Genomic DNA, 121896 nt, shown 5'->3' with positions numbered 1-121896 from the left:
ATGCACAAGCACAAATGCAAATACAGCATTCATTTACATACTGAATACAGTTTTACAAAGTGGTGACAAGCATGCCGCCTCTTTGGTGCTCCTGCTTTTCAGGGGCGTGATGGAAGAATAAAGGGGGCAGGTACTTGCATTAATAAAGCACAGTGTGACATCACACTGTGACCAATTTCAAAGAATACCGTTTGCGGAACGGTTTCCCTCACAAATGTGATTGCAATTTAAAAAATAAAACTACAGAGAAAATACACATTAACCAGGACACACTCCATTTCATTTCTTTAATTGTCTCATTAGACGCTTATAGGGATCTAGCCTTAACTATCTAACACAAAGCACAAAAAAGTAATTAAAAATGTCTTCTTTCCTAAAAAATGTCTTCTTTCCTGTGTCTACTAGTTACATTTTCTCTTCAAACATGAGCATCCATCTTCTCTTAACATCATGAGGATCAATCACAACACACAACAATTCACATTCACAACTTATTCTATTCTATTCTATTCTATTCTATTCTATTCTATTCTATTCTATTCTATTCTATTCTATTCTATTCCATTCCATTCCATTCCATTCCATTCCATTTCATTCTATTCTATTCTATTCTATTCTATTCTATTCTATTCTATTCTATTCTATTCTATTCTATTCTATTCTGTTCAGACAAATTTGAGTATTCATTGAACCTAAATCTGCATGTTTTTGGAAATTAAGAGTAAATCATACTAACCATGGTCCAGCAACCTCCCGTTTCCTTGTGGCCCATACTACCCCAAAATGTATGTTGTACATACACTGTTGTCTGTAGCTGAAGCTATGTAAAAATGCAAAAAATAGAAACATTCCGATTTGTGTTGAGCCAGGGATTAAGGATGACTATGCTTTTGAATGATAAAAGCGGTACGTGAATACAGGATGCAAAAGAAGGACCCACAGTCAAAGAACAGTTTTCCAAACCTAAATGTCAGGATCTGCCACAAAATACAGGGTGTTTTTCTTTCATCTGTCATTGCAGTGGAGGAGGAAGCAACTGTAGTTTACTAATAGGTTTTGAACAATTTCAATCTTTCCAGATTGACATTGTTAATATAAAAGAAACTCTATTACAGAAGAATGTCTTAAAGATCCGCCCAACAAGAGCAACAAATGATTTTCATTTCATTTTAAACAAGTTTGCAATCCTTTTACTTTCAATCTGACTCAAAGCATTTGCATCAATTTTGTATCGCCTCTTGAGTAATTGTCACAGGAAATTGCTCTGATTATTTTTTCTTTTGCTTTTATGCAGTTTTAAAGCAGTTTTTGAAATGTGTAATTGCTGTCATGAAGCCAATACAAACTTTAAATGATTCAGTAGCTGGGGAGAGGGGCGTTTGGGCTTTCCTGCTGAAGCTGCTGACCCCGTGACCCGACCCAGGATTAAGCGGTAGATGATAGATGGACTTCTGACATTTACACTACCTCATTTCCTGAGAACTTTTTTATCGAAAATTAAGAAAGATAATGACATGCATCGCCAACAGATCAAATTCCTTTGCAGATTTTAATGATACTCCATCAGATTCTACTCTCATTAATGCATGGTATCTTTTATAAAAAGTGGTTGAGATAAAGTATTCAAAACAAGTTTGAGCTTCACGTGTGTATTGGACTGTGTAATTCTGGGTCACTTCCAAAATCATCAATCATCAAAGTTGGAGTTGTTATTGGTTGTTCTAATTTTAGTTACTGATATATTACAATACAGCAGTGGCCCAAGCAACAAGCACGCTGAAGTTAAAGGACATCATGGGGAACCCGTGCATAGGCAGACAAGGACTTGGATCCACCCGCAGTGGGGCAAGGCAGACCTAAGGCAGAGAAGCCATATGGTCCAAGCTGAGGTCCGACACTTGGAGGAGGAAAGGCGGAGGGCGAGGGCTGTGGAACTTGGACTACAAGGAGCCTGGACAAAGTGGGACCTGCCAGAGAGGAAAATCACGTGGGCTGAGCTCTGGAGACTGGAGCCATTTCGTATCTCTTTCCTGCTACGATCAGTGTATGACACCCTACCGTCACCATCAAACCTCCACAGATGGGGTATGAGGGAAGACCCATCGTGTAGGCTTTGTGGCGGGAGAGGAACCATGGCGCACATACTGGCAGGTTGCAAGACTGCTCTCAGCCAGGGGAGATACAGATGGCGCCATGACAAGGTCCTCCTGGCACTGGCAGATCTTGGAGCGGGAAAGGGTCAAAAAGCGGCAGACCAAGGCAAGACACACGCCAACTATCCAGTTCATTAAGGAGGGGGACAAACCACCAGCCTCCAGGACAATCAAGTAGAGCCTCCTGCAAGCGGCACAGTCGTGGGAGATGAGGGTGGACCTGGGAAGGAAGTTATTCTTCCCCCAGGTTGTTCATACTTTGTTGAGGCCGGATGTGGTCATCTGGTCAGAGGAGGCAAAGAAGATCATCTTGATCGAGCTGACTGTACCATGGGAAGACGGGTGCGAGGAGGCTGCGGAGAGGAAAGCAACCAAGTATCAAGACCTCATCCTTCAATGTAAGGAGAAAGGATGGCAAGCTTGGCTCTTTCCGATGGAGGTTGGCTGCAGAGGTTTCCCAGCACAGTCAGTATGGAAGACACTTACTGCCCTCGGAATTGCAGGACGTGAAAGGAGGGCAGTGGTCCGTAGGTTGGGGGAGGCTGCAGAAAGAGCATCTTGTTGGCTTTGGAGTAGGAGGGAGGAGTTAAGCTGGGGGCCAGGAGAAGGTGGGCAGTGACTGGCCATCACTGCCGGCCCGCCAACTGGAGGGCGTCGTGGTTCAGGGTCGAAACGCCCAATGAAGGTTGGACACCACCTGACGACACCTTCTCCTGGCTGAAAGCTACAGTCATTGTAACGTGACTGTAAGAGGTAGCATCGATGTAGATGTATTCATTAGTTGTGCAGTAGTTTGTTTATTTATTTTTAGATTTGTGGGATTGTCTGCTAATATTTTGAACTTTATTATTTAATAGTTTTATAATGGATAAGACAGCACATAATTTGACACAAGGTTTAGGCTTCCCACTCTATCTGTGCAGCCACATAGATGGTAAGTGTCAAAGTCAAAGCACGTGAAGTGGCATTGTTACATATTTCACTGTAGTTCAATGGGTCGTCTGTGCAGTGAGAATTTCAATGAACCTGATTGAATTCTTCCTGCAGATACTTGAATTTTAAAAGTATCCTCATGGTGTGATCGCAAAAAAGTTTCCAAATATTCAGGATGGTAAAACTGCAGGGCACATTTCATTCCCTGCGTGCAGAAAGTTCACATAAAACAACAGCTGGAGCTAATAGTGTCTTTTATTGTTCAGCAGATATTACACTGCATTGTTTATACAGCATACGGTACAGAATACAAAACAAGTGGAAGCTACTGATCTAGTTCAAACATGAACGCTTTACAAATAAATGATTTGTTTTGATCTATACAACATTTCTATGTATGGCATTGTACACTGCCAAAATCTTATTAGACCAGCGTCATCTTCATTGTTCTTTGCTACTGTCCACTGATTGAAGTGTTTCCCTCAGAGAAAGGTGCAGCACATATACTCTCAAGACTTTGATGTTGACAATAATGAGGTGTTGGGCTGGTCACCAAGCAGCTAATGCATATTTCATTGGAATTATCGGTGTAGTTTGGATTCGACATCTCTAACACAAAAGTTAGCCATTTGTTTTTCCCTATGAGAAATTCTTCAAACACTTCGAACTAAAATCAATGAATTTTGGATAGTGTCCAGAAAGTGATTCATACACATATATTTGACATATTACGTATAGTAATGGATCATAATCCAGCCTATTCTTTATAAACCATTATTTTCTCAGTAATTATCAATCATACCGGCAAAGTCCAAGTTAATGCAACCAGTGGATCTATAAATAACGAATGCACAATACGGTGCAGAAATAATAATAGATTTCCTCACCCGCTTCTTGTTATTTCTGTCATGCTTAATTTACTCTGTCTTGAAGAAAGAATTCAAATACTGTAGTTGTTTTTCGTGATTATTATTTCAGTCAATAGCTAATGCAAACAAATAATATCTCTCGCCATACAGTATATCAATCATTAAATAGTTGTCAGTAAATTTGGCTATCGATTAGTTGTTAAAAAATTGATATTAATCTAATGATTTGTACTGCATGCTTGCATGCTACTTTCACACATATTCTGTTCTTCCACCTAGAGCAGGGTCCCCAAACTATGGCCTGCGGGCCGTATACGGCCCGCCTCCACATTTGGTCCGGCCCCCTGAATTAAAAAATTTTTTTTTTTTTTTTACAATAATGTTAATAATTTAATTCCTGGCTTTTTTCTGTAAAGAACCCAGAGAGTGTATTATATTATATTATATTATATTATATTATATTATATTATATTATATTATATTATATTATATTATATTATATTATATTATATTATATTATATTATATTATATTATATTATATTATATTATATTATATTATATTATATTATATTCAGGGGTGCACATAATTTTTTTGCCCAGGTTCTCAGAGGAGGACCTGGAGATGTGACTTGGTCCTCATTGAGCTTGAGAGCCGACCCGCCTGATGCGATAAAATTATGACAAGCTTTACTTACAGCCAATTACCTTGAATTAATTATATAAACAATTAACGCTTGATTAACATCAACTGGCACAACAAAATTGCCATTACTTTGAGGTGAAATGTAAAGAAATAAACATAAAAGCACCAATTCAAAATAAAGGGCATTCATACGCGGCTCTCACATTAACTCCAAGCCTTTGTAAAAATGGGATGTCCTCCTCAAACGAGCTCATTGAACGTGCATGTTTAGCTTTGTGAAATGCGAGCAAAAACACGTTTGTCAGCGCATGGCGCTGTTCTACAATAACTTTATTCCGCCACTTGTCCATAGGGCGAGTGGGGTCCTATCTGACATAGATAGTTTGCTTAATTGCCACATGCTCTGTTTTTTTCGTGCTTTTCAAAGTTTGGATGGCTAAAATTCTTTGACCCTACATAAAATGCGCTGCTCTTATTAGCGACATTGGGATTCTCACGGCAAATGTTGCACCACATTTCCGTGCGAGCATCATTTGCTTCTAGCCATGGTACCTCCTGCAGCCACTTTTCAGCAAAAGTCCTTTTTTTCGGTAGCTCCGTTGATGTCTCTGTCGTCTGTCTGTCTTTTGACGGGGGTGGGGGATCACGGAAATAATTACTCAGTGGGGCCGAGAGAAAGTGATTTTCTCGTGTCCGCCGCAAATACAGTTGTCAGCCATTGGTACACAAAAGCGTATTGAAGCCGTTGAGGGCCAGCGCGTTTGTCTATGTCTGATACGCATGCGCGCATGCGGACCACTTATGTGCACCCCTGATTATATTATATTATATTATATTATATTATATTATATTATTTACTTTTGTTCCGGAAGAATCCAGGAAGGGTTATTCTATTGTGGCTTTCTGAAAAACAATATATTTTTACATTTAGGCACTCCTGCAATCGTCACACCTTTTCTGTTACAAACTGACCCCGGCCCTTCATCAGAGAAGGGAAAAGTTATGTGGCCCCCACAGGAAAAAGTTTGGGGACCCCTGACCTAGAGGCTGATTCTCCAGTGTCCACAAAACCCAATGACATTCCTGCATCCAGGTAAGACATTCATCGATCATGATTTTCGACTATTCATTTATACTGATAGTCTTTACCCCATTCATATGTGTATTCATTCATTGTTTTAACAACAACAAATAATAAAAATAATAACGTGTGTCTTTTTTAAAATGAGTGAGAGTCTAATAATAGCATGCCCCATTTGAATGTTTACTGAATAAGGCCTATTTGATCCTGACTAAACCAATGTTAAATTAACAGCAATAAAGTCGCATTTGATGTTATAAATCATAACATCAAATGCTTTAATTCAATTAAAAAAAGAGCCGTTTTTGTTTTCATCTGTTACAGAGGTTCTCTCAGTTAATCCCATGTTTGACATAGCTGTTGAATGTTTTGTTTTAAAATCATACTGACCATCATCAAAAGATTATTGTATTACTCAAACAGATACTCACTATATGAATATGAATAGGCCTATATGAAACATGGGTAACAACTAACAACATCGATATTTTACATTTTTCACTGCTATTAATTAAAATAAATAAATATAAATTAAATCCTCAGTATATAAAGATAAATTTCCTAAATGGACGGATGGCAGCATTAATACATTATGATATAATCTCTCACTACTTCATTCATAGATTAAAAAATAATCAATAAATTAAAAAAAAAAAAAAGAAAAGAATACGGCGTTTCCGGCACTTCCGGGTTAAAAGCCAATAACAGCGAAAACAGGGTCACGTGGTCATTGTCTCAGCAAAATTGTTGGATCTGTTTTGCAAACAACAAGGTGAGTTTTTAAATCAGAGTTTGTTTAATTACTGCGCCCCCGGTCATATCTGCTTACCAAGACTATGAATTTAGCAGTAAAAAAGACCTCATTGTGCTTGTTGTAAATTCCAAACTCCTACATTAATATTCACCCCGGGAACAAGTACTAGGACCACTATGTTATGTGATAATTTAAATTGACCATTTTAAAAAACCAAAGTGGAAAAACACTCGAAATTGAATTAAATGCGAGTATATTTGCTACTGTCATCCAGTTAGTACTTTGGATTTACTTCGGTGGACAATATTTTTTAGTACTCAGATTAAAATGGAAATGGAATTTAATACAGCATTATTCATATGTCCGTAACCCTCTGATTGAATCGTTACGTCCACGAGACCCTTATAAATTGAAGTATTACTTAAATATAAGACATTTAGCTCTCTTCCGTTTTACTGAATTGAATTTGCAGCCTGGTGATACATTAACTTACTGTTATTCATACATGCACGAAACGGACGCATGAATACTGATACAAGAAATGGCGTGGAATTTTAATCTGCACTATTTGAGTTCTGACTCACACAATGGGAATACGTACTGCAATAGGTGATACATTAACATCAGCAAACCAGCGATATATATTGTGCTGCCATGAGTCACAACTGAATTAGCTGTAATGATGTTGGACTCGACCATTTTACACTTTTCCTCTTGGAACATTCATCATGAACAAGCCAAACCAAACAAAATGCTCACTTGACAGGAGTTTCAAAATGAGGCTGAACCTAGCATTGTAACAGTTAAGAAATCTTTGTAGGTTCCATTGTAATAATGTATACCATTAAAATCTTAAAACAGTGCCTTTTATTTTATTTTTTAAACAAAACAGACCTGTTGTTATTTTTCTGTGCTCTTGTGTTCATACAGCGGCTGGAAGCAGTTTGCCATGGGCCGCTTGGAGGGGAAAGTGATTGTGTTGTCAGCCGCTGCGCAGGGAATTGGACGTGCTGCTGCAATAGTAATGAGATTTAATAAGTATTTCCCACTGATATGTAACACATTATCTGTTCACAATGTTTATTTAATTCGGTGCTGTACTTCTGCCAATGTTGTTTCTAGAGTTAATGCGACAAATGCAACTAACTGTATGCTAGCAACAAGTATTAATTTTGTGTCATTATGTGGTTTATTGAGTAAACCATTTCAAGTGATAAAATATACCTATGTACCCCAACGGTACATTTTTTGTGTGTAAATGGCAGCAATTTGAAACAAAGCTGCTGGTGGTATATGTGTTTTTTTCGCATTACACAAAGCCATTATCATGCAACAATAACAGTTTTAGTATATGACATCTGTTTTATTGCTTTGAATGGCATTGCTGTAAGGAAATATCATCCACACTATGTGGTCGTTTGATTCTGTAGGTCTTGGAAGAAGCCTTTTCATGTCATAGAAGTTTTGAAAAGTCATTCTCAATATTGGTCAATTACATTCAAGCCAAAGCAATAGCCTCATGAAAATAGGCAAAATTGTTTTACAATATTTCATGCAGTTTGAAGAATTTAACACTGAAAGCATGTCCTTCCACAACCCTTTGCTCAAATCACATAAAGTCCTGTATTGTTAAAAATTAGGTGTGTTAGTGATCTGTTTAACATTTCGATGTAACTTTGAGGATGCTGTGTCAAACTACATCTAGTAATAACCACCTGTCAGGAGAGGGGAAACAATGAGGTATTAAGTTCATAGATTGGTATCATGTGCCTATAAAAACCCCATCATTAATGATCAGTGTTGTTAATCTTAGTATAAAAAAGTAGATTGGTATCATGTGCCTACAAAAACCCCATTAATAATGATCAGTGTTGTTAATCTTACTTTAAAAAAGTAATTAATTACAGTTACAAATTACTTCTCCCAAAAAGTAATTGCGTTAGTAACTCAGTTACCTGAATATAAGAGTAATTAGTCACTTGACAAAGTAACTGGTGATAATTTTAATGTATTTTTATTTTTTTTTCCGTTAAAAAAAAAAAAAACATAGGTCACACTATGTGACGTTTAAAAGGTTTTTGGGACAATTGGCCCAAGCCCAATTCTTTACCCTAATTTACCCTTTACCCTGAATCAACCTTTAAAAGTTGTTAAAATTGCTCCCATTATTGCATTAGTTCCCTTCGGTCTACTTTTGACATGTGTAAGTTTTAAAACTGTTTCATCATTTAAAGATAGAATCAAGTCAAGATTTTGCCGATTTAGGAGTATTTTAGATAAAAACTTACTTAGGTTTGCTCAGAATGTTCTCTACAACAGAGCCTTCCTAAGAAGTTTACTGCTTTAAGATGGCGGCTGTTTACTAACGCATCGAGTTCCTATATTGTACATGTTGCTAACGCCGCTGTGTCTGTCATTCCCCATCTAGTTCTATATTTATGTGATCTCTACCATGTCTACCATATCATGTGGGCGTAGTTTGTAGGCTATCGGCTACAGTCAGGTATTATCGGAGCCACCTAGCATCGCATTTGCTCGGCGTCACAACTTTTTTGCCTCCTCCCCACTCCTGCTATTCTTTGTTATCTCGGTGAGTCAGTCTCCCTCAGACTTTTCTCACGTCATTCAACCAATTTAGTAACGCATAGTAATGCACGCCTTTCCATCCTCAGTAACGGTAACGGCGTTGCCAAGATGAGAAAAGTAATTAATTAGATTGTTCACTACTGAAAAAAAATAACGCCGTTATATTGTAACGCCGTTATTAAAAACACTGTTAATTATTCATTTTAATGTCACCACTCTGCCTTGATATAGTAACTAAAATCTGTCTGGGACATGCAGTATTAAAAGAATAGATCCTAATACCGTCAAATTAGAATGTTGCTTTTTTTTCAATATGTTTTTCCTTTGTGAAGCTACTGTATCCTAATTTTGTTTTAAATTGTCAGGCCTTTGCGAAGGAGGGGGCTCATGTCACTGCAACAGATATCAATGAGGAGAAGCTCAAGGAACTGGATAGTATTCAAGGTAGAGACTGCAGAGGAAGGTCTTTTATTGCCATCTGTTGGTAAAATACTGTGTTGCAGTGAATAACTGCATCCATTACTTAAATTTTTCACCATCACACCAGAAGGTTGCACTTGCAATTCCCTTAAATAAACATTTATCATTTTATTTTATCTCTTCCTGAGCAGGGATTAGAACCAAAGTGGTGGATGTGACCAAAAAGGACCAAGTGGAGGCCCTGGCTAAGGAACATGACCACATTGATGTTCTGTTCAATGTTGCTGGGTATTTTACTTTTTTTACAGTTAAAAAAAACATTGCTGAATAGTTTCCTAAACAGAACAAACTGTTTTTTAACTACTTGAATTTGAATTATTGATGCTATCGGTAAATACAATAGTTATTTGGCCAGTGATTCTCAAGGTGAATCTCAGTGGCGCCACCAGGTGGTGGCCACGGCCACCCCTAGAAACCGGTTGGCCACCCCACTGGCCACCCTGCTTGCCAGTATATCGTTAGATTGTTGTAGCATCAGTTATGCATTTCATCCCAAATGAATGCATTCATTTTGTTTTGTTAAATGTAGGGCTGTCAAATTTATCGCATTAACAGGCGGTAATTTTTAAAAATTAATCACGTCAAAATATTTATCGCAATTAACGCATTCACGGTACGACTCATTCACGCATTGCCGCAAACAGCCTACAATGGTGCCGTTTTACATATATACAGAGATAAGAGGCAGTGTCAAGTGAGTGGAGGAGATACAAGCATTCATTTGGGCCCTGCTTTCAATTGGCAAAAGCTTTCTCATCTCTCACACAGCAACTATAAATATTGTGGGAAGAGACGTGGGGAAGAATGACAGGAGTTGATCTTTTTCTAAATACCCTGTAGTGTACCCAACGCAGAGAAGATATAGCATTTGCAGCCACCACACACAGTCATGGTTTGCACCACTTCCCATCATGCATTTGGGCAGAACAGTTAAGTCGCTACAGTATCATTTACTGAAAGCTGAACAAATACACTAGATGGCAATATTTAGTCACGATATACAAACTCACCTTTATCCTTTAAGAATTACAAGTCTTTCTACCCGTGGATCCTTTCACAGAAAGAATGTTAATAATGTTAATGCCATCTTGTGGATTTATTGTTATAATACAGTACTTATGTACAGTATGTTGAATGTATATATCCGTCTTGTCTTATCTTTCCATTCCAACAAAAATTTACAGAAAAATATGGCATATTTTAGAGATGGTTTGAATTGCGATTAATTACGATTAATTCATTTTTAAGCTGTGATTAACTCGATTAAAAATTTTAATCGTTTGACAGCCCTAGTTAAATGTACACCTTATGCCTAATGTATACATAACACAATAAAACAGTTGTGGAACTCAAAATGTTGACTGGACAGTTATGGACTATGCACATTAAATCATTAGTAACATCAAATATTACACAATACACCAAAGTATATCAGTAGCCGTGTCCTTAAGTCTTTCCGATAGTTTTCCCCTGACCTTTTTACTGCAATAATATAATGAAAACCTGAAATTATGGCTTTTAGTTTTGGCCACCCCAAGATTTTAAGTGGCCCCATCTGGCCACCCCTATGAAACATTTCTGGAGGCGCCACTGAAGGTGATGTGCTCGTCCCACCACTAATATGTGGGCTACTACTAAAAACAACACTGGATAAAATGTTCAAACTCTGCACATTTTTACAGTAGTTTAAGCATTTTGAATCAATTATAATACAATCTAATATGAAATATTGAACATCAATTAATCTTGCAAAAGTTTTCAATTGTCAATGAAGACCTGCATCAATCGCCACTTGACTGGGTTTGTTTTTTAAGGCTTCCTCAGTTCTGACTAATGGTAAACATTCAGCAGGCCCTTTTCTTGTCATTAGCATTGAAGACTCCAGACAGTAAATAGTCATCAGGATTATCATAAGACTCAGAGGGAATGTCCATTGAAAAAATAAAAGTTGGACTGAACAAAAGCTCTTCAAAGTATCTTAAAACAAACAAAAAATATTCACACAGACACCTATGGATAAATTAGAGAATCAGTTCATTCCTGTAGCGACATTAAGCAGAATTAGCCTAAATACAGTGTAGTGTCACTCCTGTAGCCATCATGCTGTTGTGCTAATATATCCATCTCCCACATTACTACGTATCCAAAATCCCCACCTTAAGGTTTAACCTTCCCTTGACCTTTGCTAAATCTCCTTAACAAATGTCAGATTGTCACATTGAAGGAGATTGAAGTAAGATGTGTAGCATACAGGGACACCCTATTGACAACTACTGTACATAAATGTAATAAGTACTTTTTTCTACGTTATATGCTTATTTTTTTAAAGAGCTAAATGTTGTTTCCCATACTGTACACTTGAATGAGGATATAAATGTTATTATTTTTAAAATCCATGTGTCATAATAGGTTTGTACACCATGGCTCAATCTTGGACTGTGATGAAGCTGACTGGGATTTTACCATGGACGTGAACATCCGGAGCATGTACCTTATGTGCAGAGCCTTCCTTCCAAAGGTGACCTTTGCCCTTCTCACTAAATTCCTAATCCATTTGTTTGACCCTGTTCCAGTGCAGCTGTAAAATGAATAACGTATGCTTATTTATGAGGGGTGCTTATCTATGCCATGAAAAGCAGCAACTGCCCAATCACAAATCCAAATTATAGTGACCAAAATGAAAGTTGATATTTATTTTTTATACCAAATAAAATGTACATACGCTGAAGCAAACATTTATGACATTCTATGTCCCTGACAAGACAAATGAAAAGAGCACTCAATGCGAATTAATCATGCAATTGATTTTGTAATTGCAGATGTTGGTAAGAAAGTCTGGAAACATCATTAACATGGCTTCAGTTGCATCAAGCATAAAAGGTGAAGGTGGCTCAGAGCCACTTGTGGAACAAATGCTTATTTAAGTGGACATTAAGGCACTGTTGTATGACCATGTTAATCCTCTTATGCCAGATACCAGCTTTGCGGGCGCGTGCGTGTGTGACATATGTTTCCTTGACACAGGTGTGGTGAACCGGTGTGTGTATAGCACTTCCAAGGCGGCCGTGATTGGCCTCACCAAATCGATAGCGGCCGATTTCATTGAGCAAGGCATTCGCTGCAATTGTGTTTGCCCTGGTAAGACAAAGACATGTAGTACCAAAAAAAAAAAAAAAAAACTGAAAAAAAACCCCAAAAACATTTTAATATTTTGAGAACATTGTATCTAAAATACATTAGCCTATATTCTGTATGAATAAGGCTTTCACAACTTGTCTAGAGACACTCTATAAAAGAAAGTTTTATTAGTTTTTTTTTTTTTTACTTAATTTGGAAGTGACTATCTGCAAAGAATAATCAGGAAGACAGCCTTTTGAAGCTCTGTGAGCTTCTATTTTTTCCCTGTCAGGTACTGTGGACACTCCATCGCTGAGAGGTCGAATCCAAGCTCAACCTGACCCAGAACAGGTACTGGTAATCTTATGTTGTATATATATATATATATATTTTTTTTTAAATCTAACATTCTGATCTACTGTAGATACCATAGATGGAACTACACACTTTATTCCCTCTCTCCAGGCTTATAGGGATTTCATGGCCAGGCAGAAAACAGGCAGGATGTGCACAGCTGAAGAGGTGGCATACCTATGTGTGTACCTAGCCTCAGATGAGGTGGGTATGCTATGGGAATTTGTAGCCTTAGAAGTTGACCTGAAACTACATTGTTTGAAAAAAAAAAAAAAAAAAAGTTATTTCCATTGTCAAACGAAAAAACGAAGGCACAGCCCAAAATTGTAAAAGTAATTGATCACATTATTTGTATTATTTTTATCAGCAGTTCTTCTGTTCTTGAATGCACTTCCACAACGGTTTGAAAGCTTAATAGCTATCACGCTGCATTAATTACATAATGTACACTAAATTTGGCAAGTTTCTCAAAAACAAGATATTTTGTTGACAAACTTCAGGAACGTTAGCGTTAAACTAGGTTAAGTCTATTTAGAGCAGTACACTGAAACTCTGCATCCACTAAACTTAATTCAGTGTAGATGAGAGCATGACAGCCAAAACCTTCTCAAACTGTGTCTGACCTGCATTAAGGGACCTAGACGATTCTTGAGACGATTCAAGTTTACCATGCCACTTCAAATTCATTGTACTCACAAAAATGGCAAAGCCTAAACAGGCAAAGGCTTATTAATGGGCTAAAGTTGAACCAAATGCTACATGAGATAAAATCGAAAAATGGAAGTCTTATGTTTACTTTTGAGACACACTGTATCGAATAAATTATGATAAATGCTAGAATGTCACCTCCTTCACAGACACACTGGTGTTTATTTATTTATTTTCTTTCATTTAGATCCAATTAACCTTTATGGATTGAGATATTGTAATCAAATTTCATCCAGTTGTGTAGATGGATGCAGCCTATATGTTTAGTGTGTGTTTTCTCCTCCACAGTCGGCATATGTAACTGGCACAGAGCAAATCATCGATGGAGGTTGGAGGCTTTGAAGAGTATTAATCAAGCTTGTCCTAGTAGTTCTTTTGTAGGGGCTACTAGAAGACTGGAAGATTTACTGTCATATCACTTTTTTATTACTGATTTTTTTGTGAGGCAAAACATACAGATTATATCAAAATACAGCCAAATTCACTGACATTTATATCAGTATAATAAAAATGTGTATACATTTGAAGGTGTCAAACTGATTAATGTACGTATATGATAAATATTCATAAATAATATTGTGTGTACTTCACGTCCCCCTCCCAAACCTGCACCAATGCCACACAGAAGAGACTGGACATCACTAATCCCTCTTATTAACATTACTCTCCCGGCCAACCAGCCAGAGAGGCTGGCAACGTTGGTTCTAAAGCTTTGACAATGTCTATGGTTTGAGGTAAGTTTTTTTTTTTTTTTTTTTTAATTGAACAAGAATAAATTAGGAACTTCAAGCGAGTTACGATGAAATCGAAGAAGTTTTCTGTCATGAGGTGATCATAAATGCACTAAAAACAATACCCAATTCAAACTGGTATTTTGCTAGACATTGTGCTACATTGGTGATAAGTACTTGTTGACGCATATGCGCTTAGCACTAAAGAAGTGAAGTGTAGTGATTTAAAATTCGATAAACAACTCTGCTGCTTGATACTTGCTGTTTCGTGACAAGCTAATACGCTAATTGGTTTTCACTGTTGCTAAAATCACGCAGACAGCATAACCATTGGTACAATGTTGAAATCGTAATTACAAACCGAAGGCATCAATACGCTTTTGAATACGGCAATGTCCGATAGAGGATCTATAGGGACGTTGTCAATCAGAAGGTACGGATTCACAAAATCGTTAAATGACGCAAAGCTAGGTGTTAGCAGTCAATGTACCACGCCCTCTTCTCTGACGTAGTGCTAGTACTATACACTATTAACCCATTCAAGCGAAAACAGACCCTCTTGTCTCAAACAAGCCAGGTTAGCCAGGTGTTAGCAACTTAGCATAGCCTATGTGTACTGAAAACAGAGGAGGTGGACTTCGGAAGAAAAATCCATGTTCACCTACTTCTACTCCTCGCTGTGCCATATGGCCAAGCATGTAAGCATCGATTAGTGTGGTCTCTTGACAATATTGGATTAACCAACTGTTTTTGGCAGCGCGTGGTTGACAAAACATTGTCTTATGGGATACTTGATACAGTTTATTGAGTTAAACATTAGTAATAATAATGATAAAAAAAGATTATTAAAATATTATACTGAACATTGCAAAGCCCTCAACTTATACCTGCAATTTATCGTCCCAGTCTGGTTGTTTTCTAAGAAAAAATAAAAATGCATCGATAAGCATAGTTTTACTAATTACAGACCAATTACTCTATTGCCTCAGTTTTTAAAGATCTTGGAGACACTTCTCAGTTCTGGACTTGAAAAGTTCTTGGAAAAACATCAAATAATAAATGTAGGTCAGAATGGTTTTGGAACTCAACAGAAAAATTACAAATTGACCAAAACAAATATGCAGATTGGTATTTTTGCTGCTCTAAAGAAGGCCTTTGACACAATTAATCATTCCATTTGATTTGAAATATAAGAAAAATATGGCATTCATTGGGGAAGCTGGTGAGTGGGTGAAGAGTTATCTAACAGGTAGGGGAGCAACATGTAAAAATTGGGCATTATACTTCAGACAAACTTGGTATTTCGTGTGGATTTCCAAATGGGTCAGTGTTGGGGCCTAAAATTTTCAAAATGTGTATATGAATGATATTTTTAATGTATGTCAAGTAGTGAAACTCATCTTGTTCGAAAATGACACTAATATATTTTACAGTAGTAACAGACTGAACTTGTAACTACAGTAAACAAGGAACTTTTTTTTTTTTAATGGATGATATAAATGACTATTATTCTACAGTAGTAACGGACTGAACTTGTAACTACTGTAAACAAGGAACAATTTTTTTTTTAATGGATGAGATAAATGAAACTAAAGCAATGGTTTTTGGTTATATAAAAATGAATTCTGAACTACCACTTAATATTGAACGCAGCGTTGTTTTCGTCAATGATGACTATAACAAAAACATTTCGTCGACGAACAATTTTTCCATCACGATAACGAGCTAAAAACGTGTCTTGGGGACCAAAACATAAAGACACGAATGTCAGTTTTCGTCTGACGAGACGAGAATAAGACAAAAATGCACCATAATTTCTGTTTCATGTTCACAATGTGTGACATTTTATGTGTAGTTAGCCTGCATCGTAACAGTGTATGGTTGTGTCACTCATGTGACGTACTTCAACTCCCCAACTCAGTCGCTAGTGTCCTCTCCTGTCTCTCCATCGCTTGTTTTGAGACACACATCCTTAGATTTGTCCTCTTATCTTAGCAAGAGAGCATAGTATTGACGTTCGTGTTAGGATCACACTCATGAGCTGTTCCTTCAATCTATGTTGCTTAAATTTCAAGACCTTGTCAACTATAACACATCTATGATTCAATATAAAGCTTTTAACAAAATGTTACCTGCAAATTTGCAGGAAAAAAAAAACAAAAAACCATTTGACAAAGCTAACAATTTGAGAGGATTTGAAGAGCTGACGTTGGGTACTCGTAAAAGTTTTTGGGTGTCTGAATGTGGAGTGAAACTCTGGAACCAAAAGTCTGTGTTTACAGTATAAACTGTGAAAATATTCAGATTTAAATCGCGATATAAACATTTGATCTGGTTACAGTATGGTCGGGGAGGGTTTTAAATGTACATCAGTGTCATTTTACTATTGCTGGTATATTGTCTACTACTATTGTTGGTATATTGTGCATTACATTTGATGGTATATTGTCTTCCAACTTGCTGTTTGAGAAATATTGGCCTTGTACGCGATGTTTTGCCATTCCTAGTGTCGTTCATTCTTTTCCATTTTTGGTTAAACTTTATGTTACTATGTACCATAATTCCTATAAACAAGTTGCAGGAAAATATATATGTGTGTTATAAGTGAGAACCGGTGTGGAATTTAATAAGTTGTCTTTATTCCATTCATTTTCAGGCATTTGTTTTGTTTAGTTACTTGTAATGTAAACACGCTGAAAACTAATGAATTGTATGTGAGTCATAATGACAGCAACTGCCTCAAATGAATGAGTGTATTTTAAAAAAAGAAGAAGAAAAATGTACGTTACCCACTCGCTCTTAGGTTACTAAAATTCACTGTGGACGTATTGGACATGTTGGGGGGGGGGGGGGGGGGCATTGATTTTCTTAAACGTGATCAAAATCCACTAACTCTTTACATTTCTGTGTTATTGGAATTCAAGTCGGAGGTGGACACATACAGGTTCACGTGTTGGAACTGTCCCATCTATGGTCAGCTATCCCGCACAGCTAAATGGTATGTGAGATAGAAGAGTGAAGCAGATATACTGTAGATGACTACCATGGAGGAAACCCGGTCCAAACCTTCTACACCGGAGCCGAGTCCCGCGCCAAGTCCGGCGCCAAGTCCTGCACCTAGTCCTGCTCCCAGTCCGCTGCTGGACAGAATCCCTTTGCCATCAGGGAACCATGTAGAGGTAGTTTTAAATTTTATTTCTTATTGAATAGAAGAATGTTGTGTTGTTGTTGAATGTTTTCTGTCCGTTTTTTTTTTTTTTTTTTAATTAAAAAAAGGGTTTCTGTCAATTGTTGTTTGATCATCTGGTCAAGTCAAGTTTTCCTTGGTATATTTTGAATGTGGAAACAAGAAACAGAAACAATGGTATATGAAAGCAATTAAACCTGTAAAATACAGTAATCTGCAAAATTCTGTAAAAACATGTTACTATTTTCATTGACGCTCATGAAACATGTAAGTTAATGTTTTGTTTCATGCTCTCTCACTCTTTTTTTTTAATTTATTTTTTTATTTTTTTCCACAGCACCTGAGTGTGAACCAGATCCAGGTAGTGGTGCGGCGTTGTTCCAGTCCAAATGTTACAGAAGAAACAACCTATTTTCTTCCTCGCCACCCTGTGGTGGATGCTGGCACCAACACAGAGCCACCACTTGTCTGCTGCCCCTTGCTTCACAGATTTTGCCCTTGTCCTCCGAGAGGCCTTGTGGCTTCTGTCATTACAAAAGGTAAGTCAAGGTACAGGGTCTGTTAGGCATGTGATCTATCCCATCATTGATGATCTATGGCATTCTCAAAATAATTTCTTAAATTTTAATCAGTTATAGTATTGAATAAAATGCATCCATTGCCTTGTGTCTTCCTCAGTACTCTTGGCGGCAGTGCTCTTCGGAGTGGTTTGGTCAGTCACAGAGGACGAATGTCTTCCAGGGGGTAACCTATTTGGCATTACAGTGCTGTTCATCTGTGCAGTCATTGGTGGAAAATTAGTAGCTCTGATCCGGCTACCCAGACTTCCACCATTTCCTCCACTTCTTGGTAGGAAAATTAAATCTTGAGGACAATATAGTAGATAGGAAGACTAGAAAAAATTGATTTTTTAGATTTTTAGTCCTTTAAATCCAAAATTGTTTTTCTTCGGTTGTTCTACATTTGTCATCCTTGTGCAGTTGTGGTTATCATACATTTTTAAATTGTTGAACTTGAAGTGCCTGATACTGAAACTTCAACAACTATAAACATGAACACCGTGGGAGGGTTAGATAGTCATCTGTATCTTATTTCCACTTCCAGGTATGCTGCTCATGGGTTTCACGCTAAGAAATATCCCAGTAATAACAGATGGTGTGTACATTAACTTCAAGTGGTCCGCCTCCCTCAGGAACATTGCACTGGCGGTCATTCTAGCCAGAGCCGGTTTGGGTTTGGATCCCTCAGTAAGTACTAGTTTAGTGTTGTGGCACGTAAAAAAGTTTTTTTTTTTTTTTTTTTTTTTTAATATATATGAACGCTAAGTACCGCAAATGGGTAGAAAAAGTGTGCTTTTTCACAACTTAATTCTTTTTAAATCAATTCAATTCAAGTGTACGGTAAATTAGAAAGATGGCTAAAGATGCATCGATAAATACTTACAGTAATTTATCCACAAGCCAAATTTACTGTTCTAATAATCTCCACAACAACACAAGACATTAACAGGATGAAACACATTTAAAATCAAAACAGTATGTAAAACTAGGCGACCATGGAAATTTTTTCTATATTATTCCCATAAAAATGTAATAATATTCACAATTCAGTGCAAAGTGTGTTTTGCAAATGAATAAATAAATAAATACTGTTTAATATAACAAATTTTTGGCACATGTTTTGCCAGGCTCTGAGGAAGCTGAAATCTGTGTGTTTGCGTGTGGCAGTAGGGCCTTGCATCGTTGAGGCCTGCACTATAGCTCTTGTCTCCCATTTCCTCATGGGTTTACCATGGGTGTGGGGCTTCATCCTTGGGTAAAGTTTTTACACCTCCCTCTCTGTGTAACTGCTTTATTGAATATGTTAGAATGTACACATCCAATAAATGGGACCATTTCGTTCACTTTGCAGCTTTGTCCTTGGCGCTGTGTCTCCAGCAGTAGTGGTCCCCTCCATGTTGCTGCTGCAAAAGGATGGTTATGGTGTGGAGCAGGGAATCCCCACGGTTTTAATGGCAGCTGGCAGCTTTGATGACATCCTTGCTATAACAGGGTTCACTACATGCTTGGGCGTGGCTTTTGCTACAGGTAAAGGAAAAGGATAAAAGAAATATAAATATAACACAAAAAAAAATAGATGAGAATGGTACTTGCATTATTTTATTATTATTTTTAATTATGCATACATTAACATATAACATTTGAGGACGTGTTATATCGGTATGAATACCATATATACTTTTCTTGTAAATCTTTCTCTTTCAGGTTCCACATGGTACAACCTTTTGAGAGGTGTGCTGGAGGTGGCCGGTGGCCTGCTTGCTGGGATCCTTCTTGGCTTCCTCATCCAGTACTTTCCCAGTCTCGACCAGGTAGATGAGTATCTTGCAACATAACTTCATTGAGACCAGACAGTTACAGTGTATCACAGAAGTGAGTACACCCCTCGCAAGTATTTCTTTTCATGGGACAACACTGACAAAATTACAATTTTTTGTAATTTGTCAGCCTATTAGTGTTCAGACCATACGCCACACTCTACATCAAATTGGTGTGCATGACTGTCACCCCAGGAGGAAGCGTCTTCTGAAGACGGTACACAAGAAAGCCCGCCCGTCTCATCAGACTATAGGACATGGTTCCAGTAATCCATGTCCTTTGTTGATATGTCTTCAGCAAACTGTTTACGGGCTTTCTTGTGTACCGTCTCCAGAAGAGGCTTCCTTCTTGGGTGACAGCCGTGCACCCCCCACTTCTTCAATCTCTGCAGCAATGCTGACAGCACTCCTGTAACGAGTCACATGACATTTTGGAGGGAAAATGACAAGCAGTACTCAATTTGGACATTTAGGGATGTACGTAGTTTCTAAGGGGCGTACTCACTTTTGTTGCCAGGGGTTTAGATATTAATGGCTATATTTTGAGTTATTTTGAGGGGAAAATAAATGAACTCTTTTCTATAAGCTGCACACAGACTACTTTTCATTGTGTCAAAGTGTCATTTTGTCAGTGTTGTCCCATGAAAAGATATAATTGCGGTAAGTATCTGCAGAAATGCGATGGGTGTACTCACTTTTGTGATACACTGTACTTAGGTCTGGAAAGACAAGGCTTCATTCCAAGCAAGACTTCCTACACCGGTGACTGAAAGTTTTGAAAATGCAGTTTAAAATGAGTAACAATTCAATTAAAAAAAAGAAAACCATGTAAATAAAACGCGTTTTCCTCCATTAAATATCCACTATCTTTTCTGTCTCAAAGTATACTTTATTTTATCGAAAAATGCAGCTTAATGAACTACAATAATCACTTTATATTTGTATTCCTATGAATATTATGTCCCACAATGCAGTTTTTTGGGTTTTTTTTTTTTTTTTGGGGGGGGGGGGGGGGGGCAAACTGATTTACTGAAATGAGGCTGAAAACGCATATAATTTGTCCTCACCGGTTGTTGTTTTTTTGTTCTTGTAGAAACACTTGGTGATGAAACGTTCCTTTCTGGTACTTGGCTTGTCTGTCTTTGCGGTGTTTGGCAGCGGTGTGGCTGGCTTTCCTGGGTCCGGTGGCCTCTGCACTCTAGTACTGGCATTTCTTGCCGGTCTCGGATGGGGTACAGAAAAGGTAACCTACAGTATTTTACAACTTTTGGTATTTTAATGAAATCTGTGATTGTGATCAGTGATACTTCACCTATTTAGCTGCGTGGCAGGGGCAGCAGAAAATAACATGATATCCTCTGTATGTCTATGTTAAGGCACGCGTGGAGGAAGTGGTGGGCTGGGCATGGGATGTGTTTCAGCCGCTTTTGTTTGGCTTAATTGGAGCAGAGATACGAGTGTCACAGTTGGACGGACACGTAGTTGGTGAGCGCACCTACAACATCACTCAACATTCTTCTCAACATTCCTTGAAAATGAAATTTTAATGTTGTGTTATATTGGATGTTGGAATTGTGATGGAACATAATTATGACAACTACTCAAGTGCAGATGTTTTGAAATTGATAAATTTTTTTGTCATCTAAAGTAATGCCGCAGTCACTTAAATCAGGCCTATTACCAGACATTATTCTTAAGGGGGGGGGGCTTATGAAATGCATTGGGGGGCCAAGAATTATTACCTTACTCCTATATTTTGTATATGCCTACAGTACAGGTAGTCCCCGGGTTACAACGTACCCGATTTACGTGATTTCGACTTCATGACGCCGGAGTCTCGTCCGCCATTTTGTCTCCAGTCGTTTTTTTTTTTTTTTTTTATAAGTCGCGTAAACATTACCTTATTGTACCTCACAGTATCTTTTTTTTTTTCTTTTCATTTTATTAACACGACTGTTCTACCCTTTGGTGAAATGTGTATTTGACTATAATGTTCACTTTTGTTTTGTGATGCATGCTTTTATTCTAGTGCAGGAAGCGTAAAGCAGGTAATACTTCTGTACGCGAGTAAGCGCCCGTTTACACACCAAGAAGAACGTATTTGCGCACAAGAAGAAGTTGCGCAGCCGAGTGAGAGAGAGAGGAAAGATGACAGTTTAGCTCACTGTCTAGCTAGGACTTAACTCCAGCGTCTTAGCGAGGACAGTACAATGACATATAATACATGTTTTTGAATATTGTAGTTATTTTGAGATTAAAGGGTATTTAAAAGGCTAAGTCCGACATGCGTGGAAATTCGGGTTACGTCGCCAGCGTAGGAACAGAACTCGTTCGTAACCTGGGGACTGCCGTATACGCATTTTGTGCAGCACGTAATCCTCATATCCGAGGCAGGTTTGCTATTCCTAATCAGCTGTGAACGTTGTTTTAAAAATGAAATAGAAAAGTGTCCACATTGGGATTCAAACCTGGTAGCCAAAGATTTCTATGTGATGCAATGTGATATGCTATCATCACATGCTATTATCACATTGCACGCATTTAAGATCGCTGCCAGAAATGTATCATTTGGATATGCATATCTAAGGTGTAAGTTGGACAATTTAAAAGGTTAGGCAGAAATGTCCCGTACATTATTTTCCACTTAGGCATTTGGGAGTTGATTTTTGTTTTCCCTACATAAGAGCTTGTTTAACATCTTTGAGTGTGTGTGGGTGTGTTGCTTTGGTGGGGGGGGCTGCTTACTGGGTGCTGGCATGGTGCATTTAGGCCCGCCCATCATGACAAGTCTGGCTTACATACTGTATGTCTTCATGTGCAGGTCTGGGTATAGCTTCTCTACTCATTGCCCTGCTGGTTCGGCTCCTGTTTACCTACGTTTGCGTGTTGTTCGCCGGCTTTAATATTCGTGAAAAGCTGTTTATTGCCCTAGCCTGGATGCCCAAAGCCACTGTACAGGTATTCTATTAAGTCCCACTATCACCATTTTTTCCACTGTAATTAAATGATTGAATCTTGTCAAAGGGTATTAAAGAATGTAAAATTATACAGACTCAGACTTAAAAATGATACAATCATGCTATTTTTACTAGTAATTTAATTCAAGCTTATGTTAGTTGGTGAATGAGAGAATGCAGGGATAAATAGTATATCTATTTATTTATTTAATCACTAGGCAGCCATTGGCTCCACAGCTTTGGACATGGCCAGGATAAGAGAAGACACGCAGATGCAGAAGTACGGCATGGATGTGCTGACTGTGGCTGTACTTTCCATCCTTCTAACGGCACCAGTAGGAGCCCTTATCATTGGCCTTTGTGGTCCATGTCTGCTGCAGAAACCAAAGAACTCAGCCTGTGGTGAGCGAGTCAAACCGAATTTATCAGCCTTTTTCTTAGGTAGGTAATGTGTGAGCAAAATTTTCAACTAAACTAGATCCCACCTCCTTTCTCCCCATATTTGTAACATATATATAGTTCCTAAATATTGTATAACTGTAGCTTGGCCCTCCGACTTTCAACCACTGCAATAATGTAAATGCAGAATAGTTTATTTAGGGGTAAAAAACACTCAACGCTTAATCCTGGAAAATAACTAGTATTCCGAAAACAAACTACCCCCTCAGGGAAAATGAAGACACCCTGAATTCTAGACATTTTTCGTTTCCCCATTAATGTCACTGGTAATTTGAAATATCAGTCATCCTCAGTAACAAATACTAATTTAAACTGGCAAACACAGACACATTTCGCCCATATTTGACTGAATATATGTCACAGCTGATCACCGAAATCAACCGTAAATTTTTTGACGTGCAACAAACACGATTAATTTATAGGTCCAGCCCTAGGTAGAATTCATTTCCCTATTAATGTCATTGGTAATTTGAAATAGCACTCATCCTCAGTAACAAATGCAAATTAAAACTGGCAAACACAGACACTTTTTTCCCATATTTGAGTGAATATATGTCACAACTGATCACCGAAATCAACCGTAAATTTTTTCACGAGCAACAAACATGATTAATTTATAGGTCCAGCCCTAGGTAGAACTCAGACTACATAATTTTCTCGAACTCAAAGTAGAAAAAAAAGCATAACACAAAATGTCAGCAATCATTGCTTGTGCTCCCTCTGCATCTCCTCCAGGCACTGCGGCAGGTGATGAAGACAATGAAACGCCAGTCACCTATGAAAGCACTCTGTGATATCACCAGTCTCAATGAGGGCAGCAGTGAAAATCCTCACTGTTAAGCATCTGTATCTATTCTTAAGAGAACATTCAAATCAGTTTTAATTTCAAACAAAATAACTGGAATGACATGTCGGATATGTCAGCTGTCGTTTAGCCACCGAGTGGCCTGGTCCGTCTGTTCTCTCCCCTGCAGGAGCTCGCGTGTGAATGACTTTGTATTTATAGGCACTGGTGATTTCCAACAACTGACCCACATCTGAACATGTGAAGGGTCATGTTGAGTACGAGAAAAAGTTTTTGTTTAGTGTGAATTTTTTTATCATAATTCAGTGCAATAGTTTAATGACTGGTTGTTGTCAAAGGGTCCCTTCCATCCAAATCTTTTTTTTTTAATCTTTTATTTTTTTAATAACATAGGTTGCATCCATACAGTATGTTGATCACTGGATTTTTCGGACGATAAATATTTTTTTTCATAGTTTGTCGAGGGGTGCGATTTATACTCCGGCGCACTTGTATGTGAGATTACTAAAGGGTCTACCCGACCAAAATGACATGTTGATTCTAGTATATTGTGGCGCTCACGAGACAGTTAGGGACGATTTTCACTTTGCTAAGCAAAAGAACAGGCATTTCACATCCATGAACAATGACATATAATGGCTGGTCATCAACTCAAATGTCATGCACAGTCACAGTGTTACAACAAAACTGAAATTATCACATAACAAACTAAATAGCATAACTAGCAAGCAATGAAAACACTGGAACAGTAACTAAGAAATAATGTCGCACAGAACATGAACTTTGAACATTATTTGCCGAGTGCCACAATGTATACGGAGAGGCATGAGACTGTTTTTAATGGTCTGGTCACTAATGACCTGCCCGTGTGCTGCGTTCTGTTTAGTGAGCTGTTTCTTAGCCTATGTCTGCACATCGCAAGGTATTTTGCAAAAAGAAGAACTTTTTCAACGGTTTAGTCTATCATCCATACGCACACACACATTTTGGGCATTCAAAACGAGGATTCTCAAAAACTCCGTCCAAAGTGAAGATGTACCAATTTTGCATTTTTAGCGCCATCATGTGGACACTGACAACCGAAGATTGAACTGTAGAAACGTCCCTGACTGTGACAAACTTTGTTCCTTTGTCACACGAGACCAGTGTTTGCATTTGGAGTAGTGTATTTATTAGACATGTGCTTTTTGCTTCAATTTATTTTCAAACTCTTGCAATGCTTCATTTTGAAGAACACATGTGAAGGATGGCGGTGTAATGGACAATTATTTTTTCGTTATGAATGTACTTAAAAACGAATGAATGCGGTTGGCTGTGGAAGCTTTTTTTTGGTATACAAATGTGCTGGTGTGGGTGTAATTATTTTTTCTGGACATATTAGGGCAGGATCCTTGGTTTGGGGGGGGGGGGGGGGGGGGGCCTGCTAGGTGTAGACATGGCCTAAGTGTCCTGCAGTGTATAAGACACGAGAGCAGCCTGTGAAAGTAGAGGCCAGTGTCTCCATACTTCATCCCCGCATCATTCGCCACATTTGTTTTAGGTTCTTGGGGTTGGATTTGTTAAAAGTAAATTCTCCCCAAAAAGGACACTTATACGCCGGTATTAAATATATTCTTTTAATCATTATTATGCTTTTTTTTTGGCCTGTAAGACTTGTACTCTGGAAAATACGGTAATTGCAATATCGTTGAAATTCAGATGTCTCTTTAATTAAGTGCATTTGAAATCAGCAACGATTTGACGTAGGATCATGGTCTTTACCTCAAAGTATCTGCCCACTTTGCAAAGCGCCTAATTGTCTCAGACTGATAAATGACATGGTTCATGGCTGCCATCATGTGCAAACCATTACATCACCTGCCAAACTAAGCCAACTGATATATGTAAATGCATGTTTGTAATTTACAACAATACCTAACAATATCTATAATGTTTAAGGTTACCCTGGATAACAAAGGTTGAGGGCATTAATGTAAAAATGTGCATGACATAACCCGATGAAAGAACATAATAGCTTATTTATTTACTTTTAATGTCATGATGGAAGGGGAACTTTGAAATAAGGGAATATCACTCATGGTAATACTGGAACCGAGCAGTATTTTTTTTTTTTTTTAATGAACTTATTATGTTTGACACATTTTAAGTCCTATTTTTTATCAAAATGTATAAAAACTCAGGAAAATGTATATAGGGTAATCCACATATTTTTCTTTTCTTTGAAATTGAACTATATTCAGTCATAGAAACATCTTTTATTAGTTATTTTTATTACATTTTGTTACTTTTATTTATTACAAAAATGTGTGTTCCGGTAAATTAAAGGTGCTATATGGAGTTAGTTACTTTGTTACTCGCGACTGTAACTTCCAGCCTAAAGCGCAGTTGCAGCCTGTGTTAAGATCATGCATGGCGTGCACGCTTATACGAGCACGAACATGAAACAACGAGTGTTTGGCCCATCAAATCAGTACCAGAAATGTAAAAACAGCAAATAGGATTATTTACTGTTAGTAGCAAGTCCTAAGTGGGTTAGTAAAGAGTTTTTGGCAAGTGGAGACTAGGTGGAGGCTCGATGAAACAGTGCTGCTGCCACTGGGACGCATGTGGACGTGCATTAGCACGTGTTCGCCCAAATAGTTTGCAGCGAACACTCTCTGTTAAAGAGGAGAAAAATGGCTTTTTGGGGCAGTCTCAGTTAGAATGTCAGGGTTCTGGGTTCTCATCAGGGCATTGGTGGAACATGTATTGAGTAGAAAAGTATTTTGAATTAACTCTAAAAATTCCGTACAGTACCTTTAAGGGATTTGGAGATGTTGCAGTATTAGTGTTTTAATTAAAATATATGAAAGATTTTTTTTCCCCCAATTAACAAAACATTCTTTAATAAAGTGTGTTTTTTGTAACGTTGGCTCTCGTTTAGTTCTTCATGTTTAGAATTTTTTAGCTTAAAAAAAAAAAAAAGTTAGGTGCCAATTATAAGTAATGTGACCCGACCCAATAGTTGACATTGGAGAAAAACAGCAAAAATTGGACTAGCCTTAGAATTCAGTACGGATTTTGTCTAAAGTCAGGGGTCTCCTAACCGGCCAGTTAAAAGGTGTCTTTTTTTGTTGGAACGAAATCCTGCACCCACTGCGGCCCTATGTGGAATAGTTCGGAGACCCCTGGCTTTAACACTTTGTCTCCTACTGTATTTTGGGGCTAGAATATAGCTCAAACATTACTGTGACTATGTATGTTCATGGATGTTTAAAATAGAATAAATGAATTTAAATGACCCAGGAAACATGAATATACAAAAGTGATTATGTATACATTTATGCAAAATATTGTTATATTAGTAATCACTAAAGAAAGAAATGAAGTATTTACAGACACAGCATAAAAAGAGGCCAAAAATAACTAAATGTAACTCAATAAGGCTTTGTAAAACCGGTTGAAATGATTGTGTTAAAATCAGCAGGTGCGTCAAAACTGTTGCAAGCAGTCTCCAAAATAACTTAAGTTTAATTTTTCATACTGTAATAGTTTAAATTTGTTACACAGAAACAATAACGGAATGGCAAGTTACAAAAAAAAAAAAAAACCTGGCAGCATGCCATAAAATAAGTTCATACATTTGACATAAGGGTTTTCCGTAACATTTAATAGAAGGGAATTGTTTTCCTAGGATGTTTATAGTGCTTAAAGCCTTAAAAAGCAAGTTGCTACATTTGTGTTGTACACTCAAAATGGTCTCAAATGATTTATTGATCCTTTAGAGAGGCTCATTTAGAGACTAAAATCTAATTTACAAATATGTAAATGAGACTGCGGAAACCACACAAAAAGGCAAACCATTCCACTGTCAACACATCGGGATGACTGTATGAAACTACATTTCTTACTTGCATGTGCAAATAAAAATGGATTACAGAGTGTAAATAAATGAATACTGAGGGAAAGTGTTATCTCCCAGTAGATGGTCTATGTATTATAGGATCTTCTTCTTGAGTATGAGCGGTCCCACATTGTCTCCAGTCAGTTCGTTGTGCTTTAAGTGTGACTTGTCACAAACAGGAAACTAAAAAGAGGAAACATTTTCATGTTATTAGCCAGCTGCTCAAACAGATACTCCTATTTTAGGTTTATAATTTAGAGACTGTCCATATAGTTTAGAGCACATTATGATGATTGCCATCAATCCATTGATTTTCTACAGTGTACTCCTCAAGAGGATCACGGAGCTAGAGAACATTCTACTGACTTTGGATGAAAGACCAACACAACATCCAGGACTGGTCCCTCAAGTCAACTATCCACCCTCAGATTTAAACAATCACTGCTTTGGAACAAAACCCACTGAAATATTGCAGATTTTTTTTGGACCATTGTTTCAGCTGAGATATGTGGTTGGCCACTATTTTCCATGACTTTTGACTTGAAATTCATACATCGATTTTTCCATAAAGCCTTCCAAATGCATGAGGGTCGACCATATGTTGCCTTGCCCAGCTGGTTTATGGAAATCGGTGGAATTTACTCTTTCAGAGACTAACTATGACACTGTAAAGTGTTTTACAGTAAGACATGTAAAGTAGGAAGGTGAGGGGGTACAGGGTGTAATTATTGCACTCACATCTCAGTTCTTGACAACATTTAGTAGACTGAGAAAATGACTTACGGTTTTAGAGCGCCAACAGCGGCAGTAGCACACGTTTGCACTGTTGAGGTCCTCAATATCTATCTCGTTAACCACTTTGGGATTCTCCTTCTGAATCTTCAGGTTGATCAGACAGTCTCTTTGCTTCTTCTTCTTGGGAAAGAAGGGCCGAATGGTCATGTAGCCCAGCAGAGCCAAGATGCCAAGAAGAGGCAGCAACCGCAGCCATTCGGACACTGGGGGCACAAAGATGCACACAATTAAGAAGGCGACACTTTCTTGAACATAATTTTCAACTCAAAAAGCATCTCAAATTTTAAATCGATTCCATAAACTATTGTTCTAATGGTTATATACTGGTGTGGTATTATGGTAACTTGGAGAGTCAACTAATTACTGACTCTCTACTGAACTTGTCACCGGCATTACCAGTGTGCTGATTATACCATATACAACAACAACACCTAGAAAGCAATCTTCTACAATCCTCAGGACAAAATATTATGGTAAAACGTCTTAATGTCTTTTAAGAAATGTACAGGGGAGAATCGAATGCATAAAGCACACCAGTAATACACACTTCAAGTTATTAAAGTAGTGCAACTCTTGCAATATCCAGTTCATAAATAACACATTCGAAAATACATACTTTAGTCTAAATGTATTTCTGCATGAAAACTGGCACTACAGTGACCCACCACTCATTGGAATTTTATGCGATAGTGTACTGTAGGTTAGGCGCATGGAGCTTAAAAGTGTCCCCTTTATAGTAAAGAAGTCATCAAGCAAGATATTCAGAGAAGGCTACTGTATTACAGCAAACGTTTATTCACCTGTTAACCTTACAAATCCACCGATCGTTTCCGGAAGAGGAAGTTTCTTAAGGTATGCTGGAAGCTGAATTTTTATTATCCTCGAAATAGTTTCTAAAACCATCTTGAAATGGATCTGTGCAGTAACTATCGGGTTTGACTTAAACTGTCCCTTCGATTCGTAAATGATTACGCTTTTTTCTCAGTGAAGCGACAATATATGGGAGACGGTACAAAAAAAGTGCGTAATTACGTTCGTGAATACACTTAAATTCGTCCTGTTTAACCAATCAACATCCGAGGAGTTGGTGGCTGTTGATTGGATATCAGTATAAAGGCGGTGCTAATTGGTTACTTCATGAACCTCGTAAATATTGATTTTTAAATTAAAAAAATAAATAAATACAAATTAAAAACAACACACGAGCACACAGTAAGCAGCCCGGCCTTTGCAGTCTTTGCTCAGTCGCCACCCAAGCTTGATTACGTCCAGATTGGTATGACGAAATTAATTTGGGCGTGTCTAACAAAATGAGATTTTTTAACTTGTTTTTATGCATCTTCTACTACATTTCACTTACCTAAAGAACTTTGGCAACTTCTAATGTAAAATGTGCTTTACAAATAAAAAAAAGATTGAACTGGATTATCCTCAAATTTACTCATATGCCTCTTTGACATACCTCCATTATTCGCTTTCCGTTTGCGACCCCCAGCGTTGGATTTTTACAATTGTTGCCTGTCTAACACTACAACACCCATATTGCACTACCCAAATGATGAGGCCGATTCTATGCCTGAACAGATTTGTTTTTCGATTTAAATTTAAGTGTTGACTCTGTCTTAGTCTACGAGTAGTGTAGATACAAGAAAGCAACACACTGCAAATATCATAACAAATAATAATTTTTGTTAATTTCAATTGAATCGGGGTAATTTTAACCAGGGATATTCATGGAAAGCTACTATTCCTGTGTAGGGTCCTTAGCCTCCGGTGTCATTGGTGAATGACCGAATATGTCACACTGCAGGTTGTTTGCCAGGCTGCTTTGTAAGTATTCCACATAATACATTCATCGTCTGAGTTATTGCAGGACTGTATATGTTGCCAGTTGCATAGTTCGGTGTTGTTTTTTCTTTTTTTGCTCAGAATATATCATTGTTGTTTGGCAGTTAGCATGCTAGTATGCAAGTTAGCTTCCTTAGCGTCGTAAATTGAGTGTGAAGTTCACTGGGAGCTAAGTAACTCCTGCCTCTTGACATCTGCTATGCTGGTCAATACATACTGTGACCGGGTATAACTATTTGTGTGTTGCACATTTAGTGAATGAAATTGGTTTCATTCGTTCAGCGTCCAGCAAGCCCACCAACATTTTGACATTAGTTAAACTACGTTTCACATCACCCTTTCGAGTTTACAAGTGATCTTTGCACATTATCAGCAAGTAGACCAAAGTTCAGTCTTGAGTGCTAGTTTGTGTTCACGCCTGAGTGCTTAAAATGTCACTTCAATTAAGACTGTAGTTTTCCTGTTGGTAAACATTCCATTTTATGCATGTATTCCATAATTCCATAATAATAATTTTGCAACATTGCTGTGGAATGTATGCTTAACATCATTCTTGTCTTATGTGGACTGTGATTTCATCTAAACCAGTTAATCCAATCCAGCTAGTATTGCATGCAATCCTTAGTTAACCCACATTACTGCTGATTCTTAATACGGGGTGCTTATTTTGGCCTTGGGGAAAGCGTAAGCTTGTTGCAAATTGCAAATGGTGTGTTGTGATTTGAATTTTTCCTTTCCCGGTTCAGTGCAGCAAAGTGGCGTCAGGCACTGTTATACAGGAACAAGACAGAACCTATACATCGGCAAGAACACTAAGGTCATCTGTCAAGGTTTCACAGGAAAGCAGGTTTGTTCTAAACCCTTCTTCCAATCCAAAATGTGTTTTACAATGTGATTCAATGCCTCAGCCTTTTTTATTCGTAAGTAGAATGCTAGCACTAAACTCCAAGTTTCTTCACATTTTCCAGTTTTGGACTCTTCGTGCTCTCAACTAACATCTTCAGTTACAAGTGCTCTTTTGTTTTATGGTAGAATCACAATAAAAGTTAGAGACAAATCTAGAAATGCATGCAAAATAAACACAAAATCATTTTTTACATTTTTCATGGTTTCCCAATTATTTGACGGACAAAATGATATTGTCAAATCCTTTAAGTCTAAGACCTTAGTTCATGTATGCATAGTAATAATCCACAGAAGTTTGTTTTTATATTATTACCATGAAAACAAAAATTAAACTTAACTGCAAGATATAAAATACTTAGTTGCTAATAAAAAATACAAATCATGAACATGTAGTCAATTGTTTTTACTTCATTTTTATTTCTCTAAAATATGCGTGCATGCTGACCCCGCGACCCGACCCTGGATTAAGCAGCATGTGATAGGTGGGTGTGATTTTCGGGTTGGTGGATGTTCGTATACTTTGGGCTGTATTATGCACAAAACGTACTGTATTTTATGTTTTCAGTTGATTGTTTGATTGATATTAGTCTGTATTTATGTGATGTTTTATTATTATTATTGTTTTTCAAAACAACGATGATGCCATTGATAAACATTGAAGCATTTGTAGCTCATTATACTGAAAACAAGCTTTCTGAGCAGTTGTCTTGATTTTCTGTTGCATTATAGACTGAACTGTTTTCTTGTTCATGTTAAACATGTATTAAGTAGCATGCTGCAGACCACACTTGTATCCACCTTCTAATTTCAATCAGTAAAAAGCACTTTGACAGAACTCATTTGATAAATTCTGAACATTGTGTACTCAAGCAGAATATCAAAACTTGGCAAATGTGTTTGACAGTCCAGCTATGTGAATCTTTACAGATTTATATTCCCCTTTGTACTTAGCCACGTTTTTCATCCACCATTTTGCCCTCAACTTAATAAAATGGTTTCAGTGAACACTTCAGGTAATTAGAAAAGGATGAGAAATGAAGCCAGGGATATTGAGACCACATTTTGTGTTCGAGCTTAATAAGCAAGCCATTCTTCAAATTTATTGTCCCATTTGCTGCAAAAGGGTGGGGGGACAGCAAAGCCAGCAGACGAGAGAAGTATATTGCATTTCAATGGAAGTGCTCATTCATAGATTGTAATTCCTTTTAATGAGAGAGTTGAAAATTAATAATTTATCGTATTTTCCACAGTACGATCTTTTGCTACTCTACATTTTCTCAGCAACCTCAGCGATAATAGACAATTGTCTATTGGGATTTGTCATGCTGTAAATCAATTTCACCCACTTAGATAAGCAAATTTGCAATGGAAAGAAGAAGAAAATAATCTTAATAGTCATTACAGGCAATTCCTTATGTTTGTTTTCACAATTAAAACAGTTGTGTAATATTTGTACCTAATAGACAACTTATTTGGGACAGGAATGATAATAGTATGCTTCACCCACTTTTAAATAATAGGGAAAATGGATTTAAAAATTTTTTTTTTTTTAATTTTACAACTTTCTACCCTTTAGTCATTAGCAGAAATGGAAAGTTTGACAAATTTTATGGCTTCAGTAAAACAACACAAAACATGAGCATAGAATAGAAGAATAGAATAGAATAAAACAGCCCTTTTTGTCATTATACAGTTGTATAATGAAATTGTGGAGCATCTCCCTTTACAGTGCAGGACAGGTAAAAATCTCGAAGTGGCTTGCAAGAATAAAAGTATAAAATCTAAATAAATATAAAATATTTATGAGGTAGTCCTATGTTCGGGCAGTGCAAAAAATTGAAGTGACGTAGCAGCAGTTGACAATGAAGGCATTGGATATTGCACATTAATATTGCACGTAAATAAGTATTGCACATAGAATGTGTGAATAGAAGTTAAGTAGCAGAAGTTGTCAGTGAGGGATTGAATTTTGCACTTATTAAGTATTTCACATAGTATATTGAATGTAAATGAATATTGGACATTGGGTGATGTGGTGTTACATATGGCTGTTAGGGTGGAGATGGCTTTAGCAAAGAAACTGTTCATTAGATTTTGTTTTGTTTGTTTGACACCTGTAACGTATGACCAGTGGTATCATTCTATAAAGCAGCCACAAAAAAGAAGAAAAAAACAAAAAACAAAAAAAAACGTAGGAATGGCTTTTGATAGCTTAATAATTATGTATTTTGCAATATTATAATGCTTTGATTGCCATATCGCCACGAATTGCATGTCAATCAGAGATATTGTTTCCTGAGATCTACTATGGTAACGCTTGTGATTACCAAACCTTGATCAAACTTTGTTGTACTCTACCCCTTTCACACTACCACCTCTTCAAAATTTTACAATGCAGTATTTAAGTATTCTTAATGTGAATGATTTTTCAAGAGTCACAAACTTGAAGAGTGAGTTATTCTCATCTACATTCACAAAAACACGACTTCTTTCTGCCTAGGGGACATTTCACAGTCAACAGTCTATCGACTATGGATCACAGTTAGTTGGAGGAGTGTCCCCAGGCAAGGGGGGTAAGACGCATCTCGGCCTGCCTGTCTTCAACTCAGTCAAGGAGGTCAGTATGGATTTGCTCCCTACTTATTAAAAGGTTCCCAGTAGCTTTGCAAGACTGAAACATTATTCAAATTTTCAAAATGGACGTTAGATGGCAGTGTTTCACAGCTTGACTTGACATTTTTTAATAAACCTAAATTGTGTTTTCTACCCCAGGCGAAGGAAGGCACTGGAGCTGATGCCACCGTGATATATGTGCCCCCTCCATTTGCTGCAGCTGCCATCATTGAGGCCATTGATGCTGAGATTTCCCTGATAGTATGCATTACTGAGGGCATCCCCCAGCAAGACATGGTGAAAGTGAAGCATAGACTTCTGCGCCAGAACACCACTCGTCTCATCGGCCCCAACTGCCCAGGAGTCATTAATGTAAGTGGTGTTGGGAAAGTTCGTTTCATAGTTCATAATTGAAAACTTTAAACTAAGTTCATTGTTCCATAATAGAACTAGTGCACCATTTTTTCCTTTAAGTCTAACAAATCCTGGCACTCTTAAATAAAAAATAAACTGCTGTCCAAAACACGGTCACAAAAATGTTCATGGAGCCAAAATACACTGTTCTTCACATTTGCCCAGCATATGAAGTAGCACTTTTAACATATTTGCATTTTCTTTGTTCATGCTAACAATGCTGGTTACACAAACATATGTGGTTTGAAGGTTACATAAATACAAATACATATGCAACACAAAGGATTGTAAGTATTGTTAGTTTGTATTTTGTGAAGTAGTACTGTTGTAAGTACTTTATGTATTTGCTCATCACTTGCAGATTTTTTTTGTATTGCAGTCCTGATAGTAATTAATGTAGCAAATTAGATGTTTCCAATTGTTTTCATGAATTGAACTCTTTGAGGAAGTGACAAAATGTGCTAAAGCTGTATTTTTGTTCTGTTCTGTTTTTTTTTTTTTTTTTTTTTTTCCCAAATGACCGTGACATGTTTAATCAAAGGTTTGAAACTGTTTATTTTTAGCCTGGAGAGTGCAAGATTGGGATCATGCCCGGCCACATTCACAAAAAAGGAAGGATCGGTAAATTTTCCATAAATTTACATTTTTTAGAACTCCACTCTTAATAAAGGCCAGTTTCGTTTCTCTAAGCAAGAAATAAAATCATTAGCTTGCTAGAGAAACATGGACAATTTTGCTACTGTATATGCTCTAATTTTATCAGTCTGTCTTGTAGCAATCTGCAAACTATGAATTTTCAGCGCCGAAATCTTTATCCCCTTTCATTGTGTGACCAAATTTTCTTTATAGCGGTGTGGATAAAGAAATGCACTGTAATATCAAGTGGCAGCATTTGTTTGCCAACTTTCTTTCAAGCCAGAATCTACATTGTTGATTGAACAATAATTCATACAACAATAATCTTATTTAAGCTATGAACATCGTAGGGTGCAAAGGAATCTGGGAGATCTTCATGGCTCCTCTTTCTCGTGCACTGAAGTAAAAAATGACTGCTGTGTCGCTTTTGAGGTTAAACATTTCCAAAGGTGTCTGGTTTAAGTCCACTAACTAACTAAATTAAACTAAAACTTAGGTCCATGTTTTCAGACAAAAAAGCCCTATTAATTTGACAATTTTCAACTGGTTTTTAAGTTTAAGTTGTTCCTTAAGTAGACTATAGACGTACTGTGGAGTTATTTGGTCATCTTTGCAGAAGTGCTATCTGTGTGAGTTATTTCTCTGTTGTCTTATTTTCAGGCATTGTGTCTAGATCAGGAACTCTGACATATGAGGCTGTGCACCAAACGACTCAAGTTGGCCTTGGTCAGTCCCTCTGCATTGGTAAGACCATAGTGATCTTTTCATTACTGTATTACATTTAATGGTCCCCTTACTTGAAAATCCGAATTTTCCACCGTTTCACGGATAACTTGGGTCCAAATGTGTTTGTGACCTGATTGAAGTTGAAGCTGTTTGTTGATTTCCAATCGCATTTGAAAGTCAAATGTGTCTGCAGGCATGAAAATCTCTCACCTTTCGGCGAAATTCGCCGTTTTGAAGTCAAAAAGGGCGACCTACGTGAATTGCGTAGATCCGAGGAGAAATTCTTTTTGGGGGGGGGGGGGGGGGTCGGGAGGTTTTATTTAATTATCATTATTATTATCATCATGTGATTAACTTAGTACGTAAACTGAGCACTTAAGAACACAGTCAGCAAATCCTTTTAGATGCTTCGCTGACGAGAACCAATCATCGGCCCAAGCTGCGTTCCATTATTCCAAACGCGCGCACTCCTTACGCGTGTACATGGAGTGCTCGGAGAGCCTTTGGTTGCATTGCAAAGCAGCGAAAACAAAAAGCAGGCCTTATCCACATCGGGGCAGACCAGAGCGCAGCATACACACTTGCCCGTATTTGCCAGCAGATTGAATTTGGTGAGTAATGGTTTCAATCTTTTTCACGTTTTGCGATATAAAAAAGTTACTGCCATTCGTTGCAGCTTGCGTTGAACACTGCCAGAGCTAGCCAAATCTCCCATGAAAAAAAATAGCTCCCGTTAAATTGGCGTCAAGAAGAAACACACTGTTGAGTCAAATTAAGCGGCATTCTCTCGGATGGAGGGGGCGCCTCACATCGCTCCCGTCATCCGCCGGAGACGCGTTATTTTTGGCTTGGATTTGAGCTGACGGCAGGTGTCGGCACAACAGCGGCCCGACGAGTGGTGGGAATGAGTCCTGCTTCTTAAAGCTTTTCAGAAATACAGGGATCCCTCGTTTTTCGCGGTTAATGGGGACCAGAACCCGGCGCAATAAGTGAAAACCGCGAAGTAGCGCCCCCCCCCCCCCCCCCCCCACACACACACACACACACACACATTTTTTTGTGCGTGTTCAATGCATTTATTCAGATTTTACATTGGAAAAACGATACATATATATAGAGGACATGTTTCTTCACTTTTTTCACCAAAGTATAATTTATAAATGGTTTTCAAGCACTTCAAAATGTAAGAATTATGATAAGTTTTAAACATGTTACTGCCCCACCGAATTATTTTTAAACAAGAATAAGGTAGTTAGAAAATGCTTGGCTTTATTAAAAGCTTCATAGTGAGTCTACTCAAACCCTCTCAGGCTTTGGTAAACGGTGATTGGCACATGTGCAAAGTTTTTCTTTTTATATATATTTTTTTGTTTGAAGCAACTTATTTGATTGAATAATAAAGACACAAATGTCCTAGCCAAAATGTGGCCCAAACGCAAAACATTACTTAAATGGAAAAATTTGTTTCAATCAAGAAAAATAGTTTTCAAATGCTTTTTTTGTCTCAAATTTATTATTGCAATCAAAAACATTTTTTTTTTAATTGAAGCTACTTTTTGGGATTAAAAGTATATACTGTATTTTGATTGAAGCAACTTTGTTTTTGATAGAAGTAACTTTGTTTTTTGATTGAATAATAAAAACACAAATCTAACTCCATCGTTATTGAGTGAGAAAGAAATTAAGAAAGCTTTAAAACTAAAAGCCACCGGGGAGTCTGTTTGTTTTTTTAAATATTTATATTTCATTACATAGACATGCGTCGTAGGGAAGGGAGATTGAGGGATTAAAAAAGGAGTTAGATGAGGCTGCTAAAGGCAGTGGATACCTCATCAGCTGGGTGAATAGCAGACCTGGTAAGAACAAGTTTGCAAGGATAGTCGGGTATTAAATAGAATTATAAACACAATTACAATGTCATTTTTCTTTAAGATTTTTATGTCATTGCTTTATTAATCATTAGGTGCTAGAGTTGTTAAGTATGGATAATAATGAAATAATAGTTTTAAGAAAACTGTGCTGTTGGTGGCTCAGTGACCATCTGATGTGGGTTGTTCTCAGATGAACAAGTTGAGGAAGGAAGTTTTGATGCAGAGGTTGAAGGAAGAAAAGAGGCAGACTGACTGAGTCACAGCCAGAAAGTGTTGATGACAGTTTTGATTTCTAGTCACTGTTGCCCCCTCCCAATTAAAGTATGTCACAGTCGCAGCCAATTATTATCTAAAGCTGGTTAAAATTTAAGTTATGTTGTTTTAAGGTGTATTAAATACTTGTTCATGTGCCCCTTTTGATCTACGAGCACCCACCCCTCCACCGGTCTCTGCATGGCCCTGCTGAAACACAGTGTGGGTCGACAGAGCTCAATATTTTGTTGGGGTGTACAATACAGTGTACTGGAACATATTTCCTCCACACCCTTCTCACCTTTTTAACCCCTGACCCATTTTCATGCCTGTGTCTGGAAATTTGAATTGGGTGACAACGTGACGTAGGATCATTGCGATATGGAAGTACAGTGCCGGCCAAAAGTATTGGCACCCCTGCAATTCTGTCAGAGAAAGCTAAATTTTTCCAGAAAATGATTGCAATTACAAATGCTTTGGTAGTAATATATTCATTTATTTTGCTAGCAATGAAAAAACACAAAAGAAAATCGGGGGGGGGGAAATGAAATCATTATCATTTTACACAAAACTCCAAAAATGGGCCGGACAAAAGTACTGCACCCTTTGAAAAATTATATGATACTTCTCTAATTTATGTAATTAACAGCACCTGTTACTGACCTGTGGCACATAACAGGTGGTGGCTATAACTAAATCACACTTGCAGCCAGTTAAAATGGATTAAAGTTGACTCAACCTCTGTCCCCTGTCCTTGCGTGTAAAGAGAGAGAAAAGAGAAGACCAAAGAACTGTCTGAGGACTTGAGAAGCAAAATTGTGAGGAAGCATGGGCGATCTCAATGCTAGAAGTCCATCTCCAAAGACCTGAATGTTCCTGGTTCTACTGTACGCAATGTCATTAATGAGTGTAAAGCCCATGGCAATGTGGCTAACCTCCCTCGATGTGGACGGAAAAGAAAAATTGACAAGAGATTTCAAAGAAAGCTTGTGCGGATAGTAAATGAAGAAACTCTACTAACATCCAAACAATTTCAAGCTGTCCTGCTGTCTGAGGGTACAACAGCATCAAACCGTACTATCCGCCGGCATCTGAATGAAAAGGGACTATGGTAGGATACCCAGGAAGACAGCACTTCTGACCTGGAGAAAAGCTAGGCTGGAGTTTGCCAAAACTGAGAAAGCCAAAAAAAACGTTTTGGAAGAATGTTCTCTGTTCAGATGAGACAAAAGTCAATGCAGAGTTTACAGTGGAAAAAAACGAGGCCTTCAAAAAAAAAAAAAAAAACTCGTTCCCCACAGTCAAACATGACAGAGGTTCCATGATGTTTGGGGTTTGCTTTGCTACCTCTGGCACTGGACTGCTTGACCGTCCGTGTGTATGGCATTATGAAGTCTGAAGACTACCAACAAATTTTGCAGCATAATGTAGGGCCCAGTGTGAAAAAGCTGGGTCTCCCTCAGAGGTTATGGGTCTTCCAGCAGGACAATGACCCAAAACGCACTTCAAAAAGCACTAGAAAATGGCTTGAGAGAAATCACTGGAGACTTCTAAAGTGGCCAGCAAAGAGTCCAGACCTGAATCCCGTCGGACACCTGTGGAGAGATCTTGAAATGGCAGTTTGGAGAAGGCACCCTTCAAATCTCAGAGACCTTGAGCAGGTGGCCAAAGAATAATGGTCTAAAATTCCAGCAGAGCATTATATAAACAATAATAACAATAATAATAAATGCACTTATTCAGGACGACATGGCAAATTACTCCATAATGGTCAAAACTGTCGACTTCACCTTTACTGTCGCACCTCCCGAACGATATTTTATGACACCTAAATCGGACATATGTCATTTCCCTTTCCGGCTTCGGAGAATGTAAACAAACCAAGAGGCTTGACAAGTAGCCGACATGCTAACCCGAACCGAGTGATGTTTCAAAGTCTTTCGAAGCGGAAAATCACACATAACTAGCCCAGATTATTTGACATGACGACTGGGTTGTTGATTGTCTTCGTGGATCGGCAAACCGCCCGGCGGGGAGTAATTTACAATTCGTTCCCCGGAGGAGGGCGGCTGCAGTTGTTGTGCAGCTAACGTACAGCTAATGTGCACAAGGAGAGCTTTTTATATGTCTATCAATGATCAAACGTAAGTAGTCCTTTATTTAAAGAAAGTTTGTAGTGTTTACTTTGTAATCGCTGTATTCGTATTTGACATAATACAAAACAAGATGTTTACTCAGTTCCTCGTAAGTCCAATAGTCCCACAGTAGTAGGGCTTGTTTTGGCCAATATCCACGGTGATTGGGAACCTTTTGAAACTCCAAAAAGGCGCACACGCCTCCCTCTCATAAAGCAAGATTTTTCTGCAGCTGTTCGGCTGGCGTGATGCGAAAAATAAACGTATTAATCCGCAAAATCGGCTGAATCCTTAGTCCTCATACACAACAGTACGGCTGTTTAGTGAAGAGAACGCCTTCACCCGTACACGTCACAGCGCCCTCCTCCTCAATGCAAGACCGAAGCCGGAAGTCGCTCATTTTAATGGCGCGGGATTCAAAAAACTAAATAAATATAGCGATCGCTTCCACACACATCCAAGCGGTCCATATCATTCAGGAGCATAAAATACCGCGTGTATTATGAAATAAACATGCTTTGTCGTGTCACATGCACTTTAAGTTACGCTTATCCTCACATGGGTCGTGCGGCCATCAGTTTTAGATATCTTAAAATGAAGTTGCTGATCTAAACACACAATTATTTATAAATGGAAATTTTCTGGGGTGCTCAGACATTTTCATACCACTGTATTCTGTGGTCTGTATAATCGAGAAATGGCATAAGCGTAAAACATTTCATGTCTTAAAAGGTTGTGTTTTCTCATTAGATTGAATGTGTCAGCATTAATATGCCTTTTTTTGCCAAGTATTATTTACTACTTAGACAATTAGTCATTTTGTACATACAAAATCTTTTGGCCAGTTTATCTGCCACCCAACAACTGAGGTGAAGTGTGATACCCAAAATAACACAAAAACAACTTGGGTTCATTATGATTTTGACACTTTAATTATGTAGTGTCCTCCAGTCTGACTTCATAAAGGCCACTGCTGCAATGGAATTTAATGGGGTAGAGTTTATTAAAGGTGGTTTATTGGTGGTACTGCGACAGAATCTTTAAAGTCTTACTCTGACCTGCAGTGCTGCAGCAAATTACCGCTGTTCCAATTTTTAATATTACTGTCATGTCATCCGTGTTGCCGTTAATGTGTTTCTTTCATTATTATTCATAACTTTTTCTTCTTATTAGCGTTGAGCATCTTTTAATGATAAACAAAGCTTTGTTGATTTTGTCCTGTGAATATTGGGCTTCTGGAGGTGTAATATTGCAGTAGAAATACTTTTCAAGCATGATTTATGGCTCTTATGATATTTTGAGGGTCAAGGGAAAAAGTGTGATGGAACAATAAAAAATACTTCACCACTAATTAGGGCCCGAGCACTAAGCGTGCGAAGGCCCCTATTGTAGTTAAGAATTGCTTTTATTTATTTTTTTATTAATTTGTCAGTCTTCTATTTTGGATGCAATCACATCTTGGCACTGATGTGTATAGAACACTAACAACATAAAATTTCCTAAAAATCTTTGTCAAAATGGTTGCAATGAGGGGTTGGGATAAATCTTTTTCGCGAATGTTATTGAGTGTCTATAGTGCAGCTTCAATTGAGTGGCTAAGAATTCCACATGCAACATAAACATACATAGCTGTGCGTTTCAGAGCCTAAAGTGTCAAAGAGAATTTCTACATATGGAGATGAAAGGGAGCTTTGCTATGGGGCGGAAGTTATTGAAGTCGGAGTGGTCGGCACCAGGTTTCTTGAGGATTGGAGTGATGGCTGCAGTTTTGAAAGAAGCGGGTACAATTCCAGAGGTGAGAGATGAATGGATGATAGCAGAGATGAGGAGGGACCATGGAGGGGAGCAGAGCACTCGTTGAGTGGGCATGGGGTCCAGATGGCAGGTGGATGATCTGGACTTCCAGATGAGTTCGACAATCTCGAAGGGGGGTGGGGGGGGGGGGGGGGGAGCTGGTGTGGGGACGGGTGCCAGTCGGAAGATATGCTGGGATGGAGGGTTGATCCAAGGTCGTCGTGGATGTTCTTTTTTGGTGAAAAATTTCATGATCAAGCTGCAAAAGGAGGCACTGTAACAGTGAGGGGGAAGGAGTCTTTGGGTTGGGTGATGTTGTTGAGGAGTGAGAAGAGAGTTTTGGTGTTTCCTTGACTGGTGGTGATTATTCTGGAATAGTAAAGGGTTTTGGTCTTGATAATTGAAACTGTTTTTTGGTGTTTTTTGTACATTTCTTTTTGAATAGTGAGACCTGTTTTCCTGGAGACGTAGAGTGGGAATGAACCAAGGTGCAGAGATAGTGAAACGGACGGATCGGGTTTTCAATGGGGCGAGGGTATTGAGAATGTTGGCAAGTCCTTTATTGTAATGGGAAGCCAGATCTTCGGGGTTGGCTAGATTATGGAATGGAAAAATTATGTTGTGTGAGCAATTTATGTGGTTATGCAAGACCACCCAGCTGTTAAGGTAGATCGTGGGAGGTTGTTTCCTTGAAAAGTACTAGATCGTGAAGCAAAAAACAGTGAGCACCTCAGATTTCACTAATTGATCGGATAACAATACTCTTCATTGCTGATTAATTGGAGAGGGCATAGTACATAACTTTCTTACCGTGTTACTTCCGGTTTTGAAACAAGAGCGTCCCAAAGTTTTACCATTGCAACGGCACTTGGGTCCCATCTAAAGACTTTTCTATGTATAAAGCCGAAAGACTCATGTTGTAAATGTAGCTTATATAGGTTTTAGAGACATTTTCAGGGGCAAAGGGTTATTTGTTCATGATTTTTTTTACAAAGAGGACAAAATTAATTTTAAACCAGCAAAACAAGTTTTGACTCAGGAAGCTTCCAAAGTGTTTATTATTGTTAATATTTTTCTTCACTTAATTTTTGGCTAAAAGCAACCCTCCCCCCAAAACATTATTTTTAAATTGGGGACTGGTGAAGAGAATTGTTATTTATTTATTTAGTATATTGATGTTAAATTTTCAGATGATTTGGTCCATAGACTTTTAGTATTTTATGTCAAATATTTTTCATATTTTTAAAAAAAAAAATCTTTTTGTGTATTGAACCGTGGGTCAAGAGTCTGAATAGTGTAGCCCATTTTATTTAAAAAAAAAATCACATTTCAAATTCTGTAGTCATAAATGAATTAAACACTCAAATTAACTATTTTCAATTTTATACTCACTGTTCTCACTGATAGAAGTGTTTTATACAAATAAAATATTCTACAGCATGTCAATAGTAGGCACAGTACCTTAATGAGTCGCACATTAGCATTCACAATTTAGCACCCCCACAGTAAGTAGTACTTGAACAGTATCTGCGTGTGTAGCGATTGGCCTCTTGGGAATAGTGCTAGTCTTTTGCATTCGCTTACTGGAATGCAACATGAGTAGTGCTGCAACGATAATCGATTAACTCAAGTATTTCGATTATAAAAAGATTAAAATTAAATTTTGCTGCTGTGACTATTCGCTAAATTAAAGTGGGGTTGTAATGGTTTGTTTTGAAAGTATTTACATTTAGTTTTATTGATTTGGGTGGATACACTGCCCTCTAGTGGCAACAGTGAATATGACATTTCATTTCACATGGCTGAATCCAGATGCTCCGTTAAGACCAACATACGTTTTTGTTTGAACTAATGCTTGTTTAATGCATTCGTAATTTACTTTATAGGTATACTTAGCCGGTTTTTGTGGGAATATGTGTTTGAACCATTTTTTAAGAGTATTGGGGGAAAAAATAGCATTTAAGCTAGCAGACTTTTGCTATGTAAGTTAGCCAATTGTTCTTTTGTTGTACTTAGGTCCTCATTTATTTATTTTTTTATACCATTTGAGGCTCAGGCCAGGTATCTTAATTTTTTATGTTCCTTATCTGATTACTTGGTCATTCGGACTAATTAGCTCATCGATTAATCGACTACTAAAATAATCGATAGCTGCAGCCCTAAACATGAGTACTGCAAATTTGAATACTAAGCTATTTTTATTCAAATTACTCAATTTAATCTATTAATCGTTGCAGCTCTAGTTAAGATTCTCTCAGCACATCACACACAATACGACTAAACGTGTTGAATGCTAGACAGTTTTCATGTGTGGGGTTTGTCAAGGTAAACAGTTTTTTTTTAATCTTTTCCTATCAATATACACGTCTTTAAACATTGTCTGAATCTGTCTACCAGATGGTCGACAGATGCCAGAGTTTGAAACACTTAAATTGCTTAATACCCTAATATTGGGGAATGCAAACGTGCTATTTGGAATCTTAGATCATTTAAATCAATAAAAGTACTCTAGTGTTTAAAATAAATAAATTAATTAAAAAGTCACTATACTTTCTGAAGTCATTTAAAATAAGAGTCAGGCACCGCCTGATGAGGCAGAATAAAGAAACACACTTGAGATGTAGATTACACAAAAATCATGCTCAAAGTAAATCCATCTATTAATATTTCGTTTGCTCACCAGAAGCAATTCCGGCTGTGCTCAATTGTTTTCACAAATCCCCAATGAGAAGCCATGAAAGAGCCTGCTGCTGCTGCTGTGATGATCAGACCGTATCAGGCTTAAACTTCGTTTTGCCTGATTTGCATTCCGTTCTCAGGCTGTGCTGCCATGTGATCCTCAAATATTCACACAGTTGCTCCTGAGAGAGTTATGGGTACACAACACGTTTGCTTTGTCTCCTGCAAAGGTATTGGCGGGGATCCGTTCAACGGTACAAACTTCATAGATTGCCTGGAGGTGTTCCTGCAGGATCCCAAGACAGAGGGCATCATCCTGATTGGGGAAATTGGAGGCAATGCAGAGGAGAATGCAGCAGAGTATCTTAAACAACACAACTCCGTAAGGGACATCAACTTCTTTCTTAACTCTGTTATCCTTCTTTGACAGTACTTTTAGTTTCTCAATACAAGGTATCCTCAAATTGAACATACAGTACAGCCTGAGTCAAGACAACAATGTGATCTCTTAGAATTTCATTTTTAACACAGCCTCGGGCCACCCTCGTTGGTTTGCTAGTCTGTGTGATTAACATGACCAAGATGAAGCGTGGCACAGTAGATGGGTGTTTGAACGATATTCTCGTGTGGCATGTTCCACAAATGTATCGTGTTGGTGTGCAGAATGTCTTTTGTGATGATACAGAGCAGCAAGATGAATCACTTGTGTAGTAAGAAACTGCATTGGGCATTTTAGACACAGAAAACACCTGCACATTTGCTGCTTCCTTAACTGCATGTGTACATGGGATTTGTTTTCTGTCTTTTCTGTGTGTTCATGGTGCACTCAACCTGAGAAATTGATTTGATTCATCCTCAGTAACTCTAATGTAATGCAAATCTCCTGCAAGCGTCAAATGGGAATAACTTTTCTTTTTAGTCTTTCTTTTCTTTCTCCTCTCTCTAAATAAGAATGAACTGCCACCAACACGAATTGTTGACACCGAGGCACAGTTCAAATGAAACAAGCCAGAGAGTATGTTACAGCTTGCATTGAAAGATGACTGTGTAAAACATTGAACAAAGAGCTGTGTACCTAGTATTTACAAACCGTACAAAGTGCCCATTCAAGCCTCCAATTTTGGTTTTGTGGAGCACGTTCCTTACAATAAAATGCAAGTTATTCTTATAGTAAACATGAGACCAGTTTACACGTCAATAATGTTGTTGTTTTTTTTAGTTCTCCTCGGAATGCAAGACACTTATGCTGTTCAGCTTTTATTTTCAAAATGAAAATAATGTTAATGAAGTACAACCGACCGTAGATGACATTAATTCACCATTTTTGATCTGAGATGAGACCAATTTGCTCCCATCCAAAAATTACAACATACGAGAAAAAAATGGGGGCACGTTGTTCACACAAACAGTGTTTACACATTTTCATTTCAAACTTATCAGGCTCATCGTGTCGAGACCATTTTTCACCTACAGCCTGACTTTATGTATGCTTTGCTTCGGAAAATGAACGCGATTATATCAATCCATCTAGGAGCTATCTTTAAATAACGACTGTAAATTCTGCACTGTAGAGCGCACCTGACTATAAGCCTCACCACCCAAATTTAAGAAAATCTAACAAAAACACACATAAACTTCTTCTAACCATAAGCTACGGTTGCCACGCTGAAATGTGAGATCTTTTTATAATAAAAAGATTATTTAAATGGTTAAGTACTAAACATGGCTGCAAGACATGTATTACAGCATTTAATTGTATTCATGAATAGGATTTATCTCTTCAGATAAAAAAAAAAATATATAATAATAAATAATAAGGGTGTAACGGTACATGTATTCGTATTGAACCATTTCGGTACTTGGTGCTCTGTTCAGAACGGAGGCGTACCGAATGAGTTTCTGACGTAATGTAACCCTTACTTTTCGAGGCTGTGAGTCGATCAGGTTACAGTTTATTTGTGTAGTTTATATTTACTCAGTCTTCTCTACTATAATAAGGACCAACACGGCAGGACAGTAAGAAACGTCAACGGCGCGACAACGTGGCCGCCGCGAGAAAGCAGTGAAATGCGGCCGTTAAAGTCAATCAGCCAATGCACACCAGTTGCAGTGCGGGCGTGTGTTAGACAAGTCCCAGAAGCGGCTCAACGCGATGCACGCGAAAAGAACGGCAGAGTTTTTTATTTGACGCGAGACGCGACCCTCCTGCGTCAATACTACTACCGGTAGCTAGGATCGGGCAGACCGGGAAGTCACTCGTGTAAAAATACGGTGGATCCGGTCGATTTTCAAACTAATATGCAATCGTAACCCACTTTTTGAGTCCATCAGATCTCTTGAGTGGTAGATCGGGGCACAGTTGACTTGTCTTTGTTGATTTACTGCTGTCTTCTCTGCTATAATAATAACCAACATGGCCCTGTGTTCAATACAAAACCCTCCTACCACAACAAAACAAGTAGGAACTAATATTCACATAGGAACTAAAGTTATACAACATAAAATATACAATATAAATGAATACTACATCACATTTGTAAAATATAAACACATAATAAGATAAATAATAGCCCATGTAAATAAAATAAATTGAAATGAGCTAAAACACCTGTAATTAAGTAATAAGAATATTATACAGATCCTGCTTACACAATTAAATTTATTCATTTCTGTGTGGCGCTTTAACTTGAGAAAATCCACCAATAAAGCTTTTGAAAACCGTTCATAAGAAAAAAAATGATTCATTGAGGCATTTCATTTGTAAAATACGTGTTAAAATCTTTGTCATTGGGATTGCTTTTTTCTTTAGCACAGGACTTCTTTTTTCTTTCTTTCAGGGGTCTGAAAGGCAAATTGTTGTTGGATTATCTTTAAATACCCGCTACGTTTTGAGCAGAATTCTAGCTTTGTATAGGCTAATGTTCCTATTGTTGAAAGCACAAAGGTGTGTTATAAACAACTAGCACATTTATATTTTGCATTTTGTTTTCCTACTGTACCAAAAATGAACCGAACCATGACCTCAAAACCGAGGTACGTACCGAACCGAGATTTTTGTGTACCGTTAGACCCCTAGTGTTTACACATTTTCATTTCAAACTTATTAGGCTTACCGTGTCAAGGCCAGTTTTCACCTACAGTCTGACTTTATGTATGCTTTGCTTCGGAAAATGAACTCGATCATATCAATCCATCTAGGAGCTATCTTTAAATAACTACTGTAAATTCTGCATTGTAGAGCGCACCTGACTATAAGCCTCACCACCCAAATTTAATAAAATCTTAGAAAAACAAACATAAACCTCATTTAACCATAAGCTACAGTTGCCACGCTGAAATGTGAGATCTTTTTTTATAATAAAAAGATTATTTAAAATTATTAAGTACTAAACATGACTGCAAGACATGTATTACAGCATTTAAATGTATTCATGAATGGGATTTATCCCTTCAGATAAAAAAATAAATAAATAATAATAAATAATCTTGGTAGAGCATTTTGATGAAATCATTAAAAAATCTTGAATAAGACTCATTATATAGGCCAGAATTTATGGTAATTGCCTTTGATACATCCCCTTGAAATGGCCCACCACCCACGTTTCTGGGTCACGTCAGAGCAGAGAAGGACACGAGAACATTTAATTACTGAACTATCGCCAAATAATGCAGGTTTACTTTATTGGTCAAATTATCAATATTAATGACTCAAAGTTGTTTTTGTCACATTGCAGGTGAAAAAAAATCAATATTCATTGATTTTAATGTCTGGAGACAGAAATTATCTGTCAATAGCATAAAATCCAAGAAAGCAACCTTGCACCTTCCTCTTGGTTCTGCTGTCAGATTTTATAATGCAGGGCATATTTCAAGGCTCATTGGGTATCAATTTTTTCTGTGCCTGCCAACATAATGTGGTATTAAAAGACACTTGTATCAAAGGTCTGCCAAGCATTGCGGGGGTTTTCTGGATTTCTGAATTCAGAAATAAGGTCTTACACAGGATAACTGTATGATAATTTACTTGAGTATCTTTCACCCAAGCTTCCATGAAGGTTTAGTGATATTGCTTTCATCCGCTTTCAGCCTCGTGACTTTTAGCCATGCTTGTCTCCCTCAAGCTCACATAAACCCTTTTGTAATTCTGGGAAACAACTTTGCATGGTAATCATAGCTACATGAAGACCGAGCTAGGATAAATGTCAGGCCTCCACCCTGGATGAAAGTGTTAGTATTTCATCAGGTCATGTTTGTCATAGGGTTTTTGCAGCTTCGTTATTGAAATTAGAAATGCATTTTCCAGGTCCTTAAATTCCTGAAAAATATTTTCCACAACATCTTTAAGAAGTCATGGGAAAATTTCAAGCAAATATTCACAATGCTTAATAATGTATATTCAGGTGTAACATGAAAGTGGGGAAACAATGCAGAAGATATTTAAAAGGGGCAGAGACAGGCAATTATATATTGGAGTAGTTTTTCTTTGTTTTTCATCACTTTTCAAGCATACCGAGAAGTGAAGCCCCTTTCTTAAACCTCCCCCCCAAGATGAATTAAATTCAGAATTCCACTTTGTGGGCATTCAACTTACACCGTGTTTCTTTATTTGTGTGAGACTGTGTTTTAAGTTTTTAACCATTTATTTAGGCTACAACAAGCACTTAGTGACAAGGGCCGTTGGAGGATCAATGTTCTCTTTCTGTAACAACCCATGTCTTCCTTTAGGCACACATGGATCTTATTATGGTTTAAAAATATTTTCATACCATATTATTTTTTACTTACACTTTTGTGTAGTGAATTGATTGTATTTTTTGTATTTTTTTATTTATTTTTTTTCAGTTCCATTCAATTTTTTAGTTATTACATTACCCATTTTTTTCCCTTTTTTATGGATTTTATTTACGTAATTATGGAATGTAAATGTAATATACGTCAACGCAAATCATATTTGAATGGGCTACAGACAACTTTGTTCAGAAAAAGTTGGGCCCCAAGGTAAAAAAAAAAAAAAAAAACTATTTTTAGTAGTGATGCACTATAATGCATTTTTCAGCCGATACCGATAACCGATAATTTCCTCCTCGTTCCAACCGATAACCGATAATGTCAAGCCGATAATTTTATTAAAGATTTATGTAAAATTTTAAAGTATACACAAGAGAAAATATTGCTGTGCAAAAATAATATTGCTCTTTTTTTTTCAACATCAAATGTGAACAAGTAGTAGTAGTAGTAAATTCCAACATCTAAATAAAGACCGATTGTCTGACATTGTGTAATGGTAAACTTTTGGCAACAATTACTTACAGAGTAAATACATAAGTTGCACAAAAATGGCTTTAAAAGTATGCCATTCCTAAAGTATAACATTACTACACAGGAAAAAACACAGCTCCTTAAGACTAGTTAAAGTCCCTTGTTTTCAGTGTAAATCTATTGGAAATAAGTTAAATTAACTGCCAGCACTTCAAGTATATTTCACTCAGATTTCTTGAAGAAAAATGGCCAATGGCCAGCTGAAAATAAGATTAACAGCCTTATTTTAAGCAATAAATTATTATACATAATCCTAAAAAAAAAAAAAAAAAAAAAAAACTTGTCAGAAATGTTCTTTATTCAAGAATATGTATGGTTCAAAACATTATTTGAAAGCAATTTTTTCTTGATTTAGGTGAAAATGACCTTATTTTTTTTAGATGTTTGGGCTTAATAAGAACAAATTGCAATATTTAGTTCAAGTAAGTGGAATAATCTGGCGCATTCAACTAGTCTTCAACACTCAAACAAGATGGGGAAAATTATTTGACTAGATTTAAGAAGAATGATCTGATTAAGACGTCATAAATTTAAAGCGTACTGAATGCATTACTGACTGGATGACTTCTTTGTGTCGTTTGGTGCATGAACAATTATCAACTAACCACTGTGCCGTCATGATAAACATGGTTTGTTGACATCACCTGTGTAAATGTCCGTGGTAAAACTGATGTGATCGGCATGTCTTTCACGAAGAATCGTGGTCGTATAAACTGCATTATTTTTTCATCCAGGGATTTGGCTATCGGGTCATTTCGGGAATTTCCTCCCGCCTGTGCCCTTCAGTCCGCCCGGCTGCCAAATTAGCACCCGCGCCAGGCCTCTGTCTTGAACCGGAGTGGCGGCGGCAGCTAAGTTCGTACCGGATATCCGCCCGCCCCGGCCGGCTCGCTGCGGCGCATTCGGTGCATGGTTCTGCTCTCATCCTCTACCCGCCTAGGGCGAGGCGGCGGCCTGCCGGACCGGCGGGCTCCGTCGGAAGACAGCTACTTGTCAACTATCGATCTCGTGAGGTGTTTAGCCATAGATGGGAGTTTACCACTCGCTTTGGGCTGCATTCCCAAACACCCCGACTCCGGGAGGACCGCAGCGTCTCTGTGTAGTCACAAGCCCCGTAGCTTCCTTTATAGTTTATTTGTTAACAATAGCTTTAGCATTCGTGCTAGCAGCAGCCTCATATTCGTTCCAAAAATCATTGTGATGCAGTTTTAAATGGCTGCTGGGTTAGTGCTAGTGGTGTTCAATGAGGACGCTTTCTTTAGGCCTTGAGGAACTGTTTTGTAGATGGCGAGAGCATCGTTTATTTCATTTCACACACGGGAAAAGCAACGCACGCTAGTGAGAGCGCCTCAACAGTGTCAACACTGATGTGTAACACCGCCTCCCCCTCCTCCCACAGGGGCTTCAGAGAGGGGAGGGGTTGAGCAGGCGGCAGTGAAGAAGTGGAGAAAAACTGCTTGGTTGCGCACATTTGGAGGCTAAATCAAGTATATAATTATCGGATTGCATTATCGGTTGATTTTTTTATTATCTGTATTATCTGTGTGACGTCATAATTGCCATTATCGGCCGATAATTATCGGTAGCCGATGTTATCGTGTATCTTTAATTTTTAGTATTTATTCGAATCACTATGTTATTCCACACCCACTCAGTACTTCATTCCAGTTATAATGCTGTTGCAATTGGGGAAATTTTATTTCTCCTCACCTTGGAAATGATCTAAACTGCTGAGCGCAACATCCATCAAAGAGAAAGCAGTATAGACAGACAGGCGCTGAGCTAATCAGTGGCTGCATGACTAATTATCATCTCAGAAATGAGATGATTTGAGATGGCAGGCGCCTTGGCCCCTATCTGGTCACTCACCAACCCATGCAATTAAACTGCTTGATTGACCCTTTGTTTTAATAATGCGGGCTGAGACAGAGACGGCTGCCTTATCATCAGGGGTTTGTAATGGGAGGATATGGGTTATTTAATTTGTAATGAATGAATAAAATGCAGGTACAGAAAACAAATTGCCCTGATTTATGCACCCTTTCCTATATTTCTTTCTGCCCTGTCTATGGCTACACCGTTAAGATGCTTTGTTAAAGTCCTCATACTTGGAAATGAGATGATTATCCTTTTAGTGGGTCTTTTAACCTCACCCACCTCACCACCACCTATTTCTCCACTTGTCGAATGTGTGCAGGGTGCTAATGCCAAGCCTGTGGTGTCCTTCATCGCTGGGCTAACAGCTCCTCCCGGGCGAAGGATGGGTCACGCCGGTGCTATCATTGCTGGTGGAAAAGGAGGCGCCAAAGAGAAAATTGCTGCCCTGCAGTCAGCTGGAGTTGTAGTCAGCATGTCCCCTGCCCAGCTGGGCAGCACTATGTTCAAGGTGAGTCTTTCCTTAAAATGAAAACCATTCTCTTCGTTTCGTACATAAGCAATTAAAACCTGTTATGTACACCATGCAAAAAACTTCACATTTTGTCAGGAAGTTGTAAAGCCACTTGCCGCATTTGTCTCTTATTTTTCTCTAAAATATTCCAATGAGAAATGAAATTTGTCAGAGGATAAAAGGGTCTTACAAAGTATGCAACTGTTCTCTGTATATCATCATCTTCCTAAAATAATGGCCTATGTTATTTTCTCAGAAAAAGAAAAAAAAATACCTGTGACATTCAGGGATCCCAGACAAATACCATTATACTATTATAACCACTAATAGAAAGTATATTTAAAATTTTAGCAAAATGTAAAATGATTAAAAATTCCCCGCAGTAGATTTTCGTTGGAACAGATAATACATTTATTACCTTTTAGTAGAAAGTATGAGCTTGAATTAAAGATGGTTAGAATTTATGTCATGCATATTTGACATTGAATTAAGCCACTGGGTTTTTATTTCAGTACATCTCAAGAACAGTGTTGTTAAAAGGATTTCTAAAAAGTGGCATGCATGTATTATAGTCATCCATCATCTTATACCTTAATAACTGGTACTGACTACTGCATGCGGATGTTGATTTACACACACCTTTTTTTTTAATCTCTGAAGTTGAATCCTTGTGTTTTTAGTGAAAAACATGAAATGTGGCTGCACATTTTGCCATCCCAATACTAACACACGCACACGGGCAGCTTTCATACATCTCTATTGATCTCGTAGAGCACTGTATTGGATGGCTTAAGACTGTGGTCTGCATACTTTGTTTTGTTTGGCTCTTTAGCACTGCCCTAGTGACTCCCTGGAGCATTTTCAAAAATGTTTCAAATGGACAAAGATTGTTGAGGGAAATATATTTTTTGTTTTGATATGGTTTCTGTAAGAGGACAAAAATGAAACAAACATTCTTAACGTTTTTTATTGCTGTAAAAATGTGTAGAATAAATATGAAATTTCAACATTTCTGTCAACGAAGATTTGCATACCTGTCAAGTTGTACGGTTTCGGCATAATTTGTACAAGTTAGCACTGATTTTTAAATGTGTACGCGGTACGTTCAAAATCTGTATGTTTTTCGTGCATACGTTTTTTCTCCGTTCGGATTTTGTCACCGTTTCGGCAACAATCAATGTGCGTTACTACGTTGGTTGAATGACGCGACAAAAGTCAGCGATATGGCGAGAGAAGAGCGGGAGTGGAAAGGAGGGAAGAGTTGTGACGCTGTTCCAAACGCGATGCTAGGCTAGGGGGCTCCAATATTTCCTGACTGTAGCCTATACAACTATATGCGAAAAGACAGACTCAGCGGCGTTTGTAAACAGCCGCCATCTTAAAGCAGTAGACTTCTCAGAAAGGCTCTGTTGTAGTGAACCTAACTTTTTATAGAAAATACTCCTACAGTGCCCTCCATAATTATTGGCACCCCTGAAAAAGATGTATTTTTTATCTTCTAATATTTTTTTTATTCAAATAATATGGAACCTTAATGGAAAAAAAGAGAAAAATCCAACCTTCAATTCAAGTGCATTCATTCAGTGGGGAAAAAAATCAAATAATGTGTGTCACAATTATTAGCACCCCTGGTGTTAATACTTTGTACAACCCCCTTTTGCCAACAAAACAAAGTCTGAGGATTGAGATGGCCATGGGAGGAGCTTCATTTTGTGTCTGGTGAACCATTTCTGTGTAGATTTGTCCATATGTTTAGGGTCATTGTCTTGCTGAAAGACCCAGTGACGACCCATCTTCAGCTTTCGTGCAGAGGGCAACAGATTTTGATTTAAAATGTCTTGGTATTTCAAAGCTTTCATGCACCCTAACAAGGTTCCCAGGGCCTTTGGAAGCGAAACAGCCCCACAGCATCACTGACCCACCCCCATACTTCACAGTGGGTATGAGGTGCTTTTCAGCATGCGCATCTTTCGTGGCACGCCAGACCCACTTAGAGTGTTTGTTGCCAACAAGCTCAATCTTGATCTCATCTGACCAAAGCACACGGTCCCAGTTGAAGCCTGGGACCGTGTGTATTTTTGTGTGAGACCTCCTCCAATTAGATCACTTGTTACATTTGCCCGGGAAAAGCAAGGGAGACACGACTTCAACGGGAAAAGGCTGACTTCATTGAAACAACGTACGACAGTATTTATTATCCTAATTATTATCATCACTAAGGTACATGAGACAATATCATCACTAAAGTACATGAGACATTCCATTTTATTGTTATGAAACCTCAAAATAAAAACATAAAAAATCGGATTTCTTTATTGCATTTCTATAATTTCATGAAAGAAATGAAACCGTTCATTAATATTGTAATGAAGTTTGAAACTTGAGGTGGCATCATACAACAGAGTAGTCACGTGGTGCGTTGGATGCACTGCAAGGAAAATAAACATTAAATCATGAAGGCTCATTATATATTTTCAGCTGACTTAGTGATTTTGATAGTTGGCTAATATAGCTAATACAGATACATGCAGCATGTGTTGCCTTAAGTATTAGCTTTATTCAGGGATTTTAATTTTTTGAGGCTCCAGACATATTTGTTTTTTTGGTCCAATATGGCTCTTTCAACATTTTGGGTTGCCGACCCCTGGCTTAAAGGATGGAAGGACCAGCAATGCGTTCATTGGGACTATTGGGCTAGGTTCATACCGCAGGTCTTAATGCACAATTCTGATTTTTTTTTTAATATATTTTTTTGGCGTGCCTGTTCAGACTGCCTTTGTCCATTGAGCCCATTCAGGTATTATGCATGCGCACTAACTCGCAGTCCGACACGCGCTGAGCAAACTGAGCATGGGCTGAAGCATCAAAACAAATGACTACACATGCTGGCTCTATGTCATTCTAGGGTGATCATGTCTTGATTTCCATAAGGAGGACAAATAACAGACATAAATAATCCCCGTTTAGTCTTATATTTAGTGTTTATATGGATTGACAAAACAGAAGCTTTTTTAAGCCTCTTATATGTGTGAGTCAGTGCGTATTGAAAGAAAACCGAGCATTCTCAGGTAGAGATGTCCCGATCCGATATTTGGATCGGATCAAACGCCGGTATGGGCAAAAAAATGCGCATCGGTATCGGATCGGCCGACACGGAAAAATTCCAATCCAGACTTCCGATCCAGTTTTTTTGAAAGTCCGGTCTGGGTTTTCCAGCGCACCGATTCCGACAGCTCCGTCGCTGCCGTAGCTCCCTGCCTCTCTCGCTCTTTGCTAATGTGTCTTGACAGTTCAGACCGCAGCCAAATTCTGGAAAAATGTGGCCCAGATTGGATTTTAAATTGTCCACTTCTATGCAACTTTTCCCGTTCAGACCATTAAGTTACTGCCTTATTCGAATCGGGAAAATAACGAAAAAAATCAGATTTGTGCATTAAGACCTGTTGTCTGAACCTAGCCTTGTTGTTGCGTTTAAGTTTCATTAAGAAATCTAGTGTTACAGCTAAGAACAACACAATAGCATTGACGCACTGTGTAAATTATGTCCATTAAACTCATAAACATTCATTATATACGTACACTGCATATATGTCATCACAAATTTATGTGTGTGTTTGCACAACAATCCACCATAACAAAGCTATTCTGACAAAAAAAAAAAAATGATGCCTTCAGGAAAAATGGCATTTGGAATTGATCCCACTTTGATTGTCGCAGTTGCAACCTCAAAGCATCACAGGCTACTGTTTTGAATTGTCTCTCAAAACACATATTGACCTCTAGAACAGGGGTTTTCAACCCAGTCCTCAAGGCACACTGTGGGTCCTGGTTTTTGTTCCAGCCGATCCAGCAGAGACAGTTGAACCAATGAGGCTTCTGCTAAAACAAGCCACACCTGACTGCAATCAACTGATTGCACTTGTAAAACACCAGATTGGGGAAAAAGTGTTGTCATCTTGTTTGGTAAGAATGAAATCCTGCACCCACAGTGTGCCTTAGTGGAATAGGTTGGGAACCCCTGCTCTAGAAAACGTGTTGGAGGCAATCACTAAGTAAATGAGTATCCTAACATAAAAGCATTTCATACATTTCATCAAATAACTTTATTTAGATAAACAGTAACACCTCTTTTAACGCACCACATACACAGGGTATCCACGGGCTCTTAACGAGTCAAAAAAAGGTCTTAAATCCAATAATTTGAAATTGAGGCCTTAAAATGTCTCAAATTCTCTTCAAATCTCATAAAAGGTCTTAAAAGCAATTTTGAAAGGTCTTGAAAATCTGTTAACATTACTACTTCACTACTACTACTACTATTACTATTTGTAGTAATACTTCGTGCTCATTTATAATATTAATAATAATAATAATACATTTTACTTGAAGGCGCCTTTCTGGCACTCAAGGTCGCCGTACAATCATTTAAAACATTTAAACATATTAAAAGTGAGAAAATTAAGGTATATAAGGCTTAAGGCAATTTGAAATACTAAAAGATTTATAAGGGCAGTTAAAAAGAGCAGAACTTAGTGATTACTGTGGATAGGCTAGTCTGAACAGGTGAGTTTTGATTGAAAAAGGGGAGGGAATCTGTGTTCCTGAGGTCGGGTGGGCGCTCGGCTCCCCATGGTGCTGGGGCGAGCGGGGGGGGGGGGACAGACAGTTGTACGGAGGAGGAGCATCTAAGGGCACAGGAGGGAGTAGTAACATGAATGAGGTCGGAGAGGTATGGAGGGGCGAGGTTATGGATGGCTTTGAATGTGAGGAGGAGAACTTTGAACTGTATTCAGAAGTGGACCAGTGAAGCTGTTGGAGGACTGGAGTGATGTGGTCGATGGAGGGAGTACGGATTATGATGCGGGCAGCTGAATTCTGGACCAGTTGGAGTTTATGGAGAGTTTTATGAGGGAGGCCGAAGAGCAGAGAGTTGCAGTAGTCCTGGCGGGATGTGACAAGGCTGTGAACCAGAATTGCAGCAGAATGTGGGGTGAGGGAAGGGTGGAGGCGATTAATGGTGCGTAGGTGAAAGTGGGCAATCCAGGTAATGTTATTGATGTGTGATCGAAATGAACGTGTGTTGTCGAGGATTACTCCTAGGCTCTTGACTTGGGGGGAGGGTGAAACAGTGGAGTTGTCAATGGTAAGGGATAGGTTATGGGTTTTTGAGATTTTAGAGCCAACGGGGAGCACCTCAGTTTTATTGCTGTAAAGTTTTAGGAAATTGTGAGCCAACCAGATTTTTATTTCTGTATTTGTATCACAGTGTGTGTGTAAATGTTCCCTCACATTTTTGTTTTTTGCCGGTATGAATGTGCAATGGGTCTTAAATTTTATTCATAAATGGTCTTAAAAAGTCTTAAATTCTGCTTGTTGAACTCTGCAGAGACCCTGCATACATTACGCTCCACGAGGGGAGGTGGACTTCTGCGAGGGCTGGTGGGATGTGCAGCTGGAAAGAACTTCCATGCGGCGGTCCCTCTGCCCTCAGCCGTGCTCCCCTATATTAATGTATACACTACCCTCCCCACACAATCCCATCACGGGCCTGGGTAATGATACAGAATGGGGACTGGAGTTTTTTATTTACTGTTATTTTTGTATATTTGTTTACTGTTATATGTTAACTTGATACTGAAATAGTAGTTCGGTTTAGCCTGAGAGGATTTTTGAACAATTTTGGAACTAATGTACAAAACATTAAAAAAAAAAAAAAAAAAAAAAAAAAGGGGGGTGCATCAATAATCTTTTTATAATCGAATCAGGGCCTCTGAATCGTAATCGAATCGTTAGGTGCCCACAGTTCCCCAGCTCTAATATTCACACAAGTGATTCACACAATACCAGGTTCTACACCTCACATTGCTGATTTGTGTACACTCCATGCACCAAATCACATCTCTTTCTGAACACACACAATTAGCTAACGATAGCACTACTATATACATCGTTAGTGTAGGCACTGAATGTATTGCTTGCTGTTTGTGCTTCTCTTCTCTCGCTCCTTTTCTTTTTTCTTTCTGTCCCCCCATGCCCCCTTCCTGCTTTCTCCTAATATACGAAACAAAATGAATAATCACAATTGGAGTATGTCATACTCTCATGCTATAGATTAAAACTGTTCAGATCAATAGGGCACTCAGATTCCCAATTGTCCTTGTCAAGTACTTGAACAGGACAGGTAAAAAAAAAAAAAAAAGATAAATAGTAGCATAACATCACGTAGTCGGGGGGGGGCTTAGCATTACAGTAAAGTTTTGCGTTTTTACTGTGTTTTTTAAACACAGCGGTAAACCTTCAAGCCCGTAACCAGCACATGTCTAGATCGCATTGAGTTTGTGTTTCCTATTGGCGCCACAAGGTATTGTTGCTCAGGCAAGACTTACATGTGAGCTGACACAGTTTCCACTCCTCCACTGTAGCACTTCACTGACATACACATCAACAGCTTGGAGGTAAAACAATCCTGTATTAGTCATTTAAAAATGCGTCCACCACTTGGAATCAACCAATTGCGAATGAAACATGGTGTTGCGATGCGCATATTTGCCACCGAGCTGTCATACAAGTGGAAACCACCACCATGGGGATGGCCGAGACAGATGGAGTCTCCCTGAGTAGTTATTTTGAGAGTCCCACTCTCCTGGAAGTGGGCAAATTTAATAGCCCAAAAGGTCCTGCCTGGTTAAAGTCAAACTGATCGCACCCATTCTGGTGTGTGTGTAACTTGAGCTACCACACAGTTTATGGACAGTTCCCACAGCCAGTCCACATACTGCATACCTGAATTGGGAGACATAAAAGGACTGACTTGCATAAGAATGGCATCTTTCCTACTGTGATGTTCCTGTACATGAAAAGTGTTACCGGTAATACACGTTAGGAATATGCTGATGAAAGGAAGAACAACAAAAGAATATACGTGACTGAAGTCAACTGATTATAGGTTTTCTTGTCTCTGATGATGTTTTAATTTGTGCAGAAGGAGCAGTAATTGAGATGTTTTTTTCAGAATTCATTAATTTATACAATTCACATTCATATTTCCCAAGTTGCTTGTTGATGACATCGTTTCAAGTCAATGCAAATTTGAAATATTTACTGTGAACGCTTCTGGAATTAGCATTGCCTCTTATGCGGAAGGAAACAAGATATCCAAAAACCCGTTCATCAGACGGCTTAATATGCAAGAAAATTACAAGATAACTAAAACTAGTACAAGCAATCTTGCTCAAGTCAATTGCACTTCACAAAACTGGGATGCAGCCGTCACACTTTGTGGTGCAGGTGGTCAAACGCGCTCCTTCACTTCTTATCTGACATCTTCTCGCCCATGTCGCTACTTCAATAATAGGCATTGTCTGGCATCACTTTTTGAGTGGCAAGCTCCATTCCCTCATTTTCGCTCCTTTACTTGTCAGGTGTCGATCCCCTGTCAAAGCCCACTCCTTTTTACAGACACTGCGGTTTTACTCCATTGTACCACACTGAAGTATTTGTGTCCAACACAACCTTGGTTTATTTTTCTCTTTTTCCCCTCCACACTATTATATTGTTATTCCTTTAAACGACTCGTCCCAAATGACTGGGCCTTACCATCGCCTTGTTAAAGCAGCTATTTGCAATCAAGCACAACTCCCATGTTGATCCAACAAAAGGTTTCTTAATTCATTTTCCCGTTCCCACAACAAGAGGCTTAAAAAAGCTTCTGTTGGGGTTTAAAACACTCACCTATTGTCTCCTCATGGTGGCAGTATGCCTTCAGATATCTACAAGCCTCATTGGAATGGGCAATGCAGTGAGTCCTTGTTTGTTCTGCAGACCTGATAAATGGCATTTGCATCAAGTTACCGCCCCACAGCCTCTGGAAGAGAAGTTTCCGAGGGCGTTTGATGTCCCATACTGATTATGTAAATAGTTACAGCCTTTTTAAATGGCTAAATATATTGATTCTCATTCATAGTCATGTGGTTTGGTTTTTAGGTTTTACAAAGCAACTGTAGGCTCACATCTTTTGAATTGTTGCTAGTGCTAGTGCTGTCCTAATCAATCACAGGAAGCAAGTTTTCAGGGCAGCAACTTGGTTGTGAACCAACAGACATGTGAGGTCCGCCCTAGGGAAAAATACAAACAGGCTCACTTCTAGTCTGGAAGCCTGTTTCCCCCTTTCAAAACAACTGTGCGATATCAACACGAATAAATAATTCCCTTCTGACTGTGTGACTTCATTCCCTGTTGATTTTCTCTTTCCCCTCTTGTCTTTAGGAGTTTGAGAAGAGGAAGATGCTGTGAACAGTTTGAGCAGACACGTGTCCTCCAAGATGAACAACCCGATTCTGGATGTGCATATGTTCCTATTCTCTATCCCCAGATATATCAGCAACTCTGAACACACATTCAGTGTTTATGTTGTAATTCTGTCATAAAATTGCACATGATGAAAGAAAATGTGTCTTGTTGGTATCTTGGAAGAGGCCATTGTACACCATGTAGAGCTTTGCGTATTCACTTAAGAGCAAATACCACCATTGTACCCTTTGCGCTACTTCACCTGTTGTTGTAAGATGTGTACTGGGTCCCTGTTTTTTTGTCATTCCACCAGACATCAGTGCGATGCAAGCTGTCTTCTAATTCTATTTTTTTTTCTTGGCTTTCTATTTGAAAGCATCATGAGTAATAACATTTTAAATAGTGCATGAGTGTTGCCTATTTAAAGGAATACATTACTTTCCAGTGTAATTTTCAAAGCCTGTCTTGATTTGTCAGATACTCATTTAGAGCTAGATGCAGGATAATGTCATAGGAATTTCAGTATACTGTGCACATCAAGGCTAAGTATTAAATTTAACATTGCATTTTTCTATGCCAAATCTGAAAATTAAAGGTGTTGTTTCATTTCATACTAGGGATGTGACAAAATATCGAAATGATGATGTATCATGATACTTTGTATCCCAAAAGGTTATCGATATGCTCCTGTCAATAATCGAGATATCGTTTTAAAAAGGTGTCAATTAAGGTGTCAATTAAAAAAATTAAAATAAATAAATAAATAAATTTTTTTTAAAAAGGCTGACATTGACAGTGCTCGACAGTCGACACCCAATCCATTTAAACTGTGAAGTTCATTCATTCAAAACCAGAGCATTCACTGTCATTCGGTCCGATTTTCGGGGCATTTGCAGTTCACTTGCTTTTCATTTTAGGGCATTTACAGGTCACTTCCAGTTGAGATTGAGTCACTGCTTATTCATTTGGGTGATTCCCAGGTCACTACTTGTTCTGTGACGCAAAATAAACAGCAAGTGACCCATAAAAGACCCCCAAATCAACAGGAAGTACCTGAAAACTGACAGGTAAATGACCTTAAATGGCCCAAAATTACTCATTGCCTGGCATTGGCTGCCACTGACAGCCATAGACATTCAATCCGTAGTGATAAACTCATTCCAATTAACAGCAGATCCTTGTTTTTCTGTTTATTAGGTTTTTTTGTAGAATATACTAGAATGTTTTCCTGACCATTGTATTGAAAATCGTTGTATCGCTATATTGTCAGATCATCGTTATCGTGAGCTTTGTATCGTATCGTGAGGTACCAAGAGGTTCCCACTCCTATTTTATACATTTGGCCATTTTTTTACCAATCATTAAGTAATGCAAAAAGACCCACACAGCATTGACCTATTGAGAAGAAATCCACCCGACAAAAAGGGCGAATACTAAGCCTTTATTATCTGAGACGTGACAGGGTCTTGTTAAATCATGCAAAGTACGCTGACATTGTTAGGAAGTTATGAAAATTGAGTCTGTTTTATAACAACAACAAAATCCTGTTATCTTGCCTTTTGTCACGGAGGATTTGTTAACTTAGTCGCCTTCAAAAATGTTGCCCATTTATAGTGAGAAAATAAGGCAGAACGCAATGGTGTGTGTGATAATGTGACTCTTTAAGTACTCACATGCTACCTGGCGGGACGGTGGGGCACTTGGACGCGCTAAGTGAGACAGACTTTTCTGGCTGTTGCTCGTATGGTGAAAATTTGCTCGCATAATAATACCCTTTTTCTTTACTGACTATGCTCGTATAGTGGAAAAACTCTTAAAGTGAGGTTCTTGTTTCATGGTGGTCCATTGTAATTCAGTTTTAAAAAATATGGAAGCATTTTTTTTAACATAGCCTTGCATAATTGGGTTACTGCCAAAAACTCAATTAACAAAGAGTTATTGGCTGTAATTAAACACAGTGTGTGATACAGAGACAACAAAATTGGGGCTATAAAATCCCAGCACTAAACCCGTAATAGAAAAATGACAAGCAAATGAATGTTCTCAACATTTTGTTGATTTTTCTACTGATGCACTAACATTTTTAAACGCAACCCATACTTCTTCTCTTTCTTATGACATAACTAGACTGTATTTCCTAGATTGCCATGTTTTGCTCATCATTTATCTAGGTGTGACACCTGCTAGTTCTCACACTGGTAGGTAATCATTTTTAAATATTCAGTCATTATTTTTAATGAGAAGGAAAAAATGTCACTAAAATTACTATTCACAAATACAAATAGCCTGTTTATCTTCTAATTAGGCCAAATGAAAAAATCCATAGAAGCAGCTTAGCTGATAAACACATTGCCATTACAGTACACTGGATAAAGTTAGCCAAAGTAGAGAACATACAAAGTTAAGATAAGGTTACTGCTGTTTTTCTTGTATAAAATCCCTGTAAATTAACCATAGAATGTAATGTAGCATACACTGAGTTTTCCTGAACAATCTTCAGCTTATTAGTATTTATCATCGCTGTTGCCAACCAGGGCAGATAAGACTGTGTGCAATGTGAAGCTGTTTTTGAAATGTCTTTCTTTAGCTTCCTTTTTAATCTGCCACAGCAAATTAACATAATGAATGACAGGGGAGCTGCAAGCCTGCTGTATTTGTGTAGTAGCTCAGAAGTTCTCGCTCTTAAGTTGTGAGGGTGCGAGGGATGGTTCCCACTGTGTATTGTAAAGAGCATATATTAGTCTTTGGTGGTGTTTAGCTACTTTAAACATGGCTTTACGCAGACTTGCAGGATTTAATAGCCAAAAGCAAACCTTAAGTTGTTCCAGCAAATTTACCTTAAATGAACTTATAGTCACCCAAGGTTTTATCTAGGCATTGATATTCAAGACTAGTTTGTCAGTTACACCATTCCTGCTGAGGTGAGGTGAGAGTCATTAGCGGAGTTTAATAGGGGAGCGGGGCGAAAACTGTCATTGCATGTAACAGACTTTATGATATATGACTATATGATTTTAAAATTAAGAGTTTTCCGGTAAAATATTGTATATAAAAGTTGTAAAGCAAGGCAAGCCAAATTTATGTATATAGCACAATTCAACACAAGGCAATTCAAAGTGCTTTACATCACATGAAGATCATAAAAATCACATTTAAATCAATACAACGTAAAAACCAAGACAAAAGATCACATTTAATCACAAATAGAATACAAATAAATAAATAAAAATAAAACAAAAATATAACAAAAACTACTACTACTAATAATAATTGAAATCAGCAATGGAGATAAGCACAAGAGGAATAGAAAGGTAGATTGAAATATATAGCCAGTTATGGATATGCAGTGCTAAACAAAAGCGTTTTTAGCCCTGATTTAAAAGAGCTAACAGTTTGAGCATACTTCAGACGTTCAGGTAACTTGTTCCAGGGGTGAGAAGCATTTGCCTGGCTCTGCCAGACTATTCTCCCTGTATTTTTCAAACACTGAGAGAAATAGTCTGGGAACCATGCCATTAACGGCCTCTCGAGCAGGTACAAAATCAATCGACAAATCAGATTCGTTTATTTGCGTGATGTGTTCTTAACGAGCAACGTCACTCTTGCGTGTCAAAAGTCGTCTCCACAACACAGATGGTCAACGGGAGAGCCGAGAATATGTTCCAATCCACGGTAAAATCAGTTTTAAATTACCAAAAACACATCGACACGAGTCATTGACAACAGTCTGTCTCGCGCTAGCCATGTTGAATAAACTCCGCTCTCTTCGTATGTTTACTTCCGCGCGCAAGTCCCTCATCCTTCCCTCGTCAGTTTACTAACGTCACGTCTGCCTGTCGCTGATTGGTCCACTCCGCTGTCTGTTTGCTGTGGCTTGCTCCGCCCTGGAAATTGTATCCGCTTGAACGGTGGCCAGACTCAATAGCTGGAACAGCGGTGAGTCTGGTGTACCAGGCAAGAGGAGCATAATAACTAAATGCTGCCTCACCCTGCTTGGTTCTTGTTCTTGGAATATGCAGAAGACCCGGTTCAGATGACCTTAGGGGTCTAGATGTCTCATAGGAATCTAACAGGTCAAGCATGTATTTTGGTCCAAGGCCATTAAGTGTTTTGTAGACGGGCAGTAGTCTTTTATAGTCTATCCTTTGACTCACTGGAAGCCAGTGTAGCGATTTCAAAACCGGTGTAATGTGGTCCAGCTTCCTTGTATTTGTGAGGACTCTGGATGCAGCATTCTGTACTAGCTGCAGCTTCCTGACTGATTTTTTATCAAGACCCATAAATATACCGTTGCAATAGTCCAATAAAACAACAAAAATGAATGAAATGAACAAAAAATATATTTTTATAATGGGTCAAAATTAGTTTTCGAACGGATCATGTGACTAGCACCTTAGACTGTCATTTGCTTTCCTTAGCCAAAACCACCCGAGGACCAAAGAGGCAAGATGGATATCGGAAATGTTTTGAAACCTAAGCTTTAAAAAGCGACAACAACTACTTGGCAAGAACCAAGGATTGAAAATGTGGCCCATGAAACACCAGAGAGCACTGCCAAAATGGTGAGCGGAGTTTGAATTTGCCCCACTAAAGACTGTGTCTTGCATATGTAGTTACCACTTTCAAAAATTGTATCCCCTGGCCGCGGGAGCACACACACGCACACACACACACACACACACACACACATTAGTTATGGGTTATGTTGACTTAAACAATTAATTGAAGCCAGAAAGAACCACTGTTATATATTTTGGACATCAACATTTATTAAACTGGAGCAACTCCATACAGGACTTGAATTACTGTAATAACAGTTATAGGTCATCCTATGAGTAAGACAGTAAAACATTGCCCTTTTTTGCATTCATTACGTATGTTACGTTATACGACAAGAATTTTTTTGTTTTTGTTTTTATGGATGGGCCTTGTTTTAAAACCTCGTAGATAACTTCATCACCAAAACACAAAAATCAAGCAAATCAGTGCATCGCAGTGGCTCCGCACCCTGGGCCCCAGGGGATACAATTTTTGACGGGGGTAACTACATTGGCATGACACCGGCGTGCATGCCATATTCAACGGATGACGATCTTGGCAAAAAGTATAGCTGTCCTAAGCAGCTAGATTTAAAATTTCCCTCAAGAATAAAGGGAAACAAAAAAACACTCCTTTTCTACTTAATTTATTTTATTGCTGACACTGCGTTTCGGGGTCAATATGTTGTCCCCCCCGCCCCCCCTGCTCCAAAAGTCAAACTCCGCCAATGGTGAGAATGATCTTAAATTCTAAATTGTACCATCGTATTTTGATATCAGACATTTCACTGTACTCACATCTGGTAGATTTCAACATCTTTATCTGGTATTATCCATCCATCCATCCAACAAGAGATCATTTAAACTTCTTCCGTTTCTGCCCTTCAAAGTTTTGAGCAATAATCGCCAGGTCAAACACGTAAAAACGACACAAATGTCAGGTAAAGGTGCTGTTATTGTTAGCAGGAATTCAATAGTTATTTACATGCACATATGCAAACGGCACATGATAACAAATGAGTGGGCTATAGTATTGAATGTTGCCAAGATGACAAAATGTCCACAGATAAATGAGTCACGCTGCTTTAAAAGGTTTTCAGTTGAACTGACAAAATACATGTAAGGTTAAACTTTAAAGTCAGTTTCAAGGTTCATGGATGATTAGAAGCTAACTTGGCATGTGTGGCGGGTCATTAACAGTTGCTAGCTGCAATAGCAAACAATAGCGCATGCTGCCACCTGCAATTAGGACAATTAATTCCCGGCAGCAAAACGTTGTCGACTGGAAAGCTGCATAGGGTGCGCTTGGATTTGTTGCCCTTGGCTGTAATTACATGCTTTGTTTGCAACCACTTTCAATTAAGTGTTCATCCATTCACTGTCACCTTATACTCATTTTACATGGATGTGGGCCAACGACCATTGTCAGATTTGTTTTATTGATAGCATTGATCTTACCTGATGGTGCAAAGTTTGTACGGTGCAGTCTCCATTAAAGCATCGAGCTGTTTTCAGGACAAGAAATAAAACCAAGAGGCTTGACAGTAGCAATTTGCATGAGGCTGTGTTGTTTTAATAGAATCACTGGCTTGAGATTGCTTTGGGAATTGAGGGCAAGAATGAGGACAGAGAAGGCGATGTATAGGCATCGAAGAGTAGAGCCCTTTCCTTTTTGTTCTCAATCATCTGTGGAATTGGTTTCTTCTTCCGAAACATGAATTTGTTCGGTGTACACGATAAGAAAAAGGACCAACGATCAAAAGAAATTATTCTTTGATACCACAACTGGATCCAATCATTAGTTCACAATGAATAGAGTAGGAAGGTGATATATGTATTATAGTTATGTAAAATCCTTCGTGAATGCAATCATTTGCATAATTTATTTCATTGCTGCTTTCTAAGAAGGCACAGCTAAAGAAGTATTGAGGCAATTTAGCCATGAATTTTCATGAGATTGGAGATTTGCAAGAAAGACTAAGTCCTTAGAACGTCGACAACAGAGAGGCGTATAAATCAATTATTTAATTAGTTCTTTTAGTCTTTTAAACAGTATTGTCACAGTTACCTTAAAAGTAAACCACTGTGGCTACTTTACAGATTATTTGATTTTAAAAGTAGCTACCATTAGATTACAAGTTAAAATATTACCAATAGTTACATTCCGACAATACTGCTTTAAGATAAAAATGTCAACCACTTTTGCCAATATTTTACTGAAAGTTCATTTTGAAGACGAATAATGTCAATTTTCTCTTTTTACAAGTTCTTTTTTTCTCAATGAACAGGAGATGACGACACAAAATTCAGGAACAAAAAAAAAGCAAAAATCTCCTAAAATAAATACATTTATTAAAGAGAATTATAATACTAAGGGGCTGTGAGATATCAATAGAACCGTGATGTGACAAGATAACAAATACTAATAAAGTTAAAAAAAAAACAAATCACATTCATAAGCAATTATCGAAAATTACGAACATTTCCGAAAGTATTCCGGAATCAGCCGAATGGGGCTTTGACGTCACAGCCAGGAAACAAAAGGTCGAGGCAGGTGCTATCGTTGTTTATCGACGAGAAAGTTGCGTTCGTGTTTTATCAAAAAATTGCTAAAATGGTTCAAACCTGTCATGCTATGTGGTGTACAAATAGCCATTTGTCGCAATGTAGTACCCATCAGTTCCCGAACGCGAGAAAAAGAGCTGGACTACACAGAGCTGGGCTAATTTTGCAGACCCAGCCTCCGGCATGGTTTTGTGTGGTGCGCATTTTACACCTGAAAGGTATTCGAACTATGGACAAATGAAATCAGGTTTTGCTGAGAAATTGCTGCTGAAAGAAGATGTGGTGCCCACCGTACACGCGCAGCCACCTAAATGTCCCAAAATATCAAGAAAGTGGACGATGACTGGCACCGATGAGACCACCCAACCACCCCAGGCTAAGCAAAGGAGGGGAGCAGCCAAGCTCGAAACGGCCAGAGTGATTACTCTTTTATGATAAAAAACATATTACTCACGCATTGGCTATCGGACTGGACACCTGTTGAATTATCGCTCGTAGAATGTATACAACAAATCCTCTAATCCCAATCATATTTGTGTCTGTTGGCAGAGCGAAAACATATGATAGCACAATAAATGATAATTATTCTATACATTATTTTGCGGTCACTGTGTATCAGCTTCACAAAAAGAAATGCAAAACAAACCATTCGGTGTTTCCCATATGATCTGTTGCCGGTGTTTCATCAGTGTGATCGCTCCCCTCAATGATCGTTTCATTAGGCTGCATTGGCTTTCGTTTGGGCTCAAATTGATAACCCAAAACACCAAAGAAAGGTTCATAACTCTCCTCGTCACCATTAGAAGAACGTTCGTTACGTCGGATTTGTTGCTTCAACTAGAAACAAAATTGTCCGCCATCATCGCAGCCATTCAGTACTTAGCACTGAGCTGGGTGTTTCCTAGTTGTGACGTCACGCACACAATATGCTAGATTTCCGGGATCTCGGGCGCCGGTCGTTTTAGCTTGACAATCGATCCAAATTTCTATCATTTTCTTGGTGTTGCGATGTGCGTAATTACAGGAAGTGGCATGATATGAATCCAAAAGGCATGTGTATATGGATAAATGATGGAATATTAGCATTTCCCCAGGTGTTGTAATACTCTTTAAGGAAAGAATAATTAAAAGCTGGCTGGCCAGGACAAAGGTTCCCGGGAGCCCCTCGCAGGTGCCCCCAAGTAGATCTGCCCAGACCTTCGAGATCATACCGTTTAAATTTGTCGTTATACCAGGCGGCAGGCGAGAGCCAGTCTATTTATGGAACAAGTGTATTTATGGAAAAACATGAGTGAAGAAAATGTGGACAACTTGGTGACTTTGGACGAGACAGACTCCTTGTAATCAAAACAGTACTTGTCTCCGGTATATGGCAGAAAACACTCAGGTGATTTGAAGCTCCGCTGTAAGACCCCCAATGTGGCCAATTTTGAAAATTGTCCGATATGCATGTGTGAGACATCATTGGAAAGCTTGAAATCTCAATTTTCTGGGGGAAGAACATTTTTGAACAGGAGAGCATTTTTGTTAAAAAAAAAAAAAAAAAAAACATTTTTAAACAGCAAAACCCTAACCGGAGGCGAGAGCACTCGAGTGTAGAATTAAAGATGCCATGATTTTAACGACATATTATCGCGTAGTTACCTCTTTTTGATCCAAAAACTCCAAGTAGCATGTATCACCGAGTGTCAAGACACAGCTGTGAATGGCCACAGCCTGATTTATGGGGAATTTTAAGGGTGAAACATGGTAATATAACAAGGGTCGAGATGCAGAAATCACAGACATCAAGGAGTGGTCGAGATTTTCTTTTTCATGTATTTACCCCTTTAATTTTTTTTTTCTTTCTTTTTTGTCTTTGTTTGGATCAATTATGATCTAAAATATTAGAGAAAATGCGACAGTAACGAAAAAAAATACAATTAAGCGATAGTTATGAGGTACATATCCGTGACCTTTTTACAGACGCCAATTTTTTCATTGTGACATAATTTTATTAAAAGTTTAAAATATGCGAGTGAATTTTTTTTTTTTTTTTTTTTTTTAACTAGATATTATACATTAATAAATGAGTCTAAGCTAAAAATGACAGACATTTCAATTAATAGATACAATTACTTACCTTCTTTTTATGGCTAGGTTGAAACCAAAGCGGTTGTGCAACGTCTGTAAACAGGGGTTTCCAGGGTAAAACAGACTAATTAAAAATAGTTTGGGGGCTTATTGCGCCATGAATCTGCTATGCCAGCATATAGAAACATTGTTCTATCAAATACAACAGTTGTTTTGGCTTAAAATACAGCTTTTTTTTTTTTTTTTTTTTAATTGGGGTGCAAGAGCAGAAACTTGTCTGTGTTTTCCGCCATTTACAAAGTAGACAAAACACAGTGCTGTGGGGACAATAAATAATTATGTGTGATGATGTGAAACGAACAGATATATATATTTTTTGTGAATAAAAGGAAATATATATCTGCAATTTAAAAGTTCTTTAATGATTCGAAAACTTGTTGACATATATTCCTTTAAATTGCAGTCTTTCTTGATTTCACTCAACATAAATAGGTAGGACCTGTGTTCTGTTGTGTATCAGTGCTCAGTGAATTAATGTTTTATTTTGGGAGAAATCCATAGGCATTTAGTAACTAGGATTTTACTGTATTCAGGCCCGTTTCTTCAAGTTTAACCGTAAACAGTAGAATATATGCTGATTTCCTGGTTCTCTGACAGCAGCAGTGTTGTCACAGATTACTTGAAAAAGTAATTTAACTACTGACTATGCCTCAAAAAAAGTAATGTAGTTACTTTGCTGATCACTTTATTATCAAAGTAACTAAGTTACTTTAAAAGTAATTTTTCTACCAATTTTTCTCCCTTTGCTGCTCCAACATAAGAATAACAACAGACAAATATCATCGTATGTAACCGACTTTCCGATAATTGAATTCAAAGGGGGGAAAAAATCATGATTTTTCACATAAGGCTTAATCTTCGAGTTAGCGGAGTCGACTGAGTTGATTTCAACCACCACTGACTGGCGCTTAGCTTAGCCACTCCGGAGCCCTGAAGCGAACAAATAACTGACAAACTGCATGGAATTTGTTGAAATCAACTGCACCGACTAATTAAACGATTAAGCCTAATGTCAAAAATTCTGAATTTCGGGTTAGGGGTTAGTGTTCACAGCATAGCCTATCGGTGCTAATGTAAAACAATGCAAATTGACTGCACAATAATCAACAACACACAAATTAATTGCACAGTGCAATAAACACAAAGGTAGGGGCGGGCGCGGATGCACGTGCACAACCTGGAAGTACGCCGTACACACACGTGGTCAATTTGGCCAAAAAACGTGGCGGCAACTATAAGTACTTTACACTCAATCGGACTCACAACACTTACCAAACATGCTAAACGAACACTTCACCTCACAGCTTAAATGTGAAACACGAATATGATGTAAACAATGCTTGCCAACTTGGATAAATGACTACCCCCAGTTGCAAAGACAACGCTAAGAAATGACCTCGCATTTAGTGGGTCCAACCAATCGCTGGAACCCTCCAGAATGAAGGAAAACTACGTTCATTTATGGACGTACACAGATCAACATTCCCTCGCACATCTCAAAAAGTGGCTGCACTCGACTCGAGTGTGCACCGCGCTGTCACATGACTTTCTCAGTCCCCAAACACTTAGCGCGTGTGACTCGAGACCAAAACAGGACGTCAGTGTAGGCAGTTACCATCGAAACGAACACGTAGCGGGAATCTTTCTAGCATTTTATTCAAAATGCTCTACACACATGACAACAGTATTCTTCATTCTACTTACTGTATGTTATGAGGCAATAACAAAATAGTAACGCACATAAGGAAACTAACTTTAATCAGATTACTGTTTTGGAAAAAGGAATGAGTTAGATTACTCATTACTGAAAGAAAGCAATAAGATTACAGTAACACTTTACTTGGTAACGTGTTAGTGACAACATTGGACCGCGGGTAGTCATGGCCTGGCCAAGCCATACAAATATATTAAATACCAACGCTTGCAGTTGTGAAAGCATGTGTGAGTTTTCAAGAGATAGAATCTGAGCACTTAAAAAAAATCCACCTCTCTATTTGTCGCCTCTGGCTAATTCTGTTTCCCGATGGTAGTTATCCCCACTTTTAAAAACCCACATCAAAAAGCGAGGTCTCTATAAAATGGACACCTGGACACTGACACACCCACTCGCCATAGGCCGTGAGAGGTTTTTCTTGTATAGCAATAGTCTGATACAGGCACTTACTCATAATGCATATCTTCCTGAGGAGGGTGTAGAAAGCAAAATACTGTATTTAATGTATTTATTCTGACCTGGCAACAGCAACACACTAGATTGCCCTTTACCTTACCAAGTGGTCCTAAGAATAACCCCATAATTATCATTGAATGTCATCTTGTACTTTATACAAAAGAATTCATATTACTGGGTTAAACAGATTTCTCACTTTGTTATTTTTCTTCTCTACTTTTTCTTGTGTTTGCGGGACAAGGTTGTGCATGTGGGCTTAGTGGGTTTTACAGTGGGGAGAACAAGTATTTGATACACTGCCGATTTTGCTGGTTTTCCCACTTGCAAGCCATGTAGAGGTCTGTAATTTGTATCATAAGTTCTCTTCAACTGTGAGGGATGGAATCTAATACAAAAATCCAGAAAATCACATTGTATAATTTTTAAATAATAAATGTGTATTTAACTGCATGAAATAAGTATTTGATACATTACCAACTAGTAACTATTTCGGCTCTCAGTTCTTTTTCAAGATCCCCTCCTGTTCTCCACTCATTACCGGAGGTAAATGCACCTGTTTGAACTTGTTACCTGAATAAAAGACACCTGTTCACATGCTCAAACAAACAAACTCCAACCTCTCCACAATGGCCAAGACCAAAGAGCTGTGTAAGGACATCAGGGATAAAATAATAGACCTGCACAAGGCTGGGATGGGCTACAGGAAAATAAGCAAGCAGCTTGGTGAGAAGGTAACAACTGTTGGAGCGATAAACAGAAAATGGAAGAAGTTCAAGTTGACGGTCAAGCTGCCTCGTTCTGGGGCTCCATGCAAGGTCTCACCTCGTGGGGCATCACTGATCATGAGGAAGGTGAGAGATCAGCCCAGAACTACACGGCAGGACCTGGTCAATGACCTGAAGAGAGCTGGGACCACAGTCTCGAAGAAAACCATCGGAAACACATTACGCCGTCATGGATTAAAATCCTACAGCGCACGCAAGGTCCCGCTGCTGACCACTGACCATCTGGATGATCCAGAGGAGCAATGGGAGAAGGTCATGTGGTCGGACGAGACCAAAATTGAACTTTTTGGTCTAAACTCGGCTTGTCGTGTTTGGAGGAAAAAGAAGGATGAGTACACTCCAAGAACACCATCCCAACCGTGAACCATGGAGGAGGAAACATCATTTTTTGGGGCTGCGTCTCTGCCAAGGGTACAGGACGACTGCACCGTATTGAGGGGAGGATGGATGGGGCTATGTATCGCCAGATCTTGGCTGACAACCTCCTTCCTTCAGTGAGAGCCCTGAAGATGGGTCGTGGCTGGGTCTTCCAGCATGACAACGACCCAAAGCACACAGCCAAGGCAACTAAAGAGTGGCTCCGTAAGAAGCATCTTAAGGTCCTGGAATGGCCTAGCCAGTCACCAGATCTGAACCCGATAGAAATAATGTACGGCTTCCGCTGATTGGAGTCAAACGAAATATTGGCATAATATGCATTTGGACTGGAGAGTGTAGATATAGGCTACGTCTACACTAGGATGGATAATTGCCTTAAACGTGTAATTACTTGGGACTATACCACATATCGGCTACACTAGTATGGATAAGTTGTTAGACGGTTAATGTAGGCGGGTAATGTTACCCGCCGCCTGCGCGCCGCCTAATATGTACTGCTGTCACTGTACAACATTCGGATACTGAGCAAGGGATGTCATGCCGTTGCTGTTTTTAGTGCGGCATGACAGCATCATAAACAATGGAAGCGGACGATCACGACGTGGCATTGCTGCTCTTTTCTTTTCCACACATTTTCTTGAACCTTCAATCTATGTCTCAATAATATGTTTCAATTCAGTTCCCATTTGGGGTCCTCCCATCGCGGATGAGGTGGAGATGAGCGTTTTTTAGAGCTCGTCTCCAGAGTTGTGTACGACCAGCCTGCTGCGGGGCTGGCCCCTCCCAACTCAATGCCGACCGAACATGAGTACTGTACATAAAAATAAAATGCGTAGAGGAAAATAAAACCCCGAAAAATGACCTGCGTTGTACCCCCAGTCAAAGAGGCACGCAATCAGTTTTTTCCCAGACATTACTGCCTGTCAAAACTGTTGCCACTTCCAGGATCGCCACTTTAAAGTGCCTGTGACACGAAAAAGTATGTTTATTTCATAATACACGCGGTATTTTATGCCCCTGAATGATATGGACCGCTTGGATGTGTGTGGAAGCGATCGCTATTTTTATTTAGTTTTTTGAATCCCGCGCCATGAAAATGAGTGACTTCCGGCTTCGGTCTTGCATTGAGGAGGAGGGCGCTGTGACGTGTACGGTAGAAGACGTCATCTTCACGCTACAGTGTACAGTTGTGTATGAGGACGAAGGATTCAGCTGATTTTGCGGATTAATACGTTTATTTTTCGCATCACGCCAGCCAAACGGCTGCAGAAAAATCATTCTGTATGAGGGAGAGGCGTATGCGCCTTTTTGGAGTTTCAAAAGGTTCCCATTCACCGTGGATATTGGCCAAGCCCTACTACTGTGGGACCATTGGACTTACGAGGAAGTGAGTAAACATCTTGTTTTGTATTATGTCAAATACGAATACAGCGATTACAAAGTAAACACTACAAACTTCCTTTAAATAAAGGACTACTTATGTTTGATCATTGATAGGCATGTAAAAAGCTCTCCTAATGCTCATTAGCAGCAGCACGTTAGCTGAACAACAACTCCAGCCACCCTCCTCCGGGAACGAACTGTAAATTGCTCTCCGCCGGGCGGTTTGCCGATCCGCGAAGACAATCGTCAACCGGGTCGTCATGTCAAATAATCCAGGCTAGTTATGTGTGATTTTCCGCTTCGAAGACTTTGAAACATCACTCGGTCCGGGTTAGCATGTCGGCTAGCTGTCACGCCTTCTGGTTTGTTTACATTCTCCGAAGCCGGGGAAGGGAAATGACATATGTCCGATTTAGGTGTCATAAAATATCGTTCGGGAGGTGCGACAGTAAAGGTGAAGTCGACAGTTTTGACCATTATGGAGTAATTTTGCCATGTCGTCCTGAATAAATGCATTTTTATTATTTCATATTCCATTCAGCACAAGACTGTTATTTGTCATGACCATGCCATTTATTTAGCAATTGGGGAAAATACTTGGATAAAAAAATATCCTGTAAAAATGATGAAGTAAAGAGACAGAAACACTGACATTTTGCCGCTCTCTTCGTCGCGTTTTCCTCGTTGTGAATAGTTCCCCCTTGACGGGCTGAATGGTCCTTCTCAAGCCATTTATATAGCTATTGGGGAAAAATACTTGGATAAAAATAATATCCTGTAAAAATATTGGAGTAGAGAGAATGAAACAATAACATTTTGCGGCTCTCTTCGTCGCGTTTTCCTCGTTCTGAATAATTCCCCTCAATGGGCTGAATAGTAAAACCGATGAGCCCAGTCTACCGCTGACGTCATCCACCTGTTGGGGACACTAAAGCCCTATAATGGTAGGCGTGGCTAACCGGCAGATTAAAAGACTAATTTCTCGTCATCTGTGCTTTGCTAAATTGTTGTATATAGTCGAATCGTCTCAAAATATGATTGTAATTCACATAATAATGCCATTTAAGACTTTTTTTCTCGTGTCATATGCTCTTTAATGCACAAGCAGCCTGGTTGCGGCTTCCAGCCACCCAGCGCCACAACATATGCTTCTATTGGTTATTTTCCAAGTGGTGAGAGCGCAACTGAGCATCCATTGTAACATCCCAAGTAATGATGTCAGGCTTCCGTTGTTTTATAAAGATTTATTTCAATCACTAACACGGCGCCTGCACAGAAAAGCAGAGCGTGCTCTCCCTTCCACTCTCGCTGCTGTGTGATGCATTTATTTGCGATCAGGAAAAAAACAGTGATCACAAAATAATGACAGTCTAGATTGAATGAGTTTCCGTTTCAGAGATAAACTGCGCGGGCGATGACGTTACACATTAGGGTTCTCCTTTTTACGCATGAGTAGTTTGTGCAAATGCAGGTGTACTTTGCAAAAGCGGGGGGGGCTTAAACGCATCTTAAACGAAGTGTGCACAGGTCTAAAAAATAGTCGGCAAAATTCCCTGGACAAAATTAACTGTCCTAATTAATTGCCCTATTTCATTTATATCGGACATTATTATCAAGTAGTATGTCTCGTATCAGCCAATGGTGAATCGACATAATTAGTTGCGTACTCCCCACAGTACATGTTTTTGTTGATGAATATTTTCCTGGCCTAAATTTTGTTCCATGTAATCATATTTATTACTTTGGATAATTCAAAGGAGCTATTGAGAAGTATCTTGGAATTGGAGGTGGAGTGCCGTCCACTTCACAAAATGATGATTTCCCCAAATGTACAATTCAAAGTAATGCTTGGCAATGTTGTGTACATAGTTATGAGATCAAGAATCAAGAAAGATGCATATTAAGTTACAATTTTAATACATTATACAAAAATATGGGCCCCTTGGCATTATTTTGCTCAGGGCCCCCAAATGGCCTGGGCCGGCCCTGCCTGAACGCACCGCGGAGCTGACAGCAGAGTGAGAGAGTGCAGTTAACGTTCTCTTTTCACGTCCTGTTGTTGCTATCAGTTGGCAGCGCGTGTTGTGTTCCACAAGTTCTGAAATAAATTATTAAAAACCTGACGAAGCTGGTGATCTCTTTGGCGATGGTACCAGAATAATAATTGTCACCTTAACGTATAAAGACTGGCGACAGGAGGTCGGAGGAGTATTGTCGAGCAGTTCATGGACGTGCACCCTACGCTCATATTTTTTTATCATTCCATCTTCATTTCAATGGTAAATCTCACCTTTTTTTCTTTTTTCATCACCTTCTTTAACAGCGTCAGTCATGCCGGAAGCAATGAAATTGCGATGCTGTTATGAATCGTCGTATTTCAAGCATTTTGTCAGATGTAGAAAAAAAGTGCGTGTCCAATTTTACGTCGGATGTCGAAAAGATCGTGTGTCGAAGCGATCGTATGTCGAGGTACCACTGTATATATCAACAGAATTACATCAAATTTTTGAAATAGAAAGACCAATTAGGGTCTACTTATGTCTTTGAAAAACCAAGGTTGTATCATCCTAGATTTTCAAACCTGTCGTCGCTGAAATGTTGAAAACAAAGACGCAATCGAGGAGCCGGGGAGAAGTTCTTCCTCTTGACTCTCACAGAAGATGTACAAATCCTTGCAGAAGAGAGTTTTTTGGGCCACTCGTACAGTCTCGAGTCTTCATGTGAGCAATTCATCTCTACACATTGAGATGGCTTGATGAATATCGCGAGTAAAACCCAGAAAAGTTTGCCGAGAAATATGCCGAGAATAGCGTGATGCTATACTTTCGTATTGGAGTGCTGGCAAGGTTTTCGGGAATTGACGTCATCAGGAAGAGGCTGGTACTAAAGCGCGTCCCTAAATTCCTAAGGTGTTGCTATGGCAGTATCTCAAAAACTATGCGGTCAATTCAAAAACATTTTTGGTAATGTGAGTTTTGAGGGGGCAAATGATGCATTTAATACAATTTAATGGATTAAAACGCTCATGAATTGAATTTTAAGTGTTGACCTGCCCTTTAATAAACCTGTCATCACTTGATGGGAGTGCAAAAGACTGATCCAATTTTTTTAAATCATGGACTCTAAATATGCATTTCATTTCTTGTTCTCTGTGTTCTCTGTCATCCAGCTTTGCGTTCCTATCCTGATGCCTTTTCATATCTTGTGGTGTGTAAATTTAGCAGTAGTAATCCTAGATTATATCCCCTATTTCAATATTGATCCTACAGGGTGACAGCACATTTTTCTTTCCTGTAAAGAGATGTGTTTACACGCATCTCTATTCACAGCGATACTTTCAATGTTCAGCTCCCGTGCAGAGTTATCACAACCCGCCAGCTGTTGCTAGACTCCCCATTAGGATTCCACCCTTCGGGATTGTCAGCAGTATGCCCTAATCCCATTGAGAGATCAGTTTTGATGCGCAGAAGTATATTATTTTGATATGTATTCTCTAGTTTGTTTGTCAGCTGTTGTTGTTGCTGTAGAGCAAGAAACACATTATACAGCACATTAATTTTTCAAATTAATAGATAAACAAAATATCATGGCCCACCAGGGAACCATTACAACTTCTGATGAAAAACCTTTCAATTTTGTCTTTTTTTTTGTTTTTGTTGTTGTTAGATGTCGGCCTTTGTTTTAGGATTATTTTTACCCACTGTCTATTATACCCGGGGCTTTTTAGAGCACCCAACTAATGATATTGTAACTTCTTTTTCTGCCTTTCTTCCTGTCTGCAGGCCATAAGCGGATTTTAAGGGGGGCCAGGGGGGCAGGCCCCACCTGGTGGCCGAAAAATGTCATTGCATGTAATTCGCTTTCCTATATGTATATGTATATATATATATATGTATATATATGTATATATATATATATATATATATATATATATATATATATATATATATATATATATGTATATATAAGTTGTGAAGCAATAAAACTGCAAAAAAAAAAAAAAAAAGAATGAAATGAACAAAAGAATATATTTTTAGAATGGGTCAAAATTATTTTTCGAGCACCTTAGACGGTCATTTGCTTTGTATATAATTAAAAGATATATATTAGAAAAAAATATTTTAAAAAATGATTATTTTGTTTTTTGGATTGAAAAAATATATATATTTTTGATTGAAGCAACTTTTTTTGGATATTGAATGATTTAGACACAAATGTCCTAATCATAATATGGCCCAAACACAAAAAGGATTGCTTCAATCAAAGGAAACTTTTTAAATGAAAAATGAAGTGTTCTAATGCAAAATTTTCTTTTTAAATGAAAAATGAAGTGTTCTAATGCAAAATTTTCAATCTCAAATATTTTTTCACATTCAAAAACTTTTTTTTGATTGAAATTTTTGAAGTGATTTTCTTTTTGAAAATCTATTTTTTAAGCAACTTATTTTTTGATTGAAAAATAAAGACAAAAATGTCCTAGCCATGATGTGGTCCAAACACAAATCAACATTAGTTCATTCAAAAAAGTTGCTCCAATTAAAAAAAAAAAAAAAAAAAAAAATGACTTCAATCCAAAAAAAAAAAAAAAAAACAAAGAAAAATAGCTTTCCCATGCATTTTTTAAAAGTTTCACATTTATTTTTGCATTCAAACATTTTTTTTTTTTTTGATTGATTTTTTTGATTGAAGCGACATTTTTTTCAGTTGAAAATATATATATATATATGGATTGAAGCACCTTTTTTTTTTTTTTGGAAGCAACTTTTTTTTTGATTGAATAATAAAGAAACAAATCTACCTCCATATGGCTCCACCCAGGGGATACAATTTTTGACAGGGGTAACTACACTGGCACGGCACCGGCTGGCTTATCATATTCAATGGATGACAATCTTGGCAAAAAGTATTGCCAAAGCAGCCTGAATTCCCCTCAAGAATGATGGGAAACAAAAAACGCTCATTGTCCACTCATTGTTATAAATATTCTTGTAAGTTAATATTATTGCTGACACTGCGTTCCGGGGTCATCAACATGTTGTGCTCCCCCTACCCCAAAAGTCAAACTCCGCCTATGCTGCAGGCTGCACTGGTGCTAGAGGGACCGGTCTCCTCAGGGATGCGGCTAACCAGCAACACCTGTGGCTCATGAGTAGAGGCTTTTTAAGCCCAGGTCAAACATGCATCTGTTGCCAGATGATTCCAGCACTACCACTAAGTAGCCTCACTCTTGAGAAGGCCACACTTCCCAAGTGCTCCTTTTATAATGTGTTTTTGCCCTTCCTGGGGAATTTTTGTTTGACCATTTGCTTTGTGGATAAATACTAAACTACTTCTTCTACTGGGTCCCCAGCTTTTCCTGATCTGTTCATAACATAGGGTAAGTAGGACTCAATTCTTGGTTGTCATATTGGTCACAGCTGGAGAATTTTTCACAATACATACAATTAACCTGAAGGCTGCCATTGATGGCGATGGATTTCCAACTGGGAGAGCTAATAGCAATCATTCGGATGATCTTTGCCAAGCCTTCCCAGTTCAAATGGCTTGAACGTCCATCACCGTCAATGGTAGCTAATGAGATCATTTTGAACAACATAACTTTAGAGAAAGTTTGCCCTTTTTTTTAGTATTATGGCTTCTTATAGTTTTTCTCACGTAGTAGTTTTCCCTCTGCTTCCTCTTTGAAATAGCCTCCGCTTTGATGCATAGCCATCAAACTTGGTTTTGGCAAGACTGTGACTGCTTTGAAATTCATTACAATATTGTCTTTGTTCTTTTATGCCACGTAAGATTAGTGTGGTGTGGCAAGGGGCAACTTGCTTTTAAGAGAACAATCCAGGGTGGAATCTGCTGCGAATGACTCTCCACTGATTTAAAGGTCACACATTTTGGAAGGTTATGAAATTGGGTCAGTAAGGAGTCGTATTAAACCCCATAGAGACCCTCATTGCAGAAAACTTCCATGTCAATGTAATATGAGCAATAACCAGTTTGTAAAACTCACTTTACTGGTCGGTTGTGTGTGTTTTGTTTAGATAGGAAATCTATCTGAATCCATCTGCTTTACTGACATGGTTCACATTTTTAGTTTTTAGTTTTTTTTTTTTGTTTGTTTTTTTTGTTTTGTTAGATTGTAGTTTTATAATCACATTGGTACAGCCAAATCATTGTGCATTACCTTCTTTCTTACCTTTTCATACGATAAATGCACTATATGCAATGTGATCGATTATTGTACACTGTATAAATACAACCCTCCTAAAAAGCCACATGATACAGTACAAACACAATAAACTAGGATGCGAGGGTGCAAGGAAGATGTGACGCTAAGCTGCTTTGTCAACTCATTCACTTCACAGCGTCAAGTCTGCTCACGTTGTTTTTGGGGTGTTTGTACTATCATTTTTCATCTATTGCTTCGTTATTTATGGGCGGACCGCAATGAAATTGTTAGGTATATGAAAATACCATTCTGCTCCACCAACGCCCTGATGAGTACACAGAGCCCTGATGTTTTAACTGGTGTCATGTCTACATGTAGCAGGGTATTTGGCAAAAATAACTTTTTCTACAGTCTGTTCTATCAGCCAAAAGCACATGCACATTCTGGGCATTGAAGCATTGAAATACATATTTTTATAGTGGAGTGCCACGTCAAATTTCATTGTTGACAGCGTTCTTGCTGACAATGACAATAAAGTTCTATTCTTAAACAAACAAACAAACAAAAAAACCTCCATCCAAATTGAAGATGTGTGAATTCTGTGTTAGTAGCGCCATCATGTGGACACTGATAACCGATATTAGGGCAGGACCCTCGGTTTAAAAAGAATAAAAAAAAAAAAAGAATAAAAAAAAAAACAAAACAAAAAAAAACGAGACTACCCCAACTGCCCTTTATCTTCCTTTTAATAGAGAGATATCGGGTTCAAAACTCTGGGCGAACATGCATCAGTGCACGTCCATGAGCTGTTTCACTGAGCTTCCGCCTAGTATCCACTTGCCAAAAACGCTTTTCTAACCCACTTAAAACTTGCTACAAACGTTTTCGTTTCTGGGCCAAACGCTCGTAGCTTTAAGTTTGTATTGGATTTCATTTGAGTTGCTTTTCATGTTTAATGCACCTCACTAACATGTAGGATCCACACTGCTAAAAGGCCTTCACCCCGACTACCTCCTCTCTCCGTCCCCCTCGCGCCTGCCCGTCAGCGGGGAAGTAAAACTCTCACCCCGCTCATTCTCAGTTAATTCGTTTAATCCAACAAAGGGTAATCCAGTTTGTCATTCAAAAATATATACAAAGGAGCAACTGAGAGATGGAGAGAAAGACTTTCTCAAAAACTGTTTGGCTCCTATCTGTGACTTATGGGTCCTTTTCCTTCACGCCCAACCGCCTCATCCAAAACAGCTCTCGCTGCCCATTATATCGTACGACATGACGTCACAAGCCCGCCCCTCTAAACCAAGTAAATAAATAACAATCCTGTTTTATATGACAAATTAATTATTCCCAAAACGAAATTATAAACTGACGTCGTTTTTTTGTGTGTTTAGTGGAAATTGCTCAGTCTGGTTGGTAATGTTTTATGGTCTATTGACAATGGGTTTCTGACTCAAATGACGATAATACATTTTTGAGGAACAACAAACTTAGGAGGCTGTCCACTAGCACCCAAACCCCCCCAACCTCCTGTCGGATGATCCACTCGGGGGTCCCGTTTTTGTGGTCATCCTACCCGGGCCTTGTTCACATTTGTTCCGCCACAACACTAATCAATGGATATTTTGTTTCATATGATGACTGTTTAGATGATCATCTGCTGACCCATTGTTCCCTTCGGTCTTCCATAAAGGATCAGTTTTTTTCCCTTCAGTCCATTGTTTCGCTGGTGCGCCTATTATTGTTTTCTGCCAAAAATGGCAGATGTTTTCAGGAAAAAAAGCAACAACAGAACACTGCTACAGAGTGCCAAAGCAGCAAACAAGGAGGATTTACAGGAGAGTAAATATTGAATTTGGATTGTACAAGGTAGACTAAAACATGACCCTGCTGTTTGACTAAAACTACAGTGCGTGAAACTGGGCGACCAGATGTTTCTACCAATAACGTATGTATGGATTGTCACTTTTTTATTCATGATTTTTTTTATTTTTAAGGGCAAGATACTTTGCATGTTTTTTTCCCCAAAATATAACAGAACAAAATATACAGTTAACCAAATATCATATTAATAAAAATAATCAAGATTGATTTTTCACAATTATATTTTTTTCTTTAAGGTCTCGACTAGGAAATGGCACCACTTAAAAAATAAATAAATGAATGTTTAAAAAAAAAAAGAAAAAATGGGGGGGTTGAAACTATTTAAATGTTATTACTTCTACGTGATGTACTTCACAATTAAATGCAACCAAACTAATGAAATAATAGTCATTAACAAAATGTTAAGAAAAGCTTGAGAAAAGTAGGAAATTTATAAATATTTGCTTTTCCTTTGGAAAACAAATATCAACATTTTTTTATTGCTATTTTATTGAACGAGGCGGCACAGTGCATGACTGGTTAGTACATCTATCTCAATTCCATGCTGGATGAACGGGTGGTTTGCAGAGCAAAACAATACTGTATTTGTGGATTTTCTGCATTGCTCTTTTTGAATAACAATAATTATTTATTTATTTATCTTCTTAAAACCCTTGACCAATCTATGAAATAATTAAAAAAAAAAAAAAGTTATTTATTCATTTATATGTAACATTTATCCTCACAAGGGTTGCAGAAGTGATGGATCCATCTCAGTGGGAGATGGATCACACCCTGAACTGTTTGCCCCCCAATCACAGGGCTAACTGATTAATTATTTACATGTTAATGAATTATTGAAATATTTCTTAGTTGCATTCCTACTTGGAAGTATAATATCAGAAAGAAATTATGACTCTCTATTTATAGAAAAATATTGGAAAATTGTGTCTCTTTGCGGTGTAGAACTTGTTTAGAAGTTCATCTGTTGATCACTGATTAGTTCCAGAACAAATATGACTGTTTCAAGTGTACTAGAATGAAATTTGTCATGTACTGAGAGTGTCTTCTTTGTACTTTTGTTCTAGAGAAACGACATGTAAGAATCCTTAATGGAGAAGTTCATAATTTTTGACATTAGGCTCAATATTAAAGTTTGTGAGGGTTTAAATAGTTGGACTTGATTTCAACAAATTCCATGCACTTTGTTAGTTTCAGAGCTCTGGAGTGGTTAAGCTAGCGTGAGTCAATGGTTCCATCTTGGCAGGCCAATAAAAAACAACATGCGCACGTATAAGAATCATCGATGACCAATGCACTCATATAGTGTTAGCTATGTTTTCAGGATAAAGCTATTAAAACTTTGCATGTTTGCATTTTTCATTGCATGTCAATAATTGTAGTATGAACAGCAACATTTGCAATCCAGCAGCTCTGCAGGAAGCAGGGCGGTGTGATATCACATCGTTTTTTTTTTTTTTCTTCACCGCTTTGTTGTAGCCAGTAGCAAGTAACCAGTTTATACTGTTCCTCTTTCTTCATAGGGAATTTTTCCTGTCTGATTCCACAGCTATGTTGCTGTCCTTCAGTCAACTCAGCAGACTGATGTTTCATTCGAGGAAGGTGGGAAGTCGGAGTTTCCAACCTGGAAATATATCATTGGAAAGACACTCGAACAGGGAGGTCTTAGTCGCAAAGTCGGGGGGGGGAGTGGGAGTACCCAGACTCGACAAAATAGCGCTGCCCGTCGAAAAGCAGACAGTCAATAGTAAAACTAAAGAAGGTAGTTTAAAGTGTGTGCTATTTACCTCAGCCGTCGTTTGATTGCTTACAAGAAGGCAGGTTTGCTGGAGGTCAAAATGTCTTTTGATAAATTAAAATACACCTTGTCATGATCAGCAGTCTTTGCTGTTGACATATGCTTGAAACGCAATGATGTCGCAACTGGTACCATCCAAGTGGGATAAGTCTGACTTCCCACCTTCCTCAAATGCGGCATGAGCACAAGTGTCTGAAGCACTCTCTATTGCTGTCGCATTACGCATTTAAAAAAAATAGTCCTGCAGAAGGAAATTAATGACGACAGTTGGGTGTGCCATTCTTTTGGCTGCATAGGTATTTCGAACAATGATCTGCATTTTGAATTTATTTGACTATCTTAGATCTTTTATTATTTTATATTGGAATGCTAAGATTGTACCGTTGACTCACACTAGCTTAGCCGCTCCTGAACAGTGTTCGGCACGTTACTTTAAAAAAGTAATTAGTTATAGTTACTCACTACTTCTTCCAAAAAGTAACTGAGTTAGTAACTGAATTACTCTATAGTAAAAGTAACTAGTTACCAGGGAAAGTAACTATTTCCGTTACTTTAAAAAGAAGTTGTTGTATGTCAAAGAATTTAAAATTTTGTGAGCAGTTTGCGAGTCAGTTGAATAGAGCAGAACACACAGGTGGTTGGTTTATAGAACCTTGCAATATTTACTGCACTTCGCCAGAAACAGATTTATCCTACACTTGAAGTGCAACGAAAATAAAGAGTAAACAATATCATAAAATAACAATAGGCAGTAAACGATATAAAGTGAGTTTAATCAATTAAATCTAACTCTCACAACCTGAGACAACTGGTCAAGTAGACATAGCCTACTGTAGTTCAAGTATTTTGACTTGAAATAGTGTTTATATCTCCACCTCGTAAAGGACAAATTTTCTTCTGAATGCTCTGCCATCGTATCCCTCTGCATATGTTTTGCGTGTGTGTGTGTTTGCCGCACGCGCAGTTCCGGTTTGTGTGTGAAAACACCGGCTCTGATTGGCTCACCGTGACACATGACTCTAACCCTCAGCCTATCACAATGACTTCCATCGCATCTATCCAGGGGGTGCATTCAGGTAGCCTCGTCCCCCTACTCCTCCCGTCACCCTCAAAGCATCTGCCGTCCTCAAGATGGAAGCGGCATTCTTGCTGGCTGACAGTGGGGGATGGGAATGAGGCTAGCATTCAAGTGTAGCAAACACAGAAACGTTAGCAAGCTTTGGAAAGCATTGTCTAATTGAATGAGCGGGGACAAACAGCCTGGAGTCATAAGAAGTACGTGCTGTAATATTCTGATACAGAATTATCCGAGGCACCCTAAAGTGCCCACGGCGCCATGATTGTTTTGCTCACATGATGCGGGAGTGAGTAGGAGACACGGCCTGCCGAGAGCCGTACGTTTGTGTTAATGTTGAAGTTATATGTGCTATTAAAGAAATAGAGCGCCAGCACATCCTGTGTGGTATATCTAGCTAAGAAAAAGCAAAAAACAAAACACGTGTGCTATTCTCGAACCTGAACGCATCCAAAGTCTTGGATGACAAATAAACAGAGCAGAGTAGACTCGCTACGGCTGGTAGTTTCTTCAGTTTATTCAGAGTAAGTACTGCACCGCTTTTGACAGTCAGTAACGGTAACGGTGTTGTAACGGCGGAAAAAATGATTAGTTAGATTACCCCGTTACTGAAAAAATAACGCCGTTACATGACTGCTTTATTCCCAACACTGCTCCTGAAACTAACAAATATCTGACAAACTGCACGGAATTTGTTGAAATCAACTCCACCGCCAAATGTAAAAAATTCTGAACTTCCACTTTAATATCAGTGGATGTTCTTGCCAAGTATAGACTATTTTTCATGGCATTGCCTGAGGAAACCTCTAAAAAAATGCATTATTCTCTTTCAAGTCAGTTTATCTTTTTCCCTTTGTTTACCTTGTCTTACATGCTTGTATACTATGAGTGCTCCGCCAACTTTTTTTTCCCCTCCACAGATGAGACTGCTGTAATGGTCTCTATGGTAACACGTTGCAAATAATTTCCTAGATTTGCATGAAAGGGAACAAAATCCTAGGGTGGGGGCTGAGGCAAGAAAGGGAGCTTTGAGCACTTGATTTGCTTTTAAGATGTTTTCCAGCCATCACTTATGCGTCTAAGGCCATCTCTTACACTCACTTAACAGCATATGAAACATTGAATCGAATGAACCTTATTTCCAATGCCTCACTACAAAGAAACCAGAAGCAGAAATATTAGATGTTGTCAACAATCTTTTTTTTATTTTTTACAAGTGCATCTTGAGTTTATAACATTTAAAATGGTGAGTCTCACAGGCCTCTCTATGCTTATCAATAGCAACAAAAATGAAAATCCAAGTTTCATCTTGAAGTAGATGTGCTTAGATGTTGCTTTGGCTTCATGAATATCAACGACCTTTGCTGGACATTTTACGAGTGTGGGTGAGATAGCGGGTTCAGTCTTTTATGATGGGATTGCAGATGAATAATGTACGTGTCTGTCAAATTCTACTTTCATACACGAATGAAATCTAAACCAGCAGTGCTCAATAAGGTGTGGAACTCAAAACCCTGGCTTTTTTTCTTTTATATCTAGTGCAGAGCCGTATGAAGAGTCGCGACACTCCCATAGGGATCCATTATAAGATTTTACTTCCGGGTTACGGAGCCTCTGGTAGTTCCAAACATGGCTTCGACTAGGGCGGACCACATTCATAAGAATGGCTCGCTGTCAAGTACAGTAGGGTAAATAAGTATTTAGTCAACCACTAATTGTGCAAGTTCTCCCACTTGAAAATATTAGCAAGGCCTGTAATTGTCAACATGGGTAAACCTCAACCATGAGTGACAGAATGTGGGGGGGGAAAAAAAAAAAAAAAAAGAAAATCACAGTTTGATTTTTAAAGAATTTCTTTCCAAATTAGAGTGGGAAAATAAGTATTTGGTCACCTACAAACAAGATTTCTGGCTGTCAAAGAGGTCTAACTTCTTCTAGCGAGGCTCCACTCGTTACTTGTACTAATGGCACCTGTTTTAACTCATTATCAGTATAAAAGACACCTGTCCACAACCTCAGTCAATCACACTCCAAACTCCACTCTGGCCAAGACCAAAGAGCTGTCGAAAGACACCAGAGACAAAATTGTACACCTGCACCAGCCTGGGAAGACTGAATCTGCAATAGGTAAAATGCTTGGTGTAAAGAAATCAACTGTGGGAGCAATTATTAGAAAATGGAAGACATACAAGACCACTGATAATCTCCCTCGATCTGGGGCTCCATGCAAGATCTCACCCCGTGGCGTCAAAATGATAACATGAACGGTGAGCAAAAATCCCACAACCACACGGGGGGACCTAGTGAATGACCTACAGAGAGCTGGGACCACAGTAACAAAGGCTACTATCAGTAACACAATGCGCTGCTAGGGATTCAAATCTTGCATTGCCAGACGTGTCCCCCTGCTGAAGCCAGTACACGTCCAGGCCCGTCTGCGGTTCGCTAGAGCATTTAGATAGAAATAATAGAACTTTTTTGTAGAAACACAGGTTCTCGTGTTTGGAGGACAAAGTGTACTGAATTGCATTTGAAGAACTCGATACCCACTGTGAAGCATGGGGGTGGAAACATCATGCTTTGGGGCTGTTTTTCTGCAAAGGGACCAGGACGACTGATCTGTGTAAAGGAAAGAATGAACGGGGCCATGTATCGAGAGATTTTGAGTGAAAATCTCCCATCAGCAAGGGCATTGAAGATGAGACGTGGTTGGGTCTTTCAGCATGACAATGATCCCAAACACACAGCCAGGGCAACAAAGGAGTGGCTTCGTAAGAAGCATGTCAAGGTCCTGGAGTGGCGTAGCCAGTCTCCAGATCTCAACCTCATAGAAAATCTGTAGAGGGAGTTGAAAGTTGGTGTTGCCCAACGACAGCCCCAAAACATCACTGGTCTAGAGGAGATCTACATGGAGGAATGGGCCAAAATACCAACAGTGTGTGAAAAGCTTGTGAAGAGTTACAGAAAAGGTTTGGCCTCCGTTATTGCCAACAAAAGGTACATAACAAAGTATTGAGATGAAATTTTGGTATTGACCAAATACTTATTTTCCACCATGATTTGCAAATAAATTCCTTAAAAATCAAACGATGTGATTTTCTGTTTTTTGCCCCCCACATTCTCTCTCATGGTTGAGGTTTACCCATGTTGACAATTACAGGCCTCTCTAATATTTTCAAGTGGGAGAACTTGCACAATTATTGGTTGACTAAATACTTTTTTGCCCCACTGTATATTCGGAGGCAAGTTGATGATTATAAATGGTCCCTTTTGAATTTTCAACAGTCTATATTCTATAATAGGCGCTTTATTTGTATGTGCGTGGCGTAATTATACATATATTTTATCTTGGTGACTAGCGATTTTCTCCTACTTTTTAAGCTGACTCTGCTAACTGGGAATGTGTCGCCAGGGATACATTCATTAAGTCATTAATAGTTAATTTATTTTCCCCTCAAAATAACTCAAAATATAGCCATTAATATCTAATCCCCTGGCAACAAAAGTGAGTACACCCCTATGAAAAAATGCACATCCCTAAATGTCCAATTTGAGTCCTGCTTGTTATTTTCCCTCCAGAATGTCATGTGACTCGTTACAGGAGTGCTGTCAGCATTGTTGCAGAGATTGAAGAGGTGGGGGGTCAGCCTATTAGTGCTCAGACCATATGCCGTACTCTACATCAAATTGGTGTGCATGGCTGTTACCCCAGGAGGAAGCCTCTTCTGAAGACTGTACACAAGAAAGCCCGCCCGTCTCATCAGACCATAGGACATGGTTCCAGTATTGGTAAATGGTGTTATACTTGTATAGCGCTTTTCCACCTTTCAAGGCGCTCAAAGCGCTTTACACTACATTGCCATCTAACTACTGGTGACGCAGCACCAGGAGCAATGTGGGGTTCAGTATCTTGCTCAAGGATACTTAGGCGAGTTCATCAGGGCAGAGAATCGAACCCACAACTACTCTACCACTGAGCCATGCCATCCCTGAGTAATCCATATGCTTTGTTGACATGTCTTCGCAAACTGTTTGCGGGCTTTCTTGTGTACTGTGTTCAGAAGAGGCTTCCTTATGGGGTGACAGCCATGCACACCAATTTGATGTAACGTATGGTCTGAGCACTAACAGGCTGACCCCCCACCTCCTCAATCTCTGCAGTAATGCTGACAGCACTCCTGTTACTAGTCACATGACATTTTGGAGGGAAAATGACAAGCAGTACTCAATTTGGACATTTAGGGATGTACGTAGTTTCTAAGGGGTGTACTCACTTTTGGTGCCAGGGGTTTAGATATTAACGGCTATATTTTGAGGGGAAAATAAATAAATTCTATTATACAGTATAAGCTGGACACAGACTACTTTTTATTGTGTTAAAGTTTCATTTTGTCAGTGTTGTCGCATGAAAAGATAGTTAAATATCGGCAGAAATGCGATGGTGTACTCACTTTTGTGATACACTGTAAAGATGTGAAAGTGACTGGTGGCGAATGGATCACTTACACAGCAGGGCAAACTTTCAATTAGCCCCCTTTATACACATCTGCAAATTTACCAACACACTCTGACCAGTCTAATATTTGTCATTGGAAATCTGATACACATTTATACTTTCATATTGAATGCAGTGGTTTCATGTCTGGACGACATATTTCCTCCTTTTATGTCTTTGAAATTTTTTTTCTGGGATTGAAATTTGCACATGAAAAAGACATTGCACCTGATCCTTAAACCCATAACCATGGATTGCTCAAGGGATGAAACTACCAATTTGTATGTTCGCCAAGTGTGTGGAATTCCCAGGACAAGGTACAGGATGGTTAATAGACCCATAAAGGCATTTTTACATCAGTGAGTCTTTGCTTTTAATCACTGGTAAAAGAAGAGCAGATAGCTGCAGCTGAATATATCTTGTAGATAGTAAAATGATATTGGCTGTTCTATGAATATAATGGTAAGATTAGTATCCAAAATTACACCATGCTTTCATGGAGCTGCATTGACCAATAAAAGTCATTTAGCTACGAGATCGCTTGAGCATAATGGGAGTTACTGGCACACTTTGTGAGGAGTCTTGCTGACGAAACAAAGGCCTTTATTTGCCCATTTCCTCATGGCAAAATGCATAGACTTGCAGGGGTGAAAGTGGGCCGGAACGGTCAGGAACGCAGTTCTGGTATAAGATTCAGGGCCGGAATGCTGTTCCGGTACGCGGTGCTTTGATTCCGAAAATATCACAGCAACTTTCAAAATGCTATGTTAAATTTTTTTTTTTTTTTAAATGCTAAGCTAGCACACATGCATTTCAACTCCAAGAAGAAAATGATTTACATACACAAGTGTCAACAACAAACATAATAAGGTGCTTGTTTAGCGTAATCAGTTTCCACTGATATTTATTATTGATTTTATTCCACGGACAGCATGGAGGTTTCCCCAGATGTTGCAGTTACCAGAGTTTGACGATGATGAGTCACGTCAATGTGCGAATGCACGCAGCAGAGCAAAACGCCTGGACTCATTTATCCGTTCAGTTGTGACATACTGACATGTGATCAGCAGAGATGGTTAGCTCTCATTGGTTCACAGAAAAAAAAAAAACTTGTTGAATTGATGTGACAAAAAAAGGGCAATGCAACATCAAATGGATCAAATCATTTAAGAGCAATGAAAGAGTTGAGGAGGCTTATTTAAAATATTTAGTTTTATTTGCTCTCATGGGAAGGTTCAGAACATCTTAGCTGTCAATTTTAACTTTGGACTTTGTTCATATATGTTAGGCTACTTAGTCATTTCCTTTATGATAAAAAAAAAAAAAAAAAGTCAATGTTTGCGCAATCTTCAAAATATATTCCATTTCACTCTGCATAATATAAATCATTTGTACTTATTTTTCTGAACGTATGTTATTTATATGTTTATTATTAAAAATTTTAAAAAGTAAACGTTTACATTAACTTCAATTTTAATATATATCCTATATTCTTAAGTCGTTAAACCTGAGATTTGGCATTTAGTATGTGAGGAAATGAGGGAAAATAAAAATTAGGAGATGGAGGTTGGGGTTATAGCTGTTATTTGTTAACTTTTATGTTGCAAATCATTAAAAATAATACAATTTTGAATGAAAATCAGTTTTTGTATGTGTTATAGAAATAACTGTGCCAAAACGGTTTTCTTTGCATTTCAGTAGTTTAAGAGGTTTGACCACCAAATGAAAGAAAAAAATAAATAAATAAATAAAATTTCTAGCTCCATGGCGACCTTCACGTCGTGGAGTTCCGGCAAGAAATTCTAGACATTTTCATCCCTGCTTTTGTGTAAGACACTAACAAAAAGGTGCTTTCCAGCTCATTGCTTAGCTAGTGATTATTGGTAACACTATATGAAATAATATTTTGAAACTCACTGCAATTTTATATTCCACCATCTAGTTTGAGGAGTATGCCTGAAAGTAATAATAATAATAATAAAAAAGTCTTATGAATTAGGTTCTCTTGCCCTTCAAATTAAATTCTTGATATGAAAGAAAGCTTAAGCTTATTTTCTATTCATATTTTGTTAGATTATTCTTTGCCTAATTACTATCTGCTCAATTCCAAGGTTTTTCAATGTCTGCTACCTGCTTTCATCAGAAAATGTATCAAATGGAAAATCTGAACACCCTCTGTTTTGACTAAATGAGCCTGCCTCATTGATATGAACCCCTCACCCAGACCCTCTCCTGCTGGGAAAAAGTGTTGTTACCATGACGACTGCAGGGTTATTGGCTACTTTAAGCAGTCCCAAGAGTAAAAATTGAGTCATGTCCACGCGGGCCATCATAAAGACTGCATCGGACGTCTGTCAATTACCGTGCGGATCTATGCATGTGCTACATTAAACCAACACGTTACCAAACCCCAAAAAATTCTCAAATCCCTCCTGCCGACATTTTCATGGGGAAAAAAAAAAATGTATTGCTTATCGGAAGCTAAACTTTTTTAACTAATGCTTTTAATCAAAGTCAGTGCAGCTCTGCTAAGCTTTTGGCTTTGACATTTTCTTTCAGATAGTGTAGTCTGTAAAAAAGGCACCTAAAAAAAGATATTCACATGTATAAATATCAAACGATGATCTTAATAAATATTCAAATAACTGGAACCAATAAATTCACGGGTGTTACATGAAGCGCACACACACTAGCCCCTTTCACACCTATATCACGGTTAATTCCCCGTGTCATGGCTTTCCGACATGGCGAGATGTCCCGGGAATAACACGTGTTGGACACTTTTAGCCTTGTCCTGTGTTGGAGACTCGACGCTATCTGCAGAGAGGGCAGGTCGCAGGATTTTATAACCAGGAGATTGTCATTTTTGGTCTGCATCGGCAACAAAAACCACACATTACATGAACTGTCTCTTCCTCTGCTCTAAGATCCAGTTGCAATTTAACTTTGTTTCCAGTTTAATTTGGCTATTTCCAGTTTGCCATGTTAACAGTTGCGATGTCTGTTTACCCCTTTTTGTCTTACTGCGATGAAATGACTATCGGCCCACCATGATATTTACGTCGTAACCCTTTGCGCTGTGACACAGGAATTAAACAGCTGCTTTCACACATGCCGCGTACCGGGTAAATCCCGGACATTATACTAGGATGCAGCCCGGTTAATCTCAGTGTCAGTCGACCCTGGAAATTGCTTTCACAAATTAAACCGAAATCAGCGTATGTCTGAAAGGGGCTACTGATAAGCACAAAGGGGCAACTCAAGTCATTTGCTCTTTTATGGTTTTGGACCACCAATATTGGATACAGTGATCCCTTGCTATTTTGCGCCCTCATTACATCGTGGATTTTATTTTTCAATTAAAAAAAAACAAACAATAATAATAATACCGATGAGCCGATCGTGTACTCTCTCGCACCATCCCTCCCTCTCTGTTCTTCAGGCACTGCACTGGAGTTGCTAATTAAAGTTAACAATGTTGACAGATGTTTGGGTGTGATCTTGCCACACATTCCTTTAAGCCAACGCTTCAAAGCACCGCATGGGTCAATCATCGTTTAACTTGTTAAATAGTTGCTGTGGCAACTTAATGTAAGTGAGCAGACTCCCTCTATGAAGCATTTAATAAAGCCAAGCATGTTTTTACTACTTTAGTCTTGTGAAAAAATAATTTGGTGGGACAGTAATATATTTAAAACTTATCATAATTATTACATCTGAAGTGCATAAAAAACATTTATTAAAATATATTTGGCGGAAAACACTCATGTGACTTGAAGTTCGGCTCTGAGACCCCCAGTTTGGCCAGATTTCAAAATTGTCCTATATGCATGTGTGATACATCATTGGAAAGCTTAAAATCTCAACTTCCTGGGGGAAGAACAATTTTGAACAGGAGGGCATTTAAAAAAAAAAAAAAAAAAAAAAAAAAAAAGAAAAGTTATTATTTTTTTTTTTTTAAACAGCAAAACACTAACTGGAGGTGAGAGCACGCGAGAGCAGAATTAAAGACGCCATGATTTTAACGAGATTATCGCGTAATTGCCTCTTTTCGATCCCAAAACTCTGTGTAGCCCTTATCACCGAGTGTCAAGACACATCTGTGAATGACCACAGCCTGATTTTTGGCGGATTTTATGGGTGAAACATGATAATATAACAAGGATCACGATGCAGAAATCTCAGACATCAAGGAGTGGTCCAGATTTTCTTTTTCATATATTTACCCCTTTAAATGTTTATTTATTTATTTATTTTTTTTTTCTTTTTCTTTTTTTTGGATCGATTATTTAGCTAACATCGGAGAAAATGCGACTGACAAAAAAAAAAAAAAAATTAAGCGATAGTTATGAGGTAGATATCTGTGACATTTTTAGACACCAATTTTTCATTGTGACATAATTTCTTTAAAAAAATTTCACTCTCATATTTTGAACTTTCTTTTTTTTTTTTTTTTTTTTTTTTTTTCTAACAAAATATTAGACATCAATAATGACTTTAAGCTAAAAATGACAGATATTCTAAATAATACAACTAATTTATAATTTAAGTCTGTAAACTGGGGTTTCCAGGGTAAAACGGACAAATTAAAAATAGTTTTTGGGGCTTAATGCACTATGAATCTGCTGTGGCAGCATATAGACGTTGTTCTATCGAATACAATTGTTCTTTTGGCTTAAAATACAGCAGTTTATTTTAAAAAGGAGTGCAAGAGCAGAAACTGCTTTTTCAGTGTTGTCTGTGTTTTCCGCCATATACATATATATTTGTTTTTAAATGGGGGGGGGGGGGGGGGTAGAAAATGTATCCCTTTCCAATGCTAAATACACTGAACACACACTATATATATATATATATAATATTTTTTTTTGGGAGGGGGGTGCGCTACTTTTTCACTTATCGCGGCAGGTTCTGGTCCCCATTAACCATGAAAAACAAGGGCTCACTGTACGCTCTTATTGCATTGTATTCTTGGAACAATGAAATGTATTGCCACAGAGATCTGGAGCTAAAAAATGTAAGCAAAAAAGTGTTATGGAGTAATTCTATTAATCTCTAGTAATTCTATCTAATTCTAAATAACATCAGTGTTAATAGTTTGTGTATAGAATTAGTTCACTACACTATTGCATAACATGAAACACCAATCAAGATTTTTATCTAAGTCTTGATGAATGGCTTTACTATATGTTGTGACGCATCCAAACTGTGGAGCACTCTATATTAGGTGGTCTGTTATAGAATGAATATATTGGGTTTGTGGGTGGTTGTTCATCTTTATTTATTTATTTTTTTACTACATTAGAAGACTTTTAGTATATATTTACTATTCACTGACAAGAAAAACCTCAAAATAACACAACTAAAACCAATTAAAAGTAAAACAAAGATGTTGGGGGGAAATAAACAAATGAAAAAAAATAGACTCTGGGAAGGAAATGAAACAAGCAAATGACTAAAACCCCCCCGAATTATTGACAGCGTACCCTTTACAACTGTATTAACCAGCAAATGAAACTCCGTTGTGGCCTCCCCGCAAGAGAAACCTGTGCAACAACAATAAAAACATAAAACTCCTTGGAGGAGGAAATAAATGTCAGTATGGCTGCACTACACCTAACTACAGAATATATGTTGAAACCAAAATACACAAGGTGTCCCAAGTGTAGAAAGTTCAGAGTAAGCTCTGTACTGTTGGTAAAATCCTTTGATCAATTGCTATATTTATTTTTTGGAACCGGCGTCTTGGAGACAAAGAATAGACCTCCTGAAAGGTCCCATGTCCACTGAGTGATATTTATCAAGGTTGTTGTTGGTTAGCTCATTCTAAAATCAATCACCTCTACTGAGATCACAGGGGCTGGAAACATTGCTCAACACATTTCTGCAGGAGGCAGAGGGACTTAATGGTGTGTCTGTGATAAGACAGTCAACCTTCATCTCTGCCTGCATGTGGCACCGAGTGATAAAAAATGAGGACCACACTGGGCCCACTCTTCTTCTTGTTAGAAAGCTACAATGGAAATATGCTTGAGATGCATACCAGATTTAACTTAACAGATGTGCCAACTGGAAGTGTTTTGATGAGGACCTTTCAGTTTCAAACAAACATTTGGCAAGCAAACCAACTAAATTACTAGACCATCTTGACATAAGTGATACAGCCCTTTATGCACACTATACAGTGGTACCTCAATATACGAACGCATCGACATTCAATGTAAAATTTCACTCTTCATCTTGCTTGAAATACGACGATTTACGACAGCGTCGGAATTTCATTGTTTTTCCGCAAGATTTTCTTGAGATAAATCATCGTGGATCCCAAGAAGGTTAGTGCAGGTGGTAGTTATGAAAAATGAAGAAAGAAATCATGGAATAATATGAGCGTGGTGTGAGTGAATGGCTCACAGTGTCTTCCTCTACCTACACACCCGCTGTCTCCTCTGACTTCCGTTCTCCAGTAAATGAGGTGACAACTTTGAAATTCTTATTTATTGATAATTTACTAATTATTTTTATGTGTGAATAATTTAATGCAGTTGTTAAATTAGACAGTACACTGCTAACCGTAACCTCCTTCCTCCACACCCGCCGTCTCCTCCGACCTTCGTTCGCTAGTCTCTATAAGTTAAGGTGACAATCAAAACTTTGGTAACACTTTACAATAAGGGTCCCTCAATTAACATTAGTTAATGCATTTTTAGACAATAACTAATGTTTAAGTAATATAAAAATCATTTAATCCCTTATCTAACATTTATTAATATATTATTAACATGAGTTAATGCATTTTAAGACAATAACTAATGTTTAAGTAACATTACAATAATTAATATAATTGTTTATCTAACATTTATTAATATATCAATTAACATGAGTTAATGCATAACCAGACTGTAACTAATAGTTTGGTAAAATAAAAAAAAAATTAAAAAAAAATATATAGGCCTATATAGGGTTAGGTTTTTTTAACTAAAGCATTTATAATTTCTTAGTTAAGGGACACATGAGCTACACTTTACAATAAGGGTCCAGAAAACATTCAGTAATGGTTAATAGAGGTTAAGTAATACTTATGAGGTACGCTCACGTGAAATAATACCATACTTAAGGTTAGGTTGTAATATATAATATATATAATACATAACATTAATTCACATATACATTAGTGCATTAATAAATAGTTATTAATATATACTGGTAATAGTAAGTGGTTGTTATTTTAAAATGAGAAACATTGCTCTGTGAGTCCTTGGGTGCTGCCAACCTAACCTTAAGTATGGTATTATTTCACGTGAACGGACCTCATAAGTATTACTTAACCTTAATTAACCATTACTGAATATTTTTGGACCCTTACTGTAAAGTGTAGCACATGTGTCCCTTAACTAAGAAATTATAAATGCAAAGTTAACAAACCCTAAACCCTAACCCTATATAGGCCTATATATATTTTTAATTTTACCAGACTATTATGGTGTGGTTATGCATTAACTCACGTTAATTGATATATTAATTAGGGCTGTCAAAATTAACGCGTTAACGGGCGGTAATGAATTTGTTAAATTAATCACGTTAAAATATTTAACGCAATTAACGCATGCGCGGAACAACCCACTCAAGCATTGCCGCGAACAGACTACAATGGCGCCGTTTGAAGTATATTGAAAGCTAAGGGCAGAGACAAGCAAGTGGAGTGGATGCAAGTGTTACCGGCACCCGCCAAGGGGGCCCCTGTTATTTTCAATGTGACTGGCATTGTCAGATTGAGTAGTGAGGAAGAAAGTGGTCGAGCGAGAGAGGGAGCGAGAGAGTAGAGAAAGTGCGCAGTTAGCACAGGCCCGAGTGCTGCTGTTACCCACATGCTTTTGTTATGTTAATAGAAGTATTCACAAAAAGCCATTTAACGCCTCTTGGTGTTTATATGTTCGCCTCGGTGTATATATGTTCGTCGCAGTTTTCCTCAGAAGGTAATCGGACATACCGAGCCATTTGCCGACAATGAGTCAACATGATTCACCAGTCCAATGATGTCCATAGAACTACCAATTTCCTTGCAGGATGAATTGGTAACGCAGACATTTATTGGGGCCGCATTATTTGATGAGTTACGAAGTAGCATTTCTTTCACAATTGTTCAACTATTGTGGCAAGCAACATATGGAAGAATAGCTGGAGTTGATATATTACTTAACAACATGTTTTGTACTAAACCCAGAGAAGATATATCCTTTGCAGCAACCACTGTGACTCATGGAGGCTCAAATTCCCATCATGCATTTGGGCAGTTAAGAACATTTAAATCGCTACAGTATCATTTAGTGAAAACACAACAAAAATAATATTCCTATCTCTCAAAAATAAAATGTTCACAAAAAGAAAAGCGCTCAATGCAAAGAGATCTGGCATTCCCAATCAAAATAGCTATGCAAAATAATACGCTATTCAAACATTAAGTTTAGCTAAAAAAATACACTAGATGGCAAGATTTAGTCACAATATACAAACTATAAAAATTACTATAACTTGTACTCACATTTATCTTTTATGAATTAAGTCTTTCTATCCGTGGATCCCTTTCACAGAAAGAATGTTAATGTTAATGCCGTCTTGTGGGTTTATTGTTATAATAAATAAACACAGTACTTACGTACAGTATGTTGAATGTATATATCCGTCTTATCTTTCCATTCCAACAATAATTTACAGAAAAATATGGCATATTTTAGAGATGGTTTGAATTGCGATTAATTAATTATTAAGCTGTAATTAACTCGATTAAAAATTTTAATCGTTTGACAGCCCTAATATTAATAAATGTTAGATAAGCAATTATATTGATTATTGTAATGTTACTTCATGCATTTTTAGACCATAACTAATGTTTAACTGATGTTAATTAAGAGACCCTTATTGTAAAGTGTTACCAAAACTTTTTTTAAATTTCCGTTTTATGTATAAATTTTTTTTTTTTTTTTTGCTATGTGTAATTGCTATTTGTAATTGTACCTGCAATATTTATTAAAGGGAAACACGGATAGGAAGACTTGTAGTTATTCAGAGATAAATGTTAGTATGAGTTAAAACAATTTGATTTTAAAGCCCCTCTGGATGTTTGTTTTTATACAATTTGTAAAATTAGTTTAACTAGTAGGTTGCCATTGTTGTTGATGAAGGGCAGTGACTTCACTGGACTACGCTGTACCATACCAAAGTATGACTAGCGGCATAAACAATTCATCTCTTCAGCCCTTTTAATTTGAACCCGAGAGGAACATTAATGAGCAGGAAAGCATTGTCGATATTTCACAAATAGAGCAGCAAAACAAAATGAACAGGAAAGACGGGATCAGACGAGAGTAGGACAAAACCGGTGTTCGGCCATTCCTTACTACGCGGCGAAACGTCCTACACAATGCTCAGCGCGCTTGCGCAAGCATCCGCACGCATGCGCACATCTGTTAGAAGCGGCGAGAACTCACTATTTATGTTTTTATTTAGGTTTTTAGAACCTTTTTACTTCCTCAAAGATACTTTTTGCATGTATTACACTCTAATACTTTTAACCATTGTTTTTTTTTTTTTTTGTGTTAGCTTTGAAGCAGTTGACCACATTAGTCACGTAGCGAATTTTAACCACCCTTATTTGATATAACTACATTTAAGTATTTTCTTCAGATATTTTTTAGTATGTTATGCCTTTATGCATCTAAACAAAACAAGTTTACAAGAGGCGAATTTCACACCCAAAGTACTACCGTGCGCTTTCAGCTTGTTTTCTTTAGATGCATATACACAGAACATACCAAAGATGCCTGAAGAAAATACTAAGACGTAGTAATATCAAATAAAGGCAGGGGTGAAAGTGGGCCGGAAGAGAGTTCTGCCATGAGATTTTGAGGCGGAACTGCCCGAAACGCTGCTTTGATCCCGCAAATCTCACAGGAATGTTTAAACACCATGTGAATAAAATCTGCTAGTTGCCATACATGCATCTCCAAGAAGAAACATACACAAGTGTTAACAACAAGCCTAATAAAGTGCTTGTGTAACGTAATCAGTGTCCACCGATGTTTATTATGTATTTGTTCATTTAGCTCTCCCAGTGGCTCCATCTCTCTCAGTGCATCTGACGAGTCGCGTCAGCCAGTGGCCTATACTACGAACAGAGTTCAACCTCCCCAGAAGTAATCCAGTTTACCAGCGGGTAACTGGAGTTGACAAAACCTGGTTGTCTAGTTTGTGATCAATCGGTGCTACGACGCTGATTATGAGGTTGATTAGTCGAACCTGTGTCAACCCAGTCAGAGTTACTGCGCGTTCACATAAAAGGGGGCGGAGAGCAGAGTCAAACACTACTTGTGACGATGGCACGGGCACCTTACTTCACAGAGGAGGAATGCGCGATGATTAAAATCCACCCTCACCGCGAAATCCAACACCGATTCGGCGAGATGAGCGCGACGGGTCTGTTGACAGCGAATTTACAGATCGTGTGATTTGTGAATGCGTCAATATGCCAGTTTACTTATGTCCATGAAAAGAAATAAAGCCTGCTGTCAGGACAATAAAAGAAGATTTGGTACGTTAACAGTAAGAAATAATTTATCGCGCATCACCACATGAAGCAGGATGATTGTATGTTTAGTCTCCTTGACTGTATGAATACGTATGTTCTTTTTTTTAGTTTGGGCCTAAAAAATCCAGCTCGACCCGACCCGAGTCCGATCAATCAACTTGATTTGCAGGCCCAAGCCCAACCCCCCCCCCCCCCAAAAAAAATTTTATGTTATATTTGTGAGGACTCAGGAGAAGAAGAAAATGCGGGGATGCCATGCGCTGTTGCGTAAATTAAAGCCCGTCTTTTGTAACGAATTTTCGCTGACAAACAAGACTGTAAAATGCATATTCAATAAACATTTATATCTTTTATATTTGTGCGTCTGTCCTATCAGTGGATTTGACAATTTAATCTCTTCGAGTTGGCAGAAAAAAACGCAAGTTTTCTCAATGTTTAAATAGTCTACATATCTCTGATTATTATAAATACATTTACACAATGAAATAACGCTGGAAAGTCCGTTAAATATATTTCTTGTATGAGAGCAAAGCTCCGCATTCGTTTACATTCAGCGATTTCAACAATCAATTTGAAGCGTTTCCATACCCCACTCCGAATCTGTCATGTTCCCTGCCTCTCTGGCCCACTCATTTACCTTTCCCGCCTCTCAGCTGGGCACAGCTGCTACCAATCATCGTTTGGAGAGTATTTAAGTGGCAAACTCACTTCACTTCACTGTCTGATCGTTCAAGCACACAGCTTCACGTCCTGAGACCTGCTTCGTGTGATATCCTGCCTGCTCTTCTTGACGGACTTCCAACCAAGCCTGCTTTCAAGTAATCTGGTCTGCCTCTTGCTGCTGTTCCTACATTCTGCCTCTGATTGCAATAAACGGCCTCCTGGCCAAACTGTCAAGCCTGTTGCTGAATCTGCATTCTGGTTCCAACCCTCACGTGACTAATCCTGACAGAACGATCAGACCAAAACATGGAACCTGCAGATTCCAATCCGCTTCACGTGGCACTCAGAGTCCAGGGACAGCGAATCCTGCAGCAGGAGGAACAGATTTCCTCCCTCCATGAATTCCTGAAAAAGACCACCGATCGACAAGCGTCAATGATCCAGAACTTGAACTCTCAGCTCGCAAACATCACTCTTCAACTTCAACCCAACTCTCTCTCCGAGGGTCCAGCGGGGGCTCCTGTCACACAGGTGAATTTACAACTGTCCCGCCCGGAACGCTTTTCGGGTGACACGGGAGACGTTCGCACTTTCCTAACGCAATGTGAGCTCCACTTTGAGTTGCAAGCCTCTGCTTTTGTGTCTGAGCGCTCCAAGGTGGCGTATACCATTTCTCACCTCTCTGGAAAAGCCGCAGCCTGGGCCACTGCTGAATGGAGCCGCAACTCTCCTGTCTGTTCATCATATCAGACTTTCACCACCTCCTTGAAACAAGTTTTTCAAAGTAACCCACCGGGGAGAGAGGCGTCGTTAGCCCTAATGAACTTGCGACAGGGGAAACGCCGGGTGGCTGACTTCGCCATTGATTTCCGAACGCTAGCAGCCGACAGTGATTGGAACCCATCTGCACTGACTGACGCATTTTTTCAAGCCCTGTCTGACCCCATCAAGCTTGCCATGGTAGCCGTCGACATCCCGGGCGACTTGGACTCCCTGATTGCACTGGCCATGCAAATCGACCGACGCCTTGCCGAGCAAGAAAAGCAAGGAAGACGCGTGCCGCGCCAACATTATCATTATCATCACGATCAACGAAATGCCTACTCTTTCCTGCCGTCACCTCAACAGCTCTCGCCTCACTCCCTTCCACCGCGAGAACAAACACCTGAGGAGCCGATGCAGCGTCTGACTCCAGAGGAACGTCACCGCAGAGCAATAGGTGGACTGTGTTTTTACTGTGGACAACATGGTCATGTAGTCAACAAATGTCAAGTCAAGGCCGCTTCGCACCCAGCTAACACCTCTGTCCAGGTGAGCCAGACCATTATTAATAATTCAGGAAACGTCACTCCTTCAGTTACCTTGTCCTCACCCCATAGTCATATCACGGTTTCTGCTTTTATTGACTCTGGTTCAGAAGCTAACATGATTAACTTTAGTCTCGCTAGGCATCTGTCACCCTGCCTGATCCGGCTGAAAAATCCCCTGGCGGTCAAGGCTGTTGACGGCACTCCCCTGGGATCAGTCACTCACCGAACTCAACCGGTTTGTGTGACGTTTACGGACACCCATTCAGAACATCTTTGCCTTCATGTCTTTGATCAAATGCCCCATGACCTAATCCTGGGCCTGCCGTGGTTAAAGCAACATAATCCACAATTAGATTGGAACACTGGCAAGATAATAAAATGGGGAAAAAATTGCACTGAGTTGTGTTTTCCTCGGCTTCCTCAGACCCTTGTCCCTCCTTCTGATCTTGCCAATGTTCCAGGTTGTTATCATGACCTCTCTGAAGTCTTCAGCAAAAGCAAAGCTACCTCACTCCCCCCATTCAGAGACATTAATTGTGCTATTGAACTCTTGCCTGGTACCACCCCTCCACGAGGCAAGATATATTCCTTGTCGACACCTGAACGTCAGGCCATGGACTCGTACATTCAGGAATCCCTGGCCGCCGGTCTGATCCGTCCTTCCTCATCCCCGGCCGGGGCCGGTTTCTTTTTCGTAGAGAAGAAAGACAAAACATTAAGGCCATGCATTGACTATAGGGGATTAAATCAAATAACTGTCAAGAACCGTTATCCTCTTCCACTAATATCTACTGCCTTTGAGTTACTCGAAGGGGCTAAGATCTTTACGAAACTAGACCTGCGTAATGCGTACCATTTGGTGCGAATTCGGCAAGGAGATGAGTGGAAGACAGCCTTTAACACGCCTTCCGGACATTATGAATATCTTGTCATGCCATTTGGACTCACCAACGCACCTGCCATTTTCCAGAACCTCGTAAATGATGTTCTTGCGGACCTTTTGAATAAAAACGTATTTGTGTATCTTGATGATATCTTGATCTTCTCCCACAACCAGGAATCTCACCAGCAGCATGTACGGGCAGTGCTTCAGAGACTGCTACAGAACCAGTTGTATGTCAAAGCCGAAAAATGTGATTTCCATAAAACCTCAGTCCCATTTCTTGGATACATTCTCGCAGAGGGTAAGGTCAAAATGGATCCTGACAAGATATCAGCCGTCCTAAATTGGCCCATACCAAAAAACCTGAAAGAGCTACAACGATTCCTGGGTTTTGCAAATTTCTATAGAAAGTTCATAAAGAATTATAGCACTATTGCCTCACCCCTGCATTCTCTCACTTCAACCCACAGACGCTTCCTGTGGACAGAGCCATGCCAGAGGGCATTTGATCTGCTGAAGAACTGCTTCACCTCAGCCCCCATTCTCTCCTTGCCAGACCCTGCTCACCAATTCATTCTGGAAGTCGATGCCTCAGATGTTGGAGTTGGAGCGGTGCTCTCCCAAAGAAATCCCAAAGATGGTAAAATTCACCCCTGCTATTTCATGTCCAAGAAACTGTCAGAGACGGAGAAGAATTATGATGTTGGGGACAGAGAACTCTTAGCAATCAAGCTAGCCATAGAAGAATGGCGGCACTGGCTTGAAGGCGCTTCCCAACCCTTTTTGATTTGGACCGACCATAAGAACCTGTCATATCTCAAAACAGCCAAACGTTTGAATTCACGCCAGGCCCGTTGGTCTCTGTTCTTTAACCGGTTCCAGTTTCACATCTCATTTCGACCTGGGTCAAAGAACACCAAACCTGACGCTTTGTCTAGGATATTCGATTCAGAGAAAACCCCCTCTGAACCGAAGCCAATTGTACCTGAAACCTGTTTCTTATCTGTGCTGTCATGGGATATCGAAGCCAAAGTAAAATCGGCTCTCGAGTCCGCAGATATCCCTTCAGAGTGCCCCAAAGACAAGCTATACGTGGTGCCTGATCTTCGAGGTCAGGTTATCCACTGGGCCCACACTCTCAAGACCTCTTGTCATCCGGGTATCACCAAAACCGTTTTTGTCATATCTCAGAGGTTCTGGTGGAAAGCCATGCGCAATGATGTGACCGAATATGTCAACGCTTGTCCAGTATGTGCCTCTTGCAAGCCATCTTCGCGCAGACCAGCTGGTGGGCTCCATCCCTTGCCTATTCCATCCAAACCATGGTCACATATATGTATGGACTTTGTAACTGGTTTACCCCCCTCCTCTGGCAACACTGTTGTTCTCACAGTTGTAGACAGATTTTCCAAGATGGCACACTTCATCCCTTTACCAAAGTTGCCTTCTGCCAAAGCATTGGCACAAGTACTCATGTACAATATATTTCGCGTGCATGGCTTCCCTACTGATGTGGTTTCTGATAGGGGACCACAGTTTGTTTCATCTTTCTGGAAAGCCTTCTGCAAGATGATAGGGGCTACGGTTAGTCTTTCATCTGGGTTCCACCCCCAGTCCAACGGTCAAGCGGAAAGGCTGAACCAAATCCTGGAGACTGGTCTTCGCTGCCTGGCGTCCCAGGACCCCTCCACGTGGAGCGAGAAGCTGATGTGGCTGGAGGTGGCACATAACACTCTTCCATCATCAGCAACTGGCTTCTCACCCTTCCATGTTGTACATGGCTTTCAGCCCTCGCTCTTTCCTGCTCTTGATAACAACTCTCCAGTTCCCTCGGCTCTCGCCTTGATCCGTAGGTGCCGTCGGACCTGGGAACGAGCTCGACGCATTTTGCTCCGTCGTTCAGCCATCTACAAGACCGCTGCGGATCGCAAGAGGTCTGCTGCCCCGACATACGCTACGGGTGACCAGGTCTGGCTATCCACACAACATCTGCCTTTGAAGGTCCAGTCGAAGAAGCTTGCTCCCAGGTTTGTGGGTCCATTTCCGGTCTCCAAAGTTATTAATCCTGTCTCCATGCGCCTGCAGTTGCCAAAGTCCATGAAAGTCCACCCCACGTTTCATGTCAGTCAGCTGAAACCTGCCCGTGCAAGTCGTCTTGTCCCTCCGGCCAGACCCCCGCCCCCCGCCCGGTTTGTGGATGGCGGCCTGGTCTACTCTGTCCGGCGGCTCCTGGCGGTGCGGCGTCGCGGCCGGGGTTTCCAGTATCTGGTCGATTGGGAGGGGTATGGCCCGGAGGAGCGCTCCTGGATTCCCTCCCGGTTCATCGTGGACCCTGCTCTCGTCCGGGCCTTCCACGCAGCCCATCCTGAGGCGCCTGGGCCGTCGGGTGTCGGCCGTTGAGGGGGGGCCCTGTCATGTTCCCTGCCTCTCTGGCCCACTCATTTACCTTTCCCGCCTCTCAGCTGGGCACAGCTGCTACCAATCATCGTTTGGAGAGTATTTAAGTGGCAAACTCACTTCACTTCACTGTCTGATCGTTCAAGCACACAGCTTCACGTCCTGAGACCTGCTTCGTGTGATATCCTGCCTGCTCTTCTTGACGGACTTCCAACCAAGCCTGCTTTCAAGTAATCTGGTCTGCCTCTTGCTGCTGTTCCTACATTCTGCCTCTGATTGCAATAAACGGCCTCCTGGCCAAACTGTCAAGCCTGTTGCTGAATCTGCATTCTGGTTCCAACCCTCACGTGACTAATCCTGACAGAATCGCACAGCATACAGTGTTCTTACGCAGATATTCAGCATCACCGATGGAATCATGGAATACATATATTGTCCCTGGCAAAAGAGCGCACGGACAGGCACACAAGCTGCGCGGTTGTGAGGGCCTGACTCGGCGGGTTACATTAGTGATGTCCGCCTCGATCAGTTGGCACAGGTAAAGAATTCCCTCAGTTGAAAATATGTCTTTCATGGAGAACATCTTCCGGGTACACCAGCGGATTCTGGCGGTCCCGAAATACCCGTGCCCTCCGGAGAGAGCCCTTCACAATCCGCGCGCCAATGTCGTATGGGTCGTTCAAGTACGCTGTCATTGTCAGGAGGACACGTCCACGGAGGGGTGCTGTTTAAATAGAGCGTGGTTAATTGGAATCCTGATGTTAAGCAAGATCTAACTCTGACACGACCAGGTTTGGCGTGTGGCGTGTGTTGCCATGGCAACACTTCTCGGTTCCAACATATCCACCTTTCGTAGTCTCGCATAGCCGCGAACTTACGTCGCACGGGATAAAGTTACTCTCGAAGTTACCCTGCTAAGCCAGAAAACCGGCTTCGTAGTATAGGCCACAGAGCTCTGTGCGCAGCAAAACACCCTGGAGTCAACGGTCCCTTCAGTTGGCTGATAGACTGACACGTGATCAGCATGGATAGGTAGCTCTGATTGGTTGTAATGCGCATGTGTGCAAAAAAAAAAGCAAACGCATACCTGTCAACCCAAGGCCATTGGCAGTCTTACAAATAGTGGTGTGAGCTCTTACAAAAAAATAAAACTCAATTTTTAAAATATGAATTTATTGGTAATATTGTCACATATAACCTGGCGCAATCAAAGAACAATCAATATCTTCAGCTACATCATGATTACTAAAATTTAACAGTGACTTATGTTATAATTGTATGTAGCACTTTTGGCAATTTCTATCATGTCTTTCGATGGCTGCACTTCATGGCACTTCAGTTCGCAATTCAGTTTGACTTGAATGTAGTTTGTTAGTGTGTCCAACTATAAAAAGGTAAATTGATAACATTAACTTACCAATGCAATTTTTGAGTCAGGGAACATTTCTTTTGCTAATTCTGAGAAGTGATCGGCTATAGTTGCAGGCAAATTGTGTTTAGCAACAAATTGGCAGAATAAAATCCCCGCTTTCGTCACTTTATTCTGTAGACTGCATCTTTATGACCAGTGTTGTTAATCTTCACTTTGAAAAAGTAATTAATTACAGTTACAAATGACTTATCCCAAAAAGTAATTGAGTTAGTAACTCAGTTACCTGAATGTAAAAGTAATTGGTTACTTGGGAAAGTAACTGGTGTTACTGTTCATGTTTTTTTTTCATTTAAAAAAACAAAACATAACAAAAAAACATTGACCTTTGCTATGTTTGGAAGTCATTTAATGTTGTGAATCAACCATTAAAGTTGTTAAAATATCTCCCGTTTTTGCATTAGTTCCCTTCTGTCTACTTTCGACATGAGAAAGTTTTAAAACTGTTTCATCATTTAAAGATAGATTCAAGTCAAGATATTGCCGATTTAGGAGTATTTTAGATCAAAGGTTACTTAGCTTCGCTAGGAAGGTTCACTACATCAAAGCCTTTCTGAGAAGTCTATTGCTTTAAGATGGCTGCTGTTAACCAACGCCGGCAAGTGTATCATTTCACATTTAGTTCATATACATGTGACATCTAGCCTAGAATCATGTGGGCGTAGTTTGTAGGCTGTTGGCTACAGTCGGGTATTATTGAGCCACTTAGCCTAGCGTCGCGTTTGCAACGGCATCACAACTTCCCCTTTCCCACTTCCGCTCTTCTTTCTCCGTGTCTGACTTTTCTCGCGTCATTCAACCAATGTGGTAACGCATAGTAACGCACATTGTATCGTTGCCGAAACGGTGACAAAATCCGAATGGAGAAAACGTAATGCACGGAAAAGGTAGATTTTGAACGTACGGTGTACACATTTAAAAATCAGTGCTCACTTGTAGGTGGCACGGTGGCTGAGTGGTTAGCACATCTGCCTCACAGTTCTGAGATCATGGGTTCAATCCCGGGCTTCGGCCTTCCTGTGTGGAGTTTGCATGTTCTCCCCGTGCCTGCGTGGGTTTCCTCCCACATCCCAAAAACATGTATGGTAGGCTGATTGAACACTCTAAATTGTCCATAGGTGTGAGTGTGTGCGTGAATGGTTGTGTGTCTCCTTGTGCCCTGCGATTGGCTGGCAACCAATTCAGGGTGTCCCCTGCCTACTGCCCGAAGTTAGCTGGGATAGGCTCCAGCACCTCCGCGACCCTCGTGAGGAATAAGCGGCATGGAAAATGAATGAATGAATGCTCACTTGTACAAATTACGCCGAAACCGTACAACTTGACAGGTATGCAAACGGGAGCGATGACCAAACACCATTTGAATCATTTGAAATTGAATTCGACAAAACAGGATAATACAATGGAAAATTTGAGATATTTAAGAGAAAGGTAGTTGAAGAGGATGGTGAAAAGGCTGATGCAAATTAAGTTTGTTGAACAACACTCGGGGATGATGATAGTAATCCAGACTCACAGCAGGAGCCAGAGACACTGCTAGAAGACAAAGCAAGAAAATGCAGGTACAGATAATGCTGCTAGCCATATGGCCTACCCATCTTTGTAGAAAAAAGGAGCAACATGAAAAGTTCAGGCAAAAAACGAAAGCTATATGCTCAAAATGGGTATATAGGCTGCTCCTACTGTCTTAACGTGAAGCAACTGGGAGACCCAGTATTGCTGATCGAGGGAAGCCCAGCTTAATTAACTTGGCAAAAAATGAAGGAACACAGGGACTCCACAGCACACGAAGAAGCGATAAAAATCACTGAAACTGCAAATCAAGACTGACTGCTCAATTTGAATGCCAGAAGACAACATTCAGTTTTTTTAGAGTACTGCCAAGATATTCAGGAAAACACATTATTTTTATGTCCTATTAAAATTTTTTGAACCAGGATCAGTTCCTCATGTATGCTTTTGTTACAATTGTGTTAAAGTGTAATGCAGTAGCCGAACAAAGGTGTAAGACCTATTGTTTTATTGTGTGTTATAACTCTGTCAAAAGCAGTTTTCTTTGCATTTCGGTGGTTTGCGGAGGTTTGACCCCCCCCCCCCCCAAAAAAAATAAATAAATAAATAAAAATAAAAAAGTTCCAGCAAGAAATTCTTGCCACTTTCACCCCTGAATAAGAGTGGTTTAAATATGCTACTTGACTAATGTGGTCAACAGATCAGCAATCTGCTTTAAAGCTACCACAATAAAACTATGCTTAAAGGTATGAGAGGGAAACGTATGCAAAAAGTATTTTAAGGCAATGAACAGGTAATAAAAGACAAATTAAAAACACAAATAGTAAGTACTCATCGCAATTCACCTCCCCATAATTTCATCCATTGTTCACCCCGCCCCTCTGAGTTTTTGGCTTCAGGAAACGTATGTAGAAAACATTTTTCATATGTCGTAATTTCTAGTCGTTTCTACAAGTTCCATAGCAGCAGTGTTTACTCGGCATGTTCTTTTTTGAAAGTTTACCGGCAGAAAGCAAGCAGTACTAACATGAGTTGTATGTGAGGGCGCTTCTGTGTTGACCCCCTTCAGGTTTACGATGGTGACGTAATGCAGCTGTGCGGTCTAAAAATAGCAGTCGTGCAGTACGCTATAGACCCTACCCACGTGACGTCACAACTCCGCTCTCCTGAATGGTACCGCCCAATTGTCCGTCAAAACCTAGTGTTAACCTGTTACGACTACGTACATTCCTCCTATTTACGGCGTGTTTTTCTGCTCCTTAACATTAATAATCAAAATGGTGAAGGCGTGTGTGGCTGTTGGTTGCACTAACAGAGAAGATGGAAGGAGAGACTTGAAGTTTTACCGTATTCCGAGGGATCCAAAGAGGAGAGCGAAATGGACGGCTGCAATTCGACGTGAAAACTGGGCACCAAAAAATCACCACCGACTATGTAGTAGTCATTTTATATCCGGTAAGATGCATTTAAGATATACTTAGAGGGTTTTGGGTTGACAAATAACCACAATTAAGATCATTGCTAGGCTAATCGCCGACAACATACACGTATGTATGTAGTGAGAGTGCTATCGCTAAACCATATAAACATAAAAAGCCCTAACTGCATTGACAAATGTCATGAAATAAATTAGACTTGACTTGATGTTAGCGAGAATAAAAGATTTTGAATTGAAAATTTCGTAACTCACCTTTCCAAGCACAAGATAGATTCCTGCCGAATTTTCGTGAACGAGGACCTGTTTCACCCAACCAGCAACGAAGTATTTATAAGCCTCCAAGCTCTTGAAGTATTTCAAATTTTCGTGAGAATAGGCTGATTTTGTGTGGACAAGATAGTTGTAAATATCAGCGTAGCAGATGTCAGGCAGACAGGGCGAAGACAGTGGGTCGAAAAACATCAATTTGGGCATCAAATATGGATCTGGCGACTGTATAGAACGAAGCTTTTCCACATAACGCCTTTTATGCAACACATCCAGTGAGTTTACGGCATCCGAAAGCACCGGGTCTTCCATGAAATGCATTTTAAATTCCTCGATCAATTGAAACCAATGCTAATACAGAGACAAAATGACGGACAAGGGGGCGGAACCATACAGCGAGCACGTGGTTTTGTGACGTCGGTGGGTAGGGTCTATTGGATACAGGTACGACTTCGGCAACTCATCCCACAGCTTTGTAACAAAACAATCTGACCAGCAGCAGAATGTGACAAAATCATGCCAGTCGTCATACTATCCAGCACGGCTAACGTCATCACCCTGAGCGTCCATTGCGCACATTAAAACATGGTGCCTTCATGGGTCAAAACATGTACTAAATATTATAGATTTTTATATTGATGGCAATATTTTATATGATTCTAAAACATATTTTAGTAAAATAAAACAATTGTTGCTTATTACAGCCTACAAGTCTTTGAGTCCGAGGTTCCTTCTAACGATTTAGCGTAGGTTTTTGGGCTATGGAACGAATTCATCGAATTATAATGTATTCTTATGGGGAAATCCCTACGACAATTTCGACACTTTGACACAATTAAATTCGTATGTCAAGATACCACTTTACAAAAGATAATGTTACTTATTCTGATAGGATAGGTGCTCCTTTGAATAAATTATGCAGATACAGTGGGGAGAACAAGTATTTGATACACTGCCAATGGGTATTGGCAGTGTATCAGTGGGTTTTCCCATTGGCAGTATTATTGGCAGTGTATCAAATACTTGTTCTCCCCATTGTAGATACTCTTGGAAACAGGTTATCATATTGTCATCTCATCAAATAAGAATCGGGTCCACCTTGCCGGTTTTGGGGAAGCCAACACTCATTAAAAAAATATATATAACAAATAATTTGGCAAACTGACAACGTTTTCTGCAACCATAATAGAACAGACGGATTTATATTTGCTCTTAATTTACTGCTAGCAACTCAATGAATGAAAAAGCAGACATCAAATCATAATGTGTTAACGGCACTGCCCCCCAGTAAACTGTGTGCAGCCTTTCAAGCATGCCAACAATTAACTTTTTACGTGCGCGTTGGAGCTTGCCTAAGCTGCAAACAAATATTTTTCATGTTCTGATGTGTACAATTGAATGTGCAGTAAGTAACTTTGGAAAGACGAAATCCAGTTGCCTTCTTCATCAAGCAATGTTTAAGTTGCTTGTGATCACATCTTTCTTTCAACGCACGTCTCGTTAGCAATTACTTGGGTATCTTATGAGTTGGAGTTTTGTTTGGACAGTAGAGACAACACAGGAGCAGAGATAATAGTTGGAAGTCAGTGTTGGAAGTTATTGCTGCCATTTGAAATATAAATTAAGACGTGTTCTAGCATCAGGCACATGCTACTACTTTTCACAGCAAGCCAGAAGGATAACGTCCTTAATCATACCTCGAGCAAAAAGCAACATTACAAAAGTAACTATTCCATATAAAAACCATCTTTTCAAAGCTTTCTTTTCCACATTTGCATCTGAATGATTCTTTAACACTACAGGTAGTCCTCAGGTTACGAACGAGTACCATTCCTAGGCTGGTGATGTAACCCGAATTTCCGTGTAAATCAGAATTAACCTTTTAAGTACCTCTAAATACAAAATAACTGTCCAAAAACATGTATTATGTCATATTAATAAGATACTGTGAGGTACATTGTGTTAAATGCCGTTATATTGAATGACTATTCTGGCTTAAAGTGCCTGTGACAGCAAAAAGCATGTTTATTTCATATTTCACGTGGTATTTTATGGTCCTGAATGAAATGCACCGCTTGGATGTGTGTGGAAGCGATCAATTTATGTATTGAATTTTTTTGAATCCCGTGCTATTAACTCATTTGCTCCTAAAAACCTATAAATACGTTCCATTTTTAATTGTTTCAGTGTCCCAAAGACGTATTTATACGTCTTTTACGTTTTTTTTTCCAAAAGAGACATCTCTGGGTTCTGATTCAATTTAGCTCCAAAGCACAAAGCTGAAAATCCATTTATAGCAATAAAACTGGCCACTGGAGGGCAGTAGCGCATTTGGGAAGACCCACAATCCTATTCAACGGCAACGAACGGCCTCAAAAAGACTTAAAAAAACAAAATCATCTTAATGAAACAGGCGGCGATGAGGGAAAAGTTTAACCGGCTGTCGCGGCCACAATTGCTTCATCTTTGTTAGTTATGTGTAAATAGTTACTTTGCTATCAAAAGCTCTATTTGTCTTGTTTCTGTTATTTTGTAAAAGGAAAACATTCAGATGTTTGGGATGTAACTAAAGCAAAAAATAGCTGTGTTAAAGTCAGTTATGTTTTAAATGTATGCTTTCACAAAAAGCTCAATTTCTCAGTTTCTTCATCAGAAATTGGAAAATTGCTCAAACTAAGTTATTTTCTAATGCCGATTTCCAAAGAATGGAAAAAGATCTGAACTTACTTTTTTTTCTGCTTAAAGAAGAGTCTAATCTATCTTTTGCTGGGTTCCATGTTTATATAGCAATAAAACAGAACTTTCTGTGGGCCTTGCAAAATCAGTCAAAATCCAGTAAAACGGCCGGGAGCAAAGGGCCTTGCTTCGATGAAAATGGCTGGGAGTGAATAAGTTAAAATGAAGAAGCTCCTGTTTTGAGGAGGGATGCGAATGTGACGTCAACCGGGTCAGCATCTCGCAATACAGCTTTATATTGCTTTTTTATCACTTTACAGTAGGCAGATGGACTGATTCAGCTGATTTTGCGGATTAATTCGTTAATTGTTCGCATCACGCCAGCCCAAATGTGCTGCAGGGTTTTGTTGCTGCACCAGGGAGAGGCGTGTGAGCCTTTTTGGATTTCAAAAAGTTCCCGTTCACCCCGAGATTGGACAAAACAAGTCAGACAACCGCGGGACCATTGGACTTAGAAGGAAGCGAGTAAGCATCGTGTTTTGTATTATGTCAAATACTGGGATCATGGCACACGTTTTAATACGGAAGTGGCTCGCATTTTGTGGCTGAAAATGCTCCTTGTCCACCGACAATGCCAATCAGCCGACGACTGGCGGCTTTTCGCACATCCCCATCGGTCCTCCTCGTGCGCCCACCGGGAGAGAACTTTACTAGGCTTATGCTCATGTGGTTCTCCATATCGTCCAGACATCCAGCCTCCTCTGCCCTCTCTGTGTGCCCGGCAATAGACCACTATCCATGGATTGGGCTTGGGCAGCTACGCGCTCCTCCGATGTTTTTCTGGGGGTCATTCCAGGCAAATGAGCTCTCCTGCATGCAGCAGGGAACAAATAGCTGTAACTTGCTCGCTGCTGGGGGGTTTGACGATCCGTAAAGACAATAGACAACCCTGTCGCTGTGTGATATGATCCGGTGTAGTTTTGTGTGATTTTTCCACTTCAAAAGGCGAGAATAAGACTTTCAAACGCCGCTCGGTTTGGCTGCATGTCAGCTAGCTGTCACACCTCCTGGTTTGTTTACACTCTCCGAAGCCGGGGCAGAGAAATGACAAAAGCCGGACTAACTCCGGTGGTATAAAATATCGTCCGAGGGGTGCAAGAAGTCGATAGTTTTCATATTCTATTTAGTACAAGACTGTTATTTGTCATGACCATACCACTTATTAAGCAATTGGGGAAAAATACTTGGATAAAAAGAATATCCTATAAAAATATTAAAGTAGAGAGACTGAAACAATAACATTTTGCTGCTCTCTTCGTCGCACTTTCCTCGTTCTGAATAATTCCCTCTCAACGGGCTGAATTCTAAATCAGATGAAATCGTGACCCTGCCCTCCAGCTGGGGACGCTAGAGCGCTATAATGACAGGCAGGGTTAAAGGACAGATTAAAGGACTAATTTCTCGTCATCTGTGCTTTGCCAAATTGTTGTATTTTGTCGAATTGTCTCAATGTGATTCTAATCCACACAATAATGCAATTAATTTAATTTTTTTTTTTTTTTATGTTGTCGCAGGCACTTTAAAATATAGTGGAAAGAGTTGGGATGCAAGAAAGGGGGGATATCATGGCCGCTCAAGTCGCCTCTCTTAACGTGAACCCGCCGTCCGAACTCAAAAAAACTGATTGGGACTCTCAAGAGGAGTCTGCGTCGGAGAAGAAGCTGCAGCAGCAGCAGCATGGGAGAAAGGAAGTGGGAAGTCCATTGTCGGCAGCCAGGGAAGAACCGGAGGTTGGGGCGGGCAAGCCGAAAACGATGCATCTCGGGCGGACACATGAGAACTGGAGATGACAGCGGGTGGGACCCGAATTGAACTGAAGGACGGCGGCGATGCCGCTGGGGGAGGTAGGCATGGCAAGAACTAGGTACTATTTTCGTGACAAAAAAAAAAAAAATATATATTTTTTTAAAATCATGGCTGTAGACAGAATGGCAGGTGAGACTTCGGCATCGTAAAGTTGAAATTGCGTAAGTCGGGTACGTCGTAACCCGGGGACTACCTGTGCTGCTTTATATTTGTATTCCATTGTGCTAATCTTGTCTTTTTTTTTTTCTGCTTTGGCCAACCAATTGCTAAAACTTTGAAGGAAGCATTGTTTTTAGTTCGTAGCATCACTAAAAAACTTTCATTGTTGTCTAATTGCATGGTGCATATAGTCATAAATATATATTTGTAATTTTTGGAGACTGCCATCAGCTAATTTATGGGCATTAAAATTGACACGTTATTATGTTAAAAGGCTACTCCATCCCATTGCTGAAACCAATTCTTTTGAAAGATTTCTATCAAATAAATAGTTTTCTACTAAAAGACATCGTACAAAATAAAATTGGACTAATATAATATTTATGTTAATAGGGCAAGGAAGAAAATAATTCCAAAATTGTCTCAAAAGAAAGATCTTGCAAAGTTATTTGAGAAGTCATTTATTTAGTTTCATAGTGAAGTTAATTACTACCTTGTAGATTCTTTACTGAAGGTTTACTAATATCACAGACCCAGAGCCATCATTTTCAAGTTAAACATGGCATCACTGCCCCCCCCCCCCCCCCCCCCCCACCAAACACACACACACCCTGGCAAAGCTAATTACACTCTCTTGCTCTCGTTCTCCATCCACTGGCTTACTTTACTTTGCTGATGTACGGTTCGTCTTGCTTTCTTCAGCCAATTTAAAAGCAGCCTAATCCTGTGGAGAATATTGCATCTCGCCCTCCAGTGATTGAAGTCTGCTGGGATCAGATCTAATGCTCTTGGTTGTATTGAGACGATATTCATATGCATGTATGAATGTCAGACATCCTGGTCTATAACAATGGAACTTTTAAATTAAAATCTAGTTGAGGAGGTGATACAATTTGAACTGTCATCCAAGTCTCACGCAAATCTGTTGGAACCACCTTCATGCATGATGTCATCCGAAACCTCAGCATTAATTTTGCACTCAGTTGTCGTATGAATGGTGATGAATTTAACCATCTTGCTCAAAATGACAACACGTTTGCAATGGAATGAGATAAAATGCTGTTCTTCCATTAGTCTAATTATAATTAATAATTCCCAAGATAGTTATCCGAAACCTGAACAAACCATTTGTTGGACCATAGCAGTTTCATTGTATACCGTTAAAAGTTTTAATTTACGCACACATTCTTATCGAACCTGCCCTCTCAAGGCATGCATGGAGAAATTTAGGGGGGCAAAAATCGCTGGGTAGCGTTGGGGACAAGACACACAAGAGGAGATGGCGAAATGCGTAAGTCATCAACGTTAAGGTGAAAGACAACACATTGGGCAGATTACAACAGCAGCTACACACACCGCCCTCTGGCTCTACGTCATCACCAGTCTCTGATTGGCTATGAATTTGGAGGGCATTTCAAAATTCACGGTATTGTCATAATGCCAACAACTTTCCGTACTGATGATTAAAAAAAAAAAAAAATATATATATATATCCCGAAAATCATGCCGAGAGGTATCATAAAGTATGTGCTGGGCGCACACTGTTAAAATGATATGCTCCTCCATGTTGACAAAGTATGGTGAGTGTGGATGTCAATTTCCAGGTTGACCAGTCTCCATGCAGGTGATTTGCGGATCAAAAGATCCGTTGCTGATTGGTTGTAGTGCCAGGCGACAGAAATAGAACCATTTCCTATTTTCTTATATTTCATCGATGGTCTATACATGCATGAGCGGAAAATTTCACGAGCAAGAACGTCATGTGGTACTTCGCGCGAGAGAGTTGGTGCTTGATCCATAGAAAACGAATTGAACGCGAGCGACATCGCCTCCCGTGTGTCTAGCCCCTACACTGCTGGCCAAAAGTATTGACACTGCTGCAATTCTCTCAGATAATGCTCAATGTCTCCCAGAAAAATCATTGCAATTACAAATGCTTTGGTAGTAATATCTTCGTTAATTTTGCTTGATAATGATTTTTTTTTTCATTCTCTTTTGTATTTTTTCATTGCATTTCACACAAAACTCCAAAAATGGGCTGGATAAAAGTATTGGCACCCTCAGCCTAATACTTGGTAGCACAACCTTTAGACAAAATAACTGCCAACAACCATTTCCGGTATCCGTCAATGAGTTTCTTACTATGCTCTGCTGGAATTTTAGTTCATTTTTCTTTGGCCAACTGCTCCAGGTCTGAGATTTGGAGGGTGCCTTCTCCAAACTGCCATTTTCAGATCTCTCCACAGGTGTTATATGTGATTCCATTGCTGGCCACTTTTTTAAAGTGTGTTTTGGGTCATTGTCCTGCTGGAAGACCCATGACCTCCGAGGGAGACCCAGCTTTCTCACACTGGTCCCTACATCATGCTGCAAAATTTGTTGGCAGTCTTCAGACTTCATAATGCCATGCACACGGTCAAGCAGTCCAGTGCCAGAGACAGCAAAGCAACCCCAAAACATCAGGGAACCTCCGCCATGTTTGACTGCGGAGACAGTGTTCTTTGGTTTGAAGGCTTTGTTTTTTTCCTGTAAACTCTACGTTGATGCCTATCCCCCAAAAAGCTCTACTTTTGTCTCATCTGACCAGAGAACATTCTTCAAAAACGTTTTTGGCTTTCTCGGGTAAGTTTTGGCAAACTCCAACCTAGCTTTTTTATCTCTGGATCAGAAGTGGGGCCTTCCTGGGTATCCTACCATAGAGTCCCTTTTCATTCAGACGCCGACGGATAGTACGGGTTGACACTGTTGTACCCTCGGACTGAAGGGCAGCTTGAACTTGTTTGAATGTTAGTCCAGGTTCTTTATCCACCATCCGCACAATCTTTTGTTGAAATCTCTTATCAATTTTTCTTTTCCGTCCACATCTAAAGAGGTTAGCCACAGTGCCATGCGCTTTACACTTATTGATGACACTGCGCACGGTAGACACAGGAAAATTCAGGTCTTTGGAGATGGACTTGTAGCCTTGAGATCGCCCATGCTTCCTCACAATTTTGCTTCTCAAGTCCTCAGACGGTTCTTTGGTCTTCTTTTCTCCATGCTCAATGTGGTACACACAAGGAAGGAGGTTGAGTCAACTTTAATCCATTTTAACTGGCTACAAGTGTGATTTAGTTATTGCCACCACCTGTTATGTGCTACAGGTAAATAACAGGTGTTGTTAATTACACAAATTAGAGAAGCATCACATGGTTTTTCAAAGGTTGCCAATACTTTTGCCCGGCCAATTTTTGGACTTTTGTGTAAAATGTTTTTTTTTTTCCATTTTCGTTTGTGTTTTTTCATTGCAAGAAAAATCAATGAAGATATTAATACCAAAGCATTTGTAATTGCAATCATTTTTTTGGGAGAAATTGAGCATTATCTGACAGAATTGCTGGGTGCCAATACTTTTGGCCAGCAGTGTAAGCCTGCGGTATTCGAACTCAAATTGTTTAAGCATATTGTGACGTAAACAACACTTGTTGAGAAAATTTACAACCATTCTGCCTCAATCAATAGACCACAGAGCAAGGCTGCACTGATAATGGCCAGAAGGAGAAGGTGAGGTTTGAAATTGCTTTTATAGATTAAAAGCCAGTTTGGTTAACCATCTGTTCTTTTCATGGGCCTCAAATTCAAAGAAAAACTTTGATGAAACCAAAAAAGATTCAATTTTGTTGCTTTAAGAATCTTTCTTGCAACATTCACATTTAAATGATCAACCAATACTCCCAGCGCTTTGAATTGATTGCTAGTAATGATTTGAGTTGTCCAGAAGATGTTTTGCCTCTCATCTGAGGAGGCTTCATCAGTTCACACAAGTACAATCACAAACCTGTTTTTTTTTTGTGTGAAAACACGATTTGCATTTCATATCCTCCTCAACTATTTATTGTCCATTTAAAAAGATGCAATAGTTCTGCCAATAGCAAACAATAACGAAAAGGTCTTTTAGCTTTGAGGCAGCTCCACAACTTCTTACAACTAAATGGAATATCGGCAAGGCTCTTTCTGACCATCAATTCTTTTTGACGCATAGACTGCATAACACTTTGGGACGGCGCGCTGTGCATTGCATTCTTTTTATATGTGGTGAGGATGTGGTACCCACGCAAAAGAGCGTTGCTAGGCATTCTGGCCGGTGCAGCAACAGTCAATTTGCGTGACTGTTATGGTCCATAAATAGATATGGCGGAAAACACTCAGGTGACTTGAAGTTCCGCTCTGAGACCCCCAATTTGACCAAATTTCAAAATTGTCCGATAAGCATGTGTGATAGATCATTGGAAAGCTTAAAATCTCTATTTTCTGGGGGAAGAAAAATTTTGAACAGGAGGGCATTTAAAAAATAAAATAAAATAAATAAATTTTAAAACAGCAAAACCCTAACTGGGGGTGAGAGCACATGAGTGCAGAATTAAAGACTCCATGATTTAATGAGATATTATCGCGTACTTACCTGGTTTAGATCCAAAAACTCAATGTAGCATGTGTAATCTAGTTTCAAGACAAAGATGTGAATGGCCACAGCCGGATTTTGGGGGGATTTTATGGGTGAAACATGGTAATATATAACAAGCGTCGCGATGCAGAAATCGCAGACATCAAGGAGTGGTCCAGATGTTCTTTATCATATATCTACCCTTTTAAACTTTTTTTTTTTTTTTCTTTTCAATTTTTCTTTGTTTGGATTGATTATTTATCATCTAACATATTGGGGAAAATGCGACAGTAACAAAAAAATACAATTAATCGATAGTTATGAGGTAGATATCTGTAACTTTTTTACAGATGCCGTTTTTTTCATTGTGACGTAATTTATTTAAAAGTTTAAAATAAGCAAGTGAATAATTTTTTAGTTTTTCTTTTAAAGCGAAATATTAGACATCAATTAATGATTCTAATGCCACGTTTACATGGAGCCAAATATTCCAATTACGATCGGAATATTTGTTCAAACCGAATAAATGTGTTCCATATAAACACCTCATTCAGAATGAACAGGCCCAAACCGAATGGAATTTCATTCCGATTCACAGGGGTGGAATATTCCTTTTCCCAAACCGATTAGAAGTAAAATTATATCATGTAAACAGGGAAGTGGAATGGTGTCTGGTTGCGTTCTTTCTGCGCATGCTCCGTACTGACGTGGTGACGTCATTCGGTGACGTAAGTAACGTCACTTGCAACAAGGCTTCCAAGCACATGCACAGCGCACCCACACAACTTTTTAAATGAACGGCGTATCATTCTGAAGTTTTGTTTCCACTCGAAAAGTTAAAACAGCAGCTGATCTGACGATCGATCTCCATGTTTTGCAACGTGACGCTTTGTTTTGATTAATCTGCGCATGTCAGACGGCAGTTGTCAAACGTCCTTTCGGAATAAAGGCAGTCACATGTAAATGCTGGATCGGAATAGATGAAGTGACATGTAAACAGCTGATGTGAAATTTCCATTCGGAATGATTTGAATCGATATGAATAAAAGTCAGCATGTAAACGTGGCTAATGATAAAAATGACAGACATTTTGATTAATAAATATAATTAATTACCTTCTTTTTATGCCTGGTTTGAAACAAAAGCTGTTGCGCGACGTCTGTAAAAGGGGGTTTCCGGGGTAAAAGGGACAAATTAAACATAGTTTGGTGTCTCAATGCGCCATGAATCTGCTATGGCAGCATATAGACATATTGTTCTATCAAACACAGCAGTTCTTTTGGCTTAAAATACAGCAGTTTATTTTAAAGAGGAGTGCAAGAGCAGAAACTGCTTTTTCAGTCTTGTCTGTGTTTTCTGCCATATATGTCGTATTCTAGAGCAACTGCGCCTTCACATCTGAAAATGAGTCGCGTCGGGCTAGTTGAGGGATTTCGTGCTATTTTAGCAGATATATTCAGAAGTATCGTCAAAAGAACAATCAAGGAATCCTAGAAAAATGTGCTTTCTGAGAGGTTCCCAAGCTTTAAGACACTTGAAAAGGGGTTTTCAAACTTCTCCCTGCTCACCCTTAAATTATATATCAAAGTTTTTGAGTGGAACTGTAGCTCCCAAACGAGATTAAAGTCTGCACGTTCCTGCCAAAAATAGTCGAGCCCTTTTCATGGCTGCTGTAATCTCCCCTTCATCCTTAAAATGAACAATGTAGTGGAATTCTTGTGAAACAATGTTAAATACAGCTAGGTACACACTACAGTTATTGCTTAAAAATTTGCTGTCATCCTGAAATGCTGCAACGTCAGCACTTGCAAATTTGGTCATGCTGGAAAGTAGGGTGCCGCTCTCTTTACACATTTTCACCTGACAATGAAATAGTCACAGATATCAACCAACCAACCAATGTGATTTGTTAAGAGAGTATTTTGTTTTCACTGTTTAATTCTTTATACAGTAGTTGTTCATCAAGCTTTTACTGAGAATTTATCTATCTATCTGATAGTCATTCAGTGGAGGGATGTTACGGGAATGATGAAAGTAGTTACTGACAATGGCATTTTTAGGTACATCAAACTTTGAGGTAGCAGAGTGGCTCGCACGTATATCTTACAGTTCAGAAATTGTTGGTTCAATCCCATTTGCATGTTTTCCTAATGGCTCTGTGGGTTTTCTCCGTGTACTCTGATTTC

At 39.0% G+C, this 121896-nt stretch overlaps 4 protein-coding genes across 4 annotated transcripts; 3 read left to right on the top strand and 1 right to left on the bottom strand.

Moving 5' to 3' along the window:
- Positions 1–6383: 6383 nt before the first annotated feature.
- On the top strand, positions 6384–14115 carry bdh2 (3-hydroxybutyrate dehydrogenase, type 2). The gene is made up of 10 exons (XM_057844160.1): positions 6384–6452; positions 7365–7455; positions 9386–9464; positions 9632–9728; positions 11910–12018; positions 12320–12380; positions 12525–12638; positions 12910–12968; positions 13083–13175; positions 13968–14115. Exons 2-10 carry the CDS (start codon positions 7384–7386, stop codon positions 14019–14021), a joined length of 738 nt encoding a protein of 245 aa, XP_057700143.1. The 5' UTR covers positions 6384–6452; positions 7365–7383; the 3' UTR covers positions 14022–14115.
- A 3330-nt stretch (positions 14116–17445) lies between these two features.
- Positions 17446–25603, top strand: si:dkey-162b23.4 (sodium/hydrogen exchanger 9B2). The gene is made up of 12 exons (XM_057844159.1): positions 17446–17589; positions 17935–18136; positions 18276–18446; positions 18702–18844; positions 19285–19412; positions 19509–19684; positions 19862–19968; positions 21068–21217; positions 21351–21459; positions 22796–22932; positions 23150–23333; positions 24126–25603. The coding sequence occupies exons 1-12, from the start codon at positions 17446–17448 to the stop codon at positions 24182–24184; spliced, it is 1710 nt and encodes a 569-aa protein (XP_057700142.1). The 3' UTR covers positions 24185–25603.
- A 44-nt stretch (positions 25604–25647) lies between these two features.
- On the bottom strand, positions 25648–29845 carry cisd2 (CDGSH iron sulfur domain 2). Its single transcript, XM_057844161.1, has 3 exons — positions 29674–29845; positions 28862–29076; positions 25648–28261 (listed from the first exon to the last, which is right to left on the bottom strand). Exons 1-3 carry the CDS (start codon positions 29774–29776, stop codon positions 28172–28174), a joined length of 408 nt encoding a protein of 135 aa, XP_057700144.1. The 5' UTR covers positions 29777–29845; the 3' UTR covers positions 25648–28171.
- Positions 29846–30614: 769 nt separating this feature from the next.
- suclg1 (succinate-CoA ligase GDP/ADP-forming subunit alph) lies at positions 30615–61355 on the top strand. The gene is made up of 9 exons (XM_057844058.1): positions 30615–30703; positions 31468–31568; positions 34128–34244; positions 34400–34612; positions 35218–35275; positions 35951–36034; positions 44978–45129; positions 52264–52452; positions 60721–61355. The coding sequence occupies exons 1-9, from the start codon at positions 30670–30672 to the stop codon at positions 60745–60747; spliced, it is 975 nt and encodes a 324-aa protein (XP_057700041.1). The 5' UTR covers positions 30615–30669; the 3' UTR covers positions 60748–61355.
- The last annotated feature ends 60541 nt before the right edge of the window (positions 61356–121896 follow it).

Source organism: Corythoichthys intestinalis, chromosome 8 (genome assembly GCF_030265065.1).
Source record: "Corythoichthys intestinalis isolate RoL2023-P3 chromosome 8, ASM3026506v1, whole genome shotgun sequence".
Lineage (NCBI taxonomy): Eukaryota > Metazoa > Chordata > Actinopteri > Syngnathiformes > Syngnathidae > Corythoichthys > Corythoichthys intestinalis.
The sequence above is the reverse complement of the archived record's forward strand: the minus strand, read 5'-3'. Positions and strand labels throughout refer to the sequence as shown.

Bases quoted from the DNA above. Each gene is read 5' to 3' on its own strand.
- bdh2 (XM_057844160.1), top strand. From the start codon at position 7,384: ATGGGCCGCTTGGAGGGGAAAGTGATTGTGTTGTCAGCCGCTGCGCAG. The intron at 7,456-9,385 runs GTAATGAGATTT...TTAAATTGTCAG, and splicing joins TTGGACGTGCTGCTGCAATA to GCCTTTGCGAAGGAGGGGGC. The intron at 12,969-13,082 runs GTACTGGTAATC...CCCTCTCTCCAG, and splicing joins CTCAACCTGACCCAGAACAG to GCTTATAGGGATTTCATGGC.
- si:dkey-162b23.4 (XM_057844159.1), top strand. From the start codon at position 17,446: ATGACTACCATGGAGGAAACCCGGTCCAAACCTTCTACACCGGAGCCG. The intron at 17,590-17,934 runs GTAGTTTTAAAT...TTTTTTCCACAG, and splicing joins CATCAGGGAACCATGTAGAG to CACCTGAGTGTGAACCAGAT. The intron at 18,447-18,701 runs GTAGGAAAATTA...TTCCACTTCCAG, and splicing joins ACCATTTCCTCCACTTCTTG to GTATGCTGCTCATGGGTTTC.
- cisd2 (XM_057844161.1), bottom strand. From the start codon at position 29,776: ATGGTTTTAGAAACTATTTCGAGGATAATAAAAATTCAGCTTCCAGCA. The intron at 29,077-29,673 runs GTGAATAAACGT...TTGTGCCCCCAG, and splicing joins TGGATTTGTAAGGTTAACAG to TGTCCGAATGGCTGCGGTTG. The intron at 28,262-28,861 runs GTAAGTCATTTT...TCCTCTTTTTAG, and splicing joins GCTGTTGGCGCTCTAAAACC to TTTCCTGTTTGTGACAAGTC.
- suclg1 (XM_057844058.1), top strand. From the start codon at position 30,670: ATGTCACACTGCAGGTTGTTTGCCAGGCTGCTTT. The intron at 34,245-34,399 runs GTCAGTATGGAT...TTTCTACCCCAG, and splicing joins TCTTCAACTCAGTCAAGGAG to GCGAAGGAAGGCACTGGAGC. The intron at 45,130-52,263 runs GTAAGGGACATC...GAATGTGTGCAG, and splicing joins ATCTTAAACAACACAACTCC to GGTGCTAATGCCAAGCCTGT.